Raw genomic sequence first — 121,909 nt, forward strand, 5'->3', positions numbered from 1 at the left:
ACATAACTTAAATTCTGGTGAAAATTGCCGTGAGTTGAGAAAAAATAACCCCCACATTGGCTGAATGGCTGTTCAAATCAACAGTAACGTTAACCATCAAGTGTGCGGCATGTGCGCATTTTTAAAAATTATTTATTTATTATTATTGGTGACCAAACAAATCCACCAGCTAAGTTAATTATTTCATATTATATCAGCATTTGCCTGTGTTGGTGAGGGGAGTTGGCTAAACTAGCTAACGTTTGTGTTAATAACTAGTCTAACCTTGATATTAGTCTCGGCCGAGGCATTAACATATTAACTTCAGTCATTATATTCTACGGTAAATGATGTGATGTAACACAAAGCTGTATTCGGTTTTGGGAAGCAGTTTGCACATGTTTGAGAAATTGACCGCATGCCTCCCCTCCAGCTTGGTCTGCTCTGTGACGTACATCAGTTTAGACGGCTCGTAACGTTGTTTCAGCAAAATGTAAAGTGGGATCATATTTGTTTTTTGGAGTGATTTTTCGTGTAGCCTACGGTAAAGTTAACAGCACAGAGTCATGTGTTTTATTTTGAAGTAAAAAAAAAAAAGGGAAGTAGTCCGTGTGAAATCATGCTTACTGTCGCAGTGCGTGATGTACCGTCAGCCATAACAGCTGTTGTCTCAAAGTTTGTTTTCTCATTTGCGTTAACGTGAAGTCACATAGTAAAAAGAGATACTTGTCACATTTCTGAGACAAGCTGAGGCACGTTGCTGAAATCATAAACGGTGGTTACAGTGGACGCAGGTAATGTCAGTCCCAGGCCAAGCTTTTGTGATGTGATTTGATTAGTTCATAAGCTGACGTGATTAAACATAAGTATAACTGATCCCTGCTTGTCATTTCTGCAAAAAGCTGATCATTTGTCTGCTGTTTGGTGGCCTGAAACAAACAACACATTATCTTATTTTCGAATTGAACATAAAAGTTGGTCTCGTTGGCTGCTCTGTTGAAAACCATGCACTTATTGTTATATTTGTGTTTTTGTTATCATAATAAGCATATAAGAGTTTTTGATTGCAGGTAAGAAATTGATATTGGAATCAAGCTTTGCACTGGAAGCTTTAAGGTCCTAATAGTAACTGTAATAGTAACTTTTGAGTACAAATGTTACCATCTGTAATCACACTTAGTAAGTTTGAATGCATGCTTTCTTTGCTTAAAAAGTAGTAATAATATAAGTTTTATGTCACACATTAATTTATTGATGTTTGTTCAAAAGTGATGTTCCAGATTCATTGGATATGTGTGAGTATTAGACCAACATGAATTCATAAGTCTGGTTTACACAAGCATTTGTCTTCTCCTGTAGCATTTGCAAAGTTTGGTGTGCCAGCTGTGACAGAGGGTGTAAAGGTTGTTGACAGTTCGGGGACTGAGTTGGATGCAGCTGGAGTGCTAACCATCAAATATGACACAGGTTTGTCTCAGTTACATTTGTAATTTATATTACAGTATTTAATGGACATGCTAGTTCCTTGTGGTTAATATTTTTCCTTCCATCTGCTTCTCCTATCATGTTCAGAATCTGTCTCCATGGTACCATCTCCTGAGCAGTCTGAACCACCAACCCTTGATTCATCTTATTCTCAAGATACAGACATCCTTTCAGAGGGTCCTTCCGGTAAACGGCAGAGGCTGGACACAGAAGCCAAGCACGTAAGAATTAACACACAAACACCAGAGCAGAACAGGAATTATTTTTAGGGCACCTAGGCAATAAAAAAGAATTTAGTGTTATTTTAATGACCATTTGTTTTTAAGATCTTTTTTTAAATCCCTACTTATTAAAGGGATGTATTCTCAACATACTGATTTGTTTTGCTCTTTGTGTGAAGTTGGTGGAATCCATTCTTGCCAAGAAACCTGGTGGGAACGCATAATAAATAAATATAATCGAAGCAAGTCCCTGACAGATGAAACCAGAAGGAAAATGGTGAACATACTGGCAGCTGACATGACGGAGAAGAATGGGTAATTTTTAAATAGTTTTTAGTTAGCTCAATGTAGCTTTTAGATTAAAGTAAAATCTTTGTTAGATCCAGTGTATACAACTGAGAAATATTTACTTTTTTAATCTTGCAGTACATCACCACATCACTTCAAATTCCAATTTTTGAACATGCGATTCATGGTACTGTAGTTCAGGTCACTGGGGACAATCTTGGTTTGCATGGTCTGTTTGGCCTTGTGGAGTCATTTGGGACTCGATATTGCTGTCGTTTCTGTCTCCTTGAGAAACACTGTTTTCAAACCGTATTCTGTGAAGATGATCCGGAAGTTGTTTTAAGAACTGTTGATGCGCATGCACGGCACTATCAGACTGTACAAACAGATCCTAGGCCGCCTCATGTATATGGTGTGAAACGCGTTTGTCTGTTGAATTCACTTCAGTATTTGCTTTTAACAACTTTGCTGTAGATATAATGCATGATATTTTAGAGGGGGTTGGTCAGTTTGAGGTGAAACTGATTCTGAAGTACATTCAAGGCAACTTCCTAAGTGCTGAACAAGTGGCTGGTAGAATACATGTATATGACTATGGTTTCAATCAACAGCGAAACCGTCCACCTCTGCCAACAGATAAGTTGATGGGTGGAAGTAATGATTTGGGGTTGAATGCCATACAGTCGTAATTGGTGTTTGTTACGCAATATGCCTTCGCTATTTGGTGATTTAATCGAGACAGATGATAAACACTAGCATCTCCTACTTTTGCTTCTACATATTGTTAACATTGTATTTTCACCAGTCCAGTCAGAAGGCATGACCATATACCTCAAACATTTAATCATTGATCATCATAGGCTGTTCAAGCAATTATTTCCTGAAATAAATCTCTTGCCAAAGCATCACTTCATGATGCATTACCCTCGTAGCATAAAGCACATTGGTCCGATTTTGCACACATGGTGCATGCGTTACGAAGCCAAACAAAAATTCTTCAAGCAACAATTAAAAAGCTTTAAAAACATTACAAAGACATTAGCCAAAAAGCACCAAAGTTATATGTCAATGTATCATGAATCTTTTAGCAAGGAAAGATTAATTTTAGGTCCAGGAAAGATGGTGACACTTTTTAAGTTAAAACAGGGTGCAACAATTGCTGCAAAATTTGGAACTGTTTTCTCAACCAGTGTGTTTTCTGCCAAATGGATTAAATATCACGGTACAGAGTACCGTCGTGACTTCATTATATGTACTGAGGTAGCATGTGAAATGCCTGTATTTTGTAAGATTGACACGATTGTTGTAAAAGATAACTGTGTTTTGCTCTGTATAAAATTGATGGAAACCATGTGTTTTGATAACCATTACCACGCCTTTTAAGGTCAAGCTCCATCCAGACAAGGTTCTAAAAGTGTTGCACATAAATGATCTTTTTTTACTTCAAACCATTTGATTTTCAAATGAAGTATGGTACAACAGATACCGCCTTGTATGTTGTTCCATATTGCCATTTTATGCAGACCTAAGGTCAGTGTTCTAAAGTGGTGGCGTTGTTAGGCTGACCAAAAGTTAACTGTTTTTATGCTTATTTTCACTTCACCTGGAGCTCTGTAATGGCAGGGCAAGTACACTGTTACACGACCTTACTGTTACGTTGTGGCTTGTGTTTTTCCAAAGGTTTTAAAGTGGTGCATGTGAACAAGTTGTTGTATTGTGGTGCCTGGCACGGCAGGCACACCCATTGCACAACTATTCACTTTTTTTTTTTTTTAAATTGCAGTACGTGAACAGTTAAGTGCTTTTGTACAACTAAAAGTTGAAAATGCAAATGTTAAATGCATCTTGAAAAGGTGCTTTTGTACAATTAAAAGTGAAGTGGTTAAATGCATTTTTGTGGTAAATTGATTTTATTCAATGGTACAAGTATTATTTAATTATTATAGATAGATGCAATTTGACACTACAAAAGTGTAAAAATAACACTACATATTTATCTTTGCAGTGTTAATGACTGTTAGGATTTAACTCTATCTGAGTTGGTTTTTCACAGCAACAGAGTAAATCATCAACACAGTAGTGTGTAAAATTAACACTTATTAGAGTTATATGAGTGTCCAGTGTTAACCGTCAATAGCTCAATGCAGTGTTAAAAAGCATTAGAATTAGAGTTGATTTGACACCACAGTAGAGTAAGTTATCAACACTGCTGAGAATCATATTTACTCTCTCCAGAGTTATTTAACCTGTAGTGTTAACTTTTATTAATACTGTACAGTGTTAGCCAGTGTTAATTTTTTACTAAATTTTGAGTTAATTTTACTCTGAAATTTTAACACTATGGAAAGAGTTAATTTAACACTAATTCTGATAAGGACCAAATACACTCAGACACAGTGTTAAATTTAACTCTTTAAGTGTTGATTTAAGACTGAAATTTACTGTGTAGATTTGTGTGGAAAGGAAATTACACAAAGTGCAAACTGCTGAACTATTAACACCTGTAAGAGATGAGTTGGCTGTTCCAGTGACTATACAGGACTAATGAAGATAACTGCCAACTGATTAAAGCTTAAATGTAGAAAACGCCAAGTATACTGTAAACAGCAAATGGACTGAATGATTACAATAAACTCAATGGTAAGGAAATGACACCAGTTGTCTCTTTACAGGTTGGATGGGTATGGGATGTGCTCTATTTACAATGCATCCACATCAGCATCACAGACTTTAAAATCCAGCACCCTGATTTCATTCGCTCAGTCTGCAACATGAATGTTTACTGTCGCCATGGCAACGGGGGCCGGTTTAGTAGTTAAGGTTAGCCTTCATATTAACAATGAACAATATAATTGCAATATGTCATTTCTTAACAAAACAAATATCAACACCAGCAGCCACACTATCAAAGAAAGACTCTGTGTTAAACACCCCTCCTTGTTCTTCATCACATACCTTCCTCATCTCTGCTCTCCTCCTCACTTAACTTTAGCTTTTCACTCCTTTCTCACTCCCCTCATCTCGTCACCTATTCCTGCTTGTCATTACATGCAGCTTTGCAAGCAGACACTAGATGGAAATCTTAACCAGGAATTGTTTTTGAACTGTATCAGACACAAACATTTCCCCTTTTCATATGTTTATTTTTGGACTTCATTTCTGCTTTTTTACTTTTAGGTTTTTAAATTTATTCAAAGTTTTTGTTGTTTTGTTTTTTATTTGCTTTGATTAGAGCAGCGACGGCTTTGGCCAGTGACTGACTATGAAGAGTTTGCAGCCACACTTCCCATCACGTGTTTTCGGTCAGTGGCCTAAGCAATTAGGGCTTTGTAAGATAAAGTATATGTTATAGTAAATTTTTATATATATCATTGGACAAATAGAAGGTTTGACCTGATGAAGGCTCTAGGCTGTGGCTATCACCAGAGATACTGCATTTCATCTTGAATGAATGTCTGCAGGCCTACCAAGTTTTATGGCAGTCAGTCCATCCAATAATTGTCGAGGTATTTCACTCAAAACCTCAAATGTCAGTATCATGGTGGCATACGTTATCTGACAGCCATGACTGTCTGTACAAAAGTTTGTGCCAATCCAGCCAGAAGCTGTTGAGCTATTTCCTGGATAAGTGAAAAGTGACTGGTGCTGGTGACGTAAAAGTCAGGTAATCACCAATGTCATTAAGATGCATCCTCTGGGCACCACGGATACGTTTTATCACATGTTATGGTGAGCCATCCAGTAGCAGTTGACATATTACAGTCTGGACCAAAGTGATGAACAGACCAGCCAACCATCAGACCAACATCCTTAGGGTCATGCTGATAGTGTAGGTTAAAAACGTGTCACTTAGTTTGTGCTTACGTGCTTGATGGTTATAAACTAGAAATGACCCTTTTCAAAATTACCTCATTCTGAATTGTGCTCCCTCTGACACGCTGCTCCTTAGAGACTGATTAAAGCAGAAAGGACGTATAATTTGCACCCAACGTAGACATGAAACTGTGATATTAAATAATCCTTCAAAACTTTAAAGACTATAAAAGACCCTCAGTGTTCATTTTAAATCTCAATTTAGCGACTTTGATTTTCACAGCAGTGATTGTCCAAAATTTGTTGGTTCCCAACATCATAGGGTTTTTTCCCCCCTCTAACAATAGAGCAGTCAATGAGCAGCCAGTGAAGTAACTGAGATAAATTATTGTGATTAAAATCAGTGGAAAGGAGGGAGACCTGGCTTCATAACAGTAATGCCTGTGGTAATCTCCCTAATTGTGTGATATTACCAGATGTAGGAGAACATGGCTACCTGGAGGTTAATCTGTCCCATGTGATATGACATTCAGACTCTGAATAATGTGTCTTTCTATATGTGCAGGTGATAGACGGCTTTTAAGGGGAAAACATTTTATTCACTGACGAAAAATGAAGTTTGACTACACAACACCAGGGTTCACTGTTGCTCCAGAATGATGCCCAACCTGCTGTCAGGTACAGAAGCTACAGTCTGTCTGCATCTCATATGTAAACTCAGCCAGATCACTGAGCAACCTTCAGATTATGAAGTAATTATTTTCACCCACACAGTTTACAGTTGCTTTCACTGAACTGGATGTGTCACTGTTACAGTATGACTGCTGTTATTTTCAGTACACTTAACCACACACCTCACTGCTTTTGTTTTTGAGAGTAAAGAATATCTCTGCAATTGTTTAGATTGTACATGTTCATTTAGCTATCTTGGCTGTCATTTCAGTTCATGCTAGAACGTTGGAGCAGGGTTCATACAGATTCCTCAGAGACAGAGAGTATGGGTTTAGTGGGGAAAAACAAAACGGATCTAGCCCAGGTTAGACCCTGTGAGTGATCCCCGCTAATGTCCTTGAAAGTAATTCAGATCTTTTCAATGAGTTCTCCTCCGGAGGAACAAAGGATACATTATGCATGCAATCTATTATTAATGGTCTTGAGTCATGTTACCATCTGACATAGTCCCTGAGAAAATATCTGAAAAGCCTGATACTCTGGAGGACTTGTCCTCTAAATGTAGTTATATAAAAGCAGCTGCTTCTTATATTATGTGATTTAATATTTACTGCAATTTCTGTCTTTCACATTTGACTTTTACACTTACCACTTGACAGGATCTCTGCATTTATCCTATTCCAACGTCAGGAGAAATAATATTTCCCCAAAAGCAGGTAATAAATAATGAAGCAAGCTTTGTGTTCACTGTTTACATCCCCTTTTTTATTAATAAACCTCATCATGGGCTACATCAATGACTTGTTGTTGGACCTCTAAAGCGATCCAATTAAAACTCTTTGCTGCATCATCCCGAGAGTCCATTGGCTGACAGCTGTTCTCGGTTCTCCTCGGCCCCGCCCCCAGCTGTCAGGCACAGCGCGGGTACAGCACTGTATGACTGTGGGTGCACTGTAGTGAGATACTACTCTTTAACTTTATACTACAGCCCCGGGTGGACTTTCACTAAAAAGAGAATAGCAACCTGTTTATTAGCGGAGCTTGTCCCGGGCACGTGTGCATCCAAACTGCACCGTCTTGAATATTTTCCTCCACTTTTCCCAAGCCCTCTTACAGTATGAAGTGCAGTTATGGCAAGGAGTAGCAAGTCAGCAGCGAGGACCCTGGAGGATTTGACGCTAGACTCGGGTTATGGTGGAGCCGCCGACTCCTTTAGATCTTCCAGTGCGTCGCTGTGCTGCTCAGATGCACATGGGGCGAATTACTGGCATTTAACCGACTCGATGCACAGTCGACACAACAGTCTGGACACTGTTAACACGGTCCTGGTCGAAGACGCCGAGATCCTGGAGTGTACCGTGCAGTGCGCTAAACTACCCGAGCTTGAGGATGTGCCGTGGAGCCTCGGGGAAGTGGCGAGCGCACTGAGCAGGGACGAGGAGATGAGCCTGCCGACCCCCCCGCAGGACGTCCTGCTCAGGCTCTCGGTGCTGGTCAGCCGGGCCCTGGTCAGGGTCGCCAAGGAGGCGCAGCGCCTGAGTTTGCGCTATGCAAAATGCACCAAATACGAGATCCAAAGTGCCACAAAGATCGCCCTGTCGTGGACCGTCTCGATGAACTGCATCAGCGCGGCCCTCAGTGCCTTGTCCCTGTACAACATGAGCACGGAGGAGGACAAGTTCAGCCGCGGCAAGTCGGTACGCTGCGGACTCATCTTCAACGTGGGGAAGTTCTTCAGGTGGATGGTCGACAGTCGGGTTGCGGTCAGGATCCACGAGCACGCCGCGATCTATCTGGCTGCGTGCATGGAGAGCCTCTTCCGCGAGGTGTACGCTCGGGTGCTGCGCAGTGCCATGCTGGAGAGGGATAACGGGATCCCCAAGTTCACTGTGGAGACCCTGGAGCAGGCCGTCAACAGTGATGCAGAGATATGGGGGTCCCTGCAGACCTGGCAACACCTGATCTGTGGGAAGAATGCAAACGGTGAGTTATGAATACTGTAGGCTAAGTCAGTGCAACAGGGTCTTTCTCCACATCCTGACCACACATCAACTGATATAAATCACTTGTAGAGTTCCCCTCCTCATCTCAATGCAGCCATTTGAATCAGTATTGCAAAGCAAAGGCTTCTTCAATGGATTTCCCCCAAACTACCATACATTCACCCAACAGGGAATACTAAGGCTTGCCTGCACCATAAATTATGAGCACTATGAGGATTTATAGAAAGGGGTCCCTCAGATTCTCCTGCAGCCATATGAAAAGGTTATACTTCAATCGCCCAGTCTCTGTCTTGTTGAGGAGCTGTTGAACTTTCACTGAAAGACATAATGTGAAAGAGCATTTTTTGCAGCTGAAATAGTACTTCCCTTAGAGTGCAGGAGAGCTGCAGGCAGGGGATGACTGACTGAGAAGATCAGGGTGGGAGAGAGTGGTCCACTTGCCTCCTGTATCTTCTGTGCAGTGTTATATTGCAGTTGATATCTTCCTCTATATACCTTATATGTGGTTGTTTCGTTGATGAAATGATGAAGCTGCGAATACAAAATGATGACGCTGAGCTTGATATCCCCAGGCATAATGTCTCACTCTCCCTGGATCTCTCTCCCTGATAATGATGCCCTGCAGAGGTTAGTTTTATTCTTTCTACCCAAAGATGAAGGATGTCTTTCATTTCTGAGTACATCAGCTGATCCTTGTGCACACAATAACTCCTCGGCGGGGTTTCACATAGGCTTTCCAAGTGTTAAATACATTTTGGTGAGTGCTTTTGAAAGTATGTGTAATTGTATTTAGACTTCACCACAGCTTTAGCAGCAATACATCACAAACCACACTTACACATGCTTGCCCCTGTTTTGATGGATGTTGTAAAAGTGCTGCTGTGGCTCCTCTTGCAACAGGTTTACGTAATGAAAGGCCTTGGGGGACCTGTGTGCTATCATGCATTATGCAGAGTGATGTGAATAAAACTGAGTTATAGAGTGAGGGAAAGAGAGGAGAGACAGACAGATGGAGAGAGAGAGAGAGAGAGAGAGAGAGAGAGAGAGAGAAAGAAAGAAAGACTGTGACTGTATTGATGAATCACCAACAGAAGGCTGGCAGCATGAGAAGAGCACTTTATGTCACTGTACCCCTTTGTTTTAAATATACAATGAAACCTTTAAAACACATGCCAGTTTGTTTACACTGTCCATGTCGGTCTGCTTACAACAGCACATGATTGTAAGACTTCAGCTGCACAGTCACAGTCAAACCCGCAAAAATATGTCTTCATTTGTAGTGACGACAGTGTACATTATCATTACACTAGTGTACCTCTTGACACAGCCTTGAAAAAAATGGCAAGACGGTTCAATGAGGCTGCCTTGTATTGTCAGAGTTTACAGTACGAGCACATACTGTACAGTACTGAGTGTCAACATTCAGTCACTATGCACACTCTGGCCACTTGGCATGCAGTGAGGCACCAGCTGTAGAAGATGTGCGGTGAGTGTTCAGTGGTGCATTGGATGGACCAATGGACCGTTGGCATAGTGTGCACAAAGTCCATGCTGTAAAATATGTTAGTCATACTTGGGTAATGTGTAGTTTTCACTAGCATAAAAAGGAACTTTAGAGTGGCTGTAATTCATATTTTTAGAATAACAGTACGTCAAATGATTATGTGATTATATTTTGTGATTATGTTTTTAGCAACACTATACTCTTGGTTCATTTATACCACTCTCTGACCATGCATTACCTGCCTAGTGACAGTTAGCAACTAGCTATGTTCACCAGCTAGTTAGTGATTAGCTGGTCAGTTACTGCAGGTTTTAGCATGACAGGGTTACAGACAGTAGAGGTGTGTGTCTATGTGGGCATCAAGTTATGGGAAGTTCCATGTCATGGAGGATTTCGTCCTCCACCACATTTCTCATTGTGACATCGCAGGACCTCTAAACCTCAAGACACCCCCTATCTGCAGTGACAGATGAGGCCGAGACACGGGCGCATCATTTGTTGTCTTCCCAGTAAAACCAAACACCAAGTCAGTCCGATGGTGGGTTGACCTTAACAGACCCACCGACTGCCAAATTGAGCCTCCGTATTGCTCCATCCATTCTCTCTGCCTCTCTCTGCCAAGTGGGAGTAATTGAGGTGATTTTTTCATATTATGCTAACGCTGGTGACCCAGCTTTGTGAGGAGGGCCTTTATGAATATCTTTATTGCATCTCTCCCACCAGAGCTGACTTTTTTTTTTTTTTTTTTTGTTACACTGCCAGAGATTCAGTCAGGGTGTTACTTTGTTGGGTGTCGTCCTTCCTGAACATTTGAAGCTTCTATTTTGAGTATGTGAAGTGGGGTTGGCCTTTTTTTTCTCTTAAAGCTTCTTGGCAGTAGTTTGACATTTTTGGAATTATGCATGTTTACTTCTGGCACGCTTATTATGTGTCAGATAATTTCTTGGACAGAAGCAGTAACTTCCTCACAGTGTTGAGAATGTAAATAAATGTATTTCACAAAATGCCATACTGTTGCTTTAAGTCTTCAAGATTTATTAATGCTAGAAGAGCAGCAAGAGGCTCTGTAGTACTGTTCATACTCCGTTATATATTTGTATGCTTGTATTTATTTCTATTTAGTTCATCAGTTTATTCAAACAAAGGAGAAAAAAAGGGGGAAAAAAAACTTGTTCTTGGTTTTTTCATGGATTAATATGTAAGTCTACAACATAGGATCTATAATTACCCCCATCCTATAATGTCTGCACCTTCTGCAGCTCACAGTTCCGCATTGGCACATCTAGCATATGGCCAGCCTCCCACACACCAGCCCAACACACACACATACTCTCTCACCCATACGCATACATCAAGATGTCAGGGGCTCCTCTCACCATGTCTGACTCAGTGCTATTTGCAGGTGGGTGTTGGGTTTCCCTTCTTCTGGCTGTGGTATCCTGTCAGCACAGGAAACTACTCTATATGGTGGGATATTTCTTATGGCTCCCACTAGACTCTGGAACACAGTGATTCTTTGATTTCCTTAATGACGTGCATGTCAGAGAAAATGTCTAGGGTGAACATGATATCCACTGCTCAGGGATATGTAGGCTACCACCCTGAGGACGAGTTTCTAATCACACTTTATGTGTGAGATGACTTTCAAGTCTGGGCAGAACTGGTTATGTTGAAAGATTTAAAGCAAAATTTCACCCTAAAGTAATTGAAAACAAGTGTAGGAAATGTTGCTTGCAATTCCCGACCTATTTTGTTTTTTGGCACTGGTTTGTTTTTCTTATTCACATGGACAGGTGGCCAAACATGCATGACCTGATGCTGAAATATTTCCAGTGCAGCTAGAGTTGCCTTTTTCTTTTCTTTTTTTTGTATGTACAATGCAGACCATTTCTAGAACCTTCTGACAGGTAGCCTTAAATTGGTGCATAAATTAGACACATTCAAAGCTGCTATAATCAGTGTTTCATTGATGAAATGACTATGTGTAATGTGAAAGAGGCCCAAACAGTCCAAACATATGCTCCCTTTTCTAAACACGTGGTGAAAGAAAGCGTCACTATGTTTTTAGCGTCAGTCCTGCTGAATAAATGAGCAAGGCCTTCTTTGTGAAGTTACAATTTTGCATTGACATTCATCAATCATACAGAGAGAAACACATCACGGAGCTGTCAGAGTCACCAAATTCACTGTTAGCAGCCTCAACAGAAATTCAATGCAGCCATCACTTGCATCTTTGTGGAGCAGTTGCCGGCAGCATATGATATACAACACTGCTGAGGGGTAATTTGAGGTAATTTGAACAACTAGGCGTGCTGCTCTGTGGCATTGTTCACTCTTACCTTTTCTTTCTTGGAAAACATTATTCCCTATCACTGACACTAATGCACACCTATCTGAGTCTTGTCAAAAGCCACTGGGGGATGTGGAAAATCACCAACCGAACAGGCAAATTTGGGGAAAGTGGGTACACAAAAATAGTAAATTACAGGAGTGTGGCACATTCCTCAGAAACCAGTGGACCATTATGGTGTAAAGGGTGTAAGTGAGGAGTGATTTTCCTCCTTTAAAGCCTGATGTTCTAAGAGCAGAGCATGATCTAGTGGGCTCTACACATCTAACAGTTTTCATTTCCCAGACACAGACATCATGTGTGAAAACCAGAACAAGTGGGCTCGATGCTGGCCGGTATGGCCTAAAATTTATATTGCAGTATAATTTGAAGCATGGACTGTGACGATATATATCGCGGTATATTCCGTTGTCTGACATAATTTGCAGATTATTGTTTTCTGCTTGTTGTCTGACTTTTTAAACCCCAATCACGTCCATATAACAGAAGTTGCATCTGTCTTTTTTTTTTTTATGAACTCCTTCTTCTATTTGTTGTGTGCAGCGCTTTCAGCCGCTTCTGCATTTCCTCACAAAGAAGCATGGGCTTTCATGTAGAATCCAGACGAATCGCTGGTGCAGGCTGCAGAGGATCTTCTTCTTCTTTCCGACAGACTCCGTATGATTTAGTGCACTGCTGCTTCCCACTGGTGGCGTAACATCATTGCCACTTTAGATCTGTGATGGCTCTACCATCAGCACCGTATAGTCAAAATCCATACTGTAGGGCAAATTCATACCGGTTCTAAATTGTTCGTACCATTCACTGCTAAGTAGGGAACTTGTTGAGGGTATGATGTGTCACTTTCCTCTTCCTCTACTATGTAGCTTTGTACTCTTATAGTAGCATTTAACAGGGGTGAGAGAGTGCAGATGCCATTCCATTCACAGGTCTTTTATTCCCAATTGTCAGCGTTGATGTGCGAGGTCGGTGCCTGGTGCACACATGCTGTGGGGAAGGCAGGCAGACAGGAATGACTGCGGTCTACTGTGGTACCACTCTGTACTGGTGGAGACCAGTCCCCATTATGTCTGAGAGTGAGATATAACATGTCTGTGCTAGGGGAAACCCTTCCACAGCAACAGACACATACAGATTCATGCACACAGAGAAAGAGACACACACACACACACACACACACACACACACACACACACACACACACACACACACACACACACACAGTCACACACAGTCACACACAGTCACACATGGCCCAGGAGCAGATCTGTTATTAATTGTGAGTTTGGGAGGGAAATGAGGAATGCTGATGTGACATGGAGGCTGGTACAGTGAGGGAGAGCTCCAGCCAAGTTTACTTCAGTTGATTAAGAGGAGACAGGTGATAGAAATACAGTTAATTCTGCACCCAGCTGGCAGTGCCTGCCTACGATAGATCAGGTGTCTTTTTTTCTTCCGTAACATCCTGTTTTTCTTATGCACCTAAGAGGATTGTATAAAAAGTGTCAGTTGCATGGTGTCACTCATAGCGATGTGTGTTGATACATGCAGCTGGAGGACATAAGCTCAGTATTAGTCAGCCGCTATGTGAGTGTGACTGCAGCTTTTGAACATAGTGAACAGACACAAAATAAGAATTCATATCCTTCTGTTCAGGATCTTTTCTGAGGTTATTCAATGCAGACTTTTTCAGAAAAAGAGCTGAATATTACAGTCACGGCCAATTTAATCAATGTTTATGAACAATCTCCAAGAGGCAAGAGGCCTATCTGTGATGTCATCCGAGAAAATGCTGCTGCAGCTGCTGGACCTATAGGACTAATTAAGTAGATTTTTCTAATTTTCATGCTTGACCTTTTACACCAAAATGAGATTTACTCCATTATAGCCCTGACAGTGTCAACCCAGAGAGTGTGCACTTATTGCTTTTAAAATCACTCTGTGTAATGTGTTTAGCTTCCTATTTACCGTCAGTGGAGAAGCTACTGTATTTTTTACCTCTGGGTGACATTATCGAGGGAGCTTCATTTCTGCGTTTGGGAGAGAATTGTTTTAAATTTTCTGGGTGATTGTTTTGTAAGTTTTCTCAAATCATAGGTGGCAAGTTCACCTGTACCTCCCTCAATAGTCTGTATTACCTCTTTATTGGAGAATATACCAGTGCTAGACCAGAATAGTTTAACAATTACTCTGCACTACAGAGTCCTATCCAGTGAAGCCGTGGCTAAGAATGAATTGTTCATGATGTCGACTTTGGAAGAAAGGCAGAGGGAGAGGAAGAGGCACAGATGGCAAGGATCAAAACAGGAAAATCCATAAAAGAAGCAGTGGGTGACAGATGAGACCCAGACAAGCAATGTGTACTTCTTATTATAGCAGGAAGAAGAGTCTGAGCAAACAAGTACCAGCAAGCGGATTAGTTAGGTGAAGCATCAGTATCTACCGTTTTTTTTCTTTTTCTGTAGCTTTGAATTCCTATTGTTGTGTAGGGGGAAATGATCCCATTTAAATATCAGGCAGTCTGGCAGGAAGTTATGAAGAAGATCGTGGTAAACAAGCTTTTAACTTGTCTCCCCTCTTTGATATAAGATGAGTACCAGGCCAAAGTCTAAGAAAGGTGATATGTCTGATAGAGAAAGCTGCATGTCAGGACACGTGGAGATGCTTCCGAATTGACAGTTGGTGAACTATGAGCCAAATTCCCAAGATATTAACAGGACACAAACACACACGCGCGTATAAGCCACGCAGAGGACCTGCCAGCAGCAACGTGGCTTATACTGTAAGTTCATTACTTGTGAGAAAACCATCTGCAGTGACAGTTAGCCTCCTTTCGGTGTGTGTGATAATCCGCTGCTGATAATGGCGTCATATCAGGACATCATTGCTCTAAATCAACCAGCAGCCCAGCACCATGCAGAGCCGGCCAGTCAGTCAGTGAGTCAGTGTGAAGAGGAGCTCTTATCTGCCCAGAGAGCCTATTGAGTCCTATTTAAAAGCAGCGTAGATGGGTTATTTTGGATGGATGGATGGAGAGCTCCCAGTTTTCCTACTTTTTGTCCAGAAGACTTTAGCTTCAGCGTCTCACACTAAATCACTGAGTGTCAGAACTGAAAGCAATAGAAAGTGGATTCAGTTAAAGGAATTGTTTGACATCGGGGGGACAAAACAGGAAACAACCATAATATAGCAGAACAATTAGTGAGCTTTGCAGACACTGGTAAGTGGACTTTGCTACCTTTTGACTGAGCAAGTCTAAATGTTTCCCTCTGTTCCCGGTCTTTGTGCTAAGCTAACCATAGCCTTATATTTAAAGGGGTTATTTGTGAGTTTTCTCTGTCGCCAAACATGTTTGTTGGGAGCAGGTCACTTGACAGGAGCTTTAGCCATCATTACATTTACAAGACAAGAGCTTATAATGTGACCCCTGAGCAGCGCTACATCCTCAGGGCAGATTGCAGCCTACATTGAGTTGACGAGATGGGCTGGGGCTAGCTGGTTAGCGTGCTAACTTCAGTAGAAGAAAAGATGTGATAGAGACGAGAGTTAAAATTTGCGATGCTTTCCACCGCTGGAGACAGTTTGAACTGGCAATGTTTCATCTAGACTGGTCAGTAAACAGCTGTCAATTTAGGCTAGCTTGCTGGCTATGTAGCAATAGCGAAACTTACAAATAAAAGACAGACATGACTTTCTCATTTAACTCTCAATAAAAAAGGAATAGGTATATTTTCCAAAATGTCAAACTATTTCTTTAAAGAATATTAATCACATTCTATCCCTGAATCCTTGGGTATCCTGAACATTTACAGAGGATTAGTCAAGGTGAAGAAGATTTGCTCCTATACACCCTCTCAGCAGCCAGTGTTCAACTCTCCTGCAGTTTTCATTATAATCCACGGCTACAGTGCACTAAGCCGTGGGGGTGTGAACATGTCTGGGATTTCTGAGGTGATCATGGGGAGCTGGACCTCTATTATTTCAGTCTTCTGTAAACCATTTTGTGCGTGTTTCCCCTGAACATGACGAATATATCAGCTGTATAAACACAGAGCAGATATAGTTCATGTGACAGAAATAAACACACTACTTTTGACATGCCAGCGTTCCCATGGAATAAACATATACTTTCACTGGAGTACATAATTATCCTCGGATATATGGATATATACACTGGTTTGCACTGATCACTGCTGCCGTTTGTTGTGTCATTACTGAATCTTTTACATGCTGCTCGATGGTTTGGAATCAAAGTGAAGTGTGGAGCCTTAGATACGTTTATAAGGAAGACAAACTACAAAAACAATTCAACCTGAATATATCCACATTCCCTCAGTCTGCCCACAGCACTTGTGAATCAGTATCTGTTCTCCCACATTTCCCAAAATGCCCTTCAGTTTCCTGGATGTGCTTGAACTTGTTTTACTCAGTTGCATGTGGAGGGCTCAGTCGTGAAGGTGACACTAACACAGAGAGAGCAAGTTCTTCCAGTTGACGCAAGAGTCGCACCCCTACTTTAGAACTTGTCTTGCTGCAATGCATTCTGGTCTGTTGAGGCAGGTAAAGAAATTGGCATTGAGCATTAGAAAAACTGAATCAGTATTAAAATTATTAGAAAAGTAGTTTTTACACACATTTCTCATATTCAGTAAGATCATATTATCCGTGTAACTATTGGACATCACTCAATCATGTTCAAAAACAAAAGTCAAAAGTGGGATTATATGTATTGTTAACAACTGTACATTGCCTTTATAGGCCTAACATTATTCCAATTTAAATAAATGAATCTAAAAGTATTGGAATCAGGCAATAAAATATTCACTACCTGTAAGATTTTTTTTATTTAACCCCTCAGTTTCTTGAAAAAATATATGCCCTCGATTTGATTTTTACATTTTGCATTGCGGCTGCAAATTAACTTGTTAGTTTTTTTGTGAGACACCAAATCTAAAATCTACATCGTACGATGTTTATTACTCACTGAAACAGTTGCAGTGTTTTTGCTTGGATTTGTCTTTTTACTAGTTTTCAATAAAGTATGTAAGTTTGTTTGCGAACAGTGAAACAACATTAAGAGCAGCACATAGTGGGGCATTGTAGCGTGCTAGCAGGCAATGCGTGTGCTGATGCAGTGCTGATTCTGTTTAACTGGACCAGTATCCCGTTACCTCCCATGAGAGCTCAGCTCACTGACCTTCGGACCACGTGTGTATCATATATGTATCATGTAGCATATATGTTGTATGCACGCTTGAGTAAAGTGAACACACCACTACTCTCTCTATTTTCTAGTGTGCAGTCGCCTCAATCAGAGCTTGTGGCCTGAAAGATTTATCCAGATTATTTCAATAAGACTAATCAAGATTGAATTGGAGTGAATGGATGGAAGTGTTCTACTTGTCTCTCCTCTCTCCCACTCTGTCTTTGTCCTTCTGTCTTCATTTCCCAGCTCTTATCTCATTCTTTCTGTCTTACTTCTTAATTTTCTTCCCTCTGTTTCAGCCCAGTTTTCCTATTCAGTGCAGATATAATAAGTCCACGCTCTGCCACAGCCTTGATGGAGATCAGTGCTGAGTTGAGGTAACCTTGTCCCGTCCTACAAGTTTGCCAGGACTCTAATAATTCTGTCAATCCAGACGTTGAAGGCCCCGCTCACGCTGCAGACAGATCTCCTTCAGATCGAACTACAATCTGTAACTGTAGTTTGTACTGCGGAGTGGGCGGGGCGGCATGTGGGTGACGAGAGAGAAAGTAGATGAGAAATGTGCCAGACAGCGAGACTTTGCTCGAGCATCAATCAACTTTTTTAACATTAGGCCCACCACGTATCCAGTGCCAAACAGCTTTTTCTCCAACTCTGCACTTAAACAGCTGAACGTTGGACGTCTTCTCAATCCTTTACTTCAGCTGAGTGAGTTTGCTCAACCCCCAGCTGAACTAAAGCCATATGGTACAGATTACCACAGGAGAAGGTGTATGTCTATTTTGTTCATAACATTCTTTATTACTAACATATGCTGGTTCCTGTTTTACTCTCGTTTCACTCTCTAAGTGGATCAGAGACTGGCAGAATAACAGACACGGTGAAAAGACAGATGCAAACAGCGACTGTAACGTCTGTCCTTCACTTTTTTTTTTTTTTTTTTTACAAAAACACTTTTCACTATGCGTCTTTGTTATGCGAGACATTAACCGGGTACACTACCTTAAAACTTGCCTTGCCTTGTAGTAGTCTATCTAAATCAGAGTACTGCATGTTGTGTTCATCAGTTGTCTGACTTTCCTTTGGAGAAATGATGTTCTGTCCCATTTTTTAAATCTTGTAAGGACGAAAATATTTGTGACAATGGTACTTAGAGAAAGGAGTAATGCATCCAATTCCCTTTACTGTTTAGTAATGTAAATGAGTAATATTGAAGTATTGAAAGTAGGCAAAGCTGTTTTTGTTACAGTGAACTCTCAACAGGGTACCTGTTAATAATCAAAGCTAATGCCTCAGAAACACCCACGCCACTGCCACAGTGCAATAGCGATGAAAAGCCACAACTGTATAAATGACTCAGGCCTGTCATTATGCTCTGACTATTCTTTTAGTTCAGTCGCTGCCTCCCTTTGGACAGACAGGCGTTCGGAGCGCTCTCTGACTCACAGGATAGAGTGGAGTTGAGAGGATGACACACCGCTGGTGAGACAGGTGTGTCTGTCCGTTTTATACCTGGCATCATGTTGCATCAGCTCGGCTACACGGCTCTCCACTACGCAGTTTTACTCACGGCTGGACGTCTGTTTTCGTAAAAGAAAGGACGACCGTTGGGGAGGATGACTTCCGGGATGCCGTCAGGAAGGGATGTTAGCTTTCAGATAATCTCCAAACCCACTGAAAAATACATGAAGCAAGCAATTCTTTTGAATTTTATGCATTGCACAGATATTTTTTATTCATGCATATGGAATTGAATCTTGCTTGTTTACTTTTTCCTCCCAGGAAATTTAATATTACATTTCATGGTCATGCTATGTGGTGCCTGTAGGCTCCTGTTTTTTCCTGTCAAAATCTGGAATCTAATGATTTAACTAGTTATTAACTATGGTCTCTCACCCCCTGCTGGGGGAGGAAATCCATGATTTAAGAGGCCAAATAGCTGAATCTGATTAAGAAGATCAGACCTTTATCTCTAGGGTAGGAGGAGACTCATCCACCAGTTGCACCGCTGGTGAGTTCCTCCTATCCCAGCGTCCCATTATAATCATTAACCTTCATTACCAAATATTTCTGAGAGAAGGAACGAGGCGCCGCACTGGTGAAATGAGGCGCACCGGCACACAAAGTCCCACCTCTGAAAATGTCAAACTCAGACGCATTCTTCAACCAGGATATAAATTATTGATGGTCTCTAGGCGACGATGACTGATTGCGAAACCGATTTCTATGCTATTGTAACCTTTTGCACACCTGCGCAACTTACACAGTGAATGAAATGATAAATTCAGCGTCTGCTGCACTCTGCCAGAGACCCACAGCATGTTTTGTGTTGGAACACATGCAGTGTAGTGTGTGAACACACACAGATAGAGTCATTGAGAGAGAGAAGAGAAACAGATGGAACGCAGGATATGAGAACATGGTGAAAAACATTTGGGCCAAGAGCTTGAAAACAAGGGACTGCGCATTTTGTGTATGTGTGTGACATGTTGAGAGAGGGCTGAGCGGAGATCTGAAGTGAACTTTTAGGGTCGGCTCTGCTGGCAGGGGAAGCTGCATCCATCCAATTTGCTCTATTTGCTTGCCTGTCAGTGGCTTGAACCGAGTAGGCTAAGCGGCACCTAAAAGCAGCGCTGCCACAGTGACTGTACGGTCCGGCACTTGAAAAGATGGATGACAACTGCTCCAAGAGGGAGGCAGGAGGTGCAGCAGCACACTGAACCGCTGATGGGTGGGTGAGGTGTGTCAGGGTTTGGTAAACAGGAGGGTTAGTCAAAAGAAGACCGCTTGGAATACCAGACTGCAAATAGAGATGATTTTCAAACTTCTGGCTTCTGATAACCACAATACAATTTGATACGTTTGTGATTACATGTCGCTAATGCAAGGCCATCAGGGCCTCCACTAGTCTAGTGTGAGAAAGTACCTAAGTTCATTTACGCAAGTCCTTTACCTAAGAGAAATATTGACCTCCTTTGAACCTCGACCTCCTTCCACTTCTGCTACACAATATTTGACAAGAACATCTTATTCTTTTTTCTAATACATTGCTTTGACAGCCAAAGTTTCTGATTACTTTCAGATGAACATTTTTCATACAAAACATATCATCATTTTATAAAATACAATGCATTGTTACATATAAAACCCAACACTATGTAAAGCAGTTAAACTTTAAGAAGGCAGTTATCTTCCGTCAGAGAAGATGACAGTGCGCAGCATGCAAGATGCCTTTTCCTGAAAGTGACCCATGATGGACAAAAACTGTTTTCTCTGGTTGTCAGAGTTGTCCGAACTGTGCGAGGCCACCTCAATATCACATCATGACCCTGAGAGTGAGTAAATTATGGTATTTTCCTGTAGTATAAACACAATCTACCTGTGCAACAACATGTGCAACCTTTAGCACTGGTTGTGCACTGAATGACTCTTTGCTCTGGGCAGCACCTGCTGATCACACGCTCAGGACCTTAGATAAACTTTTTGGCCTTCCCAGAACTTGTCCTACTTTTCTCTCTCTTTTCATGCTCTTCTTCTCCTGACTGATGATACCCTTTGACACCCTGAGTGCAGCTCTCTGCTGGGTGATGTTTTAAGGCAGGTTCATCTGTAAAAACAGGTCGGAGGGCGTGAAGATGGAGACCCTGCCCTTTGCCCCCTCCCACCACTTCTGGCTCTTTGAGAACAATAACAGAGGCAAAGAGAGGCCGGCCCCTCGGGGCCTACGAGTGATGTTGACCCAAGTGTTACCCCCTTTGGGGGCAAAAAGATTATCACATAGACTTCACAGTGGCTGTTTCAGCTGCTGCAGCTGAGAGGAGCTGAAGGGGGTGTTGAGTAACAGAGGGAACCTCAGGAAATGACTAAATCCATACAGACAAAGATTCAACATTTTATCCAGAGCATCAGAGGCAGCGCTCTCTGCTCTCATCCTCTTCTTTACTCCTTGCTGTCCCGTCATTCGAAGTGCAAAGCAGACGAAATAAAGCTATCATTGATTTTCGGACTGATTTCAGCTTTAATGGATAAAATGATGAAGTCAGATTCAGTCTGATAAGAGGTCGACTCCATTCCTCACATCACCTCTGGAAAGTTAAACAGTTAGAAGAGAGAGGAAGAAAGTGACACACTATATTTACTCATGCAGACATTACACATTTAAATACTTTAAACATGTCATCTATCCTCAGTTGGTAGGTGAGATGTCTTCATCTGCCATGTTGTTTGCTGCACTGGGGCTGGCTAATCCCTGCCTCTCAATGACTGATATGGGTGATAGCACATCATGTTGTCCTCAAGAAACACATTCTCACTGCTGCTCTTATGTCACAGTATAAACTTGGATCAGCCAAGGAGATAGGGTGTTTGAAGATGCTGTGGGATTTGATTTTCTCCATGGACAAGGATTACTATTCGAGATTCAAAACAGATATAAGTCATTTGCATATTCATTCTGGCAGGATGAGAGCTGACCTGCCCCATCCAATCTATTTCCATCAAAAGGCATATTGGATTTCTGATTTGAGGGATAACAGAATTGCTTGTACCCAGATTCTTATTTAGGGCAGACGTTGTGAAGGTTAAGAGTGAATGTGTGGAGACTGATGCTTGACAGAGGGGGTCATTTTATGTATAATCGAAGTTGGGGGAACCATGAGCTGTGAAATTTGTGTGCAGGGATTTGAAATGTCTCATCTTTGTGTTGCGGACCCGAGCAAATAAATCATGTCCGACTTATCACACGAGGCATGTCTTTCAAGGCCTGATTGTCAGCAGGAGAAAAATGAGAACATAGCAAGGATGATTTTGATCTGCCCAGGGACCCGGGACAGATAAATCATTCAGTTACCTCCAGCTGACAAAGTCACACTATCAGGATTTTTTTTTTTTTCTTACCAGAAATGTTGACATTTGAAAAGCAGCTCAAGCTGTGGGATGTGATTAGCTTCTTGATGAGGAGTTCTATAGACGAGCTGATGTCATTAAAATATCTTCTATAAGTCAAATAGTTCTAACTCTGTGATGAGGGAAAACCCTATTTGAGTATCTCAACCATGAAATTTTATTAAAAGACGAACAAGTGTACTATAAGTATTCAAGCGTTTGCATCTTCACTGTTGTGTCTGACGGAATGACACAGCTCCTGTCACCTCTCCCGGTCTCAGGAGATTAATCATAGCTGTTTTCATATAATGTAAGATAAATAGGAAGGCTGTCATGTTGTGTTTATGAGGCTTTCACTCCCCAGTTTCAGAGAGAAATTAGTGGACTCCTGCACCTTCCTTTTAACACAAAATTCTCCATTGGAGCATGTGTATATATATATTTATATTTTGTTTTTAATTCAACTTTTACAGACTTTTAAGGCAAAACTTCAATTTTTTTTTTGTACGGTTGTACCATTTTTGCTTTTCTGAGTGGCATTGCTTGTATACATTTAAAGTATATGGATGCAGTTTGTCTCCAAAATCATATAATATTCATGCATCATAAGCACAAATCTAATCCCACGAAGAAATGACTCAAGATATGTAGTGGATCTATGAAGCTCAGTTCTCTTGGATTCACTCTCCGACACTGGCAGGGCTTCAGTGGAATTTAAGCATCATTAAGGAACCATTAAGATATGCTTTACTTTGAAAATCCAACCCACTTCATTTCTCTGCACATGGAAACTACATAATGCGGCTGGATCTCGTGCTCGACTTTGCTGAGCTCTCCTCACGTAACACGGAGCGTGTGTGTGGAGCTGGAGCTGCTCTGACAGAAATAATGAAGTGTCTTGTTTGAGTGTGGTGTAATATTTACTGTACAATCTACACTGAGACGGCTGGAGTTCAGTGGTGAAAATTATCCTCAAGTGAGTGTGTTCAGCATTTAATATCTTAAAAATGGGGACTTGAAATAAAACAAACACAGGCGTGGGGCTGCCTTTAAACACTGGCTGCGTTCTGTAGGGCTAGCTCGTATTCACTGGAAATGTTAGCTGTGCTATGAGAGCTGTATGCTGATTTACAAACTCATTGAATGTGCTTTTGATTTTGTAGTGGATGCTTCTGCAGCCCATAATGATGGGTCTTTAACAGTGTATAACAGCTCATCTCTGGGGGCCCAAACCACTGTAGTGATATCACTGTGGATGCAGTTCAAGAGGAAGGGAGCTTTAAAGCACCCTCATTTTTACACGAGTGTGTCACATCAGATTATCTGATCAGTGTTTATGAAATGAACTCCTCTTAATTAGCCATTTCTGTCCTTGCAAACGCAGCAACATACACACACTCAGCTGCTCCTTCACAGTATCACTGCTTGCTGCAGGGGACTGTGTTCATTTATAATCGTTAATTGCTCATCTCCGTCTGAACTTGCATGGATTTCACATGTTCACAGGGAGTTTCGCTAATGAAAATTGCCCAATGACATCACACCCCACAGCGCCTCGCCGGACCTATTTGGATGAGACGGCATACTGAACAGAGGAGACCCACATGCCTGGGTTGTGGTCACGTTGGTTTGGGGGTTTTTTAGGCCCATGGTGTAATGAAGGAAAGATGGCAAAGAGCCACATGAAGAAAGGTCTATTATGAGAGCAACATTCCCTGATCCACAAGCAAGAAGCCCCCGAGCACACTTTGCGATGACAACATTCAATTTGCTGATGGCAGGCAAATGTAGTTAGAGAGAAGAACTGAAAGAAGAATCAACAATCGATGTATTTCTTTATGTTTAGTGGGTTATTGAAGTGTGCAAACAATTAGATATAAAACAAGAAATATGAGAGATTTTTCTCTTAAAGGAATGGTTCAACATTTTGAGAAATGTACTTTGAAATCAGCCTCATGTCTGTGCATTAAAGGTATTGTAGGTAGTAGTTTGAGTTATAGCTACCAGCTTTAAAGGTGTTGATAGGCATATTTTTGGAATAGGATAGATTGATAGGTCTGGGCCAACAGTCTCTGCCTATTAACAGTCTTGATGCTGTAAAAAAAAAAAAAAGGAAAAAGAAAAAAGCTAAGCCATGTCCTCAGTCTATAGCCATATAATTCTCTGACTCTTAGAAAGGAAGCAAACATGCAAATTCCCCAAGATATCAAACTTGCTTTAAGAACAAAGCTACAGACCAAATGCTAACAGATTGGTACTGCTACCATAACAATTAATGAATAAAATACATATATGTGTACGCTGATCATGTAAGTGATATCCAGTTTTTGTATACTGTATGAAAGTAATGGTAGACATAGAATGAGAGAGTTCTGTAATCACAGATTGTGCACTAAACCCTGTGCTGACAACTGCAAGCTGAATTTCCTCTCTCACCTGTTGTGTTCTGGTGGTGTCAGGTTCCCCAGGGGGAAGGAGATTAATATGTCATACTGCGGCTCTGATCCCTCACCCTGTGCGCCCTCATTACAGTCTCTGCTGTGTCGCCTTTGCCCATCCTCAGTCTGATCCAGCTTTTGACTGAACTCAGCTAGCTCCAAACAGCACTGAAGTAAGAGTGCAAAAAAAAAGATGCATCACTTTTTCCTAATGCAAAATAAAATATTTGCTGTTAGCTGTTACTTCAAACTCAAAATTCTCGCTCACACTGACAGTCTCCCTCTAACCCTTATTTGTGTCCCATAAGGGAGTAATTTGGCTGAAGCATCAGGGAGCAGTTTAGGATCAAAGTAGAATCAGTGAAAAAAATACACTTTGGTTCATCGGGAATCCATTGTTGCGGGTGGAGCTGGAGAGAAAAAAGAGAGAGGAATTATGGGAGACACATGCCTCTACAGAAATGGAAGATCTATGCTTTCAGAGGCCACTGCACACCATGCAGATGGCAAATGGCTCTCTGTGTCTCTGCTGCAATCGTGAACTGTCATCCCCTTTAACCACTGACACAGGTTGAGGCCAGCCAAAACACGTCATAAAAAACACACATAAAAAAATAGAAATCAGACCACAATCAATAATGTCAACCATCCTGCCATTCAAGTGGCTACATGTCTGTGTTTGATCAGGGTGTGTGAGATCAATGACAATCAATCAATCATGACACCATGTCGGCCATGTAACTCTCAAACTGACTTAGTGATGGGGCTTCACACGTACAACATGCAACAAGACAGAAATTGTACAATGTTATGTAATCCAATACGACCGCTAAACAATCTATTGACTTTAAACCTGACATTGAGCTGACTCACTCGGACAAAATCAGTCAGTAAAAAGGTATTATTTATAGCAGGGACTGTTTCACTGCTTTCCCCTTTATTGTACAGTGTTGTGTTTGTGTTTTTGTTTTTGGGTTGACTCCCTGTGGAGGCAACTCTCAGACATAAAAAGGGAACAGAGGAAGGAGGAAAAGAGCAGGCAAAGTAAATTTCTAGGATGTCACAGAAAACAAACAAACGTTATTCCAGTATTCATATACTGCTCTTCATCTTTATGTTAAATATGAAGCTACAAGATGGTTAGTTTAGGTTAGACTGGAAACAGATGGAAAACAGCTAGCCTGGCTCCTTAGAAACCAGCACCTCCGAAGCTCACAAATGAACACTTTATATCCTGTTTAATGTGTACCAAACCAATGTGTTAAGTAACTTTGTGGTGTCTTGGTTAGAAAGTTACTGTGCCCAGTGTTCCTGCTGAGCTAAGCTAAGCTAAGCTAACCAGCTGATGGCTGTAGCTACGCATTTATCGTTCAGATGTGAGAGTTATGGTATCTCTCAGCAAGAAATGAAAATATGTCCACAAATGTCAATTTCTTCGACATTCTTGGCATTGAACTGTATATTTATGACCAGTAGAATAAAACATATTTTCAAAAGAGCGTCTCTAATTTGTTTTATACCTTTTTTGATGAACAGTAGTTCATCAAAAAAATTAGTTCCCCAAAATACAGTTAGTATTTCAGGCAAGTGGATAATGTTATGCACTGTATGGCAATATGCTGGATTGTGCTTGCATATATTAAAATAGAATTAACTGTACATTGAATATTAATTGTCACAAGGCAGTTAGAGTTAGCCAGCACAGAGAAAACTTTCTGATTAGATGCTTTGATATAGTTTTCAGTGACGTTTCCATTTACAGTTTCCATTGATTGCTCCAAAATATGAGAAAACGATACATATTTGGCAAGTGGCTGTGGTGTAACTGGGATAATGCACATTGATATTTTTTAATAAATACACCTCATTTTTAATTCTTACCAGAACTGTCGGAAAAATCCATGCATATATCTTTAATTTACAATCATGCCACATAATGCAAAGAAGTGGCAAGATGTACATCTTCACTAATTATGCAAATCATCCCTGATTATGCAATGATGATGAAGTATGATGAACAGAGAGGGGGAAAGCTCCCACCTGTTTTCAACACTTGCTGAATCATCTTGCCCTTCTTCCACAGCCGAGGCCTGCAGGACTATTTTTTTTTCCCTTTTATGTTTGATTAAGGGCAGGCTGCTATTTACGGCCTTGGACACCTGCAGGTCAGAAACCGTACACACCTACAAAGAGAATCAGCGCGCAACCCTTTGAACTAGTTCATTCTCCCCTCTGGTCGTCTACTGCATTCCCTCTGCTCTGACACTGTTACTGCTTTTTGTCATTACCAGTCTGCAAACAGAAAATGCGGCCTTGCAGGTGTAATGGCCGGTATCAGATTTCATTCTGCCTGCCAGGGAGTTTAGACAAACCACTCAATTAATAGCACAGATGAAAAGTGGATGGTCAGAGAAAGGTCATCCCTAGTCATTAGCCTTAGTAGCTGTTAAATCTGCATTAGCATAATTCAGTTGTCTTTGGAGCAACAGGCACATTAACAGTGTAACTAAAGGTTGGATCGATTTCAAAATAGTGAATTACTTTGTGCTCACCGTTAGTTACATGGAGTGACAGCTTTGTCCTCTGTTTTGGATGGGAGATGAAGTTTTACCCAAGGTCTTTGCAAAAAGAGAAGGAGAAAGAAGGAAAAAGAGAGAGAGAGGGAGGGGCTGCGCCCTGCAGTCCGCATGCTGTAGTCATTAGTTTGTGTGGTGGGGAGCTTTATTGCTTCCCACTCGTGTTAAGTCAATCCAACAATTTACTCTACTGCCCTCACTCCCTCTCCCCTGTCAGTTTCATGTACAACTGTTATGTCTATAGACGTTTCTGGTCAATCAGTGCAATGTTCTGGATGGGTGAGCCAGCGGTCTGTCAGCCCTCTGGTTGGGGCCGTGCAGTTCCTTGAGGCAACATGAGGGTGGGTGGAACTCTTCATCTTGGAGCCCTTAGCTGGAGGGCTGCAGGCCAGTGGCTAGGACAGCCTCCAGCTATTGATGTCACCCTGGTATCAACACCCTCAGAATGTGTTCTCAGCCGTGGTGGTTTGTTTCTGTAGAACAAGAGCAAGTCACAACACCATCCGCGCAAGACTTCCTTTGTTCCTGTTGCCTTATTTTAGCCTTGCATCTTGCCACTGGTTGCTAAACATAAGTGAAGTCAAATGGCACACAATGGCTAGATGAGCTGTAATGTGGCGGCGCTTTTAAACACTGATTACAGGGGTCGACAACAAAGGCCTATTTTGGTGCTTTAAAAGTTGCTGACCTGGAGCTGACGGGGAACGATTGTGTTTCACACGCTCCTGCAGGCTGTTCTGTGCTGCTCACACAGCCCGGAGGCAGGCACACTATCACATTTCCACCAAAGGGCATCAGTGACTATGCTCCAACCTTCAGATTGTATTTTTCTCTCTTCTGCATCTGGTCCCCAGCATCACAAGGTCACCGCAAGAGACAGCAGAAGCCTTTTTGCAGCTGATTGATAGTCACATCTTGGCAGGTTGTACCTCCATAATATTTGATGACAGGGGAAGTAGCTGTCACTTTCTGGCCATGTCGTCTCCAAATCCTCTCAAGTCTATTGACTGTCCGTCACTGTCTCCCTGTTTTCATTGATTTTCTCTCTTGATTTTCACACCCCACTCTTCCTGAATTCAACTCTTCACCCCTAACTGTCTTTTTTTCCCACTTTGTACACCTGTCTTTTGGTAATCCAGGTTCCTCACAAAGTCTTCTCTTGAGCGTGAGCAGAGAGGATGATGCCCTCATTTCAGACTTTTTGCCGGAAGGGTAAAAACAAAAAACTTCTATTGTAATTAAATTATTATAATTATTCTGACCTAAATTTGTAAGTGTGGCACATTAACATGCAGCACATTGTGTGTTCTCCATGTGGTACATTCACATAGGCTTGCAGAATGTCATTTGTTGGATGTTTTAATCCAAATTAATTTAGGAACTATGTCGAAATTATTTTGGGTGGGGTGGGGGTTGAATCTTTAATTTTAATTTTATGAAAAGCATTATTATACATTCTATGGGTCCCAGACCCTCTCCCCATTTCCCCAGTGTGGCAAAATGATATTTATGGTAAGCCCAACAAAATGGTGAATATTCCAGCCAGATGATTTGTGTGGCGGTATTTTCCCTCATCCCCTGATTTTACTAAGTGTATACAGTATATACAGTACATATGTGATTCAGATCAGATGATGATATAAACTAAAAGATATGAAATGTGATATCTGATGACTGTCCCTTAGAATCAATCACATGACACCTGAGCCACATGGCTGAGCATGTTAGAAAATGTTGTTAAATATCAAAACGATAGCAGTCTTTGCTGTGTAAAAATTAGATTTACAAATAGTGAGATTTACAGTAAATCCCTTTAAAAGACCTGCCCCTGCTCTTTGAAAAATTTCCCCTGTGCAAAATGAAAAATACATACTCTCCCTCTCAAATAATTTTCTTACAGTCCCTTACTACTTTTAAGCATGTGAGGTAAACCCCTGACCCTGCCAAGACTTTATACCATGCTCGCCCAACCACAAAGCATATGACGGTATAGAAATGTGAGTAAGTCCTCACAAAAAGTATATGTGAATGTCAGTGTATATACATTATGTATAGCACGGCATAATATTTAGCAGCACTGGATGTTTTAATGCACCTTAGAACTATATAGTCGCTTTCATCCAGTCAGAGTGAATTATTCACCACTGTGGTTTCACCAGGGCTACAGGAGAAAAAAAAAAACACCCACAGATCTCTTTTTTGTTAGTGCATGTGTGCACACCTACACGCACGCACACATGACACCCCTCACTGAGCGTGGATGCCGTCTGGTGCAAAGGCGTCTTCTGCAGAGTCAGATTACGTGTCATTCAAGAGGTTCGCTGTGTGTGATGAGAAGCTGAATCCTGCTTCAGTAGCAAACACAGAATGCTAGTACTATTTCCTGCCCATGAGCCCAAGGTGTTGTCTTGCATGTGACAGATAAAGCAAAGCAAATCCCCTCATCTCTCCAGTCTTAACAGTGCTATGGTCACTCTATCCTTGATTTTCTACTGTTTTCAGTACAACAATAAATAAATGGATCACCAACACCATCTCCTCAGGGAGGATATGAATGGCTTGCCAGTCATTCATTGGCAAATAAAAATTTGCTGGCAAATATAAATTCCCTGCAGGGGCCGAGTGGCACCGGTGTGGCACAAGCTGCTATTCTGACAAGTGTCCACTGACTTCCTTTTCATTCACAGACTGAATGTCCTCTGAAGCTCATCCTCATTCCTGATGCATTCAGTAAACCATTTGCCTGTAATTACTCTGCTGACTTCTCCTTCAGATACTCATACTATATATAGGCCATTAAACTACTGCTTTCAGAGATCAGAGACTGGTGCACTGTTCTCTAGTTAATTTAGGGATCAAATGAAAAGCAACAGTAGAGTCTTACTTCACCCAAATTAACTTTATTGATCATTTGAAGTGGACAGCAATTAGACAGACATTACTTAAGCATCCTAAACACATCTCCACTGCTTTTGATGCTGTTTTTTAGTCACACAGCTGGTTGATCGACCGTGCAATTGTTGTCCAGTTGTAATTTGTACACTTTGCAAGGATTCATCATATTTCACTTTGTGTGTGTGTGTGTGCGTGTGTGTGTGTGCGTGTGTGCGTGTGTGCGTGTGTGTGTGGCACAGAGTTCTTGGGACTCAAGTTCTGCTTGTTCTTTATCCAGGAATAGTGAAACGGAAAGCGTTAATAGACGATTTGTGGGACACCATAATACATTTACCCTGAATGACTGCCATCAGTGATGCAAGAAATATGTGTGTGGTAAGAAAAAAAAGGGACATTATGATTACATTATATTACACACTTTTGTGTGTGTGTGTGTGTGCGTGCGTGTGTGTGTGTGTGTGTGTGTGTGTGTGTGTGTGTGTGTGTGATGTGGTGTTAAAACTTGAGATACTGTAAAATAGGCTTTTAATGAGTATGAAAATGCATCTCCACGTTTTAAGTTTTAGCTTTAGAATCAAACATTGATGAGAAAATGTGAAGTTATTTAAAATACAACTTATATTATTTATAAATTAAACAAACTTGACCATCATTTTTGCCTGTAATTACTCTTCAGGAGCAGAGTTCATCAAGAAACTTTGTTCAGGAACACTGAATCTGGTGTTTCGATTTATATAATTAATACATTTACACCAAATGAATTACATATTTTATGTATACACATATTCTACATAATGTAAAGGCAAAGAATATGGGGTTGCAAGACAATTGCCTCTAGCAATTCAAGTCCAATCACTCAGACTTAATTCTGGTGCTCCTTCTTGTCTGAGACAACGCTGTATGCTGTAAATCAATTGGTTTTCATTTGTTTCCTTTGTAATGGTGCCTGACTGTTTGTCATTGCTGAATGGCACCATAATGTGTTTTTTATTGGGACTGGGTGGAGAAGACTGCATGACTGGAAAAAAAGAATCAGTGAATGACTTAATTCTTGCCAACAATAGCTCTTTATTTCAGCACTCGGGAGCATCTCGTTTTGAATGAGTGCACGATACTAATGTTAAATGACACTGTTTCATTTCACAAAAAAATTCAGATTCAATAGCTGCACTTTTATTTGTGCAATTTATCATTGCCAGGGTTCATATGATGCAGGATTTATATGTCAAAGAATAAAGGATGAATCCACAAGTGGATATCAGGCTTTAATCAGTTATTCAGTTAACTCATCCAGCAGAGAGCATCATTTACCAGACGTCTAATGTAAACATTTCAGTGTTTGAGCGCACGTGTGAAGCTGTGGACTCTTCCTATTACAAATATTAGCCCCTCCATAGCTCCATAAAGCCAGGAAGCTCGGGCTCTGATTTCAACTGCAGCACTGACACCACAAAAAAATAAATCAGTTTTCATCATGAGATATCAGGGTGAAAAACATCATTATTAGCCGATGACATCAAAGGGCAGAACTGTATTTTGGATCCATCTTTAACTTTGCTATCAACTATTCATCAGCTGTTGCACGTGAAGCAGGATTCAACAACTTCATTCCTTTGTTAAAGGACCAGTGTGTAGGATGCAGGGGGATCTATTGGCAGAAACTGAAAATGAAATTCATCATTGTTTTCATCAGTGTGTAATCACCTGAAACTAAGAATCATTGTGTTTTCATGAGCTCAGAATGAGCCCTTCATATCTACATAGGGAGCAGGCTTCAATGGAGCCAACTATTTTGCACTGTCGTGTTTCTACAGTAGCCCAGAATGGACAAACCAAACAGATGACCTTTTGCATTTTTACATCACCTGAAGGCAACCGTAGGTTTTACTTGGGAAGGGAGGGGTATTCAGTAGTTTGCAATCTCCAACCTCACAGCTACGTATATGCCACTAAACCCTACACTGGTCCTTCAAGTTTTCACCATTACCTCAAATGGTTTTGTAAACCAATTTCCATCTAACATTAGAGTTGACATTCTGTTTCCAGGCGTCTGTTTAAAAAGCTAAAGAAAACCCCAATAACTAGTTAGTAAGTGGTATCTTCATCAGGTTCAGGGAGGACTCATAATTGATTTACAGCAAGGGAGAGCACTTGGCAATCCACTGGTTTGTTGGTTAAAGGAAATATTCAGATTTTTCAAGTTTCAAGTCAAGTCTTAATACAATATTCACATGCCCATACATAATGTACATTGACAGAGTTACTGATTGCTGTAGTTATTCATGCAGAGATCCCTTACTAATGTTAAATGTAAGAGACGAAAGGCTTCAGTCTTTGTTCTGTGTAAAAATGCATTCTAAAGTTCAGCCCAGGGTAATGTGAACGTAAGAATTTCTCATTAAAAAGTATTTTAATTTTGTAAGATACCCACTTGTTTAGTCTAACCCAGACTGCTGAAGCCTATTAGCTTCAGGTGAACTTTGAAATGAGTTTGCACAGAAAGAGGACTGCAGATTTTGACCCACATTTCATACATTGGAGTTACACTAGTAAAGGTTCTCTTCACGGCTGTTATGAGAGAAGGAATGACTAAAGTGACCAAAAACTCTTCATTGTACATACATGTTTGTGCATGAGAGCACTATGTTATTATATACCTGAAAGAAAATCTGAGCTGGTGCTTTAAAAGAACAGTCAGAAAGTTTGGGAATTAAACTTATTTGCTGTAGTTTCCGTTCATGTGGCCTGACTTTGTCCCAAGGTAAGAAAATCTACTTCCAGCACCTTAAGGTTTATTAGCATGTTAATCTGAACAAAAAAGACATAATATAAAAAGACCATACCATGGTTTTGGGGTGGGTTATGTGCTTGGCTATTTCTTGGCATGGGACAGTAACTTCCTGGAGTGTTATTGTCACCAGAAGGTTGCCTGATCAAGATACTTGAGAAGAACCCTCAGCGAGAATGTGAATAAGTGTATTTCCCAAAATGTTGGGCTGTTCTTTCACCCAATGTGCTTGATTTTGCAAGCAACAAACAATCCAATGCTTACTAATGTTAGCTAATACTCTAATGCTAATATGTCCTATTAGGAAACATACGGTACTATATATTATACTTTTAAACAGTACTTAAGCAAGCATGCTCTAGTCAAACAAACACTTCCTACGCTATTACCTCTTCAGAGAAGTTTCTCTCTTGGCTTTTTCCCCTCCAGCAACCACTGCTCAAAGGCTCCCACTACTTCCTCACACATCTGCTTTGACTCCCACTCAGGACTTTCTGAAGTCATTGACTATTACTGTAAAAGTTGACTTTGCAACAAAATGAAGCAATTCCGCTTTCACTCAGGCTTTCAAGCCCTGCTGATTCACCTGTGCTGTCAATTCAGTTTACCTAAGCATTTTCCTTTCATATGCCTCATCTGCTGCGTCCTCCCATCACACCGCAATCTCCTCAGAATACACAACCTGCTCTGCTGTCTGACCACAACACCAAGTCTGGCTTTAAGGTGTGATTTTTGCTCCAGGACTGGCAGCTCTCACAACAAACAGATTCCCATTTCCCTGGATGCCCATACCTGCCCCAGAAATTCACCGCCTCTTTCTGCCTTCATGAAAAAGTAATATCTTTCTTCCTGTGAGCTATCAAATGAATTTTTAGCCATTTCCTCTCAGTTGTAGCTGCTCGCGGTTATGTTGCAAGGCGTACTGGGACAGACAAAATGCAGTATGCCTAAATGTAGCAGCACAAGAACATGAAAAGTCCTCACCTACTGTACTTTTCCACTGTTTTGAGGGTAGCATATCATAGCTGACATCTATAGTTAATCTCTTTTGGTTTGCTTCTACATCCCAGAAATCCCTGCCTGCCTCTATTCTTTCCCCATCCTTTGTACATGCCTGTGGCTTAAAGTAAGTAGTTTAGGTAAGAAGTGATGAAGTGATACATTCACAATACAGGCGCATGTGATGAGACATCACATTTGAAGACAACGATTTCACACATAATATCACATATGACACATTTTTCATTTTGTAAATGCCAATATTTTTCACCTAAATAGCTACAGTAGACAATATTTTTGAAAGGTGTATTTTACATTTTAGGAAGTATGCTACATTATTCCCTTTCTTGCCTTCTAGGTGAGAGGATTGATACCGCTTCTTGTACACTAAATATGAAGCTGGAGCCAGAAGCTTGTTAACTTAGCTTAGCATAAATCCTGGAAACAGGGGGGAAGCTGGCTCTGTCCAAACCTAACAAAGTCGCATGTCTTCTTTGTTTAAACTGTACAAAAAACTGAACTGTAAAAACAGGATGTTTTGGTTTTACAGGGGTTATGTGTGGGACTTCTTCTTGGCCCGGGGACAGCTGGTCGCCTAGTAACCTGGTAGCCTGGTGATGAAAAGTCTTCAGGAAGTTTCAGCTTGTTACCTCTGGACAGAGCCAGAATAATCCCTGTTTCAAGTCTTTGTGCTAAGCCAAACTAACCAGCTGCTGGTGATGGTTTTATATTTATCTTAATGAGAATCATCCAACTCTCAGCAAGAAAGCACATTAATTTATTCCCTACATATTTGTGTTATTCCCATAAAGAACCAGTGTAATTGAGTCCTCAAGTCCTCCGACCTGAACAACCATGTAATGTTTGATTGTCAAGATGTCAGTGTTGCTGTTTGTTTTCAGTGCAGCTCTATCACTGGATTTAGACACACTGCTGTTGATGAACAGTTTTCTCTCTGTCTTCAGTACTTTGTTTCCACATCAATCAGAGTCGACTGGACGGGTCCCTGCTGAGGGATTTCCAGATGATCCTCAAAGAGTGAAAAAAATAAAGTAAGAAAGAAAGAAAAAGTAGAAGAATTGGAGCAGCATGACAGTGTGTAAGGAGACTTTCAGACTAGCAACACAGAAAGACCTCTGCCTTTTCTTTTAAACACCTGTATGATTTGCTGTCGTCCCTGTATTGTATACGGTGGAAACATCTAGTTGATGGCCCCTGACATATTTAAAGGCTGTGTCACTGTCATGCACCCTTCACTTTGACATGGCTGGGGGAGAGAAGCGTGTAACCCTGCACGGATAACATAAAGGTAGGTAATGTGACATGGCATGAAGTGATTCATAGAGACGACCACCACACTTTGAAATCATCTCACGTGAAAGGAGTCAAAGGACGATTAGCGACCTTGTGTGCAGACATGCGGGCCAGTCTATAGGAAGGCGGAAAACACATCCACGCTCATAGAGACAGCTCACATGCTCTGGGGCACTTCATCGACACCACGTGCGTTACTGTCACTGTGCACAAACATGCACTAATACCAAACATATACACACAAGGCTCACACATGGGTACAGTCCAAGAGGGGGCATTGTTGGAGAAAATTTAAAGAAAATAAGTGAAGACCACAAATCTAATGGCCGAGCAGAGGTTTAACTTTGATCTCGCCTCTTATTGGAACAGGCAGCTGAGTGTTTTGGGAAACTTTAGAAGGCAGATTTCAGTTCAAGGGGTATAGGGGTCCACTATTCATACTCATACCCTCCATCAAGACCTTGGCTGTAATACCCATGGCAGCACAGTCAGCATTATATAATCCATTTGAGTGTCTATTGTGAAAACAGAAGAGACTGCTCTTAATGGCTTAAGGGCACTAAGTAATGCAAACAGAGAAAATCAATTACGGAGCTCATTTCTTGCAAGCAAAGCAACAACAAGACGTAAATGAAGAATGGATGGCAGTTTGAGCCAAAAAAAAAAAAAAAATCACGACCCCATTAATACCAGTGTGGAGTCTTTTTACCACAAGTCTGTTGACAGCATGATATTAAACTGTGACAGGGCTGTGGGTATTTCCTCTCTCATTTTGCTGAACAAGACACAGGACTCATAAGCCTGGCACAAGGCTTATAAGTCCATGAATTCTCATGTCATTTGCCCACTCAGTGCAATTAATAATGACTGCCTAAAAAGATTTTTTTTTTTTTTTTGTGCAATAGCAGTCGACCAGTCATGCAATGAATAATGCCATTGGCATCTTTGTGCTAATCTTTACTGAAACTCTCTGTACTTGACTTGCATTAATGCCTCACTGACTCTGGGACCATAGATGTTGGCCTCAAGTGGAGAAATGAGGCAAGCAGAACATTTGGAAAACAAGTTAACATTACACCCATTTGGGATCTTGGACTGATGTACCTCATGCGTATATCCTTCATTCATGGCTTCTCAGAAGTACCTCGAGAAGGATAAATGATACAGTTTAATACGAGTACTTTTTGTTGAGACTGTTGAGGTGTTAATGCGTGTGGACACACTTCACAGAACCTCATGTTGAACGGTCATGATTTTCAAAGTAAAACATCACATGTGCGGTCCTCTCTAAGGCTGCCTCACTTCAAAGTCAGACTATCATTCTCCATGAAGAAACTCTCTTATATACAGAAGACTTGACTTCACTTTTTAAAAGGTAAATTTTTTTTATTCTTTATCTAAGCTCTCTAGGGTTGGCCAACTTCCAGCTCTGGCTATGCGGCCAAGTGCATTAAGCTGCACAGATGAAGTGCCACAGCCAACTAAGCAGAAAAACAACTTGTGCCTGCCTCGGCTGGGCTGGGATGGGCGGGGCCAGCCCGGGTTAGGTTTGGATTCCACACTGCCCTGGGCGGCCTGGGACTTGGCCACCATTAATTACCACTAATGAGTTGAGCATGAGTGACCTGATGATGGACTGTGCATCCCTTTCATAGAAGCGGTAGGATATGGGATGCAATGCTGTGATGGGACATGTGGGGAAATGTGGCTGCACTGGTTAGAGGGGTGTAGCAGCAAAGATGCATTCTGATGGTGAAGATGAATAACCACTGAGGGAAGAAGAGTATAAACATGATAGAGAGGAATGCTCGTTTCCTGATTTACATTTATGCAGAGGCCTTTCTCAGGAGACTTTTTTTCAGTTTAGAGGAAACTATGAGCATGACGTGAGAAATCTCTAAACTGCACAGATTGAGTTGTGCACTATTTGTGTCTCTGAAAGACTTCAGTATCCATGTTTTGCTGCTTTAAACTTTTAAGTGAACCCCGCCTCAGGAACTGAGCAAAGAGTTGAGTACTGAACTTGGCCAATTCAACAATGGCTCCCTTTTTGCATTTATATTCCTGGCGTGCACTGTGTTTGAATCTCACAACTCTGCAGAGTGAAGCAGGAACAGAGTAAAAAAAATGGGGCCAGTGTGTACATGTGCGTGTGTGTGTGTGTGTGTGTGTGTGCGCGTGTGTGTGTGTGTGCGCGTGTGCATTTGCATGCGCACATACCACAGATGTGTCCGTTGAGGCGTGTGTGAAGGGATACGTGTGTGAGCGCGGCGTGCACATTCCAGCTCCCATGCCTGTGTGTTTGGATTTGAAGTGGCTGCTCCCTGCCAGCCAGCCTCTTCCGCCCTCCGAGCTTCTCACAGCAGAGCCAGTGTGCCTGGGGGAGAGGCTGGGAAAACATGTGGGGGAGAACCCGGAGGAGCTGGAGGGGGAGACCCAGCCTACCTGCTGCCTGCAGCTGACTGGAGTCAGTTGGTGCAGGGCAGGCACCCAAAATACGATTCCTTCAATATTTGCTTTGGCTCAGTCTGTGTCTTTCGTTGTTGGTGTGGGCAGTGACAGTTTTAACCTGCAATAACAATCCTGCTTTGGGAACATATCCTTGTTTGGAAACTTGTTTGTCGCAGTTTGTTTTGCTAATTTCTGTTTATGATGCACAAGGTAGCAGCGCTGTTTCTGTTTCTATCTTCTGAGTTTTGTGGGTTACAAGTGTAAGAAGACCCGATTTTTGAAAGATGAGCTTGCATGACTGATTTAGTGAGTGATATTGCAAATTGCTCAATTACAGCTTGGCCGATTTTCACCCCTAAGTATGAGTGCAATCGTTCACTCATAAGACTTTACAAAGAGGACGTTGTTTTTTTGTCAGACTTTCCACATTTTCCATAATAAGCAATAGATTTGAGGTCACCGGGGCTGCTCCCCTGAGCTTTTGGAGCATTGTTCAAAATTGAATGATCACATTTCCGATACAAGTGCCCCTCACATTATCAAACTGACAGGGATATTTGCTAACGGAGGCCCTGAACAGTGAGGGTCATCCTCCCGGAGGAGGTGGCTGGGAGTGGGTGGGGTGGAAGCAAAAGGGAGTGGCACAGGGCCCCAAGCCTCATCACTCTCTGCCAGGCATGGCCCACTTCCAGTCAGTGTCTGTGCTACACGCAGCCACTTTGCAAAGTCAGAATGATAAATTACGCTAGGTGAGTTAAACAATTACAGAGCAATTTGGAGCTCTATGCCTCTTAAACCGCTGGTCTCCCATCATGACACAACTCGAGGGGGGTGGGGAGGGGGGGTAATGAATCAAAATTTAGGAAGAGAAAGTTGGATAAATTGCTGAAGCAGTTCTTGGATGTTAATATAATAACAATGTTGGGGGAAAATAGCGTTGATTAGACCCACCGCTGTGCTGTTTTGCCTTATTGACTGTTAGTGTATTGGCTTATAAAACCATAAACATGCAGCTCAGTGCACCAATAGATAAAGTCAAAGCTACATGCACAAGAAATACACTTTTTAATTGAATTCACAAACACACACACACACACACACATACAACACCGTGACATTTTGTTTTTACTCTCATATGAACAGAAGCACAGTGAGGACACCTTCATAGTTTTGCACCATGCAGGGTGTTATCATGCAGGTGGCTGATAACTGATTCGCCAGCCCACTGTGAATACAACAAACCAGCATTTAGAAAGTAAATGAGAGAGAGGAGAGCGGAGCATGCGCTTGACGTGACTGTGGTGACATGCAAGACAGCGGGGTTTGGCCTTGTCTGCTGGGATGGCAGCAGTTATCAGATTATTTCCACTGGTTTGCAGACATGGCGCTCCTGGGAGTTAGGTGTAGATACAGGATGTATATTACTCATACAGTGGCACATGTGTGTGCATGTGTGTGTGTTTAACATTTAAGGCATAATAGAAAGTGTCATAGAGGAACAGAAAGAAATGAGAAAAATGCGATAACACAAGTGGGAATGTGCATTTATATCTCATGTATGTGAATGCATCCATGTTCCATGTTAGTCTCACACCAACCAATGATGTGTATCTTATAAATCTATCATATAAATAAATCAAACTCCTTTAGCTATAAGAGATTGCGAGCAAAACCCCATTGTGAAAGGTATGAAATTCAGTTAAAACAGGAGCAGAAAAAAACATATCCAACTGGTGCATATAGAAGATTACAAGAAACATGTTTGGAAATAAAGGAAAGTGCTATTTTTAATGTATATTGTGGTCTGTGTGAGAGTGCACCACATGGAGCGGCTGGAATGACACATAGCTGGACCTAAAGCGTGGCCACATTTCAAAGGATAAGTCAAGTCAAGTCAAGTCTGTTTTTATTTATACGGTGCCGAATCCCAACAGAAGTTATCTCAGGGTGCTTTTCCGATAGAGCAGGCCTAGACTGTACTCTTTATATTAGCTATTGATCACAGAGACCCAATAATTCCCACTATGAACAAGCACTTGGTGACAGTGGCGAGGAAAAACGTCCTTTTATGAGGCAAAAACCTGGAGCAAAACCGGACTCAGGGTGGGTGGACATCTGCCCCCTCCCTGGTAAAAGTGACAGTAACAGAAACAATAATGATAATAATGATGATGATAATAATACTTCCACTAGTAATGATAATAATAGTAGCAGTCGTAGTTGTCGCAGCAGGTGCTGAGCAGGACCATGGGGGCGGTAGGTGTTTTGCCGTCACAGATCCAGACTCTGCAGAGAACAACAGGAGGAGAGAGGAGAGAAAACACAATACTAAAGAGAGAGAGACGCACAGCCTGGGCGCTCATGTGTTGGGAGGGACTAAACCAACAGTGTTATAACGATGCAGTGGATTTCAGAGAGTTTGCAGTAATCTCGTCGGCAGGACTATACTGTATTTCTATACTATATATACTATACTGTATTTCCTGTTGTTCCACAAAAAGATCAAAACCAACATTGGTTAGTCCATCTCTCAATACTTTCTGTGGCACTCAGGCCCATTTGTTCCTACTGAAGACACAAGTCTTAAAAAAATAAGTGACAAATGAATAATCCAGATTATAACACGGCTAAATAGTTTCCTCAAATATCTGAGCACTGTAGCTTTTATCAAACGTCACGAGAGTTATCCTTTAACTGTGTCATTGTGAGGACAGGGCGCTTTACATATCCTTCACCCTGTGCACCCTCTACTGAACAGGCTGCGCTGGGGATTACAAATCCTGGGGTCATCATTCGTCATTGCTCCCAACATCCAGGACTTTCTGAAATTATTCTGCTCCCGAATACTTTGAATCATCTTCCCTTCTGCTCAGTGCAGATGTCCTCCTCCTCTGGTACCGGGAATCTTCTGCTTTTAAAAGTGACATTTACTCAAATGACATTTAGTCATGTACAGTATTAAAGCAAAGGGGAAGGGGGAGGAATAGTAGCAGCAGCAGTAGTAGGTTTTTCTCACACGAAAAAGCAATGCAGAATCTGTGCGGGGTTACAGAAATGTGCAGCACAGATTTATTCATTTAGCAGCCACTGTAAAAATGCTGGTAAACACTATCAATACTGCATGAGAGTTGTGGTTTGTTTTCATTTTTGACCAGCAATTCACGTGCACTTCACACACACACACACACACACACACACACACACACAAAAGAGAAACACAGTCAGACTGAGATACATACACACACACACACACACACACAGATGTAGGAACCAACAGGCAGGCAGGCCTTAAGGATTTGCCGTCATATTTACTCTGCGCTTTGCCTCTTATTTATGGTGCCGAGTTTTCGTGTCCGAGAGTGTCTTCACTTAAAAGCTCCCAGTGTTTACAAGCTCGATATGATGTCACCCTTTTAAAATGACCCAGAGGAAAACGTCCCCTTGCAGCAAATCTCATTTTATGACATTAGTCACATCCTTTAATTGCTCCAGTGCCCTCAGTGCTAAATGAGCAATTACTTCAGCACGTTGTTGCGTTTAGCAGGACTGCTGTGTCTGTTACAAAAGTTCAGAGGCTTTTCATGATTTTCAGAGTCGTAACTCACAGATTTTACTGGAATACGACAGACCCTTTTTTTTCTTTTCCTCCCCATATCAGATTATATGAGATAATTGTAAGGAAGAAAATACAGAAGTGCTGCTTTTCAAGACTCTAGCTCATGTAGAGGTAGTGCAGGGTGAGCAGAGAGATTACGGCTCAGTGACTTCAGATTTTTCCCTGCTTCTGCTGATTGCCAGTATTGTCTGGAAAGCGTCCTGCGGGAAGTGTGCGACTCATGGATATTACACACAGACTTATTACCCTTGACAAAAGAAATGAGATGAAAAGAGAGGAATAATAGCGAGAGAGTTGCTACCTCGGGGTGGAAAAACACACAGCCTGCAGGGAGGCTGGTTTCCCTCTGATTGGAGAAGATTGCGTAATTCTAGTTGTGCCCTTGTTGTGCGTCGGTCACCCGTCACAAGTCCTCTGTCTGTGTGTGTGTGTGTGTGTTTGTGTTTGAGTGTATGGTCTATTGTGTGGCGATGCCTTGTATAGTATGGCCTTGCATGTGTGTTTTCATCTTGACCTATTCACATCTCTCTCTTTTTTTAGCTTTTAGTTCACATGTGTTGCTATTTTCAGGCTGCCTGCAATGATTCAAATATATTCATCGGCCACAGCCTCTATTCAGCCGACCTCTGGTGTCTCCAATTCTTCTCTTTTCTTCTTTTCTTTCTGCATTAGACAATTGATGTCAACTAATAAGCTCTGCATCAGATCTCCTTACTGAGGCAGAACGATCACTTAGAAAATTGAATGCCAAATCCATGATTAAAGTGATAGCTCCGGTTATTTGACGCTGAGTTGTGTGAGGTACTTATCTATAGTCTGTGTATTACCTGCAGTACATTCGGATCAGTGCCCTCCTGTGTTTGGAGAGGCAGCCGGGAGCACTGGCACAGAAGCTGAGCCGTGTGCTGCTGTGGATCGGGCCAGCTCCAAAAAAAAAACGTGTTTTAGCCACAGAAAAAAAAGCCAGCATCAGTTCAAGTGTATGGTATATTTTTGAATATTGTCACGCAGCCCTTTCCTTTGGCACTACATTTTCTCAACCCTTAAAATACCGTATTCCACGCACTGTATTACACTGCAGATCAACCGGCTGAGTCAGACAAAGCTAAACTTTTCTTTTTGTGTAAAGATTTCAAAGATGGCGCCTGTCTGTGTTCAGTTCAGCATTCAGTAAGGCAGTAAGAACTCTGGCTGTGAGGCGCTGGCTTCCTCTGATTCAGAGAGATCCTGAAGTTGTCTTGTAACCAAGTCGCAAGTAGCTGCCGAAGGTCTATGGGGCTTCCAGTTCACACATCTGCACCGCCTGGTAGCTTAGCCTCTTTCACTTCCAGAGAAGTTTCTCGTCTCTCTGTTTCATTCTCCATTTGCAAAAGTTTTTCTTCTGTACACTCTGGCTCATAAAGGTATCCTCTTGTCTCCACACTGAACAGCATTTTGTCATCGCTGTTATAATCGTTTATTTTTATTTTCTTTTATTTGTCATCTGTTCCACAAACCACTCAAAGGAAAGGGCCGTTTGACAGAAAGAGAAAGCGGTGATAATATTCAAAATATAGCGTGAACTGATATAAGCTTTGTTCTATGAGCAGTGGCTAAAACACGTTTTTGCGGCTGGCCACCTCCACGCCATCTCTCAGCCTCTGTGCCAGTGGTCCTGGCTGCCTCTCCAAACTTGGTCGATACAAATCTGCTGCAGGTAATACACTGACGATGTATGAGTACCTCACACAAATAACCCAAGCTATCCCTTTAAAATGTAAACGAATGAGTGACCCCAACACCAGAAAACACAGAAATTAGAACACTATCAATACTGAATCCAAACTATTAATGTTTTCAAATGTAATTTCCAGGAGCCAGGGTTGATTGGTGACCCCTTTCACATTACCTGACGCCATTTTGTCCATTGTTAATAGACAAATATTGATTACCTCAGCTTCGCGAATTGATTTTTCAAATTAAATAGATACCCCTTTAGAAAATTGAAGCGAACAGCTCTGTAATTAAAGGACTACCATCAGAGCCCGGGCTCTGAATCAGACTGGGAACGCTCCGTCTCTTTGTCTCTTGATTTCACGGCCACTGATGGACTGGTTCAAGGAGTGTCACAGAGACGAGGTGTGACTTCAATCAGGAAAATCCAATGTAATAAAAGACTGTGCGCACCCTTCACACATAACAACTGAAACAGCAAAACACGTGGAGCAGCGGGGTGACAAAATGATTAACTGGATCGTTTTGACGCTCCCGTGTCAGCGAGCAGAAGCCTCACCGAGGTGTCCTTGAACAAGTCGTCAGACAGTGAGTCCCCATCAGCTCCGAGACACTCTGTTCTGTATCTGAGTCTGACCTCTAACCTCCATGTGCAGCAGGGGGGTGTCAATAAAGGATCAATAAGGAAACCGCATTCCTTTTACCATTTTTTATTATTATTGACTATTTAAAACAACAGCAGAAGAGGCGTGACGTACTCACAGTGGGCTCTCCTTACTAAAGCTCACAAAAATAAACCTCTACCCACAGTCGGAACACATTTCCCTTGGCGGTTTACTCACACTCGTACATGTAAGAACACATCAGGAGGCTTGTGTGTTTCTTTCAGAGCGACACATAATGCAAACTCGGGAGCCTTTTCAGTCCTCTGAATTGAGGACAGCAAGAGCACCTTCAACAGACCGAATGTCTCCTGAATGTGGTTGCCCAGTAATAGGAAATATTCGGTTTGGATTTAGCTGAACACATTGTTCTCTCTGCAGAGCACGTCACTCTGTAACCAGACTTGAAGCGCCTGGGATTAAGACTTTTTAATTACTAATATGCGTGTGTGGCGGCTTTTGTGTGCACGCACATGGCTTGTTATTGACTTCTTTGCAGCTCCTGACTGGATATTAGCATTTGTGTGTGTTCATGTGTTTGTGGTTAATTCAGTCTTCACTTGTCTTCTTCCCCCTCTGCCAGTTTCCTAATTTAAACAGACATTTGCATGTGTACATGTATTTCCTCACAGGACTCTCACTGGTTGTACAGTCTTCCTTTATACCCCTGTGGCTGGCGTAGGACTAACCCATTAAAGACTTGTGGCTCCCTGAGACCATACTGTGGTCACCTGAGAACCCAAACCGAGACCGTACCTCAGGAAATTTACAGTCTGCCCAGGCATGCCAACACAGCTTCATATTCACACCTCTATTTCTACAGCTTGACACATGGTGGAGATTATTCAGTCTGAATAAAGCAGCCATTTAGAGTAGGACAGGCATCATAACACATCTTAACACACGTCACTACACTGTTTCCCGCTTTTCCTATGATCACTGGCCGGTATACATATGGTAGCCATCTGGCCTGGCAGAACAGAGCCGGAGCCTAGAGTGGGGCAGCAGTACTGTGATCCACGTACAGTAACAACACGATTAACCCTTTAGAGCCCTAATGCTGCACCAGAAACAGCCTTTATATTATGCTCTCTGCTATCACTTGAAGTCTGTGAGCATCAGGCTGTTTGTATTTGTATTACTTCTTCACATTTCGTGCTTTTCTTTCACTCTGTCGCTCTGCCTGCTTGACACTTTGAATCCAAAGGTACACTCAAGTCTGATCTCAATCAGATCTCATTCATTCAAGTACAGCTCGAGTGTACCTGTTTGTACTGTACATTTGTGATCTTCCAAATCAAAGCGTCTTTGCGTCTTATCTGCGTGTGAAACCCAAAGCCAGTGTTCCTGCAGAGCTGCAGTGTGTTTAGGGAAGTGCGCTTCTCTCTGTGTCCCCCTCCAAAATAGATTTAAGTGCAGGGTAGGAGCCACATTGAGGTCAGTGTTCCTGCCCCACTGCTCTAGTCAACCCTGTGACAAGGAGGACCGGATCCAAACTACAGTAGTCTGCCCTCTGACAGACAGACGCAGAGTGAAAATGAAAATAAAGAACATTGTAATGTTTGCTTATTCAAATACAGCATTAGTGTCACTGTTTATATAAGCTTCAAAAAGAAAATGTACGCATGGAAAAAACTTTAGATGAAGCAAAAATTAAAAACCACATTCCAAACTCTGTTGGAAATTATGTTAAAGCAATAGTTTGACTAGTTTGACATATTCAGAAAAACACAGATTTGTGTTCCTTCCCAAAAGTTAGATGAGAAGTTTGATACCATTCTCATGTCTGTAGCCTACTGTAAATATAAAGCTCCTGCTAGCAGGTAGTTAGCTCAGCTCAGTGCACAGATAGGAAAACCCAGTGTGACGTTTAGCCATATGTCTTCATAAAACTGCGACTTTGTGCGACCGCGCACAAAGTCGGTGAAAAGATGTAATTAGATGCAGTCTTTGCATCCATTGCGAGCAAGCTTGTTTCACGTCTGTACAGTTGGTACATTTGCTGGTTGGGAAGAGTTCACATGGACTGCACTGGTCCAGCTGTCGAATGGCGCAAGGCGAAAATTTGTTTTGCTTTCTTTCTGACGACAGAGCTACACTTGGGTTTTGTACATATTAAACAGACAAGATATCATGTGTTAATTAGTGAACTTCAGAGGAGCTAGGAGGTGTATCTTGTTTTGTTGCCCTTTTCCAGTCTTAATGCTAAAGCTAAGCTAGTAAGCTCAGGTCTGTATTTACCTTACAGAGTGGTATGTGTACTTCCCAACATATCAAACTATCCCTTTAAAGCCAAATGCACCTCAGCAAAAAACAAAGATGGAAAACTGTTAAAAGGAAGTGTGTCATCTTTGTGATATTTTGGGTTGACTTTTGATAAGTGACTTTTTTTGCAACAGTGTGTAGAATATGTTTTTTTACCATGTACTGGATTTTTTTCTGTGCAGCAGCAGCAGCTGCCTATCACAGAATATGACTAAGGTGCATTCAGTGACATCTTAATGGGAACTCCTGTGCACATTACTTCTTCTCCAGTGACGGCATCTTGCCTGGAGCCTCCTCTCCTCTCCTCTCCTCTCCTCTCCTCTCCTCTCCTCTCCTTTTCTCTCCTTTTCTCTCCTCTCCATAGCGACACTGAATAACTGCCATATGGCAAACAGGACTGGTTCAGTTGAGGAAAGGCAGGTGCCCAATATCATCTCACACCATTATGGTCGTGTAAACAACTTCATTTTGTGCAGTTATACTGTACTTAAAAACCTGACATCATTACATTTCCTGGGAGATTTCTGGTGCTGTGACAGTCATGACGAAGAGACAGACAAGTCATCACACAAACAAACATATACAGAGAGAGAGAGAGAGAGAGCAACTATAGTCACTCGCTGGCTTGCATGTAAGAGCTCCATCAGTTCCTCCCTGAGGGTAGGCAGTGCCTTGCATTAGGACGCAGAGAGCCAGTGAGTCACCTTGCCTCAGTCCATGCTGAGACCATTCAGCACTTCACTGTCAGCCGGTCCTGTTATTCCCCTGAACCAAGGTTAAGGAGCTGGACAGTTAAAAGCTCAAGTGTAACAGTAAGGTGTTTTCATACTTTCTTTTTTTTTTTTTTGCCTACAATAGATTTATTCAGTCATAGCTGTTTTTTTTACAGCAGACATTTTGACATGTCACAGTAGGAAAGACACAATTGTTACTAATAACATTAACAATAGCTCTGTTAGTGTCTCAGTAAGCCATGGCAATGTGGCAGTGAGCCAACATGCACAAAACCAGGACCTTGAAACTGACAAAGCAAAATGGAATTCAGCATCATCTTGGTATTTTTGTGACATGAAGCGTTCCCCACCTTTATCCAAGGTTACTGCTTGGCACCAAACTTGACTTCATAAAGTTCGTGTTGTTTCCTAGTTTTACATGCTGGCAATGCCGTTTGATTTCCACTGTGACCAGAGCAACTTCCAACAGAAATTCAAATCAAGTCAAATAGTCATGGAGTGAATTAAAAGTACAGAAGGTGACGACAGGGCCAGGTTCAAAGTGAAAGAGACTGTTCTTATCCTTCAGCCAGTCATGGAAATTATGGCGTCTGCGGTGCGCTGTTTTGCGGAATCACACCTGGGGGCCTTTAGTCTGTGCACATCAAAAAGAGGGGGTGATTCCTGTGGTCACGCTCTGAGTGTGCTATTTACTTTGGTATATAATTGTTTGAGAAGAAAGTGGAAGTAAGGAAGGTGCCAGTTAGCCCTCCCGCAGCTTTAAATGGTTTAAGATGGATCTCCTGGAGGTTGCACAACTGCTCACCAAAGAGGGCACATTGTGAGCAATAAAAGCAATAAAGGAGGTGTTGCAGAGCGATCCCTGCAGACAAGTTGCTCGCAGAAAGACAAAGAAAGTTTCTTTTCTTCATAATTGATGTTGTTGGTTTCTCTGGAGCTTCGGCTGCAAACTGTAGCAACTCAGGACACCTGAGATAGGTGCAGTATTGGTGATGTCTCCTGCTCTATGTTCCAGAGTCGTCCTTGTCAGTAGCTTCCTGGTCAGACCTGAACACAGATGTAGAGGAGACGGTGCTACTGCTCTGCTCTGTTAGCAGCTGCTGTGAAGGTTTATAAGCTTAATAACTGTGACTTATTACCAAGAAACCTATTTCCAGATGTTTTTGCCACACAGTTTTTATGAGTCGTATAATGCATGTGAAAAGCAAACACAAACGTAGACTATAATCATAAGCATGCCTTTTAAAATCAGCACATTTAGATTTAGATTTAGTTTCTGTATTTTCAAAGGAAGTGCTACATATTGATGCTAACTAACCATATTTTCACATTAGATACTGTATGAAAGTTATTGGAATGGGAAAGGTGCCTGAACACTATGCACAAAAGGTGCAAGGTGCACAATAACTTTAAGATGGTCCACTGTTTTATATGTGAAATTTTTTAAAAAGTTGTGGAAAGCCTTTTGTTGCTCCACATTGCTTCAAGTCACTTGAGTCCAATGATGTCACTTGATGTGTTAGTTAGAAAAGAAGTGAGCTCATAGGCACATACATAGACGCTGCACTGGAAGCTTCAGCCTGTTGCTGTGATGCGTCACTGTCGCCGCCATATTGGACTGGGCAAGACCGGTCTGTAAAGAAATACAAGTAAACAGAGGAGCTGCGGTTGTTCTGGATAAAAAGATAATTAATTATTTTCCATCACATAAGTAATTCAGTTCATGTAAACGTAACATTGATGCACACTCCTCTTTTTGGAAAACAGTGATTATAGCCTGAAGTATTGTGACTGTAAGTAACTGGATTATGAACACTTGAATATAAAAAGGACTTAGGCTATTGAAATCGTTTGACAAATGTAATGCAGCTTCTCCGCTTACTTATGTCTGTTTACTTGGTCAAATATGGCGGTGACGTTGACGTACGATCCAGCGGCCGCTGTGGCATCTCTGTATATATGTCTATGAGTGATCAAACCAAACCTCTGTAGCACACTCCTCATCTCTGCTTGAGGCTAGCAGGTCGAGGAATAAGTTGAATTAGCATGACCAAAATTATGGCAAACATTATAGGTTTCAGCTTTTCTTTATTTTTGAACCAAGAGCTCTTATTGTCACTTTCTATGACACATTTTACCCAACTCTCTTAAAAAAGTTAGACAGCCCTTCATTCAGCAACAAGGATAAATAACACTCCCTATTTTCTGAAACCCCTTCCTTTTGACTCCCGTATGTCTCATTGGGTGAACATTAAAATGAATCGTCCCATAAACAACTGTCTGCTCCAACAAGATGAATGAAGAATGTCACCTTCGCTGAAAGAGGAACCATTAAAACCAAAGCTACTTTTTTTTCCACAATGATGACGTGGCTAAGTTGAGAGTCACTGCTTTCAGCCTTTTCATAAGTTGACTCCCTGCAAACAGTTGGAAGGGTGCAGCACAAAGCTGCAGAGGAATAGGTAACTGTCAGCAATGGAGAGCAGTCTGCCTCGTCACCCTCAGCGCGAGGAAGAGTAACTAACATCCAGAGGTGTGAATAATGAAAACCCATTTGAAATATTACACATTATTACATTTGGGAGAAGTGTCTGACAGGTGCAACTAGGAGGCATAATTATCTTGTACGGACTCCACTGTTTCTCTCATTTACATTCTCAAGCTTCACACTAATAACTATAAAGGCTGTTTTATTTTAATAACCACTTGTTGAATCTTCTTATTATTTTCATTAATATGACAAATATATAAAGGGAAATAATGGGACATTCCTGACATTTAAGAGGGGTAAGGTGTCTCTTATTCAACTTGTGTCCTGTAATGACAAATCACAGTTGAGACCAAAACAGTTTAGTTAACCGAACTGCGTGAATCAATAGTAACAATCTCTCTCTCTCTCCCTCTCAGGTGTGCTCAGCCTACCTGAGGGTCTGACTCTTCACAGGGACCAGCAGCAGCAGCAGCAGCAGCGAGCAGGAAAGAGCGGAGAGGGAAACGCCTACAGTCAAACTGAGCTGCGCTCCGTTGAACAGTGCTTACTGGCAACAAGAGTGGGCAGCATTTCTGAACTCAGTGAGTTATCTGTGTGGGTGTGGGTGTGATGGGAAAGTCTGGGAAGAGAAGTGAAGGACCAGCGTTGACCCCTTCCTCCATACGCTCTGTAGTCAGTGTGCCCTCGAGCAAGGCAATTACCCGCCCAATTCCTTTAGTGAAGCTGCTCAGTGTTCACTCGTGTCAGTTGATGAGGTATTATCACCCAACACCAGTGTTTGGTCTCACTAACAGGCTTTTTTTTTTTCACAACAGACAGCTTGACTTGAAAAGCACAAGTGTTACTAACATTAACAATGGCTCTGTTCTATTCAAGTGTCCCAGGAAGTCAAGACAGTGTGACAGTGAGTCAACATGCACAATACCAGGACTCTGAAGCTAAAATAGCTTCAAAATGGAATTCATTAATTTTATTATTTACATGTGTGCTTTTCCTACTGTAACAGGTCAAAAAGTCTCTGGTGAGAAAGGCTCTTACAGCTGAATGGGAATAAAGTCTTACAGTCAGGCTCCAAGCTCTTGACGAAAGCCTTCCCAGAAGAGTAGAGGCTGTTTTACTGAAGGAGAATATTAATATCTATGGCTCTTAATTGAGATGTTCAAAAGTCACAAATGGGTGTAATGTTTGGACGTCCACATATTTTTGACTGCTTGGCATATGTGACTGTGTGAGTGTGCATTAGCATGATGCTGAATAGGAGCATTTGAGTTCAGGGAATCTACTCTTGAATAATACACTTAAAAGTCTGTGTGTATCAGGGTTTGATCAATATAGCTGAAAGCTAGTCACTATGAATTTTAGCTGAAATTGCTGACACCTGGTATTTTGGGCTCATATTCAAGAGCTTTGAATTTGATGAGTTTCATGCCAAAAAAGTACTCCATGTTCAATACGTGGAATATTTGTTCTTGGACTGAAAGCCCTTTGAAGCAGTATTAAAACCATCTGATACAATAGATTGAATTATTTTGGTGCAGAGTGACCCACCTCATGGCTTTTTTTTTATTTTTGCCATTTTAGCAGCATGGATCTTGAGATGGCAAAAACTTTTGTACAGACATTCATGGTCCCCAAAGGATGAATCCTATTGACTTTTGTGACCCCTTGACCTTTTCTCTAGGGCCGCCAGCTGCTCAAAGTTTGTACTTATCCAGTAAAATATCATAACTTCTAGTGGATGGATTGCCATTACATTTCATACCGACACTCATGGCCCCTAGACGATGAATGTTGTTGACTTTGGTGGTCCCCTGACTTTTCCTCTTGTGCCACCGTGACATTAGTGGTTTTGAATGAAATGCTTCAACAGTTATTGGATGGATTGGTGTGAAATTATATACATGCATTCATGTCCTCCTCAGGATGAATTGTAGTAATTGTAATAATTTCCCTAACTTTTTATTTAGCACCATCATGTGGCTTAAATTTCTTTCTTCTTTAGCATTAATTAGCATACTCAAGCATGCTTAACTACGACAGCTAGCACGCTGACCCTTGCATTTTGCCCAAAGCGCAGCTGTGAGAACCACTAGCCGAGACTCTTAGTCTTGATAAGCCTAAATAAATTTACAATTACACAATATTTTGACTGCAGGTTTTTTTTTTTGAAAGTATGCAGCTCTGGTAGACTAAGTGTCTCCTCCACATTTGAGTTGGATGGCATTATTGTCTGATATGATAATTTGATGTTTAATAATTCACAAATATTGACCCACTCTATCAGTTAATTACTGTATCATTGTCCTGCTGTGCACGTATATGTGCATATTTAAGCGAATGTGAATCAGTGGGAGCTGCACTGAACCAGTCATTTATCTAAAAAAAAAAAAAATGCTTTTTAAGTTTGACAAGCCCTCCAAAAGTTAATTAAATGTCTGTCCACTCACAATGTGCTCATTATTTAAAGAATGATGGCCATCAGAATGATTTCTAAATGCTTTCTACATTTATACAGTACAAAGTCATTTACACAGGCTTTAGGAGTCAGTATTATATGAATGATAATAATAATAGGTTTTCTGCATCATTTGACAAATTACATAATGAAGTTTTACCCTCCTGTCCTCACTCACAACCAAAGTTGCCAAAGCAAAGTTCAACACAAGGCCTTCATTTGAGTTTCTACCTTCTTTTCTTTTTCTGGTGGAAACTTTCTGACAAACTTTCAAAGACTCTCAGTAAATCTGCTTTGGCAAGCTGTGCTGCAAATCACTGACTACATAACTTCATGTTTTCCCATCTTATCTAATCAGATATAATCACAGAATCAAGATGCTCATTGGAAGTGATGAACAGTTTTGTTTCTTGGGTGCAACTCAGCAGCTCATTCCAGAAAACACATCTGAGTGCTGCAGCATCCACTGACAGAGGAAAAACAAATTCTCCTAATGTGCTTGACGATGTTTTAGACAAAAAAAAAAAAAAAACTTAAGCCAAATAATGGTAAAGAGGGCATAGGGTTTGTTTCTGTAGTCATGGAATCGGTACGTCAAGACAAGGTAGGAAAAAATATTTTCTGTGTAGTGCAAACATTTATCATCAGAATAAACAGTGAACCAATTCTCCTCACTCTATGTTTTCTCAGGAGCGAGGTCGGAGGGGTGAGGGTGTAGCGCTGAGGCAAATCGCCAGCAGTCCTCTGTCCATGTTGTATTGATGAGGTGAAGCAAGGACTCATTCTGTAATGTTGACACTGCAAACACTCTCTGAGACAACACAGCGGCCGCTGGATAATAGCAGAGCTTAGTCCAGTGGTAATGTTATCAGCTCTGGAGAGGGGTTCTGTAAATAACTATAGGATTTGCAAACAGACACACAGCTCGAGCTATAAATAATGAATAATTGACAAAGGCAGAAGAGCCAGTGATGAGGCTGTCACATAGTGTATGTGAAGGAGCACGAGATGGGGAGCAAAAACAGAATAAAAGATGAGAAGTTTGGGGAAAAAGACAGGTGAGAGTTTGACTTTCTATAAAGTTCATGGACCACTGCCATCACCTCCCCGTGGTTGTGTGCCTCCGCCAACCAGTCAAGTAGCAGTTTACATCCGCACCTGTCCATACTCATATAATGTATGTTGTGAATTTAATAAAAGGTATTAAGCGTATTTTGTCATAATTAGGTCACAATGACCTTGACCTTTGACCTCTGATTACCAACATTGAATCGGTTCATGAGCGTGTCTACCTAATTAAATTTACAAAATAAAAATAAAAACTCTCTCAAGGTGTTCCTGAGATACTGTGTTCATGAGAATGTGATGGACGGACGGACGGACAACCTGAGAACATAAATCCTGCGGCTGTCGTCAGAGCGGAGGCATAAAAATGACACTGGCTACTCAAGCGCGGTAAAATTTGCATTGTGTGCAGGCACAGTCTTTTGCACTGGCCTTTAGATTCCATTTTAGAGGATTGCCACTGATTTACCTCTTTGTATTTTCTCATTTTCTCCTCTGTCAAAATGCCAAATTAGCATATTTGAAATGACAGTCTTGCAAATACTGCAATTATTAGGACTGTTGGTGTGTCATCATCACTCGCGCCCGACTCACTCATGCCCAAAAACATACCGCTTCAAATATGTTCCACACATCGTTGTTAGTATAACTCACTATGTTACTGAATATATTCTTAGCTGGACAGAGGATACGAAATACATGCAGGCTCTCTCCATATATATGAAAATCTATACAGCTGTAGAACATTAGCACCACAAATTGAAACAGGGTCAAATGGCAGTGACCTCAATGTGCACGTTGATATGTCTGTGGGCTTCAGATCACCCAGCCACCAGCTGTTGTAGCATCATGCACTGAACCAGCCTCCATAACTATGTTCTTGGATTAGGACTTGATATTCTGTATGCAGGATCTCCATACATTAACCTATACAGATAAAGACATATGGAGCGAAACAAGGTCAAGTAGCGGTGACCTCTCCTCACATTGTAGGCTGATACGTCTGTTGGCCTTAAACAACATCATATCTCTTGCAGTAGCTCAAAGTTTAAAGGGATAGTTCAACTCTTAGGGAAGTGAGCTTGTTGGTGCTCTTGTCCAGAGTTTTTCTGTGTAGAAAACAGAAATAGACTCAGCCCAGCCAAGCTGGATCACAGGGAGCAAATGATATTAGTCCTGGTTTCACTCTGTAAAACTTTTATATGTGTTCGTTTGGTCTAACACTTATAACTGCTCTAAATGGACTTTCTCAGCTATTACGTTTCTTTGTCACGTTCATTACGGCCTTTTAGCTTGTTCCCAAATTTTATTACCTGCAACTATATTTAGCACTAAAATAATAATGGTGGGATTAATAATTCATGTTTAGCCTTTTGTTATTGTCATACAGAATTAGCCTAGTTGTTATCAGTGATGATTAAAAACACTCCTGGTTCATTATTATTGGACATGAGGACATTTTTCTCTCTCTTTGTGTCTCATCTGGTCCTTTTCATCTTCTGCTGTCTCTCATTTGTGTTGTGGTGAAATCAGAGCTGTATCGACAGAAGATGTTAACGGCCATGCTCTCACTAATTCATTTCAAACATCATGTCTTTGTGGCAGCAGCAGGAGTGTTTAGATTCTTTTTTATGTCTGCACTGAAGATACTTTTTACTTTTAATGCTAGAGAATGGCCATGTACTGTTTCTGTCGACAGCAGCAGGATCAAATGGAACAATTTAACGATTTTAGTGCTTTTTTTGACAGACTCAGACGGGTTACTGCGGGGACGACGTGTGCTTGTTCCTTTCACAGATTGTAATGCAGGATGTGAAGTCATACTGAAAGTTAAAGTGGAGATGGTTAAATTATGAGGAAAGACTCTGTTAGTGAGTTTCACTTGTGACATTACATTCAAAGGAATCATTTTGTTTCACGGACGATGTTTTATATTCAACGAGTAAGAGAGAGAGAGAGAGAGAGAGAGAGAGAGTTATCAGTGAGCCTTTTCACATTAACCGCAACTACATTTAGATGGAACCGCTCTATAAAGATAATGTTTGTGCCATCCATGTTATCTGATATGGACAAAAAACTAATAGCAGGAAGAATAGCGTAGCATCTTGTTGAGTCAGGATTGCCACGAGCGACCATTAAACATAATCACGGCCGCATAGCAGCAAATAATTGAAACACAGAAACTGTGATGATGGCAGCAGCTGCACAGTGCAGCACAAACCCATTCATCAGGACCCAAAGGAAAGCTGGTTACTGTGTATTTATTTCCCTATAAAGGCTTGAATATAATTGCCTCATCAGGAATGAGAGTTAATCCCACATTTCCAAAGAGTATACTTTCTCTCTCACTATCAAATATTAAACACCCTTCACACTTTATGAAGTAATGAGCAGTTTGGTTGTTATGTGGGTGCTACTATTGCCAGTTACTGACCCTAAAGGTGCCAGCTCTCATAAAATCTCTCCTAAATCAAAGCAGAGCATTGTGCTCTGGAAACTGACGTATTTGTGTGATTTTGTTTTTCTAAGGGGATTTTAAAGCTTTGAAAACAAAGAGCGCAGGGCCCCTCTGCGAAGAGGTAATCACTGAGATACCTGCGGATCAGGATCCGCTGTGTGTGTCCTCCACATCTCCTCCTCTTGTTAGCATAAAGAATTAATTACCCAGGATGAGGTATTGATTAAAGGCTTGAATCTTATAATGAAACGGCTATTGACGTTTTAGCTTATTAAACTGCTGTACTTCTGTCCGTCCTTCCTCTATTTTGGCCAAAACAAATCCTCACAGCTGAAAACGAGTTAAATCCTTCTTCAGCAGTTATTTCTGCGTGCACCTGCTGAAGGAGCGGCGGTAATCTCACTTTATGTGTTAAGACGCTGCCTCTACTGTTGCACTCTTTCAGTGTGGGAAATAATCTTCTTCCTCAGCCCCGCCAGCCTCCTCTCTGCCAGCACTGGAAATGTCACAGGCCAGCATAAATAAGACATGAGAACTGGCTCTTGCTGACCACCTCAGCTCCCCTTACCAAGCTTAAGAAGGCACTGTTACAAGCTCATCTGTTTTCCCCCCTTGGTACAATTAAGAGAAAGATGCGTGAGGAGTAACAGATAGCGACAGAGAGAAACTGCAAGAGCTCTCGTTTAAAGTTTGCACAGGAGGTGGTCGTTCCTGTCATAATCCTCCCTGCGCATTGCATCGGTAGGTGATGTCCAGCACATGTCTCTCAGCGCAGCTTGCTGCTTGACTGTTTTATTGCATGAATGCTCTTCCCTCATTCTGCCGTCCTTTTCACACTCGCCTCCCTCATTGTCGAGGCTAAATGGAATCTTGGCACGCGCCAAATAGCCCAATTTTGATGCTAAACAAACCCTTTTGTCCGTGGGAATAACTGTTTGTTCCCGCTCTTCATTGTACCAGCAGACATACTGTACAGTATAGTTCATTCAGACAGGGGAGCCAAGTGCCACCAGCTCTATTACTTTTTTTTTTTTTTTTGCCTTGAATCGTATCAAATTGAGCAGAACCATATGACACAGAGTGGATTTTTTTGTTTGTTTGTTTAAGATTGACCCCTGCTTCAGAACTTTATTACATTTTCTCATAGTGCAGTGGGTCTAGACAGGAAGGAGAAGCGACAGAAATCTGACAGCATCCAGTGAAATGGGATTTGAGTCCGTGCTATAATAATACAGGGTTGTTTTTCCAGTAAGCATACACTGCCACTCAATAACTAAGGTGCCACAGTCATAATGTTTCCAATGAAGTGGTTGGGTGTCCGGACCGTCAGGCTCGGTGTGAAAGAAACTTCCAAGTCATCTCTCTGTTTTTGATGTACTGAATTTGTTGCATTAAAAGTCTCGTCCCTCAAGTCTTAAAAAAAGGGGGGGGGGGGGGGGCTGAACATGCTTTTCCAAGAACTGTTTACTTTAAACCCGCCCAGAAAAATATTCAAATTTTCATTAGCAGAGTCCTCTCAAGCTTTGATTTTTCAAGCCCAACTGGATGACCTTAAAGTACTGACAAATTATGCAGAGGAAATAGCTTGGAGTAGCTAATGTTTATCCATAAATATTCATTCATTCTCACAGTGTAGTCCTGAGCATGCTTATTCTCCTGCTCTCCCCCCTGCTCCCCCTGTGAGGTGCACCGAAAGGACTGGGATGAACCCTGTCTTTTTCCTGACTGTGGTGCAGGGAAACTCTCGATTTCCCCTGACAGGATGAGCTCTGAGGGGCCGGGAGGAATGAGGACGATTCCCCGACGTCTTTTTGTTAAAGGCCGCGCGCTCAAAATATTCCTGTCTTTTCTCCCTCGTATTTGAGAGAGCCTGCGCACGAACTCCTCTCTCACTGCTCACGTGGTCCCATTTTGTGATTCCTGATATGTTTATGTGTGTTTACGTGTAGGTGACCTGGTGTCCCGAGCCATGCACCACCTACAGCCATTGTATATGAAGAATCACAACAACGGGACGCCGATCCACCAGAAGAGCAGTGTGATTCACTGGGCGCCCGAAGCGATCTACACTCTGTGTTATTTCATGCACTGCCCTCAGATGGAGTGGGAGAACCCCAATGTGGAGCCCTCCAAGGTTACCTTACAGACAGAGAGGTGAGACACAAACATATTGATAACATTTTTCTTATCATCAACAAATAAAACAAAACTAACAATGAACTGATCCCACTAGCAGGTGTTGTCTGTGTATCCAAAGCCTGATATAGCTTATATGCCATAGAACTCAATTCTTGTCTGAAAACTATCAAAAAAAAATACAGCAAAGGAGCCACACTTTTACAATGGGTGACATGTTGTTTCATTACAATGAACCTGGGCACTGTCATTTATTTCGAGTCAGTCCTACAACACCATCCTGCTGCTGTAAATACTCACTAATGTGTCAAATGTGTATTAATCCACAGCTGAAAATAGTCCCAGACAAATGCTCAGACATTTGCTCATAATTGAATAACTTGTACTAAAAACTACAGTGCCCAGCTGTTTTAGGAAATGACTAAACCTTTTTAAAAAAAAACAAAATTAGGTATTTGTGACTGTTTTTAAAGATTAACATCTTCATCAGGAATGGGCTTCCTGGGGCAGTATCTAGACGTGTACTTGTTACTCCCATCATTATTCAACTGTGACGAATGTTTTGTGTTTTTAAACAGCACGCTGTGGGTCTTTTTAAAACCAGCATTATTATAGAATTATCTAAAGTAATGGAAGTGTCTGGTATTGATTAATCCCCCAGACCTCCACACCTCACTTTGTGGTTTGGGACAGTAAAAATATTGCACCTTTAAAGTTCACCAGGACAACAATAAAAGAACACCATGAGACCACAATAAGAAAAATTGGAAATTCCCTTCAGTTAGCCGCGATTTACACTCACTCATGCATCTGTCCGGCTTTTCACCTCAGCATATAACTTTATAGACACGGTCCAGTGGTAATGTTCCTTCTGTAGAGATCATTCTGCTGTAACTGTACACCTCTGCAGACTGTTCTTTTATTATATTTCTGGCTCTCCGTGCTCACCCCTGAAATGGCACACCAGATGTTTTCCTCTGGAGGGAAAAGTACAGTTTTATATAAGTGAATTGTCAACTTATTGGCTACTTGAGCGAGCCCTCTGGGTGACCTGAGGAGCGGCAGGAAGGAGCTGTTGGAGCGGGCGTGTACAGACATGTGCCCAGTCAGTATTGATAATTACCGCCACTGACGTAGTGGGACATTATCAGGCGGCAGCTGTAGGACTGTGTTGGTGACTTATGCGCAAATGACATAAGGATTAGGCAATGTTTCCATGGTGTTAATTCCCCTGATCCTTCATACTGTAGTTTTTGGACTCTTCATACGTTTCCCACAACTTAGGAAAGCACAGAGCAGTCCACACAACCTTTACAGTCTCTACTCATGAAATGCTATTTCTGCTGAGTTTATGAGCTATTTATTTCTTATTTTTTTCTCTCATTATATTCCACTGTAGTAGTTATACCTCGAGCTGTTCAGTATTTCCTACAGTTTTGGTGGAAACCCCTGTCAGCTTGCGGCAGAGGTGGGAAACAGTGCTGACAGTTGAGCCTGAGCAGTCTTCCTCTGGGGCTCCAGACTTTATCTGAAGCCTGCAGTGGACCAAGCTATCAACTAATGTGTGTCTTACTCACGTCTGCTTAAGCTCTAATCACCAGTTGTAAAGAAAATCACATTAATGCATGTTTGTTTTAGTCATATTTAAGCACATTACCAGAGCCAAAATTAGGGAAAGCCCTGAGATTGCAACAGCCTCCTCAGGAATGTCTTCTTGAAAGAAGCAAGACCTTGAACTGCTCGTGAACCAGTGTTTCCATTGGGCTTGTGAGGGAATGTATTGCGCACTATACGTTCCCTGCCTCTTGATTAGGTGTTGTGCGCTGCTTTAATGAAATCTGTGGAGCCAATAACGTCATGTGGCTGCAGGTCAGGCTCCTTTTGAAGTGACTAAAATAAAAGGGGCTTCACATTTCTTAGCAGATCAAACTATTATTAAAAGATCCTCCTGTCAACTCAGAGTAGCATTGATGAGTGACTAATTAACAGTGAGTGACAGATGTGGGCCGAGCATGTGTCAAAGACAGTCCGGGCATTAACACACCCTCTGCAAACTGATGAATTGAACAGTAAATCCTGGAGGAACAGACCAAGTTTCATCAAGAACACACAGCATAGATATGTGACAGCTCTTAGAAAACACATGACCAGCACAATTCTGATTTCTTTCAGTATCAAAGATTTTTTTCCCCAAACATATTAATGCCATGATCTGAATACAGTTTCATTATGATTAAAGCACACATACTATGAAAAATAATAAAATTTTCAGATTTTAACACACAATAGTCAGTTTGTGTAGTCTAAAAATAGATGCTGTATTACTTTATATAAAGCTCGATTAGTAATTTATTTTTTATATCTCCAAGCATATACAGTATATACATGATATCTTTCATAATTATTAATATGTGTTATGCCTTATGTCATAAGACATTACACGTCCTGTCATGGTATTAACAATGTAAAGTATCACCATTACTTAATAATGCTATTCTTTTTGCATGAAAGTCTTATGAATATCATGGTTCTTTTTGTATCCATAAGGGATGGAGAGTGTCAGTATCTCTTACATAATGTAGTTATGACAGCTCATTGTTTTGTTTAAGTGAAAGAAGCGTGTATTTATAGCCATAACCTGCTGTCAGAACGGTAACGAAGGTCAAAATGTAACATCATGCATATGTATCTTCATGCATATGGATTCCACGTGGTTGCAGCAAACACTCACGCAAGATCAGTGGAGGTAGACAGGAAGAGAAGTTCTGTAAGTCAGTCACACATGGCTTTGTATTTTATGCATTTATCCATCAGCTGTGAGCTGCGACGTCAGGTTGGCCATTTCCTGCCTCTGCCGTACAGTACAGAACGATTGCAAAAATAACAATACACTTACTTTAATCTTGGCAGACAGTGAGCTGCCATAAATGCTATATGTTTGCTGGTATAACCGCACTGTCCATCCATTGTGTTTACAGAGGGCACCCTGATGTTCATAAGACCTTATGATAGAAAATAGATTAAAAGCAGAGCAATTGCGATGCTTGTCCATGTAAAGTAATATAATGGGATATTACCACTGATATATCATCACAGTGCATTTTTACAGCATATTGAAACTCTTACTCTCACTGTACATTATGTTGCAATGCAGTATGTGAGTTTATGTAGCATGTTATAGCATCATGTTATCAGCTCAATATTATAATATTACTCTCTAGGTAGGCTTTAAGTCTCTAAAATAGATTTTAGATGACAAAGACTACATGATTTTTTTTATTAACTTGATCTATGGTCTATAATCTATGCTGTGTTTAGATTTCCTCACATCAAAGTGTCTCCCTGTGACATACTAGCTTTGGATCTTCATCCTCTAGATGGAGTTCATCCTGTTCTCAAACATCTGCTGCACTGGGCAAGATCTCTAAAATAACATGCAAATTCTGTATTAAGTGGATTTTCCGTGCAAGTGCCTGAGCACACTAAGTACTGAGTGTGACTTTTTTTTTTTTTGTGAATCTTCGGTGGTGAGAACATGTACCTCTATCTCCCCCTTCAGGCCGTTTATGGTGCTGCCGCCTCTGATGGAGTGGGTGCGCGTGGCTGTGGTTCACACGGAACACAGGCGCAGCTTCTCTGTGGACAGCGATGATGTTCGGCAGGCTGCCAGACTGCTGCTGCCCGGAGTGGACTGTGAGCCCCGCCAGCTCCGGTATGCCTGCAAGCGGTGTGTTCGCCTTGAAGCTGCAGAGCGTGTGCTCACCCAGCCGCTTCATCCGCACATACAAAAAAACACCCGCAGGCACACGTGTACATAATACACATAATCAAGGAAAGATAATGCATATTTCTCATATACACTCTTCCTCCTCATGGTTAGAAAATAAAGCTTGTCGGGTGTTTAGGGAAAATGTGTTGCATTGCAAACAGTCAAAACAGTCAGCTTGCACCGTGAACCACTTTGTGTGCTTTGCCCTTCAGAACGGATGACTGCTTCTGTGCCTCGAGGAAACTGGATGCTGCCTCCACTGAGGCAAAGTTCCTGCAGGACCTGGGCTTCCGTATGCTCAGCTGCGGACGCACAGACCTGGTGAAGCAGGCTGTCAACCTGCTAGGGCCGGATGGTATCAACAGCATGAGTGAGCAGGTTAGAGACACAGTCAACATATTAAATAATGCATATGCAGGCACATTTACACTCATATGCACATCGATATGGAGACACGCACATGCACAGCCTGTGGAGAAAATATTGCTTGCTTGCTAAACCGTGGCTCCTTCACCTTTGAGCACCGTGCAGACTTGTAAGCTGAAAGGCAGTCATACATATTAAGCTTATTCTGACGTGTTTCTCCTGCAGCTTGCCTGCCAAGGAGTGCTGTATTATATCATGACTGCTACCTCCTGTACAACAAATCGTCAGGGAAATACTGCAAGGGTAACTGAGATGATTTTCCATGGGAAAATCAACATTTAGTTTTGGGCTGATCCAAGCAGAAACTTTCAAACACCACGTCTCGTACAGTATGTTTGTGTCACACAGGCTCTGCAGACGGCCCTGATGGCACAGAGGAAGTATTGATTCATGTGGTATCCTTTAAAACTTTGATCAATAGCAGAATATTACTATCACACTTGCAGTGCCAGGAGAGGAAAGTTTATAGCTGTCTAAAAATTCAGCCTTGCCTTGTCCAACTTTATTTTAGATGAAACTTATCCTCAAATGACTGTGGCAGAATGTCAAACGTGCCACATGGGAAACCGTTGTCACATGGTGCGTTAATGAAATGAGGGAGTGTGTCTTTTAACTTCTGCAGTGATCCCATTATTAATTCCCATTATTCCCATTGTTTTCTTCATCTGCACATTTTGTATAGGGGATGACCCCGCTGATGTACGCTTGTGTCCGTGGAGACGAGGCCATGGTACAGATGCTGCTGGATGCAGGAGCTGATATTAACAGCGAGGTCGGTGATGATGAAGTTACTACTGCTATTCTGGTGCAGACGCTGGGGAGATCAAAGTCAGATAAAGGAAGGATAATTGTTACATAAAATGGACTCAACATTGCCTTTATCAGAAAAAAATATGTATATATCTTTTAGAAATCTTTTTTTTTTTTTACATCATGACAATGATCTACTCAGTGTTTGTCACCAGCCTTGTATATATCAAGGAGGAGAAGGGGAGGGGGGTTATGACAGATGAGAGGTATTGACAGGATCTTTCAACATTCAGTATGTAAAGTGTTATATATGAAGGGTCTCATGTGGATAGTCTTAAAAATGATTTATTAGTGTGTGTGTAAGTATTTATGAAACTATTTGTGGTATTGAATCGGAGAAAACGAAACATGTTGTCCCTCATCTCCCCCTTTCTGTTCTCTCCCATGTGTCATTCTGCTAAATGTTCAAGACGGATCATGAGCCGCTGACTGCCCTGCCACTTTAGACGATATGTATTACTGTATAAACACATTAAGATTATATGTGCAATGAAACTTATTTGCATTTGAATATTTTGAGCATAAAAAATGACCAAGAGGTTTGTTGCTGAGTCATTTTTTTCTCTGTCAGGGAAAGAAAACGTGCTCTAGATGACCTGACTTAAAGCAAACTGAATTCCTCACAGAGTCCGCAGAGGATCGAGCTGGCGTGCTTTAACTCTGCGCGGACGTCAGAGAGGTGGTTCAGTTAAAGCCTCATGATCCCGGTCTTTGTTAAGTCACCTCAGCAACAACATGTCCCATCAACCATTATATATGCATTATGTATACATGACCTTCTGGGCAAAGCACAAAGCGCTGTCGACTAACTAATATAGAGTCCCGCTTTTAGATTCACTTAATGCATCTGGCTTTGAATCTGGTTTTAAATTTGAACAGTTTAAGATAAATGTTTGCCTCAAAATGACTTGTGTTCTATAAATAAAGTTGTAACCATTGGGAACAACTCAGTTATTACTCTGTTGTTCCCCATAGTCTTCTAGTTTTCTTCCACTGTAGCTATCGTACATGTAAGTACCAGTACAGTAGGAGCCGGTAAGTATTTCATTAAATGAAACTATTAATTGCGGCCTGAATTATAAAGTGTTACCAGGTCATCTAATCTACATGTGTCTCTTCTGCCTCCCAGCCTCCCTTTTTTTCCCAGAGCAGCCTTTGTGTTTTGTTCAAGTGACTGTGTCTCATGTATGTCATGCTTTCATTTGGCTCATAATTATTTATTTCAGCCAGGCCAGAGAGATGAGCCATAGAGAGGTCGAGGTAGAGGCCTGTCAGAGAAGCAGTGGGGCGGGTGAAGAGATCAGAGTCAAACCATTAGGATGAGGGCTAACTAGACAGATCAATCCATTGTGTTCATTAGAAGGCGAACACAGTGACAGGATGTCCTCTGCAGCCCCAGGGTTCCTAGTTAATTACTCTAGTTTCTCCTGTAGAGCTTCCTGTCCTCCCTCTCTCCTCCCTGCAGCTGCTTGTCTTGTGCTCCGTGGGCCATGTAGTAGTTTTAATGGCTTCATATCTCTCTCCCCTCACCTTTCTCCCTCCTACCAACCCGACCCACCTACCTGTGTCCCTTCCCCAGGTGCCAAACTCAGTGCACAAGCACCCCTCAGTCTTTCCCGAAACGCGGCAGGCGACGCCCCTCACTTTCGCTGTGTTACACGGACATGTCCCTGTGGTGCAGGTAGTGACGTCCTCTCTCACCTGTGATTCTCTCATCATGACCTCTTGTTGTGCTTCAGCTCATGGTTGGTCATCATTGTCATTTTTTGTCATCAGAGCTTCTTGGTGGTGATGATGATAATGGTTCTCCACTACGAGTTTATCCCTGTTTTTATTCTCATTTTTAAGAATTGTTGAGATGCTGTTTGCGTGATGTGCCATTTTAACCTTTTTGTCTTCAAAGAGGGCATGTGCCCAGTCAATCTTTATGTCTGAACATTTGCGTCGAATGTAGCCTCCTCCTGTCACTTTGCATTTTTGGGCAAATGAATCAGACTGCATTTAGCAAGTGGAAAATGGAAACACAGCGGTCTAATTGTTATCGAACTCATTTAACTAATTCAGTTGGCCCTCTGAATGATCTGTCCATTGGATTTTGAATCATTAAAATCTAATGGAAAAATGTTTAAGCCGTGTGACACTGCCATTTGATCTCTGAGCACATCAGATAAAAGAAAGAACGAAGTTAAATAGATTCAACTCAGAGTCCTAAATCCTAAAAGGTTTTGTTATTAAATTTGTAATAATTTCACACTCAATTTCCCAAGATATCAATTTTAAATACCAGTAATATTTCATCTTATTAGACGACATGAAGTCAGGAGCTTATTGAGATCATTCTCTCATTTACAAAAATATTGTTTCCTAGATAGATCAACAGCATCATTTATCAGAGAGAGATGTCTTTCACCCAGAGTATGAGCAGTGTTAGATGTACTTAAAAGCATAGTTGTTCTAATACCGATACTAGTATCGGAAATGCCTGTGATATTGGTGAAAATACAGTATTGGATATAGTTTAACACTTGGATAAAATGGCAGTTTTGCTTGAAATCAATTATTCTTCCCTGCTCTAGTAGCCTACACAGGAAGTTGTGCTTAGCAGCCACTGGTAACTACTGTTTTAGAGCAGCGAAGAAGAATTTCCATTAAGTAGTGTAACGTTAGCCATTAGCAAAACGTCAGCAACTTAGCAATACTTCACTCTGGAAAGTCCCACCAGTAAAAAGGCCATTTGTACAGTATGCAGCTAGTGTAGGCGTGTGCAGTGTAGTTATTTCTTCCCACGTTCATTTATTGATATCAAAGTTAAATGAGATAATAAAAGAAAGACTTTGTGGCATTCATGTACTTGTTCATGTTTTACCAAGACTCTAACGTGAGCCATGCCATACGACAACGACAGCAATTATATCACATCCATACAGGGTTAGTATCCGCCAATACACAAAAATATCAGCAAACATTAAAAGAACAGTTTGGGAAATACACTTTCATACACTGACTATTTCTTGCTCAGCTAACTTGCTGATAGCTGTGGCTTCATATTTAAAGGGCAGATGTGAGAGTGCATCTAATTATCAGCAAGAAAGAAAATAAGTGTATTTCCCAAAATGTTGAACTATTCCTTTAAATAGTGGAAACATAAATTAGCATCGGAACAACAGTTGTGTTGTGTTGTAAACTACTGGGATAACAGTCAGATATTCACTGTTCCCTCTACGGATTTGTTCATTTGCACATGAACCAGTCATTAGGCAAGAGAAGCTCAAATTTACCAAACCTGACTTCAAAGCTGACTCATTAGCCAACTGACTCTTCCTCCTCTCTCTCTCTCTCTCCCATCATGCCCCTCCGTGTCCCCAACCGACCTCCGCAGCTGCTGCTGGATGCCAAAGCTAACGTGGAGGGTTCCCTTCAGGACGGGATGGAGAACTACACAGAGACCCCACTGCAGCTCGCTGCTGCCGCAGGTACAGAGACAACAGCGTGACTCCTCCATCCTCTACCTCCTGTCCAACTGTACCGCTCCACGCTGACAACACCAGCTGGCCATCAATAACCAGCTGATAACAACACCTGACTGTCAGTGTGAACATTGGCTGAGTTACGACTTTAGAGTCATATTTATCCTGGGCGCTGTAACAATAAAAACAAATGGAGGCATGCATGCAGAACAAATGATCCAACTTTTGCCTCACTCTCATCTTTCTCTCTTGTCTCATTCTGGTTTAATCCAATTGTGTGTGTGTGTGTGTGTGTATGTGTGTGTGTCAATAAGTTTTGCCAATCGTTTGTCATGCACAGGCAACTTTGAGCTGGTGAGTTTGCTGCTGGAGCGGGGGGCAGACCCCATGGTGGGAACCATGTACCGTAATGGCATCTCCACTGCGCCGCAGGGAGACATGAACTCCTACAGCCTGGCAGCAGCCCACGGACACAGGTAGGTAACACACACAGAAATCATGGACACACACTCACAGGTCAATGAACAGAAGATACACAAACACTCTCCATTCATTCTGCATATTTAGCAAATAATCTTGTTTGTGCACAAACAAAACTCACCAGAGCAGGTCCATGAAATTGACACCCCGGCTGTTGAATTGTTGAATTTGGTTGTGTCAATAGACAAAAACCAATTGCTACACATTCATCTGAAATGTATGGAACTAAAGCCTCAGTTAAGTACAGCGTGGCCTCAGCAGAGTCTCACCTTTGTGTTGTTAAAAGCATCAGCAGCAGTTGGTACATGTTTAATCTTAATAATCCATAACCCTGCACTGTATGCAAAGAGTTTTTACATGAGAGTTTTTGTTTGTTTTGCCATCTTCACCAAAGCTGGTGCAAAGCACTAAGGTCTGTCTACATTCAGCTTTTTTGGCAAATGGTGTGAGATGTAAGCCAAATGAATTACAGACTGGGCATTGCCTATCACATAACTGGCTATAACGTTCATCCAGTTTTCACCAAATGCCCCGGATATTAGTGACAGGAACAGCAGGCGTGCCGACAAGGGGCACATAACAAAAATGCACCATTAGATTAAAAACATGGTTTTTATACACGTGATTCAGGCTCTAACTGTTTATTTATGGGTGGGTTTAAGTTGAAGTTTTGAAGTCGTAGCAGATGCAGGACATGACTGTAGACTATTATATGATATCCGATGTTCTCTGGTCATTCATTTTTAATTAACAGCAAATATTTTAGATTGTCCATTCTACAGAGCTACAGTTTGTAAGCATTTCACGATACAGGAGTGCCAATTTGCATATAATGAGCTTCTTTTTTTTTTACCTCAGGATCTTCTGCTTTATTGATATGCATATGACATATTTGTTTATCTAACCACACTGGTTAATTAAAACACAGTTTTATGCAGGAATAAATATCAAAGCTGTGAGACAGTTAATTACAGATTGCCCATGGCCTATGACAGTAACTATAACTCAGTGATGTGTCGTTTCTCTAAATACTCATATGTTACTCATACAAACGCGTCTGTTTACTGCAACATCGCCACTTGTGGTGATATTGGATTGACGACAAACAACAAACTCACATGAAATAAAATACAATTAACGAGACTCTTGCACTCTGTGATCAAAGCGATCAAATGAAATTTCTTTTCTTTTCTTCTAGAAATGTTTTTCGTAAGCTGTTGTCCCATACGGAGACAGGCAAAGGGGATGTGTTGTCCCTGGAGGAGATTCTGGCAGAAGGTTCGGAGCTGGAAGGTAGAAGTCCGTCTCAGATTGACCTGATCCGAACGGGGAAGGCCAAACTTAAAGCCCTGAAAGAAGCCATGTACCACAGCGCAGAGCATGGGCATGTAGACATCACCATAGATATACGTAGCCTTGGTTAGTTGATCTAAACGCTCTCCAAAACATGTGTATGTGTTTTCTACTGTATCACATTCTGTATGCAGCGTTTACACCTTCTCCATGCGTCTTTACCTCTGTGACCATTTCCCAGGGGTCCCATGGACTTTGCACACTTGGCTGGAGTCTCTGCGGACGTGTTTCCATCAGCATCGCCGACCTCTGATCCAGGGTCTTCTAAAAGAGTTCAGCTGCATCGAGGAAGAGGAGTACACTGAGGAGCTCATCACACATGGCCTGCCTCTCATGTTCCAGATCCTCAGAGCCAGCAAGGTACTGCACTGGAGTTTTTTTTTGTTTGTTTTCAGGTGTTACTGGGATCGTTGTTGTGAAAAGAAGAGAACATCCTCCAAAGCTCTGTCTTAAAAATATTTCCATCAGTCTTTAATATCTTGCTATCGTATACTTTCAAATGTGTCTCTTCTCTTCCCCGAGCCATGGCGTCGTCCTCCTCTCTTCTTGTATGAATGTCATCAGGTAGTCAGCTTCACAGAGACTGACAGAGCCCCAGAGGCCCTATTCAATATCAATTACCTAAAATGATAATGATTTATAATATCTCCCCGCTCCTCTCCGCTGCTGCTCATTAGATCAGGGGCTTGTCTCATTACTTAAACTCACGACCCCCTTGGTGGGCTATTTTGGATCTTAGACACAGCACATCATTGTCCTGTCTAGCACCTCTGTTTGTTTTGTCTTCTCTAGCCTGGCGTAGCGCTGCCCTGCTGGCGTGATGGGTTTCACTGTCATTGCTGATATGAGAAAAAACAAAAAGCACTGCAGTGCTTACACAAACATACACACATTCGCATTAATTAAACGCTCACGCAGACCTGCACATGCATGTGCATCCCATACTGACTCTCTCTCTCTCTGACACACACACACACATACGCTCATACACTCAGGCCATGATAGCCTTCAGTGGACAGCTACAGTGTCAGTCCTTGTCTGTGTCTCGGATGATGTATGGTGGGGCCAGTGACCCTCGTCTCTATGAAGGCCTCAGGGACCCCTGGCACTGCATACCCCACCACAGACATCAAGGTACAGGCTGTTCATCTTTCCTCTGCCAAGTAGCGCCCCGCCTCAGCCCACCGAAAAACCCCGGTTCAGTTTAATTCAACCCTGTTCAGTTCAGTTAACTTAAATTCAAATCATGTTAGTACAGTTGGATACCAAACTGTTTAATTAAGATGCTTCTATCTAGAGAATTGTGGGGAAAGAAACGCACATTTGTTTCCGGTTTAACAGGCGCCCGTTAATAGCTGTTTGTTGCATGCTTCAGTAAGAGCAAGCAGCCTGACTGCACACGTGGGGCTTGTAGTGTTGCGCCCCGCTGCAGCAGCTGAATGGCAATGCACCACAGGCACACATAATCTCACTCTCTTCTCTTTCTCACAGTCTTACAGTAACTCAGCCTGTCATAGGGTTCCCCTGTGACAGTAATCTCCCAACTGGTATTCATCTGACCCCCTTTCAAAGCTGTGAAATATCCATGAATATGATTTATTGCGACACCTGCTTAAATAAAGTCAGTGCTCAGCTTGAAGTTGAACGTCTGTCACTTTGCTGTCAACTGTGTCAGGGGATGTTTGTGTAGAGAGAGGACATAACGTGGACTCCTGAATTTAAGGCGCGCAACCAGACCTGCGGAGCTGAGCGCCGGCCGCCTCAGCCGCTCTCGTCATCCTCTGATGTTTTGCTTACTGTGTTTTGTCAGAATGAGGTAATCAGCCAGCAGCTGTCTGCAATCTTCACCCAGTGTTACGGCCCTTACCCCATCCCCAAACTGGCAGAGATCAAGAAGAAGCAGTCGTCACGCCTGGGTGAGACCCTGTCTTTATCATTTCATTTTCTTCACTATAAAATCTATACTATTAACAGTGCAAAATAAATACAATGTTAAGGCAGTATAAAAGCTGTATACTCTCAATGGAGAGTGCACATAATGCCATCTAGTGTTCAGAGAGTGGAAACAATTTGTAGAATTGGTAGTACGGCTGTACAAGTTGTACACTCCATACATTTTTTTGTTTTTTGTTTATTTTTATGATTATCAGAAAAACATCAAGTTTTTCTTGCCGTTTGTCTTTCAGATCCTCACTTCCTGAACAATAAAGACATGTCAGATGTGACCTTTTTGGTGGAGGGGAAGCCTTTTTATGCACACAAAGTCCTGCTCTTTACAGCTTCCAACAGGTACTTGAACACATCAGCTTTCAAAACACTCGAGCACAGGAAATTTGCACATGCAGTAAATTGGATTCAGCTGCACATGGCGAATTGTGTAACTGTGTAAATTTGAATATGAAAAGATAAATAAATTCATACAGCAATGACCAAACGCATAACTGTGTTGATATGTTACTGAGATGTGATGTCAGGGCTGTACATTTCTTCCCGCTGATCCATAAAGTCATTTTTCACTGCCCCTGCACGGCGGACACGGCGTCCATTTCATCCTCGTGCCATGTTACGTTGACAGTAACCAATCAGTCTTGTCAGAAAGTAACTGAAGAGAAATGACACGTCACTCAAATGTGTTGCTGACATTGTGTCCTGAGAGAAAACACTCCATCTCCATGCTATCAGCATGCTAAGATTTTATTTCCGTTACCTAACCTAATAGACAGGAAAGCTTATCTTTCCTAGCAAATGCTATAACTTCTCTCTCTTGTGTCTCTTTTTCTTCCTCCCAAGGTTCAAATCTCTCCTAGCAAACAGACCTTGTGGTGAGAACACATGCATTGAAATCAGCAACGTCAAATATCACATCTTTCAGGTAATATAATTACTTTAAACAAGACTTTTAAATCATACTCGAGCCACATGCTCATGCTACGCCCTTTATGAATTTGAACTGTATTTATCTTTGTGCAGGAGCTGTGTAATGTGTGTTTTTCCTTTCAGATGGTGATGCAATATCTCTACTATGGAGGAACAGATGCTCTGCATATCAGGAATACTGATATTATGGAGGTTGTATTATATAGTGTAAAAATATTACACTGAAATCAAACCCTTATACATGAAACATAATTTCAAGGTTTTATGGATATTGAACCAGTTAAATTTAATGACTATTATCAAGTATGAATGATGCATAGTAATATTAATTACTTGTGGTTTGGTTGCAGCTTCTGTCCGCAGCCAAGTTCTTCCAGCTGGAGGCGCTACAGAGGCACTGTGAAATTATCTGCTCCAAGAACATCAACACTGAAACTTGTGTGGAGATCTACAACCACACTAAGGTGCAAACAGAATTTAAAATTCTCATTTAGGCGACGAGACAGTATGTGTTTTTCGGAGTGCAAAAACAACCTTTTTCTCCCTTTTTTCTTACAGTTTCTTGACGCTCCGGACCTGGCATCCTACATCGAGGGCTACTTCCTGAAGAACATGGTCATCCTGATCGAGTTGGAGCCGTTCAAGCAGCTGCTGTACGATGCGCCTCCAGAGAGCCCTGGCTGTGACGTCCTGCAGGACCTGGAGAAAACCCTGGCCAACCGCATCCAGTCCATCCACCTGTCCTCTTCCAAGGGGTCCATCGTCTGATCTCCTCACTCTTGTGAACACAGGAACAGAGACTATTGATCAGTGGGACGGCGGAGACATGACACTGTATTGACATGCATCTGAGTTACGGGTCATTTCAAGTGACAGAGAAAAAACACTTGACCCGTGGACTGTCCCGTTACGATCTTTGTCTCTGTGAAGCTCATCGGTTGCTAATATGCTTCTTGTTATCTTAGCACAGATGGTTACAAGTCTGTCTGTCTGCCTTGTTGATATCTGTCTAATATGAATTAACATACGATGACTGTCATAAGATAGCTGTACTAAGCCACAATTTGCCAATAACATCCATTACTGTAACAATGTCCCTCGTCCAGCAGGAGTTCCTCAGCTCCCTAGGACACTGTGTGTGTTACATGTTGATCTGAAGGGATCAGATGGGACTCAGTGGAAACTCAGAGGAAAAGATGCAAACAACTGCAGTCAGAGCATCTGAATACATGGCTCTGTGTGTTCAGATGATGAACAACCTCGGCGTAATGTATTAAGCCATCAGTGTGTCCCTTCCTGGCCATGAGGAAGAACTGCTGCCTCATATTGTGATTATTTGCTGAAACATCTGCAGCTGTACAGAGTAATTCATTTGTATATTCAGTCAGTCACTTAGCATTATCCGTGCTGGTTGCTCTTTAAAGCCAAACACGTAAAACAACTGACTAGTACCTGTAATGTGACTGATGCAAAAAAAAAAAAAAAAAAGGAGGACGTTCAGCAGCATCGACTTTGAGCAGCTGGGTGGGAAAGAGGACTTTTCCTTCCTCGGCTGCTGTGTACATATTGTTCATAAAAAATAACAGAGCTATTGATAATGTAAGTAAGTTAATGTATATATCCACAGATGTTTTCTCATGCGTGTTACTGTCGGATATCGCTGTAAAAAACGAAAAGCTCATCTTTTAAATATCTGTGTTTAAATGTTGCATGTCAGAGGGATGAGTGTGTTTTGTTTTTTTCTGTTTGAGCTGTTGGAAGATTACACTGAGGAGCTGCTTTCACACTTGGGTGAGAATAGTTTTTTTCATCAGCATGGGTCTCTATAAATGTGTAGCAGTCAAACGGTGTCGTCATGTCGTGTGTGAGAGACTCCAGGCCCGTTTAGTCCTGAACAGGGAGCATTAAGCTGTCAGCTGTTCTCCAGGGATTGTGAAAACCACATGACTTGTGTATGTGTGACTTGATCTTTCCTCTATAAAGATTAATATAAAGAGTGCTATGAATCTGCTCTTAGATTCTTCTGCTGCAGTCTCTGGCTCAAAAACACCCGAGAGGGGGATATCTAGTATTCTGTTTGATGTCAAACTTTGAAAGCTGTCCTGTTATTGTTTTGTTCTCCACAGCTAAAAGGTTACATCCCAGCTGGGAAGTGATTTAATGTGGCACCCAACTGCACACAAGCCAATGCAGCCTTGGATAAAGAGCCTGAAATCAATGGCAACTTGAACTAGAGACCATCTTACGATAAGGACCACACCAGCTGCGACGCTTGTCAACATGTTGATGTTCTGACCCATGAGTACTCAATGGTCTTCAAACTCGGCCTTCATTTTGATCTACACACTACACATCTGTAGTGTTTTGTGACTGTATCTTGCACAGTTGCGACGCTATCACGCTGACGACAGTCTGTCCACAGACAGACAGACGTATAAACACTTACCCAAGTACTCAAATCCATCTCTGTGTTAGTTCCCGCAACAGTCGGTGGCTCCAGGAAAACATTTTGCCATAATAACAAGCACACGGACTCACAAGGTGAAAACAATACCAGCACTCTGTGGCAGCTGGCAACAATACGTCCCTTATTCACAGCACACTCAATTATGAAGCCCCAAAACTGATGTAATGTCATAACAAAACTACATCAGCTACTGCCCATAATTAGGTGGGACTGCTGTGAAAGCAATCACCAATTGTTTGTGTTGAAAAAACATTAGTATATATTCACAACATGGGGTATAGTGCTATTTATACTGATCCTATACTGATCACACGATCAAATAATTTCTGAATAATTAATAAGTCATCATGTTGCAATTCTTATTTACAAAAGTAACAGGTTACAGTAATATTTCCATAGAGGATTATGTCAATAATGTCTCAATATCTTGTTATGAAATGACTAGACTGGTGCCAATAATGAAGCCATTTTGAATCTGGCTTTCACAATGAAGCAGTGTTTGCTCATAGGTGCAAAGGACTAAGACATAAATGCTGCTGGGATTTTACATTCCAAGTTGTTTCTGAAAAATTAACAATAAATTATTGAAGAATTTATATTAATCAGTGACGGCAGCAATCCAGAGAGGTCTCATACAATCTAACACCAAATGTCTTATCAAAGTTAGAGCTTCAAACAGTAAACAAAATCTGCAGCCTTGGATCGATGTAAAGCTTAATGTTGTTTCTGAAACTGGGAAAAGTTTTGCATCATCTTCTATATTGGTTGTTCAGTCGTAAAGCAGGCTACCTACCTCCACCTGTAAAGAGAGGGAGACAGAGACTCAGAGCTGTACAGAGAGAACAGGCCTAGCCTTGTTCCTTTCAGGTCCACTCTCTTGCAAAAGAGGGTAACAGCAAAGCAGTGACCACTGAGTGTGTGTGCGTGTGTGTGTGTGTGGTCACTGCTGCTCTCAATGAGTTCCTCTCCCACTTCTCATGCAGACATGCCCTTTGTATCGATTTCAAATAACTGTCAAGAGATTCATAATGCCATTCCTTAATATTTATTTTCAATTAGTCATTTTTGCCACAGGGTTTAAGCTGTGTCTGCCACAGTGAAACCCAAGTGCCAAACATGATACTGCTATTCCTTTTTCTTTATGTGGCATAAAATGTCAGGGGCAGCAGGATGGATTTGTTTGACCCAATGATTTTTCCTAGCTGTTTGCATGAAATGGTAAACTCTCACAATCGAATTACTGGGAGTAAACATTTCGGTCCAGACAAGCTCTTTCGAATATTGTATATTCTCAGATATTGAATTGTGTCTCATCTAATCAGTGTTCCTCAGATCCTCCTTTATGTCTCCAGAGAACTGTGGCAATATACTTTCCTCTCTTTTGAGTGTGTATGGGATTTCCAGAGTGCTTGTGTGTGTGTGTGTGTGTGTGTGTGTGTGTGTGTTTGTCTGTGTGTGTGTGTGTGTGTCTGTGTGTGTGTGTGTGTGTGCGCATGTGTGTGTGGTGAAGAAATTAGAATGGCAAGGGACGGGGTGACAGCAGTTGTTAAGTAGTCACCATGGTTACCACCGCCCAGGAACAATGTTGAGCTGGGAATGCTCCGCTGTGTGAAAAACTCAAAGGAATCCTGAGGTGCACATACATGTACATTGTTATACACTGACACAGTGAACACACACTCACAAGATGTCGTCATCCAACAGGATTCACTCCTGAGTGAGTAGTTTGGAGATTCTGGTTTGAAGTAGAAATGATCCATCATCAGATTAGCTGTGCCAGGCAAGGGACCATGTGATTAAGCCGTGGAAATGTCTCTGTTGCCTCTTTTCTAAAGAACTGCTGGGCATCTTAATTTACTGGGCTGTGAAATGCGACTAGAGCACCAAGTAACCCCAAGAGAAGTTGTGAGGGGAGCTCCACAGGGTGACACATTCAACTATGTAAGGACAAAACTAACTGTTTGTCAAAGCACATGTAATGATTTGTGTGATTTTTCTACTTGAAGCTGCTTCATTTCTCTTCCCATTACTTTCTTTTGGGAACTTTCAAAACACATAACTTTGGGTGCTGTCATGCGCACAGCTCTGAACATCTATTGTTCAGTTTTGTGAGTGGGTTGATGTGCATGTGTGTGTTGTGTGTGTGTCTGAGCAAATGGGAGGGTAAAAAGGGTGTTTGCCCTGCTAACTCTGCCCCCAGCGCGAGCCCCTTCGTCCTCCCCTTGTTGTCATGCACAGGCGCTCTCCCTTTGGCACAAAGCAGGCTGGCAGCACAAGAGCCAAGTGTTTTAGCTCTGCGCTTTGAAGGACTCAAAAAAACTTTTCAGAACTGTTTCTGTCGTGTAAAGGGAGAGAGAAAAGAGGAGGAGATGGGCAGGGTGAGGGGGGAGTGAGTCTAAGTGTAAGGGAGAGAGAGACATGGGGAGCAGAAGGAGCTGCAGACAAAAAGAAGTTGTCCTCCATGTGGTGGTTTGATCTCAGTTACTGAAGGATACCTTTGTTGGACAATATTTGGGGAGACTCTGGAGGAGACTCAACAACAGGTGAGTGAGAAGAGCGTGATGTGTGAAAAAGAAACAGTGACATTAAATGAGTGGTCTTCTCTTGGCTTGAGCAGACAAAAAGGAGGGGGTTGTTTTGGTGATACTGCATGATAAATAGCCTTATGGCTCATTTTCTTTTAGTTTAATTCACTTTTCATGGATTTTCTTCCTGAATTTCCATTTTGGAGAACTCTGTATCATATTCATTCAAATCACCTTTCATGTCTCTCAAATTTCATAACTGGAATTTCTTTTTTTTTTCCTTTACCCAGAGGCTGCAATCCTCACTAGTTGTTTCCCATCCTATCCAAAGTCAACCACAGCTTGTTTCAGAGATGCAGCGTGAGGAGCTATCAGCCAGAGAGGAGTTCACCTACAGCCACATGTCCACTCTGGAACGAGGCAGCGGGACGCTGGGACGACGGGTCGATAGGGGAGCTGAGAGAAGGCCGGACAGGGGGGAGCAGGATAGACTGGAACGGGACAGCTACACAGTGGACGTGAGGGCCAGTGACCTGCAGCTGGCGCAGTCGGAGCCTCTAAAGCACCCCTGCTTCAGCTACAGGGCCTGGCTCTACAGTGTCCTCATAGGGGTGAGAGCAAAGATGGTCAGGGAAAGTTACAGAGGAGGCACACTACAGGATTTACCTTTTTAGTCCATGACACACAAGTTTAAAAGATTGGGGTAATGTTTTTTGTCTGATGAGAGTGTATCCCAATCTTGAAAATTTGAGTGAGATGGCAACAAATCTTGTTTGTCCTTCCACATTTAAGCAATAGTATGTCTCCATATTATACAAGCTCCAATTAATTGTATTGTCTACAATAGTCCAGGTGCTATAATATCAAAAGATGGAAATGGATCCTATGAAATTTTAATCCAAGGAGAGAAATAAAACTTCCAAACTTTATAAAAGTGGATATGGGTGGATGTAATGGGGTTACTCCCAGTCCGTATTTCAAAGGCGAGCAGTTTGTCTTTGGACATGTATAATGTGCTACATCAGATTTATTTATGATAAATGTTTTTGGGCATCAGCCTTACCTGTCGAATGCATATACAGTATGAGTATCTGTATTTGTGTTTGCATGCATGCACGCCTGTGTCTGTGTGTGTCCTCAGGGCAGTCTGCTCATCACATCTGGTTTCTCTCTGTACCTGGGAAATGTGTTTCCTGTTGCTATGGACTACCTGCGCTGCGCTGCAGGCTCCGTAAGTGATCATCATGCAAGTGTAATCTCAGACACATTTACATACTGATGTTGCCTCTCTACCTCTACCCTAGCTTAATGAGTTCATACACATTGTTTAGATTAGACTGTCATGTCACAATGCCAGTAACACATAATTCTCAGACAGCATCTGCTAAAGAGACTAATGCAGCTACTCACTTCTTGTTCTTCACAGGGCCTCCCTGCAGCCATAGCTAGTTTTGCCATTGCCAAGAACAGACATGTTGCAGTGAGTAAACAATGAACACACCGAAGGCTAAAGAGATAATTATGTATAAATGGATTTTGATAGAATTTCCTTGAAACAATCCATGCTACATGCTAATACAGGTCTCATTATTTCTTATTTTTTCAAGGTGTCAGATTTCCAGGTGGTCTACGTGTCAACATTTTCTGTAACAACCACCTGCCTGGTTTGGTTTGGTTGTAAACTGGTCCTCAACCCCTCTGCTGTCAATGTAAATCCATTACAGTAACAAGATGAGAACTACCAATCATTTGGTTGCATGTCAAATTATACTTCAAAATAAAGGGTTTTTCTCTAGTTCCTTTCTTCAGTCTGCGGCTGTTGTATCTCAGGCCTCCCTCCTGCTCTGTCTCTTCTCAGATCAACTTTAACCTCATCTTGATGATTTTGCTGGAGGTGTTGATGGCCAGTACTGTCATCCTGTCAGCCCGCTCTGCAGAGGACTGCTGCTGCCACAGGAAGGTGTGTGTGTGTGTGTGTGTGTGTGTTTGTGTGTGTGTGTGTGTGTGTGTGTGTGTGTGTGTGTGTGTGTGTGTGTGTGTGTGTGTGTGTGTGTGTGTGTGTGTGTGTTTGTGTGTGTGTGTGTCTGTGTCTGTGTGTCTGTGTGTGTGTGAGTGATTGATTGCTTTTGTTCCACCATCTGATGTCTCTCCCCTCTTGCTCTCCCTCTAGCTTTCACTCTTCCATCCTAACTCCTCTTGATCTTTCCGTCCATCTTCCAGTCGGTGACATATGACAGACCTGTGGTTATAACGCCTGCAGTGTTCCCCACCCGACTCCTTAAAGCGTATTCTGTGAGTAATTTTCAGTTTCATTGCATATGATACTGCTGTCTGCTTCCAATATGTCTATTTATCACTCAATGAAGGGTGTTTCTGATAGGTGATCGAAGTGATAGTGGGAATCTCTGCTGTATTTGGAGGCATTATTGCCCTCAACATGGACGCTTTGCTACCAGGTCCCTACTTATCAGTCACATTTTTCTGGATCCTTGTGGCAGTAAGTTTTCCCACTAAAGTTTACTTTTCAATATGACAGAGATTGCTGCTCAGAATGACAACTGAGATATCATCCATAACCGGTCTTATTGCATAACTTTGTGCCTGATCTTTAATCCATTGCAGTGTTTTCCCAGTGCTATTGCTAGCCATGTTGTGTCAGAATACCCCAACAAATGTCTGGTGAGTACAAGGCAATATTTCAGTTGTTCAGTTACTGATATCCTCATGTACGGTGATGCTGAAAAGTGCTCTGCTTTTCACACTATAAACCCCAGTATCTTAATATACAGACTTAGTCGGAGGGTGGGTATCCCTGGATCAGCCCTCTAGTGGTTCTCCTCCTACCGCTCATGTAGGAGTTTCCCAGTTGCTGTTGGCAACGTTCTTCTGAAAGTCTATATAGTGGTTTGCCCCAAGGTTCTATCCTGGCTCCTATTCTGTTTGCCTTGTATATGCTGTCAGTGTTAGATTTAATTAACAGCGTAAATGGCAGATAATCTCCCAAAGCTCCGTGCTGACAAAACAGATTGTTTCTGCTTAAGTTTTGTCCCTACAGCTGTCAATAGTCCACTTCTCTTTCCTCCTCTATTAAATCAAACATTTTATAACATTAACATTTTTTTTTTTTATCCAGTTGAGAAGCATCATAAAACCTGAAACAGAGCCATCTCAATTTTTGTAATTCCCTCATCACCAGCTTCAGCAAATATCTTGTGATCATTTTGGTGCAAAATGCAGCTGCTAAGCTTTTAGCCAGGTCCTCCAATAGGCCTCATGTGAATCAAATTGTTCGGTTTGACATCAAATTTAGAACTCAATTCAAGGTTCTTGTGGTCACTTGTAGTGCTGTGCATGTTTAGGCCCCAGTCTACATTAGAGGTACTGCAGTCACTGCATATAACATCTCAGTTATACAAACTTTACTTTTTCTTATGGGGCTACAAACTTTCTTTCCTTTTAAATTAGCTTCCTTTCTCTCAGTTCCTCTTTTTTTTCTATCTTCCTGGTGTTTTTCAGGTGGAGGTGCTGATTGCCATCAGCAGTGTGACATCTCCTCTGCTGTTTTCAGCCTCCGGCTTCCTTTCTTGCAGTGTGATCAGCTTTATTGAAATCTTTCTGCATGATGTGCCTCCGGCAAAGGTGAGATTAGTGAAGTGAAAATTCACCCTAGCATGCAATGTGTTGGTTTTACCTCCTTTTGCATGAGAAATACAGGAAGAAAAACTGTGACACTGTGAAATTTACTAGTGAGAAATTTTACTAGTTTAATTTCATCTGCCTGTGTTTGTGTGTCTGTGTGGTTCAGCAATCCTATGACATCCTGCTGCTGATCCTGATGGTGCTGCTGCTGGTGCAGGCAGTTCTAACTTCAGCCACCGTGGTGCACTGTGCCTCCTACAAAAGTCAGCTCCGCATGGGGGCTCTAGAGTGTGAAGACAGCATGCACCCCCTGACCCATTACTATGAGGTATAGCACGTAGAAGCAGGAATTATGGACACAAAAGGACAGATCTGTGTGTTTTTTTTTCTCTCCTTGTCTCCCCACATCTAGGAGTACGTTCTGTTCCAGGTTTTAGACTCACCAGCTATAACTCATGTAAATGGCGTGTTAGTATGGCGACATAAAAATCAATGAGCATATAAAAAAGGACATTGTGCTGCTGATTCTTCACATGTAATTTATTTCAATGCTTTTATCACCTTTCCCCTTCCACATTTTGTCTCTTTCCTTCTCCCTTCTTCTGCTTTGCTCCCTCAGCAGCAAGCATCCAATGGAACGCAGGACTTCGACAAAGACAGAGCCTGGAAGGCTGTCGTGGTCCAAATGGCCCATTGAACGGTGCAACAGTACATTGATGAGTTTGATGAGAAGTGCAAAAAAGCAAGAATAAGAAACTCTGTGAGCTGTGAGCACAAGAGTACAATCCCGGCACAGAACATTAGAAGAAGGAAGATATAGTCAGAGGAAAGAACAAAAATCTAAATCAGAGAGAGGAAAAAAAAAAGAATGCAAAGTGAAGACTAGGATTTATTTGTTTTCTATGAAGATATTTTTATAGATAATGCTCTGGGCACTTTGCTTTGGTGTCTGTTTCTTGGGTTTTTATAATTGTTGCCTGCTTGTTGTAGAGAGGAGTGGCTTTGTTTGGACTGGGAACTGAAACTTTCTCTGTTGTTTAATAAGCACAAGTATTTTTACAGTGACATCATGTAGGTAGCTTACAATGGACAAGCATGTTTTTATGTTCAGTGAATGTTCTGAGCACTTAAAGAGGTTTAAGCTTCAACTTTTATGGTGTCACCTGAATTCCTTCTGAATGTAATGGATGCAGTTTTGTCAGGAAGTGTCAGTATGTATAAAAATAGAATTCAATACATCACATTAAGTGCATGTTATTATGTCATTTCTTTCATATTTTTCTATTCATACAAAGAAAATGATCAAGAATGAACTTGAAGTCAGAAGAACTTTCTTTATTTTACACATGTGGCGGCTCATCACCTGTTACTGGCTCACTTTACTCAACCTGTCACAGTCTGGTGAAAGTTTTGAAACAACCACATTTATAGGACAGTTTTGCACAACTCATGAAATATGTTGAAGTAGCAGACTTTATTCTCTGCAGATTTTCTTTCCAAATAGTGAACAATGACTTATCGTAGCACTGGCGTTGACTGTATTTTGCTCAGTAAGTAGGCCTCTTTGTGTCTTTCGGTGTACAACCAGGTGGCAGCGGCTGCAACAGTTTATCACAAGAGGACTGAGCATTAACTCCTGTAAAGAGTCTTAACTGAAAGTCTGTCTTGTTTAGAAAAATAAAATGTTTGTCATCAACTGTATGTAAAGGTGTGTGTGTATAATGTTTTCTGGCTGCTTTTTCTGCTGTTTAATGTTGTTCATTGGTTCCCTGGATGACAGACTGAGCCAACCAGGCATCAAATACATAGTATTTATTACCTACGTCCTACAATAACTTTCCAGGATTGTTCAGTTATTATCTTTTTTTAAGATGTTGAGCTGTGATGTATAGACTCCAGGTGATTATTTGTGTGCATGTTTACTGCATAGTCCTTGCACACCCGTGCGTTCTAGTTTAGAAATGAGAATGGTGTCTCATTATTGTTGTACACTAATTTATTTGCTGTGTCAGTTTACTTCATTTCCTTCCTCTATTAATCTACTCTTATGCGTCTGTTTCATTCTGTTGTTAGACAATGCACATGATATGTTCTTTTTTAACATCATGGATCCATTTCCCTCCCTTACATATAAGAGTATGCCTCAAATGCAACACAAAACACTGACAAACATGAGTAACATGCAGTGGCGATATCAGTTGTTTGGCCAAGATTTAAAAAGCATTTTCAAAACTGTCTTGGCCCAAATCTGAGACAGGTACGTACAGTCTAATGTAATCCACTGTTCTGTCATAAAGTCTACTTTTATGATGCCTATAATGTTTGTCTTTTTCTGTTTGACTTGTGAATTCAGCTCTATGTTTTGCCATTGAGGTGATAGTTAGTGGAGGTATTGTGCTGGACATTATATTCAGAGGTGTTTTTAGATATTCTCTGCCCTTCATGTGCAAAGGGAGGCAGAGTGTGGTCCAGCACAACACCACCTTTAACTATGACCACATTAATATATGTAACATTGAATTTACACATTTCCAACTAACAACAAAAACTGAACAATATCAACTTTGTAATGATAGAATTTATGGCAGAGCTGTTGTAACGAATTGCAACGGATTGTGCAGGTGAACCGAACAAAGTGGGTGTATTTTGTATTTTCTAACACATTAGGCCAATAACAAAAGGACATATTGGATTTCGTGCCTTTTCCATATGCAGTTGCATTCTTTTGCAGTCTTCATACCACTGTGACAAGAAGCAGGAAGTTGTATCACACCTTAGAACAGAAAAAGAGAGAGAGACAGATTTTTTTTTTGATTTTTCAAACCACTTTTATTTGCTCAATAACAAATTTTCAAGAAATAAATAAAACAAAAAAACTCCAAAATAAATAAAATTAAATAAATTAAACTCTACTCATTTCAACATATGACCAAAAACCAACTCATCATTCTCTACAGAACACAGCACTTGTTTGAGGCTCCATGTCTTCTTGAACTCCTCCACATTAGTTGTCAACATAAAGAAACTGAAATCAGTTTTCAGTCTTGCTTTTAGCATCAATTTATAAATGACTGTTACAGCAACATCTACCGAGTCTTCCAGCTTGTTTTTCCGGCTCAGGTAAATCGCCATTATCGCTTGATCCAACAAGAAAATTCAATAATTGACATTTAATTTTTCCTCTCCTGTTGTACCTGTAGCCCAGAATGAACATTTGTTGTGAGAAAACCTCATCATACAAACCAAACATCTGAAACAAAAACCGAAACAGAGACAAGAGTCGACCACACTCTAAAAAACTATGAAAAACAGTCTCTCTCTGTGTACAGAAGGGACAGGTATCAGCAACATTTAGATTAATCACAGAAACAAAAGCATTAACAGCATCGACACCATGCAGAACCTTCCACTGTAAATCACCAACCCTCTTCGTTAATGGTGGTTTGTACAGAGCTCTCCACTTACAGAGAAAGAGAGAGAGAGAGAGAGAGTCTATATTTGGAAGCAGACGTAGTGAGGAGTGTCTTTCCTAACTGGTGGAAACCGGCTTGAGGAGAAACTGACTTGTGGTTCAGTCCACCTGATGAACATAGAGAGTCAGAGGATGCTGCAGTTTCTGGAGCTGCTGTAAAATGGTCCCTATTGACGATCATGAACTGGTAAATGAACAGGTAATCTGTGTCATAAGGCAAAATCACTGCATCCAAAAAAGTTAAATTCATTAATGCTGTTGTTTCCCCAAAAGACTCCTTCTAAATACTATCACTATCTTCACACAGGCCTGTGTTACTACAAGTAGCCAATGCAATCAAATGATGGCTCCTCCATTACAAGCTGTGCAAGGATCTACTTCATTTTAAAGTTGAGTTGGATTTAGCTTCTGCTGCATGAACCCCAGCAGTAAGGGATGGTGCTGCTGTCTTTGATGATCAAAAAAAAAAGGAAAATATAGAGAAAAGAAAAAGAAAAAAAAAGAAAGAAAAAAAACCCCAGATGCTCGCCACACCCAGTGAGTTTGAATGACATATATCTTTCCCATTCATTGTTGGCGCGTGTCTGTGGCCGGTCCCACATTCATGCATGACGGACAGGCTGCAGGAACCTATCAATTTGACAGTAAAAGCCCCTCACCGCCTTGTAGTTCGGTTGTAGACTGGGCGAACAGAAGGTTTGAGTAGTGGTTAGTCAGTCTGTAGTTATTCACCTACAGCCAAGCCTTAGTCCTACACAGACAATCTTACTCTCTAGTGCCTAGGCTATTTATTATTCATTAGTACTATTTTATTATAAGTGTAACATTCCAGTAACGTTCATACAGTAGGCCGAGATACAAAATAAAATCTATTTTTCGGAAACTCTGCCCACAATGCACCTGTCCTTGTGAATCACGCTCGCTATTGTGCGTTAATTCGGTGAAGCGACGGCGATGTGATGAACTACAGAGAATCTTAATGTGTTGTCTCATCCCTTGTTTCTGAGGAGAGAGGCAGGGCAGGGAGGAGAGCGGAGCGGAGCGGATAGGGAGGGAGGGAAGGAGGGAGAGAGGAAGGGGAGCCGGGGCGGGTGGGTGAGGGGGAGGGGTGATGGTGGTGGTTGGGGGGGAAGGCGGAACAAACCGGTGTGCTCGGATACATGCTGTAGCTGCTCGCCCGCACTGCAGATTAACTCTTACCGTGCCGGGAGGTGCAGCGAGACATGGTGAGTGGATTTTGTTGTTTCCCAGCTGCATGCACGTTAGATATCTGAGCAGAGGAGCGGGAAGTGTGGCTTTACCGCTGCTAGTCTCTCCACTGTGGACAGGTAGACAGCTGATGCAGGTATTGAGGATCTCCTCTTCTCTCACTCTCCCTCTCACACACACAGACACACACAGAGAGAGAGAGCAGCACACACACACACACACACACACACACACACACACACACACACACACACACACATTCAACACCGATTCAATCAGCTACTCTTGCTGTTTAGCAGCTCGTCTCCTGGCTGGCTATTTGGGAGCTATCCTCCGCTCAGGTGCTGAAACGGCTCAACATCTGCAGGCAGTCGCGATTCTCTGCAATGCAATGTCTCTGACGGAAGCGTGGTCCTCCTGGTTGCCATTCTCCCAGTGTCCCGGACCCACAGACCTGTTTAGGAAGACAGCAGCGAGAGGCATCCTAACACAGCACGAGCTAACTAGGACATAATGATCTTCTCACTCTGATGAAATGTTCCTGCAGTGTTCCCATACCGAGAAAACACTGAGGATACTTTATGCTGTTTCTCTACCTTCTGTGTTCTACTACACTAAAACAGTATGTCTTCCTAAATGTCTCATCGGGCTGCTGTAGTTATCTGCTCAAATGTGTCCCAAGTGTCTCAGACATGGGCACTGAAAGTTCTTCCCTCCTCATCCGTCACCTAGTTCATAATGAATGAACAGAGCTGTGTCCGCTGTTGTCTTGGGGGTCCATCCCTTTTCAGCTGGTTCTACTGGATATAGTCAAGCGGGATGCTGTAGTAGCCAGGAAATGTGGGGTTCCCTCTCTCTAAACACTACTGGTGGCATCACCCCAACCGAGGGGCATAATCTGTCGGACTGGATCAGTGCCAGAGGCTCACAGACAGCAGCGCAGCCTCCAACAGAAATTACACTCAAATGTGATGCTGCCCCCTTTAAATTAAAATTATGCAAAGTTTATTTCCCTCTCTGATATTCCTGGAGACTGTGTTTGAGGAAGTGTGGGCAAAGTTATCTTGACTGACACCAGGTAGCAGTACATGCAGAAAAGAGTGGTGAATCTCGGCTGGATGTCTTGTCATCCCATAAATCACGTTCTTGTATAATACCAACTACTGCATGAGGTTAGAATTAACATATGTGGCCTTGAATAATGCTCACTGATGAAATTTCAAAGGAATCCTCTCCGTATAATCTTTCCCACCATGTGGGTGAGAGTGCTATAGAGCTCACAAGAGTGCGCTAACTATCCCCTGTACCGGTGAAACTGCAGTCTCAGGGTTCCACTCTCTGAGATCTTAAGTGTGCTTCCCAGGCCTGAACTAGAGAGCTCTGCTTTTATGAATATCATAGATGAGTTGTGTGTGTGTGTGTGTGTGTGTGTGTGCATTATGAGAGGAAAGTGAGAGGAGGGCAGAGGGAGTGGTGGAGAGAGAAAGAAAAAGGAAGAGCGAGAGCGAGAGGATTGTTGACGGGAAGGGGTGATGTATTCACACTCCTCACAAAGGACATTCACATAACCTTCAAGTGAAATGAGCATGCAGCAGCCCCTGATCCACGTGGCACAGTTACAGCACAGGCAGTTGCATGCATGTGTGTGTGTGTGTGTGTGTATACGTGCACACACACACACACGCATGCACTCAAACACTCACATATGCACACACTCAGACACACATGACAAGACATCCCACTGACAAGTGTCTGGTAACCACCTGACATCCCAGTGTGAACATGGTGTTCCACAGAGGTAATGACAACCAGGAGTCCAGAGAGGGGCAGGGGACGTTTTAGAATAGCACAGTCGTTGTCCAAAACATGCGATGTTGTTCATTTTTCAAGACAAATGGAACACTTTTCAAAATCACTGAATAAATTCTGGTTTTAATCAGCTTCAGGTTAGCATACTCCCCAGTGACGAAACTTGCCCTTTAGTGTCCTTGCTTCATCAAAGGCAAATATCCCCCTCAGATGTAACCACAATCACACACACCACTGGTCAGAGAGGATTAGACATCCTCAGCCACGTGACTGCATTATAAAGGGCGATGAATGGGAACACGGGGCTTTCTTGAGGAAGGTGTGAGACAATGCAAATTCACACTTTGGCTCATTTGAAAGATCCATTTGTTATCTATTGCACATATGTTCCCAGCAATAACATCTTGAACCTCATTGTACCTTCATAAATATACACACATTGTGCCTTCCTAACTGGCTTTCTGTCTTTCAGGCAAGGACTGGTCCGAGTTTCTCGTGACCGAAGCCCACGTAACATCTCTTCAGCCAACAGTCACTCTCCCTGGGGAGCACAAGGACACCTCCTAAACTCGGCTCTTTCCTCATCCTGCCACACAGTGTGTGTGCACGGAGGCCAGGCACTGTAGAGACGGGGAAAAACATAGGGATGCACACAGAAGAGGCCGAGTGAGGAATTTGCTTCTGAACATTATGTCTGTTCTTCTACAAGGGAAGAGCAGTGGGGAACTGTAGAAAACTCAAAGCTCTGAAGAACACAGACCACAAAGTATGACCAGCTTCTTTCCCACACATGGTGACCGGGGCTGAGGTTGGCCACACATTTGTGTGTGTGTGTGTATGTGTGTGTGCCTGTGTGAGTGTGTATGTGTGTCAGACTGTGCTGAGGTGTATTTAATTACAGCAGGGAGTGTCTGGCCTCCCCTCCAGCCCAAAGGGGGGTTGTAGTGTGCGTCCTTTGTGTTCCGGATGCAGAACATCCTCGATCAAAACTTAGACATGGCCACAGCTCTGCTCGCCGGCGAGAAGCTGAAGGAGCTGATCCTGCCGGGCTCATCTCAGGATGAGAAGGGCGGGGCACTGGCCAGCCTCATGGTGCAACTCAAACTGGAGCTGCCCTTTGATCGTGTTGTTACTATAGGGACGGTCATCATCCCCATCCTGCTGGTCACCCTCGTCTTCACCAGGAACTTTGCAGGTGAGATGCTCAGCCACTAGAGGGGGTTCACTGTCAAAGCTAGAATGTCTAAGTCATAACAGCAGCAGCAGCAGCTTCGTGTCAGGTTTTGGAACATACACATACAGCGGGGTCCAAAAGTCTGAAACCACTTTCCCTACACCTCAAGACTCACTATCTAAAAGGTACGGGTTAGCAGCACTGTGCATTTGTGTCTTTTGTGACAGACAGTGATAAGAAGGAGTGTAAGTAGGAGATTAAGTGGGGAAGGAAAAGGAGCAGTGTATTGAAGGAGCAGACAGAGAGAGCTAGGACGGGATAGAGAGTGAGGAAGACAGAGTTGAGATACGAGGGGATGGACTGCTGGTGGGGGGGGTGGTTAGAAGGGAGAGAGGAAACGATAGATGGGAGGGATGTTAGTTCATTGCTGAGTCAGACTCTCTGCAGAGCAGCATTTAACCAGCTGGGACCAAGTGTTTAACTTTAGCAGCAGAAAGATGTGGGTGTTTTGACAACTTTTTGGGTATTCACTCACTGATGTATTTTTTTAGGATATTTAGGCACTGCAAAATAAAAACATTAAAGCGCAAGGACAACACCCTGCCCTCTGTGACTAATAAAGTGATGTCACAGCACATATTCTCCAGTTAGTATTACCAGTAAGATAAATGAATAAATGCTGACTTCAAAAATGACTCTTTGTAAGGTAATCAAAGCATTACGTAATATCAGATGTCACTGCACTTGGTTTGTATTTAATGGACACAGAACTGATAAGGAACAACTTTGACAGGAAGGGCTGCTCTCACTTCCTCTATCTGAGTCAAGCAGATGAGTGTTGTCAGAGAGACGCAGCGCTTTCTGCTGAACAGATGAGTGATTCTGAAAGATGCTCAGAGATACAGGAGTAATTTGAATGAAACCGAGAAAGGTTCAAGATACTTTCTTGAAAATAAATGTGAATAGATCTTGCACTGAAATTACACATAAGAAAATAAATAAAAAGTGATGAATGGAACTTATTTGGAAGTGAGCATTAAAGGTATTACCAAATCTGTTGCGATATGCAGAAGCACAGAATGATTCACCTATACTCAGTTTAGTTGTGTGCTCATGCAGTTTTACAGTACAGTGGATGATTATAGTAGATATCTCAGGTATGTTTACCTGTCTTCACCTGTCACCTGTCACTGGCACAACTGGAGTGTCTTGCAGAGTTTTCACATTGTCAGATATTGCTAATGAAATTGGACGAAAAGAAATAAGGCCCAGGATGTAGCATTGCAACACTCTTCTTTCAGCTCGTTATTTTAATTATTTTATGAAGTATAATCATTTGGCTTGTTAAAGTAATGCCTGGACTGATGCTTTCTATCTGTGCTTTCCTCAGAGGAGTCGATATACTGTTACACACCGCACAACTTCACCAGAGATCAGGCACTGTATGCAAGAGGCTACTGCTGGACAGAGCTGCGTGATGCCATTCCTGGCGTAGAGTCTCACCTCTGGCCCTCGCTATTTGAACACAAGTTCCTGCCCTACGCCCTGCTGGCTTTTGCTGGAATCATGTACATTCCTGCTTTGGGCTGGGAGTTCCTCGCCTCTACACGGCTCACTTCAGAGCTCAACTTCCTGCTTCAAGAGATTGACAACTGCTATCATCGAGCTGCTGAGGGCCGAGCCCCAAAGATCGAGAAACAGATCCAATCCAAAGGACCTGGCATAACTGAGCGAGAGAGGAGGGAGATCATAGAGAACGCGGAGAAGGAGAAGAGCCCTGAGCAGAACCTGTTTGAGAAATACTTAGAGAGACGAGGCCAAAGTAACTTCCTGGCTAAGCTTTACCTGGCACGCCACCTGGCTATTATCTGCCTCAGTTCCATCCCTATTTCCTACCTGAGCGCCTACTATGCCCGCCAAAGGCAGAATGAGTTCACCTGTGCGCTGGGTGAGCCTCCAGACATTAGCAGCTATCAAGAGCTAAAGCTCAGGGTCAACTGTAAGCTGCCTGCTGTGCAGCTGCAGCGCATCATGGCAGCGGTGGACATAGCTCTGCTCTGCACCATGAACCTCATCATCCTGCTTAACTTGCTGCATTTGTTTGTGGTGCGCAAGTCCAACTTTGTATTTGACAAACTGCATAAAGTTGGTATTAAAACGCGGCGCCGCTGGCAGAAGTCCCAGTTCTGTGATATCAACATCCTGGCCATGTTTTGCAATGAGAACAGGGACCACATCAAGTCACTCAACCGGCTAGACTTCATCACTAACGAAAGTGACCTCATGTATGACAATGTGGTCAGGCAGCTGTTGGCTGCGCTTGCACAGTCCAACCATGATGCTACACCCACTGTGAGGGACTCTGGGATACAAACGCTGGATCCTAATATGGATCCCTCTGATCTCGGAGTGGGAGAGATAGCTGGGGAGCCGTTGGTCATCAAACGGCCCCGCAAGAAGATTAAATGGATCCCATCCTCAAATCCTCTCCCTCAGCCATTCAAGGTAAGGCGATTGCCCAAAAAAATTTGTTGTAACACATCATTATCCGTTCAGAAAAAAACATCAGTGACTGCAGAAGTGAAGCAGGATCCAACCATCAACATCGCCTGTTTCTCTACAGAGACAGGAAGTGGAATGATGCTTTAAGTGCTGCCTTTGGCTACCTGAACTGTAGTTTAAGCTGTTATATAATGACCTGCTTTTGTGTTTTCTATCCTTTGTAAAGGAACCCCTAACCCTGACACGTCTGGAAAATAACACCAAGCCTGAAAAACCCAAACCGCTCCGACGAAAGACAGTGGCAGACAGCTTCATCGCACCACTTCTGGACAGCAAGGGCACACAACATCCAGCAACAAAAGGTATGCAGTTCTACGAACATTAAGTCTGTGACATGTTAAGGAACTAATTTCAAATTATCGCTGCTTTAATCAGTATTTTTATATTAACAGTGGCTCAAAAGACTAAGTGTAATGTGATAGAAGTCACTCTTAATGATGAACCCATAGAGCATTGTCATATACACTATCTGAGCAATATGAAACAGCAAACGGGCAAATTTAGCAACCAGCTAGTGAACCAAATAAACTGTTTATGGTGGTAACAGATAAATGTCACTTACAGTTTGTTTTTGCTGCCTCCAAGAGGCCAGAAAATCAGTTAACGCTGTTTTAGGAACAGTTTCTGCTTTTATTTTGACATGTAGATCTTAGTGGGATGGAGAAAAAGCACACTCGCAACTTCTCTCTGGACGTTCACCCGTACATGCTGACCATTCGGAAGCCCAAGGTGGAGGTCGCAACCACAGAACCTCTACCCTCAGAGCACATAGATACGGTGTACCTCGAAGGAACACATACTGTTGTTCATGTGTCTGGTGCAATTACAGGTAGGCCTCATCTTTGTGTGTCTCTTGCTCTTTGTGGCTCAGGGGCAGAATTAATGACATGGGTCAAATATTCAAGGAATTTAATAGTGACCAGACAAACACAGCATCACTTCTCATCCTGCTGTGCCTGTGAACAAAGTGGCCACATTATTTAATACACAGTGTTATATATCTGTTCAATTCCACATGCTTAGTAAATATTACCAGTGCTGCACTCCTTGGCCAATCACTTTTAGCATGCAAAAGTTAAGGCTATTGAAACGTAAATGAATAATGAAGCTCTGTTTTGGGAATGGAAGACAATAAAACATGATTTTACTTTTCAGGTCCAGTTGAATGTGAGGTCTAGCTTGTTAGGCTAGACCTGGTAGCTTGACATTAGTTGTTAGTGTTGACCTTTAAAACAGTATAGGAGATTTTTTATTATTATTTTTGTACTATTTTCTTTTGAGACTTTAACTTTTGTTTTCTCTCCTCTCATACCCTGTCTGTTATTTGCTTCTTGGCTCTCAGAGACTAAGGTTCGCTCTCCAGAATCGACCAACACTACCTTTTCTACAGTCACTCTGCCCACCACTACATATGTAAATGGTGTGAGCCCCAACCCACCATCCAGCGAGGATCCACTCAGTCCCAAGTCCTCCCCTCCTCCAAAGGAGCCTCTCACCCTGGCAGAAAACCCTGAGTCTCAGCCACCACCCCTGACCAGAGCCCCCACACACCAGCTGTTGAGTATACATCATACTCTTTTTGAGGAAGAGGAGGATGAAGAAAACCGTAGAGACAGACTAGCGGGGAGACCGGGGGAACTCATCGCCGCTGGGGAATGTTGAAGGAGAGGAAGAGGAACGCTGACTGAGATTCCCCCCCGACACAACACTCGCTGCACATGACCATCTTCCTCCTATCAACAACCACCTCTTCTCTTTGAATTAACTCATATATGTCTGTGATGGGTGGACTGGGCTGACTGATTAGCAGATTTGTGATAGTGACAAATGACTATTGTTGTCAAAAAAAACAAAACAAAAAAAAACAAATCTTGAACTTTTAGATGGGAAAAATATTCACAGAGGATAAATAAGACAGATTTGTGTATTTGATCAGAGTATTGCTGTAGGAAATGATGTCACATTCATGTCTCAGGATGACTGTGTACAGCTAATCACCCTCCAATGAAACCAGCAGTGATATAACTCAACAGGGTGCTACAGTGCAGGGTCGAACAGGACGGACAGCAACTAGAGATGAATGAGCTTTCTTGAAAAAAAAAAAAAGACAGACACCTTAGGAATGCATATTTGCAAAGAGGACTGCATTATGGCTTCAAACAAAATGTATTTTAACACATATATTAACGCTTAGTCCCTTTATCCCAATAGCCAAGTAGAAAGGTAGCTCACGCAATACAGGTGTTGAGATCTGCACAATTAATATGCAAAAGATCACAATATATTTGTGGCAATAACGTATGCGCTTACAGCATCATATTTCACATGTATAGACACTGTATATGACTCAGTGTTGTGTGGGGTGTTTAAAATATAACACGTTTCATGGCTTTGTCATTGCCACTTCACCATCGATTAGGAACCTGTATTAAGATCTTGACTCCACTATATTTGCACGTCATTAATAGTAGGGAAATTGGCATATTTTATAAAGGAACAGCAGACTCTATAATGAAAGTGTGGCTTTGTGAGACAACGTGAAGTTTCAGTACTGCTCAGAGAACCTGTCAGATGTGTTTTATAGGTACCAGTTATCTTCTGAATTCTAGTAAAAAGGCAGTTATGTGGGTGTTTTCTTCTTAAGGACTTTAAAGACTTCATCGTGATGAATGGAGCTGGACTCACTGGTGAAGTATTTGACTTCTGTGTTCTGCTGGCTTCTTGTGGGAGTGCTGTTATGTGAAATGAAAGATGTGATGAGTAGATGTTGAATCATTCCTCACGGGAAGGTTTATAACGTGATGTCGAAGCTTTTGATGGTCATCTGATGGTCCGACACGATCTAAATTAGTTTTTCAGTAGTTGTGCCCTGTCTCACATTGTGCTAACACTTGCTCGACCGGCAAAAGACTCACGAAGGAATGAATAGTTAGAATAGTTTGTCTGTTATTTGTTGTAAAACCAAGCATATAGGGTATGTTAGCACTTTTCACAGGGAACAAGTGAGTGGACAAGGGGATGGGTGCCTACCACAACCTCTCCTTATGCATTTCTTGCAGCTGCACACTTCAATAAAACAAACTGTCTGCACTGACTGACACACCAATATGACATCTACTGTAGAAGACATAAGTGCTGTTGTCAGGGGCCTACCTACAATATAGGTGGACCTATGCATATTATACTCATCTTATGGGGCATTTCAATAAACACATACTTCAAGACTTGTGGTGGGAAACAGCAGTTTCCCCACTCCAGCATCCAAATATCCTTCGTTTTGGTGATAATCCATGTCACTGTCATGATACCAGATGGCTCACAATCCCCTTGTTAGACTACTCAAGCACACAAATGCATCCAAAAGCACTTTAAGACTAGTAGCACGGGTGTGTAAGAGCATGTTATATGTTGTAACACAGCTCTGCTTATAACTAATTTTCTGTGTAGGTTTTCACATTGAGCCTGTTGGAGAGGTAGATCTCCGACAGTCTTAATGCTAGTGAAAATGTGGAGGAGAGAGTCCAGACTTTGATTGTAATGTGTAAAATGTTATAATGAAAACAAATTAAAAACATTTTCTTTATAAAAACAATAAATGTGCGCGTCCCGACAATCAATGACTACATGTACCAGAATGCACCGCTGCTGTCAGCCGAGCACTATAGGCGAAGAGCAGCACACTGACAGACGGGCAGGCTTGCTCAGTAAGTTGAAGGTATTCGTTCGTAGACAACTATCCTGTATATAACCAAATACGTTGTATTTAACAATGGCAGCATTTGTTGTGAAAATATCCAGTTTCAACGTTTATATTTGACTAAATTCTTACCAGACTTGCTAGCTTGCGTTAGCTTGAGTTAGCTGTTATCATCATCGGGTTGCTAGCAAGACCGATGAGCTCTTGGTGAACACTCAAGTGTTTAGCAGTCCCATACTTAGGAGTAACGCTAGCTAGCTTGTAGACCTGCCGCCGGTAAGTCACTTCTTCTTCAGCTATGCTCGACTTGTGTAGCTAACCTTTTGTTCGTAGCGATCGCCTCGGCGGAGATAACGTTACCTATTTGATTTACTGTCATGAATCAGTGACAGCGACTGCTTTCCCCCAGTAACGATATTGCGTTTTAACCGTTGGTTGCATTTAGACAAGTCAGCACCCCGGTAAAGCAACGTCAGCAGTCACTAACGTTATACCGTAGCTAGCTGTCGGTGAGCGGCTCACTGTGTGTGACCACAGACTGCATGGTGTGAACGGATGTCTTCATTCTGCTCTCTGTCACACGCAGCTTTCAGTGCTTCAAACATGGACCAAGACAACAATTCAGAGGTTTGTAAAAGAAACGCGTTCTTGTATTTATGTGTATGTGTGTGAGTGAGAGAGAGGATAACACACTGGGCAGCTTGTGTGTTTTAGAATGATGTAGTCTGTAATAGCATATGTTATTCTCTTGTTAACTTGTTTACGTTATTTTGCAACCATTGCTCTGAGCAGTTACCTAATAATGTGCAATCTCTCTAAAACTGGCTAGTCTTTGACATAAATAATCTCCCTAATCTTGCGCCTTCAGTCTAAGATATTGTTTGCTGTTTTGATGTGTCACAGGATGAGTCAGTGGGGCCATCAGAGGAGGAACTTCCATGCCTACCTCCAGGGCTCTGTAAGCCATTGTGTTTTTTCTTAATCCATTGTGTATGCTGTACTTTGTCAAATAGGTGGTGTAATACCTGTTTAAGAGCAACCACAAACTTCTTTTTTTTTAAGCAGCTGTCCTTGTATTGTAACTTCTTACGTAAATATAAATCTGCATAGTACAATAATACAAGTCTTACCAATTCTATGCTCTGTATAGCAATAGATTTGCCCCAAGCTTTTGTCAAGTTATCTTTAAATATCATGTAGTGCTACTGACTGGAGCAGTGTTGGATTATCTCCAGGTAATCACTTGTCAAACCTTAGGAATGCAGTTTTACCTCATGCAAATGCATGTGCTATCAGTTTTCTTGCTATCTTCACTATTAGCCACAGCCACAGATTGCACTTTTCCAGACCCACAGACCATAAAAATGATATGTGTATTTTGTATGTTGTGATGATTTTCTGTAAAATGTAGGATTGCACCTAGACTTGTCTCAAGTTTACTATAAAAAGCTTAACTCTTCTCCAGCATTAGCAGCGCTTCTGCTTGTGTGAAACTTATATCACTGGGATGTAAATTGCTAAAACTGTAGCTAATGCATTTAAGAAAATGGAAAGTAGTGGAAAATTTGTCAAAATTTTGAATACATCCTCCCTGTAATAGATTTGAACAATAGGAAGACAACAAAACTATAGTTTTCCTGGTGTAAGTTTCTGTTTCTGTTATTACTTTCCAGCCGATGGTGAGGCAATGGAGCTGCTTTGGCAGTTGCGATCTCAGCGTCGCCAGTCATCTCCTGAGCTCCCAGAGACTGTGACCCGCCTTACTGCCCCTGATGGCAGCCTCCTATACCTGGTGGGCACAGCACACTTCAGTGACAGCAGCAAAAAGGATGTGGCCACGGTGAGCCGATGAGGATTTACAAGAGGATTCATACAGTGCAAAATGCCATTTACACCCTCTTAAAATGTGATATGCTGTGAGTTGTCAGTGGAAAAATAGAGTGATTCTGTGAATGTGGAGAAGTGCTATAGAGTAGCACCTTGAAGTGATGATGAGTCGCCTGTATATACCGTAATTAGGTTCGCATTCCTATTTTGCGAAGCATTATCTTGTTGTCTTTATTCCAAATTGATTGTTTTGTCTGAACGTCCTCCCTCACTGCTTATTTTCCATTTGGCTCTGTCTTATTCTGTCTCTTATCTTACATACCCACTGCTCTCACACAGACGATCCGTGCTGTGCAGCCAGACGTGGTGGTGGTGGAGCTGTGCCAATACAGGGTGTCTATGTTGAAGATGGACGAGAATACACTGCTGAAGGAAGCCAAAGACATCAACCTTGACAAGGTTCAGCATGCCATCAAACAGGTCAGGCTTTCAGGAAGATGGGGAATGGTGGTGGTTTGAAAAAAGAGCAAGAGTAGATGAAATCCACAGCAGAGGGAAAAGAGAGAGAGAGGCAGAAAGGAAACAGTGAATCAAAAATGGCGACAGAGAGTTAATATATTCTGAATAAAGCAGAAATGCACTCATTGTTAATGGAGAAATTAATACCAGTGATGTATGTTGCACAAGCAGGGCTAAGCTAAGAGCTTTTATCCTTTTCTGTACTTGTGCGTTTTGTCTTCATTTTCCAAAACTATGTTAATGTAAGCACCTTAAACTACAGAACTTGTGCTGTTGTAACGATATTTAAATAATGACCGCTGTTTCGCTGTGGATGCTTATTTCTGCCCTCTGTGTTTGACAGAATGGGCTGATGTCTGGCCTGATGCAGATTCTCTTGCTCAAAGTTTCAGCTCACATCACAGAGCAACTGGGCATGGCTCCTGGGGGAGAGTTTAGGGAGGCCTTCAAGGAGGTAAATCATACATGAAAAAATTAAGAAAGTGTATTTTTTTGTTTGTTTGTTTGTTTGTTTTTGTGTTGTTCTCTTTTTTTATTCCTGAAGTTTTTCCTTCCACACAGGCGGGACGGGTGCCGTTCTGTAAATTTCACCTTGGGGACAGGCCGATCCCTGTGACGTTCAAGAGAGCTATTGCTGCTCTCAGTCTGTGGCAGAAGGCCCGCCTAGCCTGGGGTCTTTGTTTTCTGTCAGACCCAATCAGGTATAAACTTATCTTTATAAGTTTTTTTCACCAAGTGTCATTATTAGATATTGTTGTTTAACAAAGAAAAGAAATGTACATAATTCTGAAACTTAGATCATTTCAAAAATGTTGAGAAATTTTGTGGAAAATTAATATGGAAATAGGGAGTGTAGTCAGTGGGAATTAACCACCACACACTTTGGGACTGAATGACTTCAGAACCTGCTCTTTGCATATCTAATGTTCTCTCATTGGAGGTTTCCATTTTGTGGAAATGGAGAAGAACTTGATTTTAAAAAGGGAGTTTAAATGTAAATGTCAGATATCAGTTAATTTGGAAATTTGGGGAAATCATCATTGTAGTGGAAAACAATTTGTTTTTTTGTGAGAAAAACAAAAGTGCAGCTACAGTATATGTGTGAGCATAATGTGTATCTGTGAGGTCTGTTTGGAACTAGGGAAAATGCGCCCACGGACATTTTCCAGAGTACATGCAATTCTGCCAATTTTTTAAACTGCCGGCGTCTGTGAGAGCTGACCGGATGCCGGAGCTTTCTGCATGAAGTGATTTTGTGTCTTTCTTCCAACATCGCTTAGATTGAGCTTTTGAGCTTTAGAAGTACTGCTACATTCTCTGATATATAAAATACTGTTGCATATGGGGACCTAACAGATTGACGAGGCCGTCAATCTGTTAGGTCCCCATATGCAAAGTCTCGTACAAATGTGAGAAATGCAATCTTTTGCTTAAATTTGGAAGTACACAACTGTTGTATTTTTGCACCCCTTAGTATCCCATAATCAATTGCATTGGGGTCAATTGTTTAATTCGTTGCTGCACATAAAGTTATGAATACGATTTACTTGCACCCCAGCAGATATGTTATGTTCATTTTGCTGAATTTTTTTAGTGTATACATATTGTATAAAGTCTTTACATAGTGGATGCTCAAAATATTTCAAAAACATAGATGAAAAATGTAAAAAAAAAAAAAAAAAAATTAAATCTTGCAGATCTTATCAAGTCCTTGACATTTCGACTGTTAGTTCCTCTTTCTTCACTGTGCAGTGTCATAACCAACAGAAAACAAAATGTTCTCCGTCATATGTGAGCTGACTGTGTTGGGTTGGGTTGTGTGTCATGTTTCAGTAAAGAGGACGTAGAGAAGTGCAAACAGAAGGACCTGCTGGAACAGACCATGTCAGAGATGATCGGCGAGTTTCCTGCTCTCCACCAGACCATCGTTGCTGAAAGAGACATCTACCTCACACACACGCTCCGCCAGGCTACACGCTGTGTAGAGGCTCCCCCTAATGCCCACAGTGCGTATTACACTGTTCAGTAAGCTAATGGTCACATCTTACTTGTTTTTCATCTTTTACATAAAATCAAATAGATTTCAGTATATAGGTTTTTAGCTCCCTAACTGTGTTCTTTTTTCCTTGTACATTAGGTGTATGTTTTAATACATGTATATCTTATTGTGATAAGGTTATGTTACAGTACCTTCCTCATTAGAAATATATATATATTGTATATCATCACATTTGTTGCTAGATTGTTGCGTAATTAACAGATCGGTAAATGTGGTTTAAATTCTACAGAGGCTGTTGGTGGAAATGCTGAGTCATATTAGATAAGGGTGACATTTTAAACTATAGTTCACAAACACTTTTTTCACTCTGTTGTTTCACTTTTTTTTATTAACTGAGAAACAAAATTTGTTTTCACTGTGAACTTGCAGCAATTCATGTTCATGGAATCATATTGTGGTTTGAACAGCAGTGCATTTGTTCTGTATAATTTCTATACAGTTAAACTGAGGGAAATTCGAGACTTGCTCAGTCTTGCAAAAGATAACCAGTGGTTTCATAGATGATGGTATACATATAAAGAATATGGGATTGTAGCAGTGTAGATTGTGTATGTAAAACATTTTCTACTGTTTTGTAGAAGTGCCTGCTGTGGTGGTGGGAGTCGTAGGGATGGGTCATGTTCCTGGGATAGAAAGAAACTGGGAGAAGCAGCTTAACATTAATGAAATCATGAGGTATGTTTATCTTGTTGTTTTGACATTACGCATTGTTGATATTCAGTAACAGAAATTTACTGTAATTGTGTTTGACTTGACAGTTGCAACAGCTGCTCCATGTGTATATCTGTCTCTTCCTCAGTGTTGCACCTCCCTCACGTTTTGGCTGGGTGTTGCGCACAGTCATGAAAGGCGTCATGATGGGAATGCTGGGATATGCCTGCTACCGTGCTGGAGGGAGTCTAGGTAGAGCCCTACTGTCCTTACCTGCTGTCCAATCAGTACTGGAGACTCTGCGGCCACCCCCTGCTTGACCCCACTGGTCTTCTCTAAGCCATCAGTGACACGACCTTTGATTTATGAAAACAATGCATCTATCACCAGTGGCCTTAAAAACAGGAAGTGAGGCTGGATGAAATGGTTCACCAGCCCGGATGATGAACTAACAAGGACCTCGCGGGGGTTTAGATCATCCCACCTCGCATTGATGTCCCTGTAGACACAGCAGGGCTGTACTGCCAAAGAAACCATGACAGTACTCTTTGTTTTCTTTCATATTTTTTGTGCAAATCCTGCATTTTGTAAGGTTTACAAATGCCAATAATTCCTTTTGAATAGATCTAGTACATTTTCCCCACCATTCCTTTTAATAACTTACACACAGAGATTTTATTTGACAGGTAACATCAGCAGCTATTCTCTGTCACCTGCCCTGATGTGACTGAGCCACTTTGTGAGAGGCACATTTTTCTAAAGCTGTCTCTTTATTCCTTCCATCTTTCATGTGCCAGCCAGCTTTTTTTTTTTGGTAATTGGCACATTTCAAGTCCAGCACTTTAGAAGAGACTGGTGGACTCTTGTACTGTGCATGCAGTCTATGGAAGGGACAAGAAAGTAAAATTACAAGTCAGTTAGAACGGCAATACACAAATTGGAGAAATATAATTTAGGAAGTCTATAAAAACCTTGTGTTTTTAGAAGTGGTGCATAGAGTGACTCGATGTAAATGTCAAAAAATTTCTGAATTGCAAAGGTTGACCATCATTTTATTAATTGTTAAAACATCTACTGCTTAAAATGCATATTCTTCAAAACTCATATACAGGATTAACATAAGACAAAATTTACTTATTCCATATGTGCATGGTACATCAATGGACAAGTGCCTCATATTGCAGTTGTAAGGGCTAATGGTTAACTAAATGGAACGGCAAAAATGTGTGTTATATGCATCTTAAAGATACTACAACCAAATGGTCAATGCAACTTTGTAAGAATCTGTCCTTTTATTAATATGAGATACCATAGACACATTTTATAAAGGATGTTGCCCTAAATATAGACACTTGTCTACATTTGTGTTGTGTTAGTTTTCAGTTGAAATGCCACAATGGTCCCTACATTTTATAGTCACTCATATATTCAACAGAGACCTGACACAGGACAAACTTAAATGTGCCTCAGGATGAGAAACGTATCAGTTATGTGATTTGTATATTTGATTGTACCTCCAATATGAGGCACCTTCATCTTTAGACTTTAACTGGCTCCATCTCTGAGTAAAGGTTTCATACTTGACACACAATTATGCATCATACACAGAAAGCTATCACTAAAAACCTTCAAATGAGAACATCTGACAGTCAGCACACCAGCTGTTTGTACTTTTATGATATATGCATTATCACTTCCCAGTCTGATTGCTAAATGGCAACAGAGATTGATCGAACAGAGGAAATTGGTTCTCATGATTTCTCATGAGGGGTAATTAGTTATTGACTTGTTTTGACCACCAGGAAGGAAACTGACTATTAAGGTTGGTCAGAATTGGGAGGTAAAGCCTTACATTGCTGTCACTGCTGCCTTTGACCCTGAGATCGCCTCTTTTGCCGAGGCTTGTTATTACCAACAATGACCTGGATCCACAGTACAGAGCTTCTTATTGCACGTGTAAAAAGCAGCGAGATGACGACCCTGGAACTTACATGGGAGATGTCCCACTAAGTTCAACAGGCTAAAAAAAATAATTATGTAGTTGCGAGGCGATAAACCAACATTGATTTCCAGGTTCTCCCAATATTAATTTTAAGTCATTTTTTTGTACAGTACTTTATTTAGATGCATTTATAAGATTATTGAAATGATCCACTGAGTAAACATGGGACTTGAGTGATTGAAGCAGTGCCATTTCATCTTGGCAAACTATCCACACATTAAACTAACTCAGATAATCCGTCTTCCAACTCATAAATTCATTTTCTTAATATATAAGAATAGTGAAAACGCGGAGTACAGATGTAGTCAAGCCTCTCAGTCCCTCAGCAGTATAATGCAGTCAAATTCAAAGCTGTCTGTCTCCCTCCTACAGTTGAATTTGCTCTACATTTGAGAATTGCCAAGAAAACTTTGTGAATGCCTGTAACTTCTTGTAAGATTTGTTTCCCCATACCCTTGTGTTGTATTGTCACTGTTACAAACCAAATTGTCATGAATTATAAAAGCATTTTAATTAAAGATAAACTATATTTGCCTCAAAGATGTTATTTTATTTCTGCTGCATGTAAACTGCAAAGATTTTTAATGCACACACTCAGAAAGTGATAAGCTTTATATTGGCCAGACGTATGATTTTATCAGAATATGTAGTAGTAATTATTATCCTATTCTGTTATTATATTTGAATTATCTAAATCTTATTTTGTTAATGTGGTTACTATGTCAATTTGGTTTCGACCTATGTACTTCCGTCTTTGCTATTTGTGTTTGGTCGGACAAATATTAATGTGACTCCGTCTGTCTCGCAAACATCCGCTCTGTTTAGGATTATGAAAGCATGATTAGCGAGAACTTTATAACTGCGCCACCGCGCCACTGAATAAAAGCGGACGGATGGCCCCGGTTGAATGGCTTATTTAGGACCTCGACTGGGACCATCGCGCATCTTTGTCCCCGGTGTTTCCGTGTTCAGACTCTTCAGCTCGGTCGGGATGGACGACATGGGTCTGGCAATGAGTCGTTCCCCGCTGGAGCGGCTCGACTTTGACAACGTCGCCCTCAAGAAACTACCCCTGGACCCGTCCGAGGAGCCGGGGGTACGGCAGGTGAAAGGAGCGTGTTTCTCCCGGGTGAAGCCGCAGCCGCTGACCAAGCCTCGGTTCGTGGCTGTGTCGCATGAAGCCCTGGCGCTGCTGGGTCTCAGCGAGGAGGAGGTCACGAACGATCCGCTCGGACCAGAGTATCTCAGCGGCTCCAGAGTGATGCGTGGATCTGAGCCCGCCGCACACTGCTACTGCGGCCACCAGTTCGGCCAGTTCGCCGGGCAGCTGGGCGACGGGGCGGCCTGCTACCTGGGGGAGGTGAAGGTGCCACCCGGCCAGGATCGCGAGCTGCTGCGGGAAAACCCAAGTGGCCGGTGGGAGATTCAGGTGAAGGGAGCAGGACTGACTCCTTATTCCAGGTATTAGGGGGTGTTTTTGTGTCAGTTTGTGTTGTGTTAGCAATGTTTTGTTGCAGTTACTGGGGTTAAAAGAGACAAGTGGGACTCACCAGATCTTAAACTCTTTTTATGAAGTGAGAGGTATACACATGGAAAAAATACTTTGATTCCTGTTTTGACAAACATACATTTCACCTAAAGGAGCAGACAGATTTTAGGGTGATATGTTATGACATGTTAGCTCTACCTGGATAATTAAGAAAATGCACCTTTACTGTGACTTTTTCCCCTCTATAGACAAGCCGATGGCCGTAAGGTCCTGCGCTCCAGCATAAGAGAGTTCCTGTGCAGCGAAGCAATGTTCTTCCTGGGTGTGCCCACCACCAGAGCAGGCTCCGTAGTGACCTCTGACAGCAGGGTCATACGGGATGTATACTACAGCGGACAACCTCGCCATGAGAGATGCTCTGTGGTCCTCCGCATCGCCCCCACCTTCCTCAGGTGAGTGCACATTGTCCCCACTTCATCTATCACGGATGCCTGAGCTTGCCTGAGATGTTTGTCTTCACTGTGCTCATTGTGTGCAGGTTTGGATCCTTTGAAATCTTCAAGCAGGCGGACGAGTTCACAGGCCGTCAGGGTCCCAGCTACGGACGTGATGAGATCCGAAGTCAGATGATGGATTATGTCATTGAGACGTTTTACCCCGAGATCCAGCAGAATTACCCAGACCGAGTGGAGAGGAACGTGGCTTTCTTCCGAGAGGTCAGAGCGCCCGAGTGACACTCTCTCCCACCTCTCAACATACAAATCTCAGCTACTGAAACAGAACTTGAGCAACAACTGTTAAGACTATGAACTGCAAGGTTTACTCAAATCAGCATGTTGCTGACTCAAGGCACTGACATTATAGATTGAAGCCAAGAACATTTGGATCCTCTTATCCTGTTAAGCTGCTGTAAATGGTTCAGTGACTGCATGTGCTGAGTCACTGTGACCTCTGCTTTATGTGAGATTAAGATATTAAGAGATCTGGAGACAGACTTTTGACATTTTCCTCATCTGCTTAGACAGAAATCATATCATCCATTCTCCCCAGGGGTTGTTTTCCATACAGGGCATTCAGAAAGGATTCAGACCGCTTCTCTTCTTTCACATTTTCTCATGTTGAAGCCTTATGCTAAAATCAATGTGTCAGTGTGATATTTCAGTTTTTCCTTTTTGAATAAATGTGCAAAAATAAGTATAAATCTGTTTTAGCTTCGTTTGATGTATTTAGATTGATGAGGGGAAAAAAAGGAATATAAATGATTTTAGCTGCAACATATCAAAATGTGACAAACGTGAACGGGTCTGAATACTTCCTGAAAGCACTGCATACTAGAACATACTGTAACGCGAGACCATGTCTTGTCCCTGTTTACAGGTGATGAGTCGTACAGCTCAACTCGTGGCACAGTGGCAGTGTGTAGGTTTCTGCCATGGAGTCCTGAACACAGACAACATGAGCATCCTGGGACTCACGCTGGACTACGGTCCATATGGCTTTATGGACAGGTCAGACATTTGTGGAGCGTTTATGACCAATTGATCTGATTGATCCAATAGACATTATGATTGTATGGTCATTTTCTATATATGACGTAATATGCATGTTTTGGGAATGAGGTGTCCATCACACATGAGATTATAGAAATCAACTTTCCTTATCTCTCACAGGTTTGATCCGGATTTCATTTGCAACGCCTCCGATAACTCCGGCCGTTACTCCTACCAGGCGCAGCCGGCTATTTGCAGGTGGAACCTGGTGAAGCTAGCGGAGGCTCTTGCTCCAGAGCTGCCACCAGACCGGGCTGAGGCTGTTATGGATGAGTACCTGGATCTGTATAACGGCTTCTACATAGAGAACATGAGGAAAAAACTGGGTTTATTGAAGAAGGAGGAGCCTGAAGATGAAATTCTGATCACTGAGCTGCTGCAGGCCATGCACAACACAGGTGGGACAGGAGTTAGAGAGCATTATAATGCCTAGCAGCAGAGACTGATGAGAGAGCATTTTATCTAGTTTGGGAATACAATTTGTTCATACAGTACTGCAGATAAATTTAAGTAGTCACCTATTGCACCAGTATTGTAACGTTTTCTGTCCCCGTCCTGCAGGTGCTGACTTCACAAACACCTTCCGCAGCTTGAGTCAGATTTCCTGTCCCACTGAGGGAGAAGGTGAAGGAGAAGAGGAGCTTGCGAAGAAAGCCACAGCCCTCCTGCTGGAACAGTGTGCCTCTTTAGAGGAGCTCAAAGCCGCCAACAAACCTACTATGGATCCACGGTGAGTGAGCCAAAGACGCTATATACAGTACAGAACACACCATTTGACTAAATAAGTTGTAGAGGGACAAGAGAAGATACATCAGTGAGATTATTTTAGTGACTCTCTGACCTTTAGTCTACCTCCACCACAAGATCATAATTGAACTTTGAACACTTTAGCTCATGACAGAATGCAGCATCTTGAAAACTAAATATCAAATATGTATTGATTGCTTTTGATATTCTTGGCCTCCAAAAGATGAATCCTAATGATCTCAGGGACAAGCCTGACTTTTTTTTCCTGTAGCAGCACCAGTTGGTCAAAATGTCCACTTAAACAGAAGGAGTGCGAGTTGATTGATAATGTTATAATGGAGCACCAGAGCATCAATGTGCTCTATTCATGTGCTGAGGAGTCTTTTACTGCCACCTTTTGGACAAACTTGGCTTTTTCTTTTTTTTTTTGCCCACTTCATGAAAAGATACTAATGATATAATGTTCAGACTGTCCAGATTTGTTTTGTTTGGTTATACACATTGCAGCTTCTGGGAGCTTCTAATGGGGCTTTATGTATTAGTCTTGTTTGACACTTAGATGGGGAGAGGAATATTGTATTGGAAATGGGTGAAATGAAGAAAAAAAAATAGTTTGAAGTCTCTTAAAAACTGCTTTAATTGTTGTTTTTGGGAACAAGTTGTAAAAAACCACATAGCCAACTCTGACATATTACCACATACAGTTGGTTAAACAATGGCCTAATTATACATTCAGCTGACATGGAGCAACAGTAGCATTCATTTGGAGTCATGTTTGTGTCCAGCACTGTCCATCAGACAGGGTCAAAACAGCAAAGCTGCAGTTAGAAAAACCGAAACAATGAGTTTAAAGAAGGGGAAAAAGCTCCATGGAGCAGAGGGGAGCTGCAGTGTTGGATTATAATACTCTCTGGGTTTGTCACAATCAATCCATTGTTAACATAAAAATATGAATATAAAAAATAGTGAAAGTTCAAGGCCTTTCACTTCACTGAAATACTAGTAATGAACCACAGTGATATCTTTCTGTTCCATTTTCAAAATGGGATTTGAAAGTATTTGATTTCATATAATGCAACTGAAAGTCAGCCCTAGCAGATTAGTTTTATTTTTTGAAAGTACCTGTGACCTGACTGTCCCGAGTAGAAAGTAACCTTGTCATAGACACTGCCGAGGCGAGGATTTTTCAATTGAAACAATGCTCGAGAAAATCCAACATTTCATAATCCGTCAATGTGGTCCAGTGTTGTGTAGTGTTTAATACCGTGTGGAAGATTTATAATTATGTCTGGTCCTGTTTGTTTGGAAGCCGTAGAGGGAAAATCTGATTGTGGACCAAACCAGATGTAGACATGGATTATGCAGGAATCGGAATAACGCATTTGAAATGCTTTATCTGATTTCATGCCTATCCTAATCTGCGCATGTAAACATAGTCAGATTAAGTGAATGTGCCATGAATATAATCATGTTTTTCTTTACCTCACTTCCCCCATGAAGTATCTAACAAAGATAAAAATCTGGACTGTCTGCACTGGCAGCTCCGCTCCTCTGTTTTCTCCAACATGCCAATAACAATTGTAACTGTTATGATTTCTGTCTGCTGTTGACAGTGAGCTGGCGATGCTGCTCTCTATGGCTCAGAGCAACCCAGCGCTGTTCCAGATGATCTCAGACAGGATGACAATAGCGAGGCAGTTAGACAAACTCAGCAGACTGAAAGACCTGATGGACACCAGCCAGGAAGAGCTGAAAACCAAACAGGCGGAGGAGTGGACCAGCTGGATCACACGCTATAGGTGAGACAAAGGGAGACAGAAATGATGATGTAAATCAAGAGCAAAGGGTGAGAAGCTACATGAACAGGATGAAGTTTTTTTTTTTTTTTTTTTATTTGGTGGATGGTGATGGGTGGAAGTGTGACTGATAAAGAGGGCGTACAGACAGAAAGAGCAGGAAATGAGTTGTTGAGTCTGACATTGTTCCATTACTATAACGCTCCAAGTGTTTTTTGTTATCATTGCTGCAGGAAGCGTCTGGCTCGCGAGCTGGAGGGCCAGAGTGATGTGCAGGCTGTGCAGGAGGAGAGGGTGAGGGTGATGGACAGCACCAACCCTCGTGTCATTCTCAGGAACTACATTGCCCAGAATGCAATAGAGGCTGCTGAGAACGGAGACTTCTCTGAGGTCAGGCTCGGATTCACTGTGACACTCTTAGACTGTAGTTCAACCATGTGAGGAAAAACCATTAAAACTGAGCCTGAAAAAGTGTTCCTGCAGCATTAAGAGTGATTTCAAAAGTTGACATTAGGATGCACTTCGGTTACACACGATTCCCTTTTGCTCTCTTCAGCTTTAGCGTTTCAATCTCCGCTCTCACTTCCTCTCTGCACTGCAGGTCCAGCGGGTCCTCAAGGTTCTGGAGAAGCCTTTTTCTTCCCAGCCAGGTCTGGAGCTTCCTGCGTGGGTTGGCAGAGGCGGTGCCACTGAACAGGGAGAGAGGGATGAAGGAGAGGAGCAACAGCAAGAGGCTGCATCTACATCCACAGACACAGCCAGGAGTCCTGTTCCCTATGACAGCAAGCCCCCAGCTTGGGCCCATGAAATCTGTGTTACATGATCTTCGTAGTAACTTCCCTGATTGTTAGCCTGCCTGCCTAAAATGACAAGAGAGTTTCTTTAATCCATATTTTTTACCTTTATACCCCCCCCCTCAGTCACTGTGTAACTCTCTGTTACTTTAGCAGGCAGCGTCAAGGAAGTTAGTGTGAGGCACGACACACTACAGGCTACCTAGCTGATACAAAGCAGACAGGGAATGAGTTGAGTTTGGTGGTACAAATATATATAAATTACAAACATGATGTTGCCATGTCTGGTGAAAAGCTTTTGACCATGTGTGAAACGTTTTTTTCTGATGACATTGACATTTCTGCTTAAAACAGAATTTTGTAATGGGCTTCAACGTCTAAATCTGAGGAATTTGCTCGACAAGGGGTTGGCGGGGTCACCCTTAAATCCATGCGTGGCATTTTTGAATGCAAGATGCATTCAGTGAAAGAAAAATAGATGGGATTTTTATACAAAAGTGCACACAAATGCAGTTTATGAAATACATTTAGGGGCATTTTTATTATTTCTGGTGACTTTTCGTCTTTGCAAAAAAAATACCCTCAACTTGTTCCCTGTCTGTTTTGTGTTTCGTTAGATATTGATGACGGCTCAGACAACATGTCCGACAGTGACCTGTCTGACTCTGATAAATTGTGTGGTGTCGCCTCAAAATATACCAAATAATATGATTTGTGTGTGTGTGAGTGAGTGAAAGAGATGATCTTTTAGGCACGTTTGTTGGTGAAAGGGAATGATTGCACATGATCCAATGAGCCGCAGAAGATAAGACACGCACAATATATTCTACTATAATAGAAAGCACTGTGTTTTGCCACTGTCATAGCAGCACTTGATACGCACAGAACCACAAACCATGTTTTATCTTAATATGTTCCGTAGGCATGCAAACTACTGTTGGTCTAGATTTGATTGAAGGAAAAAAAAATGGGATCTGCATATTTGAGTATTTTAGTTTGGCTGTGAACATGCACAGATGTTAGAGGAAGTTTAATATAACTGGTATAAATGTGATTCATACCCTTCTGTGAATTCGTTTGAGCTATGATGGCGCCTCATAGCACTGACTATAACTTCCTCCATTTGAACCAGGATCACTCTGTTGTCTAGGCAACTGGATTCAGATCTTTTTGTCAAAATAAAGCCATTAGGCTCTAACAAATAATAAAAATGGACAGAAAGAGATTTTTTTTCATTGTTTTATATTTGCTTAATAAATATGAAATATACGTTTGAGCTCTTCCTCAGTTAGCCTTAACCTATCCTAATAAACTGAGCAGTGACTACACATTACGTACCTTTTTTGTACCTAATACACACCTACCATTTTTATTTTAGGAGCTGAACGCCTCCACATTTCTGTGTGTCATAATATATTTGATTGATGGCAACCATTCTGTTAATTGATTGCCCCAAACTGATATAAGTGAATGTTTAAACCTTTTCTATTTGTATAAATGTCACACAATCTAAACCTTCCAGTTTGTTTATGAAACGACCGTTTCCTCGTTCTGTTTCCTGGACACATATAACACAGTGTAATATTTCCCTAACCACATAGCTGTGCTTGTGATCACCTCTGGGCGTCAGCAAAGCTCATGTCCCAGCAAGCCTTACCCTAAGTACAGGGCGCAGCTCCGAGGAGTAAAACCTACAGTAGGTGTAACCCAGCCAGAGCTTTCAGAAGCCTTTTAAGTCGTTATCCAAATTGTGCGCACTTTCCAACACATTTCACAGGCATGCTGTCAGTCCGTACTCTCGTGTTACTCGCATTCCAGTCCCTCTTTCACCTTTAATTGTAGGCCCTCAGCAGGAGTGGCTTTTGGTGACCTCAGGCTGCGCCCTAAGCGGCAGACACGCAGAGCTGCGCAATGATCGAGGGTGAGCGCATAGGTGGGATCTGGGACAATGGGTGCGTAGCGTCCGCAGACCAAACAAAAAAAACGGCCAAAGAACAATCTTTCCTAGACTTCTTATTTTGCGTTTTAAGAAAATAAAATGTCTAAGCGAGTCAGACCCGGTTACTACCGCCAAGAAGTTAACAAGACCTCCTGGGAAGTGCCGGACCGGTACCGGGATCTGAAGCAGGTGGGGACCGGGGCGTACGGGACGGTATGGTAAGTGAAAACCGCCCCACACACACACACACACACACACACACACTGGGAGAAGAAATAACACAGATCGCACTGCTGGTTTATGTGGAGCGGGGTAACAAAAGAGAGCGACGGAACAGATGGTGACTTACAGGCAGCCGCACTGTGCCACGGGCAAACAAAAGGACAAGTATCTGCGCTCAGCTGAACACATGCTGCCCCACTTCCTGATATGATGGAGACACTTGCGCCGATAACGTCACCTCAGCGCAGCCATCCTCACATCTCTAGTCGTCTTTAAAGATTGTGAAATCATTAATAGCGCGCGGGTGGTGGTGGGTTAAAGCAGCTGCGCACGTCCAAGTTTAGAGATATCCGACACAACGAGCTGCTTTTTGGGCACCTTGCGCGTCTCGCAGCATGCGGCCCTTTGTTGTCAATGATTGACTGTGTGGGCGGTTGCTAAACTGCCCCGACTTACAGTATGCGACTTAACAACACATGAGCAACTCCGAAATATTGTGGTCGGACACAGGCTGGACATGGAAGAGCCGCCTGCTACAGCCAGAGATCACAGCTGGATGTAGCAGATGAGGGGAAGGGACAGGCCAGGGGGCTTTGTGTACTTGTGTAGTGTGTGTGTTGTGTGCGCGTGTGTGTGTGTGTGTGTGTGTGTGTGTGTGTGTGTGTGTGTGTGTGTGTGTGTGTGTGTGTGTGTGTGTGTGGTCACAGGTTTTGAGCACCTACTGAAATTCCTGATCACGAAATAAGAAAGTACATCTTCAGTTATATGCTCAGAGAAACTCAGATGATGATTTTTATTTAGGTCAAAGGGAAGTTCCTGGACTAGATCATTATTTCCTCATTCTGGTCACGTTTCAGATCAACTCATTAGGCCTACATATTTCTGTCTCACACACTCTGATGTGTTCTTGCCCTCAGCTCAGCAGTGGACTCCAGAACAGGAGGCAAAGTGGCAATCAAGAAGCTGTACCGACCTTTCCAGTCTGAGCTCTTTGCAAAACGGGCCTACAGGGAGCTGAGGCTTCTCAAACACATGAAGCATGAGAATGTAAGACACAGCCTAATCGCTGCATGATCATTTTTTATTAGTTCTGACTAGATGGAATCAAGATATCTGAGTATTCATGCATATAGAATAATGAAACGAGAGGATATCTGTGTTAATAGTGACCTATGGGACAAAAGATTATGTCCACCCTGGGCGATATATTTATATTTCTGTCTTATGCAGGTGATTGGCCTGTTAGATGTGTTTACTGCTGACCTCTCCCTGGACCGATTCCACGATTTGTAAGTGCAATTTATGCCCCTGCCAATACTGTAGGACTGAATTAACCTAGCTTGAAAGTAGCAGCCGGTTGTAAAGTGTTCACAGCTGTGATGTTTATCTTGTTCTTCTTAAAGTTATCTGGTGATGCCATTCATGGGGACAGATCTGGGGAAGCTGATGAAGCTGCAGAGACTGTCAGAAGAAAAAATTCAGTATTTGGTTTATCAGATGCTCAAAGGGCTTAAGGTGGAGAACTCGGCTTTCATGATATAGTGTGGACAATTTATTCCTTGAATTTAATTGTTCTGTTGATTAAATTCCTGTTTTTCTGCATTCTTTTATTACAGTACATTCATTCAGCTGGTATAATTCACAGGGTAAGTTGTCTTTCATATATATATATATATATATATATATATATATATATACACACACACACAGCAGGCTACATTTCCACCAAGTATGTGTGAGCTAAGGATTCATACATTCTTATCTAATGAGAAAAGGGAGTTGGTGTGCAAACGTATACCCTCTCCATTTTATTAGACTGTTATGACTGAGGCTTAGTTTTTCTTTCACTTGTTTGCTACAGACTCAATGTCACAGTCATGTTGAGTCTTTTCATATCAACTTTTGCAGGACCTCAAACCAGGAAATCTGGCCATCAACCAAGACTGTGAGCTCAAGGTACAGCACACCCTCATAGCCCAAACAAACACAACCCACAGCCCGCTTTAACTGTTAAATACTTAATTTATGGTGTTCCAATCAAAAATGGGCAATTTGTGATTGTACAATCATCAATGCACTGCACAGAATTTCATTGCCACTTCGACATATTTCTGTCCTTAAAGTCCTTAAAGTCTTACTACCAGATTTGTGGCCTCACTGTATGACCTTGATGTAATTGTGCTGTGTCTGACTCTACCATGTTTCTGTTCATGTTCTGTCAGATTTTGGACTTCGGTTTGGCGCGGCAGGCAGACAGTGAGATGACGGGGTACGTGGTGACTCGCTGGTACAGAGCCCCAGAGGTCATCCTGAGCTGGATGCACTACACTCAGACTGGTAATGTAGAACTAATTACAGGGGGGAGGGGGCAATCAAATCACTTTCAAACAGTCATGTTCACTGCTGAATGCCCCTGTTATTTCATGATGGAGCGTGGATTTGATATTATTATCAAAGTCGAATGCTCTTAACTCAAGGCCTCTGCTTCAGCTATGGTTTACTGCATTTCTCAGAATGAACCTCAAGAGAACAGGCTGGGACCTGTTGCTTTCTTACTTTTTCCAAAAATGTCTTGCACTTGTGGTTGTAGTGCACTCTGGTCTATTGAGGCCACAGTCAGTAGAGAAATTAGTATTTATTCTTCTTCTGTGACATATTTAATAATAAATATCTACTATACAATATTATACAGGGCTTTTAAAGGCACTCAAACACACTTTATATAAAATAACACAAAAATGGAGCAGCAGGAAAAGACACAGTATTAAAAGTAGGTGAGCCAGGGAGGTAGAGAGGGTGGGAGAGTATTTTATTTTGATGGGGAGAGAGTTCCAGAGATAAAGATGGCTCTGTCACCCCAGGTTCATTGTTTGAATCAGCTGAGTGGAGGTTTCATGCTGAGCTGGGTTTGGAGTCAAAGTGGAAGGTGTTAGAAACACCTGAGTTCAATGGAGTCAGAGAGTAATGATAAGTGTTATCCACTAGGCGGTGCTCTCTCAACACTGTACAACAGACACTCTGGGAGTTCTTGCATTTTATGCTGTTGATCACTGACCTACGATGAGATGTTGTTGTAAACTCTTCAGAATATCTGGAAATCTGAAATGTGTGGTGTTTATCAACTGCGATTTCTGTCTCTTCCACAGTGGATATTTGGTCTGTGGGCTGCATCATGGCGGAAATGCTGCAAGGAAAACCTCTTTTTAAAGGCAGCGACCGTATCCTTTTATCTTCCTGACCTTTTCCATTGACATTTTCAGGACGTTCAAAGAGACAAAAGATGGAGAAATTCTTTGCAGAAATACTGCACAATTCTCCCATGAATCTATATGAAAGAATTATCCTGCGAAATGTGAATCATCTTTGAACCTTGACCCCTGTTCGTCAGACCTAGATCAGCTGACTGAGATCATGAAAATCACAGGAACACCAACTCAGGAATTTATATCAAAACTGGAATCTGAAGATGTGAGTGCAGAACATGCAATTCATACAACTCCCTGGTTTTATTGTACATCCCAATTGTGCCCCCAAATCTTCCAAAGTTTATGAACTGGAGGCACAATTTGGCACTGTCATAAAATCATTATGCGTATCTTTAAATTCATATACACACCCCTCAGATACTATGATTTATTCTAGATTAAATGTATTGATTTTTTTTCATAGGCCAAAAGCTACATCAGAAGTCTTCCAAAAGTTGAAAAGAAAGACCTTCAAAAGGTGTTTTTCACAACTAATCCACAAGGTAGGACACGGTCGGCCTTTGAATTCTATCTATTTTCAGTTCCTGTTGACACTCTTTCCTCACTCTGTTTTTCCTCCTTCCTCAGCCGTGTCTGTGCTGGAGCGAATGTTATTGCTGGATCCGCAGAGCAGGGTAACCGCTGCGGAGGCTCTCACGCTGCCTTACTTCACCGAGTTCAGAGAACCAGAGGAGGAGACGGAAGCACAGCTGTACGACCACTCCTTAGACAACACAGACCTGCCGCTGGACCAGTGGAAACGTAAGGATGAATGGGGAGGAGCTGTTGGACTGGTTATGGTGCCATGTAACCAAAAAAGACCAGTAACTGACTGGGGATATATACTGATCGCTGTCCTGCTGTGCTTCTTTCTTCTTTAGGTCACACCTTCACAGAAATTTTGACCTTCAAACCAGTTGTGCCAGAATCCAAGGAAACCTCACTGTAAAACACGAAGAGACGGCTGTGCAGCCTGGGGCCAGAACAAACTAACATGTCTTTTTATCTTGTGCTCAAGTGACTCTTTGATCACAAGACTTATTGAATGCCCACGGACTATATTCTCTTTTAAGTGCAAGCTGCTGTGTTTTTGATGATTTCCCAGTTGTGGATTTTTCGTCGTCGTAAATTTCAGCATGTTTTTGGTCCAGTAGCTTGTTTCCTGAGTCTAGCATTAGATCCTTTCAGCACTTCTTTCAATGCTGAGGTTGCTATATAAGTCAGGTAATAATATTTTTTAAATATTTAACTGGGCAATCAAGGCATTATGAGTTGATTTTAATCAGAATGGTACATATATGTTTTAGGAGCATTTAATAAAACACATTACTCCCTACAAGTTGGTATTAATTACAAATGAAGAAATTACAATAGACACATTTGACTTATGAGAAAACAGAATTTCTTGAAGAATCCTGGTGAAATTTATAGTTTGATTTCCAAGAGTCATTTGTATTTGTGGTAAAATATGATTTTATGGTAATAGATCTAGGCAATACGTAGTTTATTTTGTGAGGTAATCTCCCTGTCAGTGACCACATGTCCTTATAAGACGTTTGTTTAGAATTGTTTGGTATGTCCTCGTGTGTTTGTGTGTGTGTGTGTTTGTGAAGACTACATGTCTGTTGTGACCTTGTCATTCCTCCCAGTGGCCTTAATGTTAACGACATAACACTGTTGAACCGTATGAAAACCATTCCCGGAAGGGTAAGCACAAACATTCACATATTCATTTCAAACCAAAAATACATACATACATAAATCCGATTATATTGTTTTTTTGAAACAGAAAGTTGCACAAAACACATTCTCATCGTTGATTTGTGAATTCATATTTCTAGCACCACTCCTGTATTTTTATTATTAAAGATTCTCTTTGAAAATGACGCACGTTTGTTTTTCTTTTCTGTAGTCTTCTCGCAAACAAAACATGATGGATTTTGGCTCATAGAATATTGAGTCAAAGCTGCACATGTTTAAATGCTGAGGTATGATACACAATACAAAGAAAGTAGGAATAAAAAGAGTAAAATAGGACAAAACAAGGAGACTTTGAGGGTGGGGGTGGTAGAGGTTAAAAAATAATCATTTATTTTATAACAACTATCGTATATACAATTATCCACAGTTTTATAAGAATACTGCTGTGAAATCAATAGTTATCGAAGTCTTAACTCGGTGCCCTTGACACGGTACACCAGCAGTTTCGTAGTGCATTTCAGTAAAAGTGGAGGATTTACAGGCGATGGCTTCAAAAAAGAAATGGTCAAACTGTAACAAGAGGCCAAGACATCCTGATTTGAATGGTGGAGGCGTTAGTTTCTCAGGTTGTCTGTCCGTTCATCCGTCCTATTCTCATGAACATGATAGCTGAGTAACGCTGTGAGGGAATTTCTGCAAATTTGACAGAAACATTTACTTGGATTTGAGGATGAACAGATTACATTTTGGTGGTCAAAGGTCAAGGTCACAGTGACCTCACAAAACACAGCTTTGGCTTTGGCTTTGTGAGTGCAATATCTCAGTAAAGCATTGAGGGATTTTCTCTAAATTTGGGGCAAACGTTCACCTGGACTCAAGGACTAACTTTAAATTTTGGTGTTCAAAGGTCAAAGCCTACATTTCCCATAATCTTTCAGCTAGATTCTTCCTGCCATGTCAGTATCTTTTAAAGTCCACACTGACATAGCATCATCAGAGTTATCTCCTCAGACTTGACAAAACTCCCTCAGAACCACTGAAGACATGATTATGCTGGCTATTATAAGTGGCTTTTAAGTGTAAAATTGGTGACATTCCCTTTTAAATGATACTATTGCATATTCTATATGAATACCCAAACTGTTGTCCAGCCATCAAAGCAGAAGGAGGGCATTTCACTTTTGTGTTGGACATGCAAATTAACACTAGGTGGCAGCATGTAAACAAACCACGGCCATATCTATTGGAGTAGTAATGTTGGTTGGTCCACCACTTTAATCCCGACTGAATCATCTCTGCAAATAGGAGATGCAGTTCCTTGAAATTTCCTACGGATATTTAAGGTCCCCAAAGGATGGATGGTAATGACTTTGGTTATTCAGTCGGATCACATCACATTTGCTCAAAATGTCGGTTTGTCCTTTACTTTAGTTTACGACCAAATGCTTTTCAAATTGATGAAGGTCCCATCAGACTCAGCTGTAGCTTGAATGATAATTAAGCTAACACGGTAAACAAGGATGGTGAACATGTTCAAACTTACTCCTGAAAAACCTGTTAGCAGTGTCACTGTGAGCGTGTTAGCGTAATGAGATAGCATTTATCTCAAACAACCAGAGTCATAGTAGCTGTTGCTGTGCTTTATTGTATTGCAGTAAATGCTGACAACCTTAGTTTTGTAATTAATATGATTGATAACTTCAAGAAGCAAATGTATAAACATTCATGCAGAATGTCTGTTTGCTTTTAGATTCTGCTCATTCCTCCACATACAGTACATTCTCCACTGGCGGGTGTTGAATTTAACAAGCTTGTCTTGAGTGACCTCCAGATCCTTGACTCCCAAGGGTGACTCCCACGAGGACGAGTTTCCTTCCTGGGCCTGAACTCCTCCAAACTAAACCCTGGGTGTATGTTGTGTCCTTGGTACACACACACACACACACACACACACACACACACACTGGGGTTCTGCTGGATAGTTCACCGAAAAGTCAGAGAGTTCTGTTCCCGCTGCAGACAGGAAAACAGAGGGGAAAGCACATTTTTTTACCCCACAACCCCTCCTCTCACACACACACACACACACACACACGCACACACACGCACACACACGCAGCAGCACATGGAAGGACTCCCTCTCTCTGTCTTGTTTGTTGACCCTGCGGTTTATTTTCAGAACACGCTGGGTTCAAGCAGCATATTTCGTCAGACACACACACTTCGAGTTTGCATGTGTGCACCCATATACACAGATACGTCTGGCACGCACAGTTTAATACACAGCACATACAAAAGCTACACGCATCCATACATTTAAGGACTATACAGACTCAGGAGGGAGTATACATGGAATGGCAGCGATGCCCAAACACTGATCTGACCTGGGTCACTGTCTTTTCCTAAAGTGGAATGTCAGTTATAACTGTGTTTATTTTATGTGTCTGAGGGAGGCTAATCACCGTGAATCTCACCATGGTGAAGGGATCAACTCTGTCTTTGCAGAGATTCCCCATCTAGCACACTCCTCTGAGCTAATGTGGGTTCCTCTGTATGCAACAGCGATAGAGCTTGGAAACGCTCCAATTTCCCTCATTTGTCTCACAGAGGGAACTCTGATAGCAGATGATTGGATAAATAAGAGCCAACACTGTCACTGTAAGAGCAAACGCAGCTCTTTATTTCCCTCTGAGCTCATCAGTTTTAATTGAAATGAACCACAACAACAGGGCATCGTGAGTGACAGTATTTATTCTCCAAATAATTTGTGCTGTCATGTCCTTTCTGGAGATCAAATAAACCGATAAACAGAGGAGTTTTACCGGGAGTCAAAATCTGTCAACTTATTCTATGTCCTTGTCTTTGTCTATTTGCAGGCTTTTACACAGATTTATATTTTTTCATAGCAATGTAACTGTGTACATGATGTTCACCATGTGACTGTTTGCTCGGTTCCAGATGTCAGTCTGGATCTGCGTTGCTGCTGCTGCTCTGTGGCAAGTTTACAGGGGTCTGCGTTTCCTCATACATGGCTACATGTGTCAGAGATGTTGTTAAAAAGATTATATTCTGGATGAAAGCAGAAACCTTTTTAGCAAATGCATCTGCAACTAAACAGCGAGAAAAGGCTGTGTAATTGTGCATCAAATGTGGATTTAGTTTTATTTTGGGGCGTGCGCTGTTCAACACAGGCCAGCTCAATGAATGTTTTCCACATTCAAGAGGAGAGGAAAAAATGCTTAATTATTTCCTTAGCTTAGCAAAGTTAGATGTTTTCTATTTGTTTGTTTTAGTGAGTGAATAATTGGGTTCATAGCTCTCCAGCTACAGTATTATTCTGTTTGTTGTATCTGTCCCCAGTGTTTGTTTGCGCGTACGCATGGCTCGACGGGTGGACGCATGTGTGTGTGTGTGGAGGTCAAACAGAACCCAGTAAAGCGAGTCACGTGGCCCGACATAGGCCCACTGTAGCTGAGGGATCTCTGTCTGTCTTCTATTCTGTCTAACTCGCTCACTCCTCTCCCCTCAAAACCCTTTTTTCCCCGTCTTTCCACGTGCCTGGGCCTCTATAGTATCTCTGCCCTGATCTGTGTGAGATGTATACAGAAGCACACGTGTCTGTGAGACCCTTCAGGAGGAAAGCAGGATCTGCCAGGCAAACTATAGAGGAAATTCCACAGGCTCAAATGGAGCTAGTGAGCCCACTGAGGGGGGCACCAGGACTTGGGGTGGGTGAAAAACAGAAGTATATTGGCAGATTTAGGAAGTAATATTCTCAATAAAGGAAAGATTGGAACAAAGAGAAAAGCATGGAGATGTCATGGAGATTACAAGTTGAGGGCAGGAAAGAAAAGAGGGGTGGATGAAAGTAAAGGAAGGGGAGATGAAGAAAAAGATGGCTAGAGATGTAGAGGGCTTGAGGGGGAGTCTATCTCCGGCAGAAGGGGCAGTTTAGTTTACATTAGCTCATTCATTAGCCATCCACCCTCTACTTGAAGACTGCTGTGGAATATGCAATGCAAAGAGTGCATGCCACACATTGTGATCCCTCTCCCAGGACAACTCTCTGTCCATCTGTGCGGTGTTGACATACAGGGTTGTTGTGTGTCACACTGAGAGAGGCTCTAGACTGTTGAAGAGCACTCAAACCCCTCTGACCTACAGGAGCGATGGGAGGCAGCTGCTGAACCAAGACAAATGACTGTAGTTTGCTTTTAAATTGAAGTGTCAAATACAGCTCACTTATGAAGAGTTCCAGTACATTGAAGAAGCAAATGATGAAACTGTCTTAACTTTTTGCCAGAATCATCATCTTGTGATTGAAAGTAAATTGTTTTCAGATGTTTTCCATGTTGCTGCATTCACGTGCTGCTGGGAGGCTTCAGCTTCTGGGCCTTCTGAGTTTTTTTTCTGCTGAACTGCAACCTTTTTAATGCAAGCAACATCTAAATTCACAGGAGTATTTACCTCACCACTGGATTTGATTTTCCGTCCACACAGCATATGAATATCTGTCTAAACACCCCACCTTTGAGACTTCAGTCAATACAGACCTGAATTGCCACACAGTAAAGACTCGGCCAAATATATAAAGATGACAAAATAGGATATGATAAGATAACATGACAGATCTTCTATTGTAAGCAGGTTTCAAATTTCTAAAAGCTGATTTCCAGAAATGTGTTCAGGGAAAAAAAATCCCAATAAAAATAGATGAAATCATTTTGTGAAAACGTGCAGATTAGGTGGAATTATTTTTAAATTTTATTTCGGCCCCAATAACCTCCATAAATGAAATTGGTCTGTATGCTGTCTCAACAGCCAAACCCTGGGCAAAAAGAGTCCACAAATCACTCACTGCAGCATACTAGTGTGAAATAACAATAACAACTCAAGGCAAATCAGATGAGCATATCAACTTTTTTTTTTATCAATTCCTCTTTTGTCTGGACTTTTACAGCTGGACAGTCAGACAACATTGTTTAGAGAGATTTTAGGGAGTTAATCAAACTGAAAAGTAGTGAGAAATTATGCCCTTGATTTACACAATTTGTAGTTAAGTAGCTATAATGTTAAAAAAAATTTTAAATGGTGATTAATCCCTACTGTTTTTCCCTCCATCAAAGCTACCAAATTAAGTTAGAATCCTACAGAGGCAAATAAAGACCTCTACACTTTGTGTCAACAGAGCAGTTTACGTACTTTCTAACTTTCTTTTATGTCTTCCATTAGCCCTCACAGGACAAAACTCACTTCAGTGCACACTTGTAATTCTTGACGTCAGCAATCAAGATAACAAGTGTTTGTCAGTATGAAAGCAGAGACAGGACATTAAACACAATGCCACAAGAACAACATTTCAGACTCTCACTCCCTGTAGGCTTCAAAGAAGGCTGTTAAAAGTTTGTAGTTTCCTCACATACAGAGAACAGCAGCTTGAATTCATTCTGTTAAACCGGAGTCCAATGGTGACAAGCTTTCATGGTGGAGAAAAAAAAAAGTATTGAAAAGCCCACAAGAATTTCTCAAACATGTTGTGTAATCCACTTCTTTGCTGTCAATACGAATGCTCATACAATCTGTATGTCCAGTTTCCCTGCGTGGGATCAATAAAGTTGATCTGATCTTAACATAAAGGAAGAGAGAAGCCTTACCTATAGTATGTGTCTTGTGATTCCCTGCAGGTGAGCTCAGCATAAGGTTTAAAGTAAGTGTCACAAAAGATCACTTACATAACAGTTTGACCAGACTCCGATGATAAATCCTGATTGATTTTCTGGTCAAGTGGGCACAAGACCTCAGCGATGACCTCAGCAGTGGCTTCACTGTGGGGTCACAGCTTCCCGAATGTTATCCTTCACTACGGGCGATAAACCAGGCAAGACAAGGGCTGAATCATGGGCAGAACCTGGCTCTGAGGTGAGAGGTCACAGTGTATCACGCGCACTGTGTTTCTCTTTTTGTAAAGAGAGGAGCTGCTTGTGTGGCTGGGTCAAGGTTAGAGGGCACCTGACTTTGCCATGCAGAGTGAGCAGGAAAGGAACAGCGGCAGAAAATATGGCAAGATTAGAAAAATAAACAGGCGTTTGCTTCAAAGTCCCTACCTCATAGGCTTATATAACTGAGTGTTACAATATAACACCTAATGTTATCCAGATTTCAGTGACTTATCTACATACTGAGTAAATGCCAGATTGCTTCCATTGTGTTTCCCCTGCTAATGAAATGATGAATTGTTTTCCTCCGGTCTCTCATATGAGTGAGGTGAAACACCCAGCCACCACGAAGGCTGAAAAACAAACAGGCATTATCGCACAATGGTGGATGAAAAATGTACCCAGAAGTCAAAGCCCTTAAAGACGGTTATATAAGCCTTCAAAACCTTCTGAGTCTCTCCAGCTTGATGTGTTTAGGACTGATGATTGCTTTCAGTTGTATGGCCTTACTGGGAGACTGAGGCGAAACAGAAACTGTGGCATTTTTTCCTTACTAAAACCCATCCTTGCTGAATTAAGGAAACTCTCGCAGGCGCACATGGCAGAGAACAGAACAGACCCTTTTTTTCCAAGGGGGGTTGATGGTGGTGGTGAGGAATGTCAGCATCTGTGTTGGGGATATTTTCTGTTTTATAGCTGTTTTCTCAGAGATGCCAGTGAATTCTGTGGTGAGAGCTACAGGGACTGGGCTGTAGTCCCGGTGTCTCTACCTCATATCGGTCCACGTGGGCAGGAGATACCAAACCAGACATAGTTTCTAAATCTAGTCACCACAAGTTAATAAAAAGAAAGTATGATTGTGTTTTTTTTGTGTGATTCTGTTTCCTTTTGTTCCTACAGTATTCATGTTTATGACTCGGCTCTCATGACAGGATGCTGGGTATCTGGTTGCTCTATAAATACACACAGTAGAAGTCATGTTTTTCTTCTGTATAGGAAGTATAAAGGATATTATTACATAGTACAACACATCACGTAATTACTTTGTTTGCAAACTTTACAGACATGACCTAAAGGCAGTGAAAGAAGAGGAAATGGTCTGCTAAAAGAGAGGCATGACTGATAAAAATAATCTCTCTAAATTATGGCAAAGACCTTTCCTGGGGTTTGGTCTGTCTGCTGAAGGGGGCTGCGGTTTTTGGCTGGACTGAGCCATGTTCCACAGAAAGGTCTGCCCAGTAGAGTGGATGCTCTCCTGTGAAATATATATAAAAAAAAAAAAAAAAAAACGAGGGATGAGAGGGGAAGGTGTGTGCGGCAGATGTGCAGGGTTATAAATTGACAGGATGTTTATCAGGAATGCTGTGAGGTGACCCCTGCTCCCCGTAGCCACTCCATAACAGACCAGTGATGATGCGGTTAAAATACATTACACTCTGGTGGCCCCTTAACTCTCCCTGTCAAACTGAATGTGGTGGGTTATAGTAGAATACTAAACCTCTCATTAACCTTATATAGACTGTCTTATTATTCTAAACTAACAAGATTAAATGGATTGTCGCTTATGTCATTTCAAATTTTATATCCCACAAATTATCTGAACCTATTTTAATGGAGTAGTTAGACATTGTTGGGGAACTTTGCTTATTGCTGGGAATCAGAGGAGAAAATTGTTGTCTCCTTTCATGCCTGGAAAATATATAGCTAAGCTATGGTCAGCAGGTGGTTAGCTTAGCTTAGCATATCTTACCGCAGAAACAAAAAACAGCTTGCTCTGTCCAGTGTATGGCTCTGTCTGAGGGTAAGAAAATCCTACCTGTCAACACACCTAAAGCTCACACTTTATATTGGATATTGTTTGTTTACTTGCACAAAACCAAATGAAAACAACACATTGTAGTTTTACAAATTTTTTTTGCTGGTACACCGAGTTCCTAGACTCTCAGCTGGTTACCTAGCAACCTAAGAGAACTCATTTTGCACACAACACTATCCCCTGATAAAACTGCAAAGCATCTATTTGACACTTTGGTCAAAATATACTATATAACAAAAGACGACCAAATTACCGGCAGCACCACTGGTATGAAAGAAATAGTGAACACTTCCTGTCAATTAAGTGGGCGTGGTCATGTCTGCTTGTGTCAAAACATATGACAAACAATACAACACCGGCTTCTGGATTTGGAAAAATTGATTCGATATTTATGTCGGTGACAATGGGGCAACAGCATC

At 41.8% G+C, this 121,909-nt stretch overlaps 6 protein-coding genes across 11 annotated transcripts; all 6 read left to right on the forward strand.

Moving 5' to 3' along the window:
- Nucleotides 1–519: 519 nt before the first annotated feature.
- On the forward strand, nt 520–72,649 carry btbd11b (BTB (POZ) domain containing 11b). Of its 3 annotated transcripts, XM_056387602.1 has the most exons (19): nt 520–773; nt 1,339–1,446; nt 1,552–1,685; nt 49,764–49,928; nt 57,275–57,479; nt 61,021–61,173; nt 61,443–61,608; nt 62,339–62,428; nt 64,046–64,147; nt 65,846–65,939; nt 66,274–66,409; nt 67,612–67,832; nt 67,948–68,126; nt 69,577–69,682; nt 69,953–70,055; nt 70,557–70,638; nt 70,767–70,835; nt 70,994–71,107; nt 71,202–72,649. In XM_056387602.1, the coding sequence occupies exons 5-19, from the start codon at nt 57,295–57,297 to the stop codon at nt 71,409–71,411; spliced, it is 2,010 nt and encodes a 669-aa protein (XP_056243577.1). In that variant the 5' UTR covers nt 520–773; nt 1,339–1,446; nt 1,552–1,685; nt 49,764–49,928; nt 57,275–57,294; the 3' UTR covers nt 71,412–72,649. The 3 variants fall into 3 exon arrangements, with proteins under 3 accessions (XP_056243577.1, XP_056243575.1, XP_056243576.1); XM_056387600.1 differs by lacking the exons at nt 520–773; nt 1,339–1,446; nt 1,552–1,685 and adding an exon at nt 7,202–8,441; XM_056387601.1 differs by lacking the exons at nt 520–773; nt 1,339–1,446; nt 1,552–1,685; nt 64,046–64,147 and adding an exon at nt 7,202–8,441.
- Nucleotides 72,650–75,453: 2,804 nt separating this feature from the next.
- Nucleotides 75,454–80,975, forward strand: mlc1 (modulator of VRAC current 1). Of its 2 annotated transcripts, none has more exons than XM_056388005.1 (12): nt 75,454–75,653; nt 75,926–76,246; nt 76,777–76,866; nt 77,062–77,115; nt 77,243–77,344; nt 77,494–77,595; nt 77,856–77,927; nt 78,016–78,132; nt 78,258–78,314; nt 79,152–79,274; nt 79,441–79,602; nt 79,897–80,975. In XM_056388005.1, exons 2-12 carry the CDS (start codon nt 75,989–75,991, stop codon nt 79,969–79,971), a joined length of 1,212 nt encoding a protein of 403 aa, XP_056243980.1. In that variant the 5' UTR covers nt 75,454–75,653; nt 75,926–75,988; the 3' UTR covers nt 79,972–80,975. The 2 variants fall into 2 exon arrangements, with proteins under 2 accessions (XP_056243980.1, XP_056243979.1); XM_056388004.1 differs by having other exon boundaries at nt 75,458–75,653; nt 79,894–80,975.
- Nucleotides 80,976–83,855: 2,880 nt separating this feature from the next.
- panx2 (pannexin 2) lies at nt 83,856–92,594 on the forward strand. The gene is made up of 6 exons (XM_056388003.1): nt 83,856–83,972; nt 86,237–86,959; nt 88,329–89,443; nt 89,667–89,802; nt 90,147–90,329; nt 90,843–92,594. Exons 2-6 carry the CDS (start codon nt 86,731–86,733, stop codon nt 91,160–91,162), a joined length of 1,983 nt encoding a protein of 660 aa, XP_056243978.1. The 5' UTR covers nt 83,856–83,972; nt 86,237–86,730; the 3' UTR covers nt 91,163–92,594.
- Nucleotides 92,595–93,119: 525 nt separating this feature from the next.
- Nucleotides 93,120–100,784, forward strand: trabd (TraB domain containing). Of its 3 annotated transcripts, none has more exons than XM_056388006.1 (10): nt 93,120–93,204; nt 93,784–93,824; nt 94,101–94,155; nt 94,871–95,037; nt 95,364–95,504; nt 95,887–95,997; nt 96,105–96,244; nt 97,377–97,549; nt 98,181–98,277; nt 98,402–100,784. In XM_056388006.1, exons 1-10 carry the CDS (start codon nt 93,135–93,137, stop codon nt 98,571–98,573), a joined length of 1,167 nt encoding a protein of 388 aa, XP_056243981.1. In that variant the 5' UTR covers nt 93,120–93,134; the 3' UTR covers nt 98,574–100,784. The 3 variants fall into 3 exon arrangements, with proteins under 3 accessions (XP_056243981.1, XP_056243982.1, XP_056243983.1); XM_056388007.1 differs by having other exon boundaries at nt 93,154–93,215; XM_056388008.1 differs by lacking the exon at nt 93,120–93,204 and adding an exon at nt 93,237–93,473.
- Nucleotides 100,785–101,040: 256 nt separating this feature from the next.
- Nucleotides 101,041–107,856, forward strand: selenoo1 (selenoprotein O1). Its single transcript, XM_056388001.1, has 9 exons — nt 101,041–101,716; nt 101,993–102,196; nt 102,283–102,460; nt 103,122–103,252; nt 103,415–103,692; nt 103,856–104,024; nt 105,655–105,840; nt 106,071–106,227; nt 106,439–107,856. The coding sequence occupies exons 1-9, from the start codon at nt 101,163–101,165 to the stop codon at nt 106,667–106,669; spliced, it is 2,088 nt and encodes a 695-aa protein (XP_056243976.1). The 5' UTR covers nt 101,041–101,162; the 3' UTR covers nt 106,670–107,856.
- A 425-nt stretch (nt 107,857–108,281) lies between these two features.
- Nucleotides 108,282–113,923, forward strand: mapk12a (mitogen-activated protein kinase 12a). The gene is made up of 12 exons (XM_056388009.1): nt 108,282–108,788; nt 109,710–109,839; nt 110,023–110,081; nt 110,196–110,307; nt 110,409–110,438; nt 110,701–110,748; nt 111,015–111,129; nt 111,939–112,010; nt 112,181–112,260; nt 112,462–112,540; nt 112,626–112,799; nt 112,919–113,923. The coding sequence occupies exons 1-12, from the start codon at nt 108,670–108,672 to the stop codon at nt 112,984–112,986; spliced, it is 1,086 nt and encodes a 361-aa protein (XP_056243984.1). The 5' UTR covers nt 108,282–108,669; the 3' UTR covers nt 112,987–113,923.
- Nucleotides 113,924–121,909: the final 7,986 nt, after the last annotated feature.

Source organism: Seriola aureovittata, chromosome 10, assembly GCF_021018895.1.
Source record: "Seriola aureovittata isolate HTS-2021-v1 ecotype China chromosome 10, ASM2101889v1, whole genome shotgun sequence".
Taxonomy (NCBI): domain Eukaryota; kingdom Metazoa; phylum Chordata; class Actinopteri; order Carangiformes; family Carangidae; genus Seriola; species Seriola aureovittata.

Excerpts from the sequence above, each read along its gene's own strand:
- btbd11b (XM_056387600.1), top strand. The coding sequence starts at position 7,589 with ATGGCAAGGAGTAGCAAGTCAGCAGCGAGGACCCTGGAGGATTTGACG. Across the intron at positions 49,929-57,274 it reads GGGCAGCATTTCTGAACTCA|GTGACCTGGTGTCCCGAGCC; the intron begins GTGAGTTATCTG and ends GTTTACGTGTAG. Across the intron at positions 71,108-71,201 it reads AGATCTACAACCACACTAAG|TTTCTTGACGCTCCGGACCT; the intron begins GTGCAAACAGAA and ends TTTTTCTTACAG.
- mlc1 (XM_056388004.1), top strand. The coding sequence starts at position 75,989 with ATGCAGCGTGAGGAGCTATCAGCCAGAGAGGAGTTCACCTACAGCCAC. Across the intron at positions 76,247-76,776 it reads TCTACAGTGTCCTCATAGGG|GGCAGTCTGCTCATCACATC; the intron begins GTGAGAGCAAAG and ends GTGTGTCCTCAG. Across the intron at positions 77,345-77,493 it reads TCAACCCCTCTGCTGTCAAT|ATCAACTTTAACCTCATCTT; the intron begins GTAAATCCATTA and ends GTCTCTTCTCAG.
- panx2 (XM_056388003.1), top strand. The coding sequence starts at position 86,731 with ATGCAGAACATCCTCGATCAAAACTTAGACATGGCCACAGCTCTGCTC. Across the intron at positions 86,960-88,328 it reads CTTCACCAGGAACTTTGCAG|AGGAGTCGATATACTGTTAC; the intron begins GTGAGATGCTCA and ends TGCTTTCCTCAG. Across the intron at positions 90,330-90,842 it reads TGTGTCTGGTGCAATTACAG|AGACTAAGGTTCGCTCTCCA; the intron begins GTAGGCCTCATC and ends CTTGGCTCTCAG.
- trabd (XM_056388006.1), top strand. The coding sequence starts at position 93,135 with ATGCACCGCTGCTGTCAGCCGAGCACTATAGGCGAAGAGCAGCACACT. Across the intron at positions 93,205-93,783 it reads CAGACGGGCAGGCTTGCTCA|CTTTCAGTGCTTCAAACATG; the intron begins GTAAGTTGAAGG and ends TGTCACACGCAG. Across the intron at positions 95,998-96,104 it reads TTAGGGAGGCCTTCAAGGAG|GCGGGACGGGTGCCGTTCTG; the intron begins GTAAATCATACA and ends CCTTCCACACAG.
- mapk12a (XM_056388009.1), top strand. The coding sequence starts at position 108,670 with ATGTCTAAGCGAGTCAGACCCGGTTACTACCGCCAAGAAGTTAACAAG. Across the intron at positions 109,840-110,022 it reads AACACATGAAGCATGAGAAT|GTGATTGGCCTGTTAGATGT; the intron begins GTAAGACACAGC and ends TGTCTTATGCAG. Across the intron at positions 110,749-111,014 it reads ACCAAGACTGTGAGCTCAAG|ATTTTGGACTTCGGTTTGGC; the intron begins GTACAGCACACC and ends ATGTTCTGTCAG.